Genomic DNA, 144,179 nt, shown 5'->3' with positions numbered 1-144,179 from the left:
CGTTATTAATCGTTATTAATCGCAATTAATTTCAGAAAAAATGTGCGATTAATTCGGGGTTTTTTTTCAATAGACTGACAGCACTATTGAAAACACATCTTTATCTCTCCGTTTTAACAATCCATCCACACTGAGATGAAAATAGAGCTTTTTGAAAACAAAGTGAATACATTTGAAAATGCAGTTTTCGTGTTGGTAGGCTTTTGAAAACTACAATGTTTAATCATGTGACACATATTGTACCAATCTTATACTGGTATTATGTGCTATTCATTTTCACACTGTTGCTACATACACTTGATTACGGTTTGCTGCAAATCATGAGTGCAGTTGGCATTTTAATGGTGAGCAGTGTTGGGTGCATTTACTTAATAGTTAGCTACTAGTTACTTCTTACAAATAGTAACTGAGTAACATCATTATAAAAGTAATGTAGAACAGTTACTGAAAAATCCCTAACATTACTGCGCAGACAGACAGTCTTAAAACACTAACTTAGCAATACTGTAGCAGTTAAACTGCATTAAAAGCATTAAAAGGATGCTACCTCTGGAAACAGTCCACTGTTTTTGCATTCCTCACTGTTCTCTTCCGTAGTCTGGATTCTTTTACCTTATAACAGAAGCCCTCATGCAGGCTGGCTGTCAAGAACTAATGTATCAGTTTCCACAACAAGCAAAACCTCTGAACCGCTTCGGTCAAAAGCCTTAGAAGTATACCATTAGACTATTCCTGACTCCTTTAGACTACTAAACTGGCCTTTTTATTGACACTGCATAAACTGAATCAGTTACTCCACCACAGAATGTATGATGGGAACAGAGACTGTGTAGATACTCAAAACTTAAAAAAAGATTAAAGGGATGGTTCGGAGTAGAATTGACTTCATTGCTATGCACTCCGAAGCCCATCTAAATACCCCATCCAAAGTTTTTTTTTTACCTTAGTCGAACATTTGTGGAGATATTAGATTTTTTCGAATTGCTCGTTACAGGAGTGAATGGTACATGTGATGTATCTCGTAAATTGCACTACTAAACGTGCAAGTAATCTTACCAAACTTGTGCAGTAGTGTAAATAGGTTATGTACTCACAAAACGCTGCATCAGAACATTTGTAAGTCCACCATGAGCGTCACTTCCCTGGTTTGAAAAAAGCATGTAAAAGTCCTCCTACTACATCTGTGTGCACGTCAACTTGTAGGAGGACTTTTACATGCTTTTTTCAAACCAGGGAAGTGACGTCGACGTGTCGCCATTTGTAGTTTTTTCGACTAGTAGGGATCGGCTAAAACGTGTTTTTAAAACACTCATGGTGGACTTACAAATGTTCTGATGCAGCGTTTTGTGAGTACATAACCTATTTACACTACTGCACAAGTTTGGTAAGATTACTTGCACGTTTAGTAGTGCAATTTACGAGATACATCACATGTACCATTCACTCCTGTAACAAGCAATTCGAAAAACTCTAATATCTCCATAAATGTTTGACTAAGGTAAAAAAAACTTCGGATGGGGTATTTACAAGGGCTTCGGAGTGCATAGCAATGAAGTCAATTCTACTCCGAACCATCCCTTTAAGTCTGTATTGTGCTACGTTTCCATAACATATTTTGCAGTGTCTATGTAAACATATGTAAATGCACTTTTTTAAAAATCAATTTACATACAAATACCTCTGATTGCTAAGGACATCACCTTGGTAGGTTGAAACAGCAACAATGGCCGGTGTGGTTGAACAGCTGAGCGTCCCTCTGGAGGGCTAAGACTGCGCTGAAGGTCTGCCTCATCCTGTGCAGGTGTTTGAACAGCTGGCTGAGTCTGGACTCGAGGGCGCTCTACAGGAAGCCAGAGAAGAAGAAAACAACTCAGCGACAAGCAGAGAGGCGGGGTGCAGGTGATGGACGAAAGAAGGCTGGAAGGATCCTCACACCTGCTTGTTACAGGAGGATTTTGCTGGTCTAAGCACATTTCGGGGGGTCTCTGTGTTTGGAAGGCACTGGAGCAGCTCAAGGTGAATGGAATAATAACAAAGTCTATGTGGCTTTGAGGGATACTCGTCAGACCAAGACCACAGAACAACCAAGGTCTGAATCCAGCTCTGTGCTACGAATACAAGGATTTAACAACAGGATCTGGCTAGAGCAGAAATTGTCCTGTGTAATGTGGTGAAGCTGATATGTTCCTTTGGATAACACTGGATATCCAAAAATACATTTGGATACCTCTAATGCTGTAATTCATCAGAATCTTTTCAAAACCCAGGTCAATGACGTGGCACTCATTTTTGGTCCTATCTGTTCATTTATATTACACTGTGGGGCTGTTGGATGCTTGAAACTGATTGGCTGATTAAAGTTTTAAGGTGTGCAGTTATTTTCAGGAAACCGCATGACTTAAGTAGGTCCAAGCAGGTCTTGACTGCATTATATGTCCATATCACAGAGACGTGTTGTCAACTTGACATTTCTCACAAGCGAGGAAATAACGGTGCTGTTCTTGAAGAAGATAAACTTACAGTTTAACTATTAGTAGAGATGCTGCTGCCAAACACTGTTGAGAAACGCACAGATTCAGGTAATATACACAGTAATATTCAGGTAATCTCTCTCTCTCTCTTTCTAATAACTGCATTAATAACTGCATTAGTCAGTTATTAGGCTGTTAGGTCTAAAATTACGTTTTTGAATTAGCAACGGAGGCGTGGAATGAGATTCGTAGCAATTTAATCCTACGTACAAGGGTGTTTTAAGGACAAAAACCTGACAAACACCTTTAAATACAACAAGTATGGTAACAACAGTACAAGTGGAATAATTGACTCCAGGCCATTAAATTATTAAAAAATAATGCACATTTGCTTGGCATCATAGCCTCATCACCACCTTGGGTGTGCATTATTTTCTAATAATTCACAGCCCAGCATCAATTATTCCTTAAAAAATGTTGGAGTGATAAAACTGTCCTTATATCATAATGTGTCATTAAAAGACATTATATTAACGCAAATTAAGATATTTTTGATGAAATCCGAGAGCTTTCTGACCTTGCATACCTTGTTTACCTTAATGAACATGCGTCAAAGACTGACATGGAAGAGAAGAAATTGTTGAATATAGTTGTTATTTTTTGTTTTCTTTGCTCACAAAAGGTATTCTTATAGCTTCATAACATTATGGTTGAACCACTTATGTCACATGGACTAGTTTATCAATGTCCTTACTAGGTTTCTGGGCCTTAAATGTGTCTGGGCCTTACTAGGTTTCTGGGCCTTAAATGTGCATTGCTGTCTATGCAGGGTCAGAAAGCTCTTGGATTTCATCAAAAATTTCTTAATTCATGTTCCGAAGATTAACGAAGGTCTTACGGATTTGGAACGACATGAGGGTGAGTAACAGAGGTTTTATTTTTAAGTGTACTGTTGCTTTAAAATATTGTATAATTTGACCTTTTATGACAATTCAAGGTTAATTCAGGTTCATTTTAAACATCTTTTACATTTTTATTTTTTTAAATAATAATTAAGATGTGAACTTGCAAGTTGTCAGGAAAATGGTATTACTACACCACATGACATTTTAGAGTAATTAAATTAAAATGTTCCTAGAAAATGGTACAAAAGTTTTTCATAACCATTTGAAACCAAAATGAATACAAAGAGTGCATTTCTAAGAACTTGGCAGTCATAAACACTGACCCAGCTCAAAAATTAGCAATGGTCACACATTAGACCATCTTTGTCTTTATAACCAAATAAAATATTGACCTAGATTGTGTCAGAGTGTTCCTGAAATGTGTTGTTATAGGTTAAAAATAATGATGATTTAAAAAAAAAATGTATTATTATTGTTTTACAGCTTTCAGATTGTATTTCATAGAAATTGTAAGGCCTGACTTGGGGTAGCGCTCAACAACCTGAAATATATTTTGTCATATTTCTTCATTCTATAGACCTTTTTATACAGGAAAACCATTTAGGCAGCACTCCTGTTGTGAAGCACTTCAGTCAGTGTGTTCTGCCTTTTTTTCCCTCTACTATTCGCTTTGGCAAGCTTACAGAAGGGGCAGTTTGAAGAATGCCAAGGGACATTGGGCCTCACATGGTCTCTATTACAGTGGACTTATGACCAATTTGTAGCATGGGCAGCCAAAGACTTGATTTAGTGGGCACACATGGTGCTCTGCTTTGGCTGGGATATGTTTAAGTGTGAAATTATTCCAGATGACATACCTCACCTCCACCGTATCTAACTGCCTTATAAGTGCTCACAGCCTTAAGCATGGGAGAATGAGCCAGCAGTGGCTAAAGGTAGGCCAAGTGTGCTTGTTCATGGTCCGCTAGGCTCGCTAGAGAATTTGGAAGAGGATATAGAAAAGCAAATGTTATCATGTCCTTATCCTGCGCCTCAACTGGACCTTTTCAGTAGGCTAAACACGAGAGCTTAGTATAACTCAATTTCCTGCCTGGTTTCATTCACCAAACAGAGACGTTAATTACACACATATTATTTGCAAAGCTTTTCCATTGCTCGAACATGAAACCTAGCAGAATATTACAGCATTGTTGACAGACACCCTCCCATATGTCTGAACATGAACAATGCTGGCAAAATGAAAGGAATCAACAAACCGTACTTAACCACAGCCAGTATATTCTCTATGGGAGCTGAGCAACATGCTTTTGTGGTGGATTGTGGGACTGATGTCAGAGCGGAGTAAGCACTCTGAGTATCAAAAGTTTGAGAAGTGCCCAACTTTATGCAAATGAGAGATGAAGATTGCTGATGTAGGGTGTAGGCAGTGATGTCTGTCATGACTCATGAGCATATAAAAATGTGCCAATAGTGCAAATATGATATTGAAATTATATTTTAAAGAGACAGTTCACCCAAAAAATGAAAATGAACCTTATGATTTACCCATTGTCAAGCCATCCTAGGTGTATATGACTTTCTTTTTTCAGACAAATACAATCGGAGTTATATTAAAAAATGTCCTGGCTCTTCTAAGCTTTATAATGGCAGTGAATTGGTGTTGAAATTTTAAAGCCCAATAAAGTGCATTCATCCATTATAAAAAGTACTCCACAAGGTTTCTTCACACATTACGGTTTCTAAAATGTGAAATATAGATATTTTTCTTATACAAACGCATTGGCTCACTTCAGGAGGCCTTTATTAACCACCCGGAGCCACGTGAAGTACTTTTTATGATGGATGGATGCACTTTATTGGACTTCAAAATCTCAACACCCATTCACTGCCATTGTAAAGCTTGGATTTTTTTTTATATAACTCCGACTGTATTTGTCTGAAAGAAGAAAATCGTATGCACCTAGGATGGTTTGAGAATGAGTAAATCATGGGGTAATTTTCATTTTTGGTGGAACTGTTCCTTTAAATGTCATTGGGTTGTTTCATTTTGGCTAGTTAATGGCTGGATCAACAAAAGTATATTAAATTGACACTGCATGTATACTTGGGAATTTGGGAAAGTTTGCATCTTTCCAAGAGTTAATAGTTAAAAATAATAGTTATATTCAGCAAGGACACATGAGATTGATTGAGAGTGACAGTAAAAGATTTATAATGTTACAAAAGATTCCTTTTTCAAATTATTAACACTGTTCAGAATACTGTTCTATTCATTATATACTGGAAAAAAAAACTTATTAAGCAGCACAACCGTTTTCCAAATCAGCATATTAGAACGATTTCTGAAGGATCATGTGACACTGAAGATGAAGTAATGATGCTGAAAATTCAGCTTTGCCATCACAGGAATGAATTAGCCTACATTTATTTTAAAAATATTAAAATGGAAAACAGCTAAGATTGTATTGTGCCCAATGAAGGTCACTTTTACACTTTGTATAGTTTTAAATGTCCAGTTCACTAAAGGAATTATGCAAATCAGGCAACGGCACAAATGTAATTTAAAATGGATCTGTTCCAGATCTTGCGGGTTGGTTGTGAGTGTTAGGTTGTGGAGGACGCTCCACCACTGCAATCCCAAATATGCTCTTTAAAATGCATAGTGCACTCTGCGCCTGGATATATGCCCGGTTATATGCTCTTCTCCATCATCTTCTGCCATGACTGATAGAAAATGTACACAAACATCTTTTTAAAATGAAATTTTGTATGTGACTTGGCCTTCAAAAAGCACTGGAATAAAGCAATGCTTTAAAAATCACTACAAAAACTGTATTTGGGTTGATGCAGTGGATAGTGGGAAAATGAAGGTTGGGGGTTGGGCCTTCAAACCTGAATACATTCACCTTCAAAGCTTAGTCTGTTCTGCCCATAGCAAATACACAATCATCCCACTCTGGTCATGTAGGTGAAGGGTGACACTAGAGAGAAACAAAGAAGGAGAGAAGGGTTTTTACCTCCAGACTATGTGCAAGGATGGAAAGACCATCACAGAAATCAAGCCTGTCCACCCACATGTGCTTCCCATCTGTCCTGTCATGCACAAAAATCACTGTCTGCTTTTAACTCCCGGCGTTTAAAGGTGCAAAGGGATTCCTCTGGAAATCACTAGAAACGCTGACTATTCAAACAGTGAGGCTGAAAAGATGTGTTTACAAAACAGACTAAATTGAGACAAAACTGTGCTGCCTATTTTTCTTTAATTCTAATCCCTAGTCTTTGCCTGAATGTCTGAATATTATCTATAGACACAACTTTTGCATCTTATTGTTTATGAATTTGATTAGGTTTAATAAAGCACAGATTTTAGGAGGTCATGAACTGCATTTTTTATTTTACAATATCTAAACACTGTTTAAAAGGGAGAGGCTCCTTTAAGACCTCAATATAAACGCCCACTGCAACGATTGGGTAACATCTGTGCATATGAAATCCATGTGGAATTAATGTGAAGCCCATTTACTACTATTACAATTGCCGAGATTAACTATTCATGAAAAGTGTTGATTACAGCATTAGATTTTGATCTTTTTTGAGGTGATAAAGATCCCAATGTGAACAGAAATGAGTCTAAATATGCCTCAGAAGAAAATCTGGCCAATGCTCATTTAAAATAAACGTTTTGGATAGTACCGCTTACTGAGGTTAAAGACTTCTCTCCATTTCATCAAGAATGCAATGAATTCAACTGTAAGGTGCTCAGTCTCTCTCTCTCTCTATTCAATAGCAGTCCTGACTCTCCAGGGAAGGCGACTGAGGGAAAATCCACTTTGATTGGTTCATGGGATTCCCTGTTGTTATTGTGGCCGCTGTGGGGAACGGAGCTGAAATAGCTTTAAAATGGGAAATGAACTGCAGACTTAAGATGAAATATTTTGTCAAGCTCCAGCAAGGCATAAGAAAAAAGGGAAAAACCACTTGACAAACAATTATCCAGAGACCACTCCAACCAACATGCACATCAACAGAAAATCCTGCACATCAATTCCATGTCATAGCTGTGAATGACATATAGACTCACAATCTGAATACTGATGTGCATGGATGATGCTCCAGTCTGAGACACAATAGACACTAATGTATACAATAATAAAAAAAACATAGGCTTCTAATGTTTTTAAGTGTCTCTAGATACATTTATATGACATAGAAACTAGATTGAAACTGTTTCTATGTAATTTATTGGCAGTGTAATTTATTTAATTGATTAATTGATGTGTCTTACTGAAATATGCAGTAGAAAACCCATGTAAGACTTGTGTTATTTAAAAAAATTCACATTGTTTTATATATATTTTGGACTGTGGGGGTGCCATTATAGGCGTGAAATGTTTGCACCTTTTGCTATTTTTACAGCAACACAATTCAGAAAATAAAACACGGATATGTTGACCACAGCTACTAAAAGAGTTTACAGTGGCGATGGAGATAAATGTAGGCTTAAACCAACTGCCGTACCATCGATTTTTCCCCACAAGGAGTCTAAATGCCCTGGATATCGAGTAAAATCCACGCTGAGAATCTCTTTCAGTGGCTGTGTCTGCATGTTGACATCTAGCGTTTCTTGTCTCTGCTGTTCGTAAGCTCTTTCAGTAGCTGTGGTCTACCAAAGGCATCAGGGCTAAAGTGGAAAGAACAAAGACACAGGTCTTTAGGAAGATCTTTTGTCCAAAGGCATCTTCCTATTCTTTTCTCCTCTTCTTATCTGTAGGAAAGCAGTGAAGACTTAGATCGCTTCTCTTGTTGCCCTTCGACTGAAAATTGTATGCGACATTGTACAAGTATTTTATATTCCGAGTTGTGTTGCAGACTTTGCGGTAAAAATAGCAACAGGTAGCGCCAGTAGCACACCGAGTGCAACCATTTCACATCATCAAAATAATGGCACCGCCCCCCAACAAAAAAAATAATAAGTATAAAACAATGTGGATTTTTCAATTAAGTCTTTCATGGGTTTTGTACTACATATTTTGGTTAGAGACATAATTTACGTTATATTAAGTCAGAAAAGTCTCCCTATTAAACAGGTTTAGTTCTGTAATGACCCAGGAAAATGTCAGCCATGGGTTCAATGAGAGTTTGATTTCTATTGGAAGCTGGATTTTAAAAAGCACCTGATAACCTAATAAAGCAAGCAACTTTCTTATATTTTTTTTTTTTTTAATGTGTTGCTTGGTAGGGGGCTGTGGGTACCCGTGTGCTATGTAGAATATCCAGAAGATATTATATTAGGATATTTGTTGTCGGAAGTTTTTGCCTTGTACATCAATTTAGTGTAATGTTTATTAAAATGAGTTGACATTGAACAAAAGAAGGGCAATTTGCTTTCATTTTCAAATGCAGCACTCAAACATAATGTGTCCAATTTATCCATCAACCTTCAAAATGAAGGCCACATCAAGAGTGATATTCAACCACTCCAAAACCATATCGCCTCAATTAGAAAAAGAGAGACAGAGAGATAGACAGCTCTTCTATGAAAACCCTCTTCATGAAAACCTTTACTTTTAAGACTGTAGATAGAAATGTGTATACAGTTGAGGTCAGAAGTTTACATCCTCCTTTCAGAATCAGCTAAATGTTAATTATTTTACGAAAATAAGAGGAATCTTACAAAATTCATGTTATTCTTTATTTAGTACTGACCTGAATAAGATATATCACACAAAAGATGTTTACATATAGTCCACAAGAGAAAATAATAGATTTTTATATTTTTATTTTTAAAATGACCCCATTCAAAAGTTTACATACGCTTGATTCTTAATACTGTGTTGTTACCTGAATGATCCACAGCTGTTTTTTTTTTGTTTTTTTTGTGATAGTTGTTAATAAGTCCCTTGTTTTTCCTTAACAGTTAAACTGCCCGCTGTTCTTCAGAAAAATCCTTCAGGTCCAACAAATTCTTTGGTTTTCCAGCATTTTTGTGTGTTTGAAACCTTTCCAACAATGACTGTATGATTCTGAGATCCATCTTTTCACACTGAGGACAACTGAGGGACTCATATGCAACTATTACAGGAGTTTCAAACACTCACTGATGTTCTAGAAGGAAAAACCATGCATTAAGAGCCAGGGGTGAAAACTTTTTAACAGAACATTTAGTACTGCCCTTCAGAGGCTACAGACAATAGTTACATGTTTCCCACAACACAAAATTGTGAAATTTACCCTTATCTTCAAATTCAAAAAGTTTTTCAAAAGGCTCTTAATACATGTTTTTCCCTTCTGAAGCATCAGCAAGTGTTTGAACCTTCTGTAATAGTTGCATATGAGTCCCTCAGTTGTCCTCAGTGTGGAAAGATGGATCTCAAAATCATACAATCATTGTTGGAAAGAGTTACACAAAAAATTTTGTATTGAATTTGTGGGACCTGGAGGATTTTTCTGAAAAAACAACAGGTAGTTTAACTCTTCAGGACAAACAAGGGACTCAAAAGAAAAGAAAAACACAGCTGTGGATCATTAAAAACACAGTATTAAGAATCCTGTGAAATATCTTATTCAGGTCATTCTTAATAAGAAAAATAAAATGAATTGTGTATGATCCCTTTTATTTTGGTAAAATAATTAACATTTTTCAGATTCTGAAAGGGTATGTAAACTTTTGACCTCAACTGTATATAGTCTATAATAAATAGAAAACATTGATTTTGCCAAGCGATGACTATTAAATTCACAGTATATTTCCAGACACATTTCCTTTGCGCCTCAAACTGTAAACGGTGAAAAGCAAATAGAAAGATTACATGACGCCCAACCACATTAAATATCCGAAGTTAACTCTACCCCAGAAGGCACCATATTCCCCTGAAAAATCTGGCAGGCCTACAGATTGTCTCAAGATGATTCAAGTTACTGATTGCCTGAAGCCTTTAAACCATCAGTGAAGAGCTTTGAGGTAGGCCCCAAGAGAGCCAAAGAGAGAACACGCTTCTTGAATATGCCATTACATTTCAGGAGGAATACATTACATCCTGTGAGGAGCACAGCAGGGAGTGATTTTTACTGAAACACATCTTATGTAGAAGTCTCTAATTGTTTCAGGGGCAATGGCAGTTAAGTTAACTACACTGAAAAAGATCTAAGAATGTTTCAGAATCATTCAAAACCTTTTATAAAACAGTTAGTTCCAGAAGTGCTCGTATGAAAACACAAATTCACTTGGGAATCTAAAAACTTCAGAAGAGGTCCAAAACAGCACAGAGGATGCCACAATTCTTTTGAATGGTATGCTAAATATTTATAGCCCTGACTGGGACACCAGAATTACATCATTTCTTAATATCAGGGTTTGTCTCATTGTCATACCCCTTATTCTTCTTAAAACAGATGAATAAAAGAGTCATGTTTTCAAAAATTACGCTTATGGCCTGCACTCCAATATGACCAGCACATTGGCAAAACAATTGGTTCAACATAATAGGAGTAAACAATTACAGTCTTACATTCTTCGTAATTAAAACCGATTGGGACACAATCTTTACACTTTATCTATAGCCTCCAATAAATTGACTGTCAACAATCACAGACAAAGACGGATGAGGGCCAAATTGTTGATAACTCCCTGACAAAAGAGAAATATTACACTAGAGGCTTTGATCTAATGGACTTACCACTTGCAGAAGGTTCAAGTTATTTGTCTTGCCACAGCACAGATACAGAGATGCTTGACTACGTTTGACCTAGTCAGCAGATGGGGTCTTCACAGTCTCTTGTTTTTGGATTTTTTCCTTTTTCTCTCTTTATCCCTTTGTTACTTTCATGTTTTAGGATCTTAGAATCTCACTTTCATACAGCCCAACTACTAGGACAATGTCTAAAGATGAAAGCTGTTTTATCTCCAGAATTGAAGTGGATTTCAAAGGATGAGGAGGACTTTTGATTATCAGATCCATTTGCAGTTTATAACATGATGTATTGAACAACACAAGTAGTCCACTGATGTTTAGCTCACAAGATAATTTGATGGGTAAAAAGCACAGTGAAATAGCTTCCATTTAATTGTTGTCAAGAACAAGGACCATCTGAAGCTGATTCATCGTCGAGTTAAAAAGAAAGACAAAAGGGTGGAGAAAAAATACTATTGAATAACAAAAAAAATATTTCATGACAAAATGCAGTTATACTTGAAATGTTAACCCACTTTGTTCAAATAAGGACAAAAGTAGAGGTTGACCAATATGTTTTTTTTAGGGCCGATGCTGATACCAATTATTGCAGATGAAGCAGACGGCAACTGATATTTTGAACCTAAATGGGCCATTCTACAAAACTGGTCCACAGTCAGAGTTGGAAATGTCTTGAAAAACGTCTTTTGTATGTATGCAAATTGTATAATATCTAAGGTACACGTTTCTAGTAATCGTGCAGTTAATTCTCATTTTGTATTTTCGGAAAGTTTTGGAATATTTGTCCTCTCCCCAAATTTGTCACTATCGAAACACAGTAATAATAATTTAATATTTCACACAATTTTAACAATATTTCAAGTGTAATTTATGAGATTTGTTGTATTTTGAATCCAATTTTTCTTTGTAAAAGGCAAAAAGTTGATCATACTGATTTCAATGTTAAGGATTCATTGGTTTGAATATACTTTGAACCAAAAAATATCATAACATTTTAGTTTATAATTCAGTATACTTTATTTTTGAAAAAACATCCAATGTTTCGGTAGTGACTGCACATTTTCGGTAGTGACAGTAATAATTTGGTAGCGAACACATCATATTACAGTCTCAGACAATAGACTAAAATATATAGACATTTTAGACATATAGACAAATATGAGACATTTTTTTTACATAATTACATAAGTTTTACCATTTAAAATGAAAATATAAATTATTTATGGTTATATACTGTATATATATTAGGGGTGGGCATAGATTAATTTTTTTAATCTAGATTAATCTAGATTAAATCTTGGAATTAATCTAGATTAATCTAGATTAAAATGGCTAATGTGAATATTCTGCTGAAGGCATTCAGAATATGTGTGCTACCCAAATAATGACTAAAAGTAAGTCTTCGAGAACGGGCCAGGTGGCGCATTAGATCAGGCGCTCATCTCCTGTTTCCAAAATGCATCACAAACTGCTTGACAACTGCATTTACAACATAATTACCTATACAAACTTGTGTAACCAAGTACTTCTGCGCAAAAGGCTGCACGACGTGCGCGTTGCAGTTAAATACACAGACGCGCACGGGCATGGATTTCTGCGTGCATAGTCTTCCATTAAACTGCGTTGCTTTTAGAAGCGTCAATTCAGTTGTTGCATATAGTTTAATGTCTTTATTTCGGGATTATCAAAGTAAATTATAACTCACGTGCCCCAGTAAAAAGGGTCTAGCAACGCACCTGCCCTGAAGCGGCTTCATAGCTGCATCCATGTTTGCACGTCTCATTGATGTGGTAATTTCACAGAAGTTGAAGACTCGTTCTCGCCCCCTACAGTGCAATTCCACTAGGTATACGTCATCCGCGCTAAAATATCAAGGTGAAAGTCATCATAGCTTGCGTAGTTTAGACCCAGCTCCCAACCCAACTTTGAGAATAGATTAACGGCGATATTTTTTTATCGCCCGATAAGAGTCTCACGTTAACGCAGCACGTTAACGCCGATAACGGCCCACCACTAATATATATATATATATATATATATATATATATATATATATATATATATATATATATATATATATATATTACTGAAATTTTTATATTATTGTGGGTTTCAAAAGATAATAAAAAGATCTTAGCATCTAAAACTTGAATCCTTAAATGCTTTTTTAATGTGTTACCAATTCAGTAGAATGGCCCATATCTGTCTGGTGTAAAAATAAAAGTTAATGTCAAAATTAAGAACAACAAGAAATTTGGGAAAACGTCTAGGTTACGTATGTAACCCCTGTTCCCTGAGGACAGGGAACGAGACGCTGCGTCCTGGTGGACACTATGGGAACTGCCTTCAGCGTGACCGGTTCTGAAGCTCTTATAGAACAACAACAATGAACTTTGACATTGGCCGGCGCAGCCTATGACATCATCACAAGGCGCCTACCAGTATAAAAGAGGCGCTTGTGAATACATCAACCATCTTTTTGTCTGACGGAGACGTAAGTGGGGCCCGAAGCATGGCTACGAGACGCAGCGTCTCGTTCCCTGTCCTCAGGGAACAGGGGTTACATACGTAACTTAGACGTTCCCTTCCAGAGGTCTACGCTGCGTCCTGGTGGACACTATGGGAACGTCAATACCAACGCTGCCATGCTGAGGAGTAAGTGAACAACTGACTGATTGAGGAGTCAAGAAGGAACATCACTCCCCACTTCCAGCGAGAATCGCTTGGGCCGACGTCACAGCTAGCTCGGCTACCCAAGCACGGAACTCCTAGGAGTGGAGGCCTGATACTTCTACGCAAGAGTAGGCCTAACTACACTCACCGCTACAGAAAGTAGTGAAGCTTACCATTAAGTCTTCATACTGAGCGGGGGTTCTGAAGAGCGGAGGCTCCAGAAAGACTCTCTAATGAGAGGAAGCCTGGCAACACTCTGTGCTTTGCGGGGAACTCTGGGAGTGGAGGTCAGAGACCTATCTACACTCAACACTGGAGGTGATTCATGAGGCTCCAAGAGCCTAAGCAATAGAACCACCTAAGTGGAGTTTCAGGAGAGTGGAGGCTTCTACAAGAAGACTCTCAGGTGAGAGGAAGCCTAGCAACACTCGAGCTAAAATAGTGCTATCTGGAGTGGGGTTGGAAAAACCCAGGGGTTTTTAGAGCCAACTCTAGAATGGGAACGGAGCAGTACTGCGTAACCCATACCATCCAGGATTTTTAGAAAAGAACCCTACCCTTTAGTGGGGGATCTTTACCACTTCATGTGGATTTCAGAAAGTGCCCAAGGACTTGTGTGTGTGCACTTACCACTCTATGTGGGTTTTAGGGAGTGCTCAAAGTTTCCACATGAGTACTCACCACTATTGTGGATTTGAAGAGGTGCCCAGAGCATAGCGAGGGAAAACACCATATATTATTTCAGGCGGCAGCAAAGCCTGGAAGCGGAGCTTTGGAGAACGGAGGCTTCATAGAGACTCTCTAAAATGAGAGGAAACCTGACCAGTTTTAATCCACTAGCTCTTAGGAGTGGAGGTCTCACACAAAACCTTTCGGTGAGGGGAGACCTGGCTACACTCACGCCTGGAAGTACTGGAAGCGGAGCTTCTAGCTTGAGAAGCTCTTAGAGTGGAGGTCTCAAACATAACCCCTATTTGTGAGGGGAGACCTGACTACACTCACGCTTGGAAGTACCGGAAGCGGAGCTTCTGGAGAACGGAGGCTTCACCAAAGACTCTCTAGATGAGGGGAAGCCCAACAACGCTCAATCCGCCAGCTCTTTAAGAGTGGAGGTCTCAGAAACTCTTAAGTGAGGAGAGACCTGGCTACACTCACGCATGGAAGTACTAGAAGCGGAGCTTCCGGGGAACGGAGGCTTCACAGAGACTCTCAAAAATGAGAGGAAAGCCTGACAACGCTCAATCTCCCAGCTCTAAGGAGTGGAGATCTCACACCAATATATTTCAGTGAGGGGAGACCTAGCTACACTCACGTCTGGAAGTACTAGAAGCGGAGCTTCCGGAGACGGAGGCTTCACAGAGACTCTCCAAAATGAGAGGAAAGCCTGACAACGCTCAATCTCCTAGCTCTAAGGAGTGGAAGATCTCACACCAAATTATTTCAGTGAGGGGAGACCTAGCTACACTCACGCTTGGAAAGTGCTAGAAGCGGAGCTTCCGGGGAACGGAGGCTTACAGAGGACTCTCTAAAAAGAGAGGAACGCCTGACAATGTTTGCACCCCTAGCCCTCAGGAATGGAGGTCTTCACACCCATACATTTTGATGAGGGGAGAACTACACTCACACTCCAAAGCACTGAAAGAGGAGCTTCTGGAGAACGGAGGCTTTACCAAGACTCTTATAATGAGAGGAAGCCTAACAGCGCTCGAACCTAAGGGAAGCTCATAAGAGTGGAGATCTCACCCAACATGCTCTCAGTGAGGGGAGACCTGACTACACTCAACGCTTTAGAGAATACCAGGATTCACAGCAGGGCCCAAATGCTGAAAGCAGGGCTCTGTAGAGTGGAGGCTTTGAAATGAATCTCTAAAGAGAGAAAAAAGCCTGACAACACTCAGTCTTGGTGAGTTGTAGAGTCTAATAGTCCCTAGCGAGAGATGCTCGAGAGTGGAGGTCTCAAAATAGAAAGGATGGATGTACTATAGGCGGAGCACTAAGGGGAGTGAAGGCTGCAACTGGACGGTTCTCACAGAGAGAGAACACATCTAACAGCTCTAAGTCTAAACCATAGGGAAGACCAAAAGCACGATCGACATCATAACACCACTAGGCGAAAGGAGATCTGATCAGCAGCAGCCAAGAGCGGAGGCCTCTACAGAAAGACTCTCAATCGAGAGGAAGCCTACAACACCCTGACAACGCTCACCGTGGCAGGAAAATCTAGGAGTGGAGGTCTAAAACAACATAACTCACTAACAATGAGGGGAGACCTACTACACTCAACCCCAATATAGTAATGAGGCTAGTAAGCCTACATACTAAACTACCATCTGGACAGAGCTTTAAGCGCCTATACAGGGTTCAAAACCCTGGAGGTCCAACACAGGGCTTTCGCCAAGGGAAGACCCGCCACAATACGCTTAGTGTAAAAGCGAGGCTCAAAGGAGCCTACAAGCTACTAGAACTGCCCAGTGCTGATAGAACTGTGAGAAATCGGCCTAAACATGAACCTCAAAAGAGGGAAAATCTCCTCCCTGAATTAGTCGATCATCGTCTCAACGGATGTACAGAATAATTCGGAAGGCGAGACTGGCGCATCGAGGAGAAAGCACTCCTCTTTCTCCCCGATGTCTGCCAAATTCACCCACAAATCTGAAACAGCTCAGCCCTCTCCACGGGTCTTTATCCTCCAGCAGATCAGCCTGGTACGCCTACAACACTGCCACTGTGTGCAGGCAGCACCAGCCTGACCCGCTGCCGCGTATGCCCTCAGCGTCGAAGCCACCCCTGCCGAGAGGCAGCAAGCATATCCTCAGGCGATGGCATCGACGCCCCGCCATACTCACGCACTCACTCTTCATCAGCATAGCTAACATGCTGATATAGATGAGTGCGGCTGAATATGGTTTATCCCACCCCCTCCCGATCCTATTATATAGATCAGGAAGGAATGGGATGTACACGGGGACTGGTCTGTTATGGCCAGGGTGAAATTGCTCATATAAACTGCTATGAGCAACCTCCCCCTGCACATGCTTTCAACGCAGATAAAAGCAGACCGCAGCGCGGCTCATAACAGACAACAGCTCATCATACGCGGGGCAGGCAGGCTGTGAGAGCTCAGAAAATCACTTTTCGCCCATAACAGCCACATCCTGCTCACCTGGCTAAAACCAGTAGAGCACTTGCTGCTGTATCAAAGGATGTCAAAGAACAATACATCCTTCGCCCGCAGCTCGCCCTCATCCGCGGCTGGCGAGCGTGAGAGATTACACATCTCTCAACTCGTGTACGCGCTTCATCTGTAACCACCTCGGGCTCGTTCTCCGTGCAACCTCAGCTGCAACGGGACCCGAGCCGCGTAGGGCAGATAAATGTCCCAATTCCCTCGGGAAAGGGGACAAACGAGAGCGGAGTTTCCTAGAGAGAAACTCTCACGATGAACGCGCTCTGCACTCTCAAGAACAGAGCGCGCGTGCTCTCACCCAAACACATAACAAAGAGGCTGTGCACGTCATCTGGTGTCAGATTTCACTGACACGGATCCGCACGCTTTCTGAACTGTTTACTCTAGGAATCATCATTCTACTCACGCTTAGAACAAGGTAAGTCTGAAGGACAAAAAGGTGGATGATGTATTCACAAGCGCCTCTTTTATACTGGTAGGCGCCTTGTGATGATGTCATAGGCTGGCGCCGGCCAATGTCAGAGTTCATTGTTGTTGTTCTATAAGAGCTTCAGAACCGGTCACGCTGAAGGCAGTTCCCATAGTGTCCACCAGGACGCAGCGTAGAGTTCCCTCCGGAAGGGAACTTTCTTTAAGTGCTTTTAAATTGTTTATCGGTAAATCAGTTTTAAAAATGACTTTTACCGACAACCATAAAAATGCTTAATATTGGTGCCGATAATCGGTTGACCCCTAGACAAAATTATAAAAATGACATTGATAAAAAAAATATGATTTTAGAAATACTAGTTTACTGTAAAAATGAAAAAAATATTATTGTTGTTGCAGTCATTGTTAATTATTATACAGAACATTAAGATTACAATACTAACATTTATGCCTGTTTTAATTTCTTAGCTTTCAAACATTAAACCACACAGCTTTTATTTTGGCAGAAAAACCACAGGGAAACTTTAAAGTTTCTCATTTGCTGACAACAGAATGGTTGACACATGTTGCGTTTTCAAATGCACATTATAAAAGACCCAAACTCAAAGAGCTTGGAGAGATGGATGCGTGGAGCAACATTTTCTGTGAAAAACAACTCAACCCACCACCAACACTCAATTTCAAAAACCCATCAGATGTAGACATCACACAAATGGCCTATTTTGGTCCCAAATGTTGACTTTTACAAAAAAGTGACAAGTTCACATCACTACCTAGAACTGAATGTACTTTCATGGCTAACAAAAAACACCTTGCAGGAACAAAACACAACCAGTCTGCTATACAATGCTCAATCTTTGCATTTTTCCTTGAAAAGGGATGTTTGTATCACATACAACGTAATATTCTTGTATGCTTCAGCATGCCACATAATGCATTTTATTCACATTCAGCAGAAGCAATTCAGTCAGACCATAAAATTAGTCAGGTTTTACTCAGTGTTCCGTAGTAAATCCTCAACCTGAGGTAAATAATGAAGTCACAACATGTTGTGGTGGATGAGAGGAAGAGACAAACTGCATAAACAGACTACTGCAGCTCTATTTCCAATTGGTCTTAATTCACCTCTTCACTAACTTGTTTTTGAGAAAATGTTATCCAAAAGTCTTAGGCAGCTCTATAATGAGAAAAAAAAAATCTTCGTAGTGCTATAAGCACAGATGAAGCCTGAGACTAGAACATTCTTTGTATGGCATAAATCCGAAAGAGGTGATGAGTTCCTGAGCACTGGCAGAGCATTTGCTGATATACAGCAAAGAATATGTACATCTATGACGGCATTATGATGGCTGAGCACACAATTAAATCCATCTGTTAGCACAGACATGCTACTCTCGTAAATCTTAGTGTCAGAAAGGAATTCAGTTCAAAACAAGACGAAAACAGAAACGGCATGCTAGAAGCAATATCAGACAGTGGTCACAGAGGCGTGCTTTTGTAAATGTGGCTGTGAATCAATATTCTCTAAATGTAGTTTTCTAGTTATACTTGCAAAGCAGTAGCTGTTGCCAGCAGGGATGTAAGAAAAACAACCTGTAAAAACAGATATAAATCTCATAGTGCTTATTCCCTTGTGGAGGCCAGTTGCTGTCTGTAAGCTCACCACTTGCGAAAGGTCAGGATTCATAGTAAACAACTGTTCTTTGCTAGTAGGACTCACGGCCAACAATCTACATACCAAGAATATTTACACAAACCACACAAACGGCCTGTTCTTACCAATAAATATGCAGCTTAAACACTTGGGCTCAAATGTAGAGCTCAGTGCCTGGAGGCAGGTAGATCTTGTCAATCAAGCAAATAAAGCAAACAAAAAATAAAGACAGGTATTGATATTTACGATTGATACAGTATCAATAAAATGATTGAGTTGGCCCTGTAACATGACAGTTAAGCACTCACTTAACAAGAAGTTTTCTTCCCTGCGTTGACGTATTTCCAATTAAAAAGGAAAAGCTAAGACTTGTCCCTCTTTATAAAAAGGCCAATAGCCTGAAGTTACATCACAGTCATGGATCTTTTCAGTTGCTGCTTGCCGCCAGGTGCAGGTAGTATTAGTGAGAGGGACTTTTCATTCTAGGGAGCATTTGATTGGACCAAAATCTGTGTAGTGCAGGATGAGTCATCAATAATTATGTTGGTAACACTTTATAATAACGTTCAGTTGTAAGTCATTTATAAGTGGTTAGTTATAGATTAAAATAATGTTTTGCAAAACATTCATAAATGTTTAATAAGTGATATGCTAACAATTTGTGTATGTTTTGCTAATTCATTTACAAGATATTTACAAGTTATTAGATAATGATGAACTAATCATTTACAAAACATGACTATGCATTCATAAGTGATTAATAAGTGATGTGTTAGTATTTTTATATATGTTTTGTAGATTAAGTTATAAATCATTTACAAGTGATTAGATAATGATGAACTTATAATTTGCAAAACATGATTATACGTTCACAAATGATTATTAAGTAATAGGCTGACAATTTACAAATCTGTAGTAATTTATCTTAAAAAAAGCATATCATGAAATAATCAAACAGATCCTTAGTAAGTGGTTAATACGTTACTAGTTAATATATTATTTGTCACTTAAAAATAATTAAAATATCAATCATTTAAATGTTTATCCTTCACTGAAGATCGCATCATGAATAAATCATTTACAAATCTTTCTGCATCCCCTAATCTAAAGTGTAAACAATTCATCAGTTGTAAATGTTTTACTCATTTTTCAAAGGTCTTTCACACAGTGTGTATACCCACCTGATGCCCACAAAACCTGGAACCGGCGGTCTGTAAAACATTTACAACTGATGAGTAGTTTACACTTTAGATTAGGGGATGCAGAAAGTGTTGTAAATGATTTATTCATTATTTATTCATCAACAGCTTTTGAATACTTTGTAGTGTGAATACTGCAATGTAAGTGCTGACTGGTGAGGGTAAAGATGTTTTATAATGCCCTAATCTGCTGATTGTTTTCTTTAAAAAGAGACCAACTTTAGATCCAAAGTGTTCATGAATTACAATTTAAATTTGGATAAACTTAAAAAATGGGGGATGACAGTTAAAGGGTTAACTAGTAATTTTTAACCATTTACTAAGGATCTGTTTGATTATTTCATGATATGCCATTTTTCAGATAATTTACAAAAGATGTGTAAATCGTTAGCATAGTACTTACAATAAAATGAACATATCACTTATTCATAATTTATAAACACAGTCATGTTTTGTAAATAATTAGTTCATCATTAACTAATTACTTATAAATTAATTTGTAAATGACTTGTAAATTAATTAACAAAACATACACAAATTGTTAGCATATCACTTAATTATCATTTGTGAATGTTTTGTAAATGATTATTTCATCATTAACTAATCACTTATAAAAGACTTACAACTGAACGTTATTATAAAGTGTTACCATTATGTTTAGTTTTCTAGGAAGAGCAAGGCTATTTGTTTTAAATGTATATATCTGCTAAAAGTAAATAGTTTATTTTAGAGGTATACTAGACACCTTAAAACTAATAAAGATGGAAAAAAGGTCATCTTGATTTAATAGGGTATTTAAAGGCATAGTTCAAGCAAAAATTTAAATTCTGTCACTAATTACTCACCTTCATGCCATTCCAAACCTATAGCTTTGTTCATCTTCACAAATGAACATATGTGTTACGATGACAACGGAGATGAGGATCCAAATGCAAGCTTTATTGTAAGATCGTAGTCAGGGCAAACAGGGTCGAACACCAGCAAACAGGAACAAACAGGGCAAGACAAAAGCGTAATCCAGTGGTACAGGCGAGTGTCAAAATCTAGATGGGCAGTCCAAAGTAACAAAAGAAAACAAACAAACAAGGCAAAACTATGACTAGACTAAGACTTAGGAAACAAAACGAGAATAAACTAAGAAACTATGAAACACGGAAACTCGGAAACAAGACACGGAGAAACAGGGAAATAGCTTGGTAGAGTTAGCTTGAGCAAAACAATACTTCGCCCCGACTGATTGGCATGGTCTGCCTAAAATGGCTGACAGACAGGAAATAACCAACGAAGCAGCAGAGGGAGCAGTAACAGTCACAGAGAGCAAAGGCTCCCTCTGCTGGCCTGGCGTAACATAGGGAGCTTGGGTAGCCATGGCAGAGCAGACAGTTCAGAAGGCCATTGTGGATCATGGAACTTGGGTAGCCATGGTAGAGCAAACAGTTCAGGAGACCATGGCGGCACAGGGAGCTTGGATAGCCATAGCAGGGTAAACTGTTCAGGAGGCCATGGCTGATCAGGGAGCTTGGGTAGCCATGGCAGAGTGGACAGGAACAAGAGGCCCCACAGCAGAGCAGGAAACCATGGTGGTGCAGGGAGAGCAGGAACCTTGACAGTAGTTGAGCGGACAGTGAGCTCAGGTATGGATGGTACCCCCTTCTGAGGATCTGCAGCGGAAGCCGCCTCCTCAAGGGGTTTCACCGAAGACGCCACCTCCATAAGAGGTATAGGCGCAGCTGACACGTGGACAGATGAGGCCTCCAGAGCAGACTTATGGACAGACGAGGCCTCTAGCGCAGACTCACAGACAGACTCTTGAACAGAAAAGGCCTCTGGAGCAGACTCGTTGACAGACTCATGGACAGACAAGGCTTCTGGAGCAGACTCGTGGGCAGATGAGGCCTCTGGAGAACAGTGTGCAGCCCACACACTTAAAATGGTGATTGCCATCACAGGCAGTGCAGTGGTTCGTGGGATGCCCAACGGGTTAGAGGGCGTGTGACTTGGGAGCGTAGGCTCTGCGTGGCTTGGGAGCGAGGGCTCTGCGTGGCTTGGGAGCGAGGGATCAGGACGCTCGGGCGAGACGTGACTTGGCTCAGGACGCTCGAGCGAGACGTGTCTTGGCCTTGAAGGAACAGCTGTGACTTGGCATGACAGGAACGGCTGTGACTTGACTTGGCTCGAAGGGAACAGCTGCGATTTGACTTGGCTCGAAGGGAACAGCTGCGACTTGACTTGGCTCGAAGGGAACAGCTGTGACTTGACTTTGCTTGAAGGGAACAGCTGTGACTTGACTTTGCTTGAAGGGAACAGCTGTGACTTGACTTGGCTCAAAGGGAACAGCTGTGACTTGACTTTGCTCGAAGGGAACAGCTGTGACTTGACTTTGCTTGAAGGGAACAGCTGTGACTTGACTTTGCTCGAAGGGAACAGCTGTGACTTGACTTGGCTCGAAGGGAACAGCTGCGACTTGACTTGGCTTGAAGGGAACAGCTGTGACTTGACTTTGCCTGAAGGGAACAGCTGTGACTTGACTTGGCTCGAAGGGAACAGCTGTGACTTGACTTGGCTTTGAGGGAACAGCTGAGACTTGATATGATTCAGGAGGCACTGTAGTGTCTTGATGTGACTCTGGAAGTGCTGCTGTAATTTGCTTAGAATCTGGAAGCGTTGGGGTGTCTTGACTCAGAAAGTGGGGCTTGGCTTGACTCAGAAAGTGCTGCTTGACTTGACTCAGGAAGTGCAGTGGTGTGTTGGCTTGATTCAGGAAGTGAAGCTGTGTCTTGACTTGACTCAGGAAGTGAAGCTGTGTCTTGACTTGACTCAGGAAGTGAAGCTGTGGTTTGACTTGACCCAGGAAGTGAAGCTGTGGCTTGACTTGGCTCAGGAAGTGAAGTTGTGGCTTGACTTAACTCTGAAGGAGCAGCTGCGACTGAACCTGGACTTGAAAGTTCACCTGCGACTTGACTTGGTACAGGGATCGCGTGTGCGACCTGACTTGACTTTGCAGGAACAGCAGCTGTGACGTAGCTTGACTTTACAGGAACAGCAGCTGTGGTTTGACTTGACCCAGGAAGTGAAGCTGTGGCTTGACTTGGCTCAGGAAGTGAAGTTGTGGCTTGACTTAACTCTGAAGGAGCAGCTGCGACTGAACCTGGACTTGAAAGTTCACCTGCGACTTGACTTGGTACAGGGATCGCGTGTGCGACCTGACTTGACTTTGCAGGAACAGCAGCTGTGACGTAGCTTGACTTTACAGGAACAGCAGCTGTGGCATGACTTGACTTAGCAGGAATGACGACTGTAACATGATTAGACTTGGCAGAAACAGCAGCTGTGATGTGGCTTGACTTTACAGGAACAGCAGCTGCGATGTGACTTGACTTTGCAGGAACAGTGGCTGTGATGTGACTTGACTTTACAGGAGCAGCAGCTGTAACGTGACTTGACTTGACAGGAACAGTAGCTGCAACTTGACTTGACTTGACAGGAACAGCAGCTGAAAGGACAGCCATGATAGATGCAGACTCAGGAGCAGAAGGCATGACATGAACTGGTTGTGGCTTGGCTGACGTGACATGAGCGGGCGCTGGCTTGACTGATGTGGCTTGAGCGGAAGCTAGCTTGGCTGACGTGGTGTTAGCAGGTGCTGTCTTGGCAGGCATTGACAGTAAGAGACTGACTGTTCTTGCTGACAGCAGTGGTGGGTCCTCCAAGCTGGATATTAGTCTCCGATCTACCACGGAAAGATGAGGGTCTTCATTTCGATGACAGACTTGGGCGTGGCGGCCATCTTGGGTGCAGGCTTGGGCGTGGCGGCCATCTTGACCGGGAACTCAGGAACGGAAGCCATCTTGGCCGGGAACTCAGGAACGGAGGCCATCTTGCGTGCAGACTCTGGAAAGGCGGCCATCTTTGCAACAGGCTCTGGAAGGGCGGCCATCTTCTGAACAGGCTCTGGAAGGGTGGACATCTTGTGAACAGGCTCAGGAAGGGTGGCCATCTTGTGAACAGGCTCAGGAAGGGTGGCCATCTTGTGAACATGCTCAGGGCTAGCAGACATCTTGCGCTGTGGCTCAGGGCTAGCAGACATGACGTGGGGCTTGTGATATTTGGCTGTGATTTGCAACTTGGTCACTGACTCCTCGGAAGCGCCCACAGTGAATGAGGAGCCAGTGACCGACAGAGCAAAGTTCAATAATTCATAGAGCGACCCTCGAGGACCACAAAGTATTAGTATTGATTTCAGTGGTTCATTGAGTCCATGGCAAAAAAAAAGTCTATGAGTGCACAGTCCGGGAAATTAGAGTGGTGAACAATGTCCAAGAAATCCTGAATGTGGTCCTCGAGGGGCCGATTACCTTGACTGGGTCCATCGTGAACTGCTGGTGGATAAAGCTGGATCAAGCTAGACATGATCTGCACGTCTATCCGACGTCCAATGTGTATATCACAACTGCCATAGACGTCCAAATGACGTCCAAAAAAATAAGCCAGATTAGGTCAAATGTTGAACGTCAAAATGACGTCCAAGTTGGGTCATGGTTGGACATCCAAATAGTGGACCTAGTTTGGACGTCGAATAGATGTCCAGAATTGGTCACGGACCGACGGACCCAATATAAACATGATCTGCACGTCTATCCGACGTCCAATGTTTAGTGGGATATGTAAATACATTTCACGAGTTCCCTCTTACTGATAATAAATTGAGTGAAAGGTTGTGCATGTTTGGCGTGCTGTCCGGGAGAGGGCCTCGAGCTCGGTGGTAATTGCCGAGCCCGGGGCTCTCCCCCGCCCAGGGGGAGGGGTCCGAGCTCAGCACTGGCCCGAACCCTATAAGCGCTCCCCCATAGGCTGAAGGTGAGGAGACGGGGTGGAGGATGGGTTTGACGAGACAAGAGATGAGGAAGGTAGGATTGTTGTGTTATTTATAGGGATTTTCCCTGTGTTGATTAGATAGGGAGACTGATTACTAATGATGTATTGGCCGTGTTAATTATCTGCGCGAGCTCCTCCCGAAACGCGTTTATAAAACATCACTTCACGAGTTCCCTCTTACTGATAATAAATTGAGTGAAAGGTTGTGCGTGTTTGGCGTGCTGTCCGGGAGAGGGCCTCGAGCTCGGTGGTAATTGGGGGGCTAGGGAGCTGGGATGGGGGGAACTTTGTGGGCGGGAAAGGGGGGCTAGGGAGCTGGGATGGGGGGGGAAGGGGTGGGCGGGATGGGCAGGAAAGGGGGGCTAGGGAGCTGGGATGGGGGGGGAGGGGAGGGGGGGGAAGGGATGGGCGGGCTAGGGAGCTGGCACTGCGGTGTGGGGAAGGGGACTAGAGGCTTCTGCGGAAGCGGGCTCTGCGGTACGGGGTACGAAATAGTGGGGGTGGGTAGGGAATGGACTGGGATGATTGTTTTAGCTTAATAGTGTTTGGTGGGCTTCTTTGATGTGGGAGCGGTCTGATCGGATGTAGCTCTTGAAAGCTTCTGACGACCAGCGACCGAGTGTTTGGATTTGCTGCTGGGAGAGGCCTTTTTTGGGCTGCTGTTGTTGCTGCGCCAATTCGAAAGGAATGGCTGGAGAAGTTGTCGGCTGGGATGCCGGATAAGAGTAAAACAGACTTAAGGGGTTTCTGAAACCAGAAACGGGTGACAGGACGATTGGAGTCGTCTGTAAAGAGGGGGTCAGATGGGTTTTTTGATTTAGATTTCATGATCTGGAGAAAAGCTAGGAGGGTTTGGAAAGGTTGTATGGGCGACTGGAGGTTTGAAGATGTAAATGAAGTGGCCTCTCTTGGATTGGTCTGTTTTGCTTTGTTTAATGAAATAGGAAATAGCTTCACTGCCTAGTACTGCTAGGTCAGAAATGGTTGGGTGGATGGCTGGGTTGAAGCTAGATGTGATGGCGAGCTCAGAGCATCTGAGGAAGCCGAAAAAGCCAGGATAAACATGGCGTCTAGTGTGCGGGCGATGTGGATGGATTGATAACCTTTTCGGAGGGTGGAAATGCACTTTGATAGTATTTTCAGTGTTATAGGTTGGCGGGTGTCTGGGCGGGTGGGGTGTGTTTTTTGTATACCTTTAATAAGTAGGGCTGTCTGGGAATTGGAAATTTGGGTGGAAGGTGAGCCGTATAGAAGTTTGTGGAAGAATTGAATACCGCTAAGGTATCCTTTAATGGAGCTGACTTGGAGGTTTTTGATGGCGTTAAGATAGGAGATGAAGGAGGTGATAGCTAGCAAGGAGAAGTCGGGGAACGATAGCTTGTAAGCCGCGTGAAATGTTTTGAAACATCTCCACGCTGTTAGGTAGGACTGGAGGGTTCTGGGGGAAACGGCTTGGAGAATGGAATTGAGGGAAGCTTCGAGGAGGGGTCTCAGGGGGTGGTTTATGGGAATATCAGCTCTGAATAGGGAGGTACTGGGGTCGGGAGTGGGTCCGCCTCCGGCGCCAAGGATTTGAATTTCTGGAAGGAAAAAAGGAGAAGCGAGTTAACTATTGATTTCTAGACCCAGGAATGTGTTTTGCGGTCATAATGAATTGGTCGCAAGCCGAAATCCAAATCGGGCGTCTTAACAAAAAGGCATTAGAGTGGGGGAATGGGAGCGGCCTTTGTTGACGCGGTGCACGGTAGCTTCGTTGTCGCAATAGACAATGATGCTAGTGACGGGCCATTCTTTACCCTATAGAAAAGCTTCAATGACTGAAGGGTATAGCTCAAAATAGCGCTGAGGATGATAGCAGATGCGGAAATCTGGCAGCTGGGGGGGGCGGGGGGGGTGGGGGGGTTATGTGGATGCGAACCAGCGGTCTTGGAAAACACCTCCGAAACCGATGGAGGGGGTGACATCTGTAAGCGGTTGGATATCAGTTGGGGAAGAAATCAGGTTTTTATATAAGGAATATCCGTTCCATTGTTTAAGGAAGGATATCCACAGACTGAGTTAGTTGCGGCATGGGTCGGTTAGGGATATTTGGTTCTCTAGGGCGTGGGCGGAGGATGTGAGAAAGGGTAGATGGAAGATGAAGGGGGCGGCCTTGAGGGATGATGTGCATTGTGAAATTTAAATGGCCTAAAAGCTTGTGCTTGGAACGGTTGGATTAGTTAAGAGTGAGGAAGTCCCCAGAATCGTTCTATCGATTTTCTCTTTGGGTCTGCTGAAATGCTTTTGGGTAGTCAAATATGTGCGGCTGGGGAGGAGTCGGGGGGCAAGATGATCAGAAAGTCGTTTAGGATATGAACCGGAAACTGTAAGTCATGATTGTTGGAAAGGATCCAGCAAATTGCCTCTGATAACATGTTGAAAAATTAAGGGCTGCTTCTGCAGCCGAAGTGAGGCAGTGAAGTAATATTATTCTGCCAGCAGACACTGAATAGGTGACAAAAATCTGGGTGGATGGGCATGACTTTGGGGTAGAGGCGATGTCGACTTTGGCCAGCCAAGCACAGTGACTTTTTTTTTTTTTAGGAAATTATATTATATTAGGAAATTCACTGATTCAGGTTAGGCAAAGGCAGATTGGAGGTTGGGGCAGATAAGGCTTCAAAAAGAATAATATTGTATAATTAGAACATGTGTTTTGGAAATAACACGTAGTTTTTGTAAAATCAACGAATGAATGAAATGACTCGAAAAAGGATTCGTTCATTTGCTGAACGAGCCACAAAGATCCGAGTCGGTAAAAATGATTCGAAATCACGCTAGACGTAATCCCTGTAATGGACGAAAGAGGGGGGAGGGGAGGAATGGCGGGCGCTGGGGCTTGCGCAATAAGTGGAGGGATGTTTGTTCGCGTTGGTTTTGAATGGCGGCGCTGCCGGCCATGGGAAGAAAAGGGGAGTGTGCTGAGGCATGGGCTGTGAATGGGACTTTTGCAGACTGCGGCGGTAAACTCACGCTACCGCGGTGGTAACTCACGCTTCCGCGGCGGCTTGAAGAAGCTGCTGGGTTGTGATCGAAGCCGTGAGCGGCGGGCTGGCGTTCGCTTTGGTAGATCGGCGCGGGATGTTTGCGCTGGGGCTGGCGAGTGCTTTCCGCAGACCTGCCACGGTCCATTTCGCTGTTGCTGGAGCGGATGAGAAGGCTGAGGCGTCGGAAGACGCCGGGGAAGGTGCCGGTGATGGCGTGGCGAGAAGGCCTGCGGCCCCGTGGTGCAGCCGCGGGCTCGGTTGTAGGATCCTGCGGGGCGGTGGTGGCTTGAGTTGCGGCTAGGGTTTGTCATGATCGGGGCTGTGGGTTTTCCCTCAGCCACCTGAGGTCGCTGTTTGCACTGCACTCTGATTCATCACGTCTGTTTTGTCATTACCACTGATTCACACACAGCTGTTCACTATCTGGACTCTGTATAAGAACACTCACACTTCATTCCGTTTTCAGGTCTGCATTGTCTTATGTCTTCTGTCAACTCTCCGTCTGCTCTACGTTCCTGTATCCTGGCTCTGGTTTTGTTATTTAGTATTTGAGTTTATGTTTATGTTCTACCGTGTGGCTTTTTGTTTGTTTGTTTATTGTTTTATTAATTAAAAATACTTCCCTGCATTTGGACCCTGACCTCCCTTGTTTGAACCGTGACAGAATGCAGACCTCACCTATGGGTCCAGCGGGGAATTTTTTTTTCAAGGAGACGGTTACTGTGCCCGAGTGGGCGGCGACCATCTGCGCTCGTTGGACGGCGGAGGCGGCAGCATCCGCTGTCTCGGTTCCGGACGCGGCGGTCGTCGAGGCGGCTGTGCCCGAGTGGATGGCGGCCATCTACGCTCGTTGGGCAGTGGAGGACGCTCGTCTGGCGGCGGTTCCCGGGGCGGCGGCGACCGCTATCCCTGTCCCTGACGCTGAGGCGGCTGCGCGTCCTGTTCCGGACGCGGCGGTGACCGCTCTCGCTGTTCCTGAGGCGGCGGTGACCGCTCTCGCTGTTCCTGATGCGGCGGTGACCGCTCTCGCTGTTCCTGATGCGGCGGTGACCGCTCTCGCTGTTCCTGATGCGGCGGTGACCGCTCTCGCTGTTCCTGAGGCGGCGGTGACCGCTCTCGCTGTTCCTGAGGCGGCGGTGACCGCTCTAGCTGTTCCTGATGCGGCGGTGACCGCTCTCGCTGTTCCTGAGGCGGCGGTGACCGCTCTCGCTGTTCCTGAGGCGGCGGTGACCGCTCTCGCTGTTCCCGAGGCGGCGGTGACCGCTCTCGCTGTTCCTGAGGCGGCGGTGACCGCTCTCGCTGTTCCTGAGGCGGCGGTGACCGCTCTCGCTGTTCCCGAGGCGGCGGTGACCGCTTTTTCTGTTCCGGACGCGGCGGTGGCCGCGCTCTCTGTTGCGGACGCGGCGGTGACCGTTATCTCTGTTCCTGACTCGCCGGTGACCGCGCTCTCTGTTCCGGACGCGGCGGTGACCGCTGAAGTTCCTCTAGCGGCGAGGCCAGCTCACGTTCCTCTGGCGGCGAGGCCAGCTCACGTTCCTCTGGCGGCGAGGCCAGCTCACGTTCCACTGGCGGCGAGGCCAGCTCACGTTCCTCTGGCGGCGAGGCCAGCTCACGTTCCACTGGCGGTGAGGCCAGCTCACGTTCCACTGGCGGCGAGGCCAGCTCACGTTCCACTGGCGGCGAGGCCAGCTCACGTTCCTCTGGCGGCGAGGCCAGCTCACGTTCCACTGGCGGCGAGGCCAGCTCACGTTCCTCTGGCGGCGGTGTCCGCTCACGTCCCTCCACTGCACGGGCCTGGCCCGCCATCCCTCCCCCTTATGCACCTTCCACCGTTTCTCCTCCCTCCAGAAATTTTGTTTTGGGAACGTCTGGTAGCCGTTCCCTAGAGAGGGGGTACTGTCATGATCGGGGCTGTGGGTTTTCCCTCAGCCACCTGAGGTCGCTGTTTGCACTGCACTCTGATTCATCACGTCTGTTTTGTCATTACCACTGATTCACACACAGCTGTTCACTATCTGGACTCTGTATAAGAACATTCACACTTCATTCCGTTTTCAGGTCTGCATTGTCTTATGTCTTCTGTCAACTCTCCGTCTGCTCTACGTTCCTGTATCCTGGCTCTGGTTTTGTTATTTAGTATTTGAGTTTATGTTTATGTTCTACCGTGTGGCTTTTTGTTTGTTTGTTTATTGTTTTATTAATTAAAAATACTTCCCTGCATTTGGACCCTGACCTCCCTTGTTTGAACCGTGACAGGGTTGCTACGGGATCTCGTGCCGCTTCAAAAGCGTTATCCTCTGGATAAAAGGTGATCTCGGGACATGTTCTCGGTGGTTGGATGTGCCAAAGTGTTGACGAGACAAGAGATGAGGAAGGTAGGATTGTTGTGTTATTTATAGGGATTTTCCCTGTGTTGATTAGATAGGGAGACTGATTACTAATGATGTATTGGCCGTGTTAATTATCTGCGCGAGCTCCTCCCGAAACGCGTTTATAAAACATCACTTAAATGCCACTTCATATGCAACTTCTGCAAAGATTTAACTGATTTAATTTGTTCAAAATATTCAACTTATTGGAAATTTGTGCCTCTACATATTTTCTGCAGCACTGTAATTACGTTCCGTACTGTACGTTTTGCAGCAGTTTCAAAGTGAAATGTCCAGAGAGTGGTGCTAAAACACATGTTCGATACATGACCCATGGAACGTTTTTATTACGTTAGTACAGGCATGTATTGCTGCATTTTTATTAGCTGCTTGAGGCAATTCAAATATCTGAGGAGTGTCGCATATGAAAATGAATTTGTTGATGCCACCACGCTATTTTAAGTTCCTTATGCAGATATGAGGTGTTTTGTCAAACCGCAGTTTCACAGGGTTCATATCAGAGCTCTTCTTCTCTTAAGTGCAACGGCGTATCCCATGAGCTACCGAGCAAACCTACTCAACTATAAAAGTCACATCTATGAAGCTGTACATGTGATGATAACGTTCAAAAGTACCAGTTTTTTTAATCGTGCAGGATGTTAAAATTGTTTGTAATTGTGTGAAAAACTCTGTGTGTAAACCATAGGAATAAAAGTTGTCAGAGTTGTACTGCCTCTAGTGCTCATTTCAACTGGAAATTGTAGAGATTTGTACATATGGTACTTTTTTTTTACTTGTTTTGCAGAAATGTATAAAGAGGCACGTATTTCCAGTGAGCCTATGTTGAAAATAATTCTCTAACTTTCACGTACATATACTTGTGTCAGGACCGGAGTAAAAAAAAACTCCAGGAATACACTGCCAGGAAGCTTCAGGGACTTTTGATGGGCGGCAGACCATTTTCAAGCAAAGGCTCAGCGTTCCCCTGCACCCCTGTGGCAGTGCCAAGTCCACCATCTGGTGCAGTCCTCTGATCCACGCAGGAGCACTCACGGCTGGGGAGAAAGCCCGTTTCCCGGTCTCCCGTCTCCCCTCTTCAGGCTCCAGGGCAACCATCAAGCTTTCAATCAGTCATCACAGAGATGGCAGCCCCACCGGTCGCCTTTGAGACCACCTGGCAGCATACATGACTAGATTTGCATAAAGGTGGAAAAACAGTCGAAACCAGTGAGGCTTCAAAAGGTAGGTGTGATAACAAAAGAAAGATTTGTGTAGCAGATGTGATTTGTTTTTTTATTTCACTTGACAAATATAAGAACTGTCACCGGCAAAGTGACTTTACAGAATTTGAGAAGCCATTCTAGCTCGTTTAAGGCCATCTACATGCAAGTATACTCCTAAAACTTGATTGAATTAACTTTTTAAGCATTTCTCAGGGAAATGGACCAAAATAATTGCTGAGTCATCTTGCATTCAGGGCTCTCTAGACTGAGAATGTTCTTTCCCTTTAGACTACTAACAAGAGAGAAAACTGTGGTGCAAGCAGCGCCAAAGCAACAAAGAAAGGACACAGTTTTGTTTCAAAATTAAATATATAAAAAAAAAAAAAAAGAAATACTGACCAACTGGGAATTTGCTCTTCTTATAACACAAGTGGAATCTTATGAACGAAGTTCAGATATTTTTGAAGGTTTTTTTTTCCAAATCAATCAAATAATCTTACAGAACGCCACAAGCCATTATGTCAAAAACCAGAGTGGCAACATGGTTGCTTGAGAGAGAAACACAAAGAACAACAGCTCTGCAGCTCCAAAAGAGCCTTGGAGGCAATGAAGGAGAGGAAGACGAGTGACCTCTCAAGCCACAGAGCAAATTGGGTTTGATATACGCCCATGACATTCCCTAAACTAATAACCGGCCATGCCCGGCCCAGTAATTACAGTGATCCATGAGCCACGGATGAGCTTTGGCCCAGCAACTGTAGCAAACAGGAATCTTCTCAAGTCAATAGCAAGCTTCACTCGCTCTGATCACTTCCTGACACAAGGGCCTCTGCCGGGCCATGCTTACTGCCAGCAATTCATCGACATGGCCAGCACCCAACACACTCTGCATCACAAGACATTACATCTTCACCACAGTGTTTAAAAAAAGTTGTTAAAGTACATGGATATGTCTATTTTCTAAACATCTCCCATATTGCCAAGTTTGGTCATGAACGGGAATGCGTTTGTAAAATAAAATAATAATGACATAATTCTATTCTTATTTAAGGAATAGTTCCAAATAATCACTGGAACTATTAGTCATTAATCATTCACCCTTCATGTCGTTCCAAACCCGTAAGACCATCATTTATCTTCGGAACACAAATTAATATATTTCTGTTGAATTTAGTCTATCGCTCTTTTTACTTTGTGGATAGTAATTTTGAGTCGTTTGTTCTGCGGTGGTCCACAGCCTATTGTTAAACAGGTCTATCGCCTTTGTGGCACGAAAATATTCGCGCAATCGTGCTGCTCGTATGAGGAGGTTTGCAAGGTACCAGCTGAAGTGCAGCAAGGACTTTGCAGCTTTTATTACGGACGCGACGTCACGTGTCCTGTTCCGTGCTCCAGCAAGGTTAGCGCTCACACTGCATGACGCTCTTCCAAGCGGGCCAGGGACGGCTAAACGTCCACTCACACTAGTCAAACGAACCGCACTTTGGTGGTCAAACACACTCGGGCACGGTTCAAACTGCCGAGTGTGAGTACACCCTGACACTCTTAAGGCCCAGAAAGGTAGTAAGAACATTGTTAAAGGGGTCATATGATGCGATTTGATGTTTTCCGTTTGTCTTTGGATTGTTATAAGCTGTTCGTGCATATATAAGATTTGTAAAGTCGCAAAGAATAAAGTCTCAAACCCAAAGAGATATTTACTCAGTACAGCACAAATATTCAAGTGCGTGCAGCGCATTTTACGGAGGACTGCTTACTGAACCTGGGAGAGTTCTGACTCACAGCCTGTAAGTACGTTTTAATATTTAAAGAAATTGCTACTGACTATTCAAACCCGCGTTTTAAGAAGTGTAGATTAGCGCTTGTTGTTCGTTGTTTCTATGATCACAAATGCAGACATGGTTTTATGGTTACATAGTATCGTCCCCGCGGCACGACGCAACATGTAAAAAGACAGTATAAGTAATTATGATCAGTACTTATATCACTACTGGATGCAAAAAATGTCTCGTTTATAATGAGATTTATTGTCTTTTACTCGTCGCCCCAGGACATGGCGTTAAAATATGGTAAGGGCACACCGCACTATTCAGAACAATGAGTTTTGTAAAAATTGACGCATTTCAGGAAGATAGGGCAGAGAGAAGCAACAATAATGTACGATATGTGGAAAATAATGTGTTTTTTAACCTTAAACAGCGTAAACGCATTGCATTACACCAAAAACACAAAATAATGCTATTTTTAGCAACCTCATATGACCCCTGTAAAATAGGCCATGTGACATCAGTGGTTTAACCGTAATTTGCGCAAAGAAAACAAAAATATCGACTTTATTTCAACAATTTACACTGCATCCGTGAATTGTGTCGATAACGATAATTAGATGATATTTGGCTGAGCATGTTATTGTGCTGATACTTTGACAGATTTAGGACTGCCATGGACAGTTGACTCTCAAAGTTTTTGATATTGTTCATATTCTATCTGGTGGTTAGTTTGCAAGAGTAAAAGAAATTAACTTTTCCAATAAGTTTAAGTTGATTTTTACCTTATTTGGGCACTTTACCTTTATTAAATGTGTGCATAATCTTTTGTGTCAAATTCTTAAATTTAACCAATAAATTCAAATAGTAAGACACTATAGGGCTGTTACCAATCAAATAAAACAATTTGTGTTTGCAATGCAGAGGTGGCACAGATTCTGCATTTGGCATTTACACAGACTGTTTAATGCAGGACATGAATGCATTTCACCTGCAGTTACAAATGCATAAATAATGTTTTGAGGTTTTAAAAACAAAACACTGAATACTGATATTTAAATCAATTTGGCGAAAAAGGGGAAAATATACTTTAAATATAAACCTAAAATCGTGAAATTCTAAACGTATTTTAATAGACTATTCACGCAGTGAAAGCGTGAACTCTAAATGTGCACATGCGGTAGTATAAACTCTATCTCAGTATGCGTGCACTCTCTAGGTGTGTTTTTGTTTGGTATTAGCAATATCAGTCCCTCCAGGATTTCACGATTTTTTTTTGTGATTTTTGCGATGAAAATTATAAATTTTGTGGTGGCAAGTCCTAGAAATTTGCGAAAAATTTTGCGATTTATTTAATTATTTAATTTATTTATTAATAATTAGGACATCACATTTACCATATTAGGTATTATGTTAGAGGCTCAATTATCATACATAACACAAATCAAACATAAAATTTGTTTATTCTGATACATTTGAACTTTTAAAATAACCTATGGGCAATATTCTTATGTGACCTTAGTAAACATTAACAGCAGGTGTAGAAATTTATACTGTACATAGCCTACTTCATTTCAGTCGCATCTCAGGTACTCTTTACATTTTGGTAGCCCAAAAATTAATTGAACTAGCCCAAATAAAAAAGCTTTTTAATTTTTTTTTTTAAATATAGAAATTCAAACAGGAGTCTAAATGTCAATCAAATATGTTTTCAATACACAAATATAAACAAATATCAAGGAAGAAATTTTATTTCACTCTTTAGTGTATCTGCAGAATTTTTAAATATCAATTTAAAGCAATGTATGATCCTTTTTAAGAGCTGCACAAGTAAAATGAACAGAATGAGTGGGGTTGGACAATGTAAGGTAGAATTTTAGGTCATAAAATGACATGATTTATAATTCAGATACAGATTCACACAAAAACAATATCTTATACAATGGCATTTCAGCCTTTATACCATTAAAAGGGATAAATAAAGTATATAATTTATCATATTTATTTAAAACATAAATATTACTGTCTTAATTGTTTAGATTTTTTAGAAGGCACATTAAAAACCCTATGTGTTTGCTGCATAAAAATAAACAGCTGAAAAATGTATTGGAAAAAATTCTAAAAAATTAAAATTAAAATTCTGTCACAAGGGGGCGCTTTAGGAGCGCTGAAATATTATCGTTTCCCTAGTAACGGCTGTATACAAATCAGCTTTAACGCTGTTTTATCAGCATGAAATGAAAATGCCAACGACACGTTTCTGAGGACAGTCGGTTCTACTCAGATACATTCATTTAAAGACATCAGTGCTGCGTTTTGACTTTGAAATGTGCAGGGCTCATATTTATTCAATGACATCATTGCCTTTAGATTCGTCTTTCAGTCCCTAGCTGACTTTTAAAATTATAATTAAGACTTTTCTTATACTATTTAACAAATTCAAAACTTTTATGGCGTTCCATTTGCAACAACAGAAGCCCTCTACTTTACGATAGCGGGTCGGCAGGCCAGTGAAACATTTTGGTAGCTCGACTGAAAAACACAATAGCCCACGGGACATCGATCTTGCGAGCCCTGCAGACAGACAGCTCACAGACATCACGTGAGCGTCTTTATCAACATGATATATATATATATATATCTTTTTATTATTGAAATATTTGAATAACCATTTTTTGCGATTATTTTGCGGTTAAATGACAAATTATGCAGGATCACAAAAAAATGCGACATTTTGTTGATTTTGCATTAAATTCAGCGATCGCAGAATCGCGAAAAACTGGAGGGACTGCAATATACTCGATTTCAAATCGCATGTTGATACGATATTATCGTAGACAATATATATCGCACACTCCTAATTCAAGGTATATATGTTAATACTTTTTACATGATGGTTACGCCACATGACTATAGTGGGTCACAGAATTAAAATATTTACAAATATTTTTTGAAACCACTGGAAACCTGCATGCATACAAAGAGAAAATTTTTAAGGACTTGGCACATGTTTTAAACTAGATTTTCCTTCTCCATCACGGACACTCTTACATGTCATTGACCCAGATAATTAAACCAAGAGCCATTGAACGAGGGCTGATGAGGCTTTTAGTGTATCAAGGCAATTTATTATTTGTCAGAACGGAACACCATGAAAGATCTCTTTTCACTTTCTAAATTTATTCGAAATGCAGCTGGGCTTTTTAAAAAACACGCTCCAAGTAAAACAGTCGTAAATTTGCTATGATCAAACAGAGGATCACAAAGATGATAGTCTACGCTTATCTGTTTTGTTTCCTCGATCGTCAATGGAGCCCATTGTGTGTTTAAATTCACCAAAGGCACAAATAAAGTGTCTCTGCGTCAGATAACGTTCACGGTCTATAAAGCCAGCAGTATGAGGATCACGCTACATCGAACGATTGAACCTTAAATTCAAAGACACAAATACAGGATTATAACATCAGGCTTGCAGAAATATAAGAAACTTCTTTGTCCCAGTTTCTCCTCCTAATACGAATCAGCGGCCTTGTGGAGGAAATGTGTGATTTTAACAAGCCGTAACATTAATCTGATGGAATCCAGATGTAAAGGAGATGAGAGACCCCGCTACAGCCATCTGAGAAAGCCGCACACCAGATATGGCCTTGTACATAACAGTTTTAAACACATTTCCTTTAAATCCCCATGGCGCGTCCAAAAACTGCACTCAATAAGCAACAAAACTTATGATGGTGGTTTTTTCCATCAGATAAAGGTAAAGCCATTGGAAAAAACTTTTTTTTGTCCTGATTTACAGCTATAGTAAATAAAGACACTGATTTTAAAAGATAATAATTGAATTTTATTCACTTATTATTTACTGATATATGGAAGTTTATGTTCATGTCTAAGGACCTTAGAAATAAGGTTTTGATCCACTTCAGATGTTGACTACTGTATATATATCCAGACTCTGGAACCGTCCTGAAGCATGCATGCTATGCACAGCGTTATTGAAATTATGTATTTCTCTAGCGTACTCTTACAAAGTCCAATTTCCTTCAGCATTTTAACAGAAGAGCAAATCGAATTAGGCAAATTGCAAACCATTTGAGCCTATTCAAAGGATGAAAGGAGCATTTTTCTTATGCATATTTCCCACTCTCAGTCGAAAACTAGAGATAATGTATAGGTAAATGGGTATGCTTTTATCACAGCGTATAAGCATCAAAATTGCCTATCCAATCAACACCAACAATAGCAGCATTGCAGGTAAATGGGAACAGCACAAATCAGAATTGCAAATCATATTGAAATGACCATTTTTGGATGCTTCTGGCAGATTTAAAAAGAAGTAGTCGCATCCATGTGCACTTGATCTCATGCTTGTCTCGCATAATTTCACTTGTGACAATGTTTACAGAGCATTGTTCAACATGGAGCAGATGGAACCTATAATTACTTCAATTACAGAGCTTGTGAAAGCCTCTCTCAACAGCAATTCAACCTGTCCTGCGTCAATCCGTGAGCAAATGATTCTGAAATCAAGCCTGGAAGTGGGGAGGGGAGGAACGCTGTTGAGCTCGTCATGGACTAAATAAAACAAATTAAGCTGATGGATAAGAGACAAAAAAGCACAGCAAAATGACAAGCAATGGAATGAAAATGATGCCTTACAACAGATGCCATTATTTGCACTTCAGTGCATTTCATTCTGGGTTTAAATGAGTATAAACAGAACACCAAAAATCACTGTGTTTATACCACAGCGATGCAACAATACATCTTAAATTATAATGAATATTTTAACTCAGTACTTTCTTCACTATTTCATTTCCTTATTTGACTTTTAAAAAACACTGAAAATGCACTTACAGATTAGGGTTATTTGAGTAATATTATAAGTGCTAATATACAGCCACATCGCATGGCTACGAGTGTGACATTGCACTTATACAACAGTTCAATGGCACAAGTGTGTAAAGACCGTCACTTTTGAACTAGTAAAAAAAAAATGTTGAGTTTCTTCATTGAAAGCTTATTGTATTACTGTATTAAAAGCTCACTGTTATGTAGAATATTATGAGAGAGAAGGTCTGATTAAGTGTCATTATCTGCATCTGGCACAGCATTCATTCTTAAGCTTGATCTCATATTCACAATAAAACATTAGTTTGAATGTCCATTGAGGAAAGCGATATCTTTGTTGTACTATCCTTTCATCTGTTAAGGGTGATTTCTGATGACAGTGCTGCTCAGTGCATTTGTTGGCTGCGTCTTACAAAGTGTTGAAAGTAAAAATAACTTCCTTGTTTACAACCGTGTTTCAGTCTCTTTCAATATAAAAGTCTTTACTGCTGATGCACTCATAAAAACAGTCTCCTGTCACCATCTAATGGCGGAACAATGTAACTAAAATCACCATCACAAACACATGCACCGTTTCTCAACACAAAATACTATTATTAAATACTACTATTATGTATATAAATTATTATAAATTATATAAACAACAACAACAACAGCCATCACAAAAGTTGCTATGCAATTCAGTCAAAAGTACAAAGGCAGACCTCAGTCAAAATTATTTGCTCTGAAACAAATAATAGATTAATGAGACCAAAGGCTGCCTGTTAGATTTACCCAAAACAAATGATATCTCATGTTTAACCACAAGTTAAGCAAGTGGCAAATTCTAGAAGATCTGGCCGAGGTAAGGCTGCTCTCGGCGGGTTCATGAGCGCTGAACGGCGGCTGAAGCCCTAAAGCTTACATCTCCTAAAAGATTGAAGCAAATTTTCAAATAGACATTACCTTTATTAGCACACTGCATATTTTAAGTCTAACCGCCTAAAGAAAACTCTTACAACTATAGACCTTTTTCCTGAGTAAACGATGAACGCCGCCATTACGAATTCTAACGTCAGATTGAATGCTTTTCTGTTCCGGTTTCCATAGAAACCCATTCAAATAGTGTCCATCTGTTTTTAATGAAGCTAACGTCCGCTGCTTCGTGTCATCTACACTCGTTAAAGTGAGGCACTGACAAATGACGGTCATTGCGACATTGCCAAGTGATGGCGCTATGGAGCCATGAGCTTTTTAAAAACATTTTAATAGGTTTTAACATTAGTTTATTAGCTCGGAATATACCCTAATTTGACTAGAAACAATGCAGACCGGAAATGCAAAGCATTCTTTCAGTTAAGAGTCGGACTTACTTCCGTGTTCAGGAAAAACGTCTATATTCTGTGACACAAAAACAGTATTATTTTTTAAAATATAGTGGATTTGAGTGTCCGTCATGACACTTACTTGACTTACTTGACTGATACAAATGGTGAAGTGGTTGGAGTTCTAACAATATGTGACCCTGGACCACAAAACCAGTCTTAAGTAGCACGGGTATAATTGTAGCAATAGTCAAAAATACATTGTATGGGTCAAAATTATCGATTTTTCTTTTATTAAAAAATCATTAGGATATTAAGCATCTTTATGTTCCATAAAGATATTTTGTTAATTTCCTACTGTAAATATATCAAAACCTAATTTTTTATTAGTAATATGCATAGCTAAGAACTTCATTTGGACAACTTTAAAGGCGATTTTCTCAATATTTTGATCTTCTGCACCCTCAGAATGCAGATTTTCAAATCATTGTATCTCGACCAAATATTGTCCTATCCACAATATAGACAAAGAGAAATCTACAGCTACTAAAAATGCTACTTTACAATAGTAAAAATACATAACAAAATTACTGAAGCTTTAAAAAAATAAAAACACCTATATTTATATCAAAACGATACTAAAAACACTGTTATTAATTATGCTTGAAAGATACCAGATCACAAATCCAATATGGCACTATCGCTAGACAGAAACACAGTGAGCCATATGTGCTTGTCAAAGCGATGTGTAGTCAAGATTTTCCCCACTGTTGAAGAGGAGGACAAAGGCAGATGTTCTTTAGATGAAGCTAACAGCCGCTACACAGACATGAAATAGCCAGAGAATGAGGCAGTCACGTAGAAGCGCCAGAATGATTGCTCAAAAGCTCTCTCGCTCTCTTTTCCCTTTGATTTCAGAGTGGTCTGCTTCTCCTGAGTCTTTTTGGAGTGGAAAATGGAAGAAAGAAAATGAAAGACCAGACAGGAAGCTGAAATGAGCCCCGTCTCCATGTACAAGACAAGTCCGCTACACTGGCATAGGAAGACACCTGTGCGGGAAAACATTGTCTCTCAAAATAATCCCATTATTTCATCCTGACAGGTATACAAAATCCCCTCTGAGCAAGCAGATGATAGAGCGTGTAATAACACCTTGCCTATTATTTAACGGGACGTTCTATCATCGTGACGTGTTATTATCTGAGGGCAGAGGTGGGCTTTACATCATTCCTGCTTGAGGAAAGCAATGATGGTAATACTGAAATACAGAGCTAGATGATAGATAAAGAATGACAAACAGATCCTAGATCAGTCAAGGGAGGACAAATCATCTACTCTGGGAAACATACTGTTAGGACTTGTAAGAGATCCATCTACTGGATTAAAGGAGGTGATGATCTTTTGTTCTCTGGCCACAGATCTGTAAAATGTCCACTCAGAAACCGCACTGATTAACAATGGTGATGATTAGTGTGACGATACAAAATTTTAAAGCACCTACAATCACAAAAAGAGGGCATGAGCACAGACACTGATTGTGCTTAACCTGTCATTTGTTCTAATTGTTTGAAACAATTGCTATTAGCCATGATTGTAGCACCATCAGATACACACTTCAAAACATCAATAGTTACCATAATGGCTGTATTCTTGCGCAGTTTCTGCCTCAAAACATCACCTACGTAACAGCAGTAGAAAAGTTAAAAGGTTAGTTCACCCACAAATGAAAATTCTGTCATTATTTACTAACCCGTAAGACCTTTGTACAGTGCCTTGCGAAATTATTCATACCCCTTAATTTTTTTCAAATTTTGTTATGTTGCTGCCTTATGTTAATCTACACTCCCTACTCCATAATGGCAAAGCAAAAAATAGGTTTTTAACATTTGTGCAAATTTATTAAAAATAAAAAACTGAAAAGATCCTGTTGCATAAGTATTCATACCCTTTTCTGGGACACTCGAAATTTAGCTCAGGAGCATTCATATTGCTTCTAGATGTTACTACACTTCGAGTGGAGTTAAACTGTGGCAGATTAATTTGAATGAGTATGATTTAGAAAGGCACACACCTCTCAGAAAAGGTCTAACAGCTGAAAATGCATATCAGAGCAAAAACCAAGCCCTGAGGTCAAGATAACTGTCTGTAGAGCTCAGTGACAGACTTGCGTTAAGGCAATGATCTAGGGAAGAGTTCAGAAAAAATCTGCTGCATTGAAGGTATGAATAATTTCGCAAGGCACTGTATATCTTCAGTACACAAATTACAATATTTTTGATGAAATCCGAGAGCTTTCTGACCCTGCATAGACAGCAAAACAACGCTGACACATTCAAGGCCTAGAAAGGTAGTGAGGACATCGATGAAATAGTCCATGTGACATCAGTGGTTCAACCACACTGTTATGAAGCTATGAGAATACTTTATTTACCAATTTCTACTCTTCTGTGTCAATCACCACGTGTTTACGAGTATTGTGACACATTCTCTTTAAGAATGATTCAAGACATTCCTATCCTATTTATGCATCTTTCTTGTTGTTTTAACTTTAAAGCTAGTGGCTTATTTTCTTATTGTTCACTATAAATTCACAGAGAAGACTGAAAAGTAAAAAGCATTTGTATTTATGATACTGCACTGCGCTAACAGTACTTGAGCAGCATACCTTAGTCTCTTCATGAGGAGATCAAGGGCCTTTTCCACATCTTGACTGCAGTTCAGACACACGCTCTTAAACAGCTAAACAACCTGGAAAAGAAACAGTACCTATCTTTAATAAATACAGGTGGTCTAACTGTGTTGTGTTCTACGTTGAACTGAAAATAAACAAAAAAACCTCCACTCAAAAACTGCAACACATTGCAGCGTTAGGATAAAAATATTAATATATTAAGGCCTTTCTATGCTGTGTGATTATTAGAAATTTGCAACTCAGATGTTTGATGTTAATGAATGTTGAGACATTATGGATTTGCTTGATCAGTTTTCCTTGATGTGTTTATGTATTTCCGATTTAAACAGGAAATCACCGCAAGACATTTGAGCCACATTTAACAGCTTGTGAATCTTGACAACATTCGTGTTTGTTCTATTAATTTCCGGTCAGGTAGGTGAAATATTACGCTAATATCTTAATTAATACTACTCATACGCATCTTCAGCAAATATTAACTTTAGTTTGTCAAAATATGGCACCCTTTCCTGCTTACTAAGTCCTTCTCTATACGATTTAACAGCTTCCACATATTTTTTCCGTGGTTTAGACAGCATAAATTAGCACAACAATGCATTCAGTAGTACATTAACCGTGCAATCCATGCTGCTGTTTACATCCGACTATCCCCAATATGGCCCCGCAACCGGGTAACTGAACAAACCATGACGTAAGTGCAAACCCTCTATATTAACTAAATGTTTTCCCTCAGTAAACTCCTAATTGCTGCTTATTAATATAGCATATATATATATATATATATATATATATATATATATATATATATATAAAGTATGGGGTAGTTTAAATATGGGGTAGGGTTAGGGGATCTATTCTAGAATGCAGAATAAGGCATTAAAATGGGCTTTATAAGTACTAATAATCAGCCAATATGCTAATATCAATGCTAATAAGCAACAGGTGATTAGTTAATAGTGTTCCCTAATCTAAAGTGTTACCAGTTTGTCCAGTGCATTGTGAGACTTGCATAAGCATATAAAATGCTTATATATGTTTTAAATAAACAAATATAAGCACATTTTGTCAATGTTTAGATTATACGAGATGACCTAATGAATATACATAATATTTGTAATAGACAACAATAAATTTTAATTCATACTCTTCCTCAAACAACTTTCTATAAGACTTTTAAATATTACTTTAGTGCCAATCACTTTGTGAGGAGGAGAGGACGCATCTCAGCTGCAGCTAACAGACAATCTTATATTTGTTTTAATATTAGCAACCTGTCGCAGTTCATTATTTAATTTGGGGCTCGAAATGCATCTGATAAATGTAGAATAAAAAGCCCAGAGCACCAGCACTCTATTAAATTTGTTTCATAAAGCATGCCGCATTCCCACTCTTCATATGGAAACAGAGAAACGCCAAGAGAAGAGAGGGGAAAAGACAGACATTAGGGGTGGAGTCAGCTAGAGATTAATGATAATTTATGTGCCGAACATCCTGTGATGACCTCAGCCCTCTCTCTGCCTTCCTCACTCTTCCTTTCAGTCATCATCCCCCAACCCCAATTCCAAACCTCGTTCCCATTTTCCGATGGACTGACAGCATAACAGACCTAATCATCTCAACTTTTTTCAACATGGCTGCCAAGAGACGAAAACAAATAAATAAATGAGAACGAAGCGGAAAGTGACCAGCCCTTTTGTTCTTCACGTCAAACGCCCTCCAAACAAAAAGATAAAATGGCTGAAAACGAGAGCACAGAGTGTGATGAATGATTTTCACAGGCACATCTGGCCTGGGCTGTGCACGGCGTGTGAGCTGTGGGAAAGACCGTTCCAGCTAATCCATGCTAAGTCACAGTGGGAGTCTGGTAGGGGCCACAACTGCAGACACAGCTGCCTTAGTCAACAACTGGTTTCCTGGTTTTTCTTGAACCACACCTGACTCCATGCTAAGAGTGGTGAAGGACCCATAAAGACTGGCATAAAGATCGCTGCCAACTTCTGTTAACTGTGTGTGCTGTATGAGGGGGGCTGAAATAAAATACTGAAGGAGTTCTGAGAAAGAGATATTCACTCCCAGATGTGCCTAATATGTGAAAGCATAATATATTTCCTAAAAACTTTAGAACCACGGTTAGAGCTAGAACCTCCAATAGTGGAAAAAATCATCACATTTTATCAGTGTAGATACATAGGGAAGTTGGTGCAACATGATCACTGTTTACATAATGAGAGGAATGGGAATATAAAACCATGAGAACACAAGGGCAAGAGTAAGACAGCCTCTAGCCTTAACCTTGCTAGAAATAGATATCATTGGGTAACATCTCTAGGGACGGTCTCTACAATTTTCAAAAAATTGAAAACAAATTACATTATGGGATTCTTGACAAAAGCTGAGATTCATTTTTGGGGAACAAGATTAGACCAGAGAGACAAGAGACAAGGCCTACCTGTCTAGGTTTTCTACAAACAATTCCAAACTGACCTTTGTACCGTTTTGACTTGACCCAATTCAGAAGATAGCTTGAAAACAAAAGGCCAATTACTAGACAATCTAGGGGAAGAGTGCCATCTAGGCACAATATGAAACACTACAGCACGAACCAGTCTAAACACTGCCTTCAACATGTTTACACTTAAGCTATTTAATCTTTTATTATAGTAACAATTTGGAGCATAACCAATTATATGCTCTCATAGTCAAAACATTACAGGTAAACCATGAAGCCTGCGGTTCAAGATGCTTTTATATCACTTCAAATGCCTTTTTATTGCACATTTCTTTGTAGATGACTCCTGGCACAAAAGTAGGAATCTGTATATAAAACATATATTCACAACAGCCATTCTTTGTATCTCATGTTGAAATGAGGTTCAGAAGCCTCATAGGAGGCCACATCATTGAAGAAGAATGCAAAGCTCAACAGACCGCTGTCAGTAGATGACACTGAGGGTGGGCTTTATGGGCTGTTGGCTTTAGTGCTTTAACACTCAGAAGGCTTAAGACTGTGAAAAACACTAAAAACGGTCACTGAAACAAGCTGAAGAACTAAAACTAATAATTGGAAATAAAAAACTAGGGCTGCCCTCGACTAAAGATTTTTTTGGTCAACTAGTAGTCTTTATTTTTAAAAGCATTAGGCGACACGATAAGCATTTTATTTTCTTCATAGACTAATAAGTGCTCAAGTGCACGCATAAAGCTTGCCGCAGCAAAGTAAGTAATAATAATGAATGTATCAGGGAAAAAACAGTAAGAACGCTGCGTTAACATTTTAATAATTAATTGATACACTAGTGCTTCTTTGTTTTGGGCTTAGATGAAGTCAGCGACACTGATTCGTCATCTCCGCAGTATTTTTTGTAATTATTGTGAGCGCACACAACAAACTTCTCGAATCTTTACAGATTCGAAAGATGTTTTACTTATGGATGCTCATTTCGGTTAATCTTCCTGACCGACAACCACCGTTTTGTGAATTTTTCATCCACTGGTCGTATGTGGAGAAACAGCATTCAATAGCCAATCACAGACATATCTGATGAATTGATGATCGCAGTGGCCAATCAGAGGCGGCTATGTTACAATCCACTCGCCACTCAAAGTGCCGGTTTCAGTTCTGCTGATTTCTACACGTCCGCGAACTCTCTCATTAAAACAAAGAAAGTGTAGACATGATGTAAATAAGAGATGAATTGTACAGTGTAAAGGTTATTTTATTAATTTTTATTAACTTTGTGAGATTGCGATATACTACAGTAATGTATGAGTGACAGCTTTCCAGTGATTGCAACAGGAGCGCACTTTCTAGACTATAATTAATTCAGAATTTGAATACATTCACTCACGGATTCACTCTCTGATAACCTAATATCGCCATTGTGTTTCATATACTAAATCAGTTACATCAACTAAGTGAAGGTAAAGCAGGTGCTTGCTCAGCAAAATATGTCTGTACAGCCTCACTACTTTAGCCTACTTTGTGTAATAATGAAAACATTTATTTTATTGAAAAAATAAGTCCAAAACTCTCTATTTTAACATTTTGAACAATAGGGCTCTACAATCTTTTTTATTTTCTTTTTTTTCCTTTTTTTTCTTTTTTTTTTTTTTTTAGAAATTCTTGTGTGTTTTAATTTTTCTGATAATCAAATGAAAGCATAAACATTTATTTATTTTTAATCAAATGAAAAATAAACCCTTTTAATTTTTGGCAAACAAACAGAGGTTTACTGTTAAAATCAATACATTGAAGAACAATTATATTCAGTTTAAAACGTTTAAATAATAATTGTAGTTTTTTTTTTCTACAATTAAGTGGTTAATCTTGTTGTAATATTTTTTTATCATATATATTGTTTTATGTAAATTATTTAAATAGGAATATATAAACACCTACATTATACTGTACAAAAGTAATACAAGACTAATATTGTTCTGTTACATGTTAAACGTACTTTTATTTTGACAGGTTGCTGTGAAGTTTCTGTGTGTTCAGTATATGATGCTTTCTCAAATGAAACGGTGAAAGGGAGAATCAGGCGTGCTTCAGTATGCGTGTAGTAAAAAAAAACACGTCTCCACCATTCATACATACAGAGGCAAACGGAACATGCAGGATTCATATTGAAACGGTCTTTTTGCATTTCAGTTTTCAGACACTAGTCCATATCGCGATTTGAATTAAGTGACCAACTTTTGATTTATTAATCCAAAAATCGACGATTCAGTGGCATTCCGCGCTATAGTAAATTCGGTTTTTATGAATGAAGTCCGCCATCCAGACCGTGTTTTCGTGGAGGAAACATTGTAAACGCGCGACCATGTAGAGACAGAAATGACATATTTGTGTAAATAAGATAAATAACATAAGGCAATTTGGTTTAATAAAAGAACAATGTATAGACCTGTTCTATAGGAAAGATAACCTTAAATGACTTCTATTGTGATCTGGCGCTATATCGAAAATAAAATGAACTTGACGTTCAAGGGGGGCCGGGGGGGGGCCGTTGGGGATAATAGTAGGGGAACACTGTCGTCGTCAAAATAGTCCATCTGCCATCAGTGATTCAACCATAATTTTACGATGCCACAAGAATACTTTTTGGACGCAAAGAAAACTAAAATAATGACATCTACAATTCGCCTCCTCCATACCTTTGACCACCGCAGCGCCATTTTGGATCCCTGGATGCAAACAGCTCAAGCTGCTCTCTGTCAGCTGCATCACGCGATTACGTTTTTTACGTTTATTTACGCTACAATTACTATCCAAAGTGGCGCAAAGGACGCGAGCTGTTAAATAAAGTCGTTATTTTTTCTTTGCGTACAAAAAGTATTCTCATGGCTTCGAAATTATGGTTGAACCACTGATGGTAGATGGACTGTTTTGACAACGTTTTTCATACTTTTCTGGGCATTGGCAGTGTTATTTACCTGGCAGTAAATGGGACAGCCACAAAGCTCCAGGTTTTCATCCAAAATATCTTAAATTGTGTTCCGAAGACGAACGAAGCTTTTAAGGTTTGGAACGACATGTCACATGTAACGTTAGTGTTTGGTTTTTACTCAAGTCATCAATCTGTCATATTGGCGGACCGAATGTCAACAATGCCACTGAACCGAACAAAACGTGCAAATTTTGTGGATTATTGCTGCTGAAAATGGTCAGTTATTGTCATGTTTTGGGCTGTACTAATCGGTCAGACGGGAAAAACATTTGGTTATAACAAAAGTTATAACAAATCAAGCAGAAGAGTCCAAAAGACTGTCTGAGGAAAGAAGGCGTTTGAGGTTGGCCAAACAACATTCGTGTTTGTTCTTATCATTCCAGTCAGGTAGGTGAAATATTAGGCTAATAATATCTTAATTAATACTGCTCTTATGTATCTTTACCAGTGTTGGGGTTAGTTACTCAAAAAAGTAATATATTACATATTACATATTACTCTCAAAAATAGTAATGCCTTACTTTACTTTATTACTCCCTGGAGAAAGTAACTAGTTATATTACTAGTTATATTACTAGTTACATTTTTTTTTCTTACACAAAAAAATGTTATTCTGAACAAAAAAGCATGACCTATACTGCGTGCATCCAGTGCATACGCGATCTCATAAAGCTCTTATAACAATGGATATTATGCACAATTAATCTTTCATAAAGGTCTACGTGTGTTGTGATTCGTAAGCACGCAATATTCAGCACTGTTCAAAACTTTTGAGCAGTGAGTGAATTCTATCTTAAACACCATTGATTGGCGATGCGTTCCAAAAATCAGCAGATGGCTACATTGCTCATGTTGCAAAACAAGTTTTAAATCGAAACTGCCTATTCTTGCTCTTTCTAATCATATATGTTGTTCTTGCTGTTTTTGTGCAGTAGATGAATGACATTATTATTATTTTTTTAGATATTTTATGTTTAGATATTTCTATATTGCGGGAGTCCCGCGAATCATTTTATTTCCCCGCATCCCGCGCACACACACACACACACACACACACGACTCTCTACCCGCTCGCACCAGCACACGCACTTGTCCATCAAGTTTTGTCCCGCGCCGCACTCTGTTGCGTTGGGTCCCGCGGGTTTACAGGTCTCTATTTGCAAGTGCCGCTCTGCTGCTGGCTGCCGGGTGTCGACCAATCGGTGATGGTAATTTAATGATACCTCGTGCCAAACCTAGACCAATCACTGTTCCATTCGCGCCCCCCTCCCCTTCCCTTCTGTTCTCTGTGTTGTCGTGTGCCTTGAGTGTGATGAAGGTGCTACTGGCAAATGTAACGCAAGTAACTAGCTCGGGAAAACTGTAATAATATTACAATTTTCAGACGAGTAATGCCTTACACTACTAGTTACTGAAAAAAGTAATATTATTACAGTAACGCGTTACAAAGTAACGCGTTACACCCAACACTGATCTTTACCACCTTTTAACTGTAGTTTGTCAAAATTGTGCCCTTTCCTGCTTTCTAAGTCTTTCTTCATATGCTTTAACAGCTTCTACACATTTCTTCTGTGGTTTAGACAGCATAAATTAGCAGAACAACGTGTTTAGTTGTACATTAACCATGCAATCAATGCTGTTGTTTACATCTGAGTCTGGCTGTGCATCCAGGTAACTGAGCAAATCCTGATGTAAGTGCAAACCTTCTACAAAACTAAGATTAAAGCAAAAAAAAACAACAACTAAATATTATCAAAATAGCAAAAACTAATAAAAATGACAAAACACATCAGCAAATCGAAAATATAAAAACAAACGCTAATATAAAATAAAAATCAAAACCGTAATAGTATCGACCTTATTTTGGAAGTAAGATTATGGGTGAGACTTCCAGTTAATTGGCCGCTATAGGCAGGGTTGCCAGGTTTTCACAACAAAACCTGCCCAATTGATACTTAAAGCTAAAAATTTATAGGTATTTGGGGGCAAAATACACATTTTTTTTGGCTGGGTTCCGCACAATAATTTGCAATATCAAGCAAAACAAGCTGTTTTGTACAGCTATAATATGACATGGATGAGACCAGAAACCCATAACATTTTCAAATGGTTGCGCTCACTGAAGTGGATAATAATAGTCATACTAAATTAGCACATAAAGGGATAGTTCATCCAGAAATAACAATTATGTCATCAATTAGTCAGTCTCATGTCATTCAAAATGTTGTATTGAACCCCATTGACTTTCATTGTATGGAAATTTTGGAAATTTTGAAGAGAGTAAATGATAACAGAATCCTTTTAATGATCTAAAACATTGTTTGTAATATATCAGGCTAGTCTACATATGAATATGACATATTGTGGCACGCAATACACTTATTATTGTCTGTACAACAGTCTTAGAATGTATTATTCAGTCTCAATAGCTCTGTAACCTGCACTGTACTAACTAGGCCAAGCTTGTGGGCCTACATAATTGGCAGGTCTCGCTTGTGCGCAGCTGCAGAGAGAGAGGAGATGGAATCAATAACAGGATACATTTCCAGATGCTAGGGGATTCGAGGGGCACATCACACCAGACATTGTGTGCCTCTAACAAGAGAAACATCTCTTCCCTCGTGTTTCTCCCTGTGTGGCGGAGCATCGTCAACAGATCTGCGCTATAACACTAGACTGTGTCTTTTCAGCATGACAGCGTTTAAAGCAACCGGCATCATACTTGGCTTATGCTTTGTAGAATATAACAGGGGTTTAAGATTCCACTCGTTTTAAGAAAGGAGGCCCTTGTGTAAATCTGCTCAGCTGCCCGTTTATGAAAAGTGAACATGAGCAGCCTTAATCCCAATAAAGCGCCCTACAGACATGACACGTCCAGTGCCAAAACAGCGTGCTTAATTAGTGAGCAAGTTCCGGTCTGACGGGCAGGGCCGTGACCTTCCACGGGGAATAATGAGCCAGGCAATGTTTGGGGCCTCGAGCTGTGGCATCCACACAGGAGCGAGGTGCTGATTGCTGCTTTAGACGTGCTAAACTGACAGATTCATGTGACCGGACAGTGAACCGTACACTTGGCACCAGGAAGCTGAAATATTTGCTGCCGTGTTGGGGTTGGTCAAAGCTCTTGTTTTGTGTCCTTTTGTTTCCGCTTTGTGAAGCTAGATGAGATTGGTCAGCTTTCTCTTTGTTCTCCAGCAAGAGGGGAGCTTTTCAAATGCACAGAGCAGGGGCCATACAAACCTAGATGTTTTATCAGCATGGGCTAAGAGACGCTATCTGTGTAACGTGTACGAATTATGGTGTTTTAAAAGGAAAGATTGTATGGAATATGCGTAATATTTGTATTTGATGTTTGTTGTGAAGGAAAAAGGGATTGAAAAGAGATGGAAAGACATTGTACACCATTTACAGACAACCTGTCTATCATAGTTTGGCAGCTTGTGCTTTCACACATGTGAAAAAAAAAAACAAGCGAAGCGCGGCTGACTACATTCTTGTATTGAAACTGAGTAATTATTTGGAACATTTTTATTTACATAAGACAAAACTACAAAGAGATAATTGGGGAATACATTGGGGAAGAAACTTTGTAAAATCTTAAAATCCATGCTGCATCATGCACAATGGAGGGATTTGGGAGGGATTGAGCATTAAAAATACAAACTTGTTGGGTTTTCTCTTCTTTCTTCATCTGCCATGTGTATCCCCATCTTTTTGTATGGATTTACTCTCATTAAAACCTTTAAACCTAAAAATAAGTGTAAACAGCGTAACCATAACCACAGCCAAGATATTTTTAAGACAAAAGTCAATATGATCACAATTTTAAAAACTTCTATTGTTTGAGCTTTAAGCTGCAGTACAATTAATAAAAATGTATGGAGGATGGGTAGTTACCTGCTAATATTAGATTTGGTGTGTTAATATGTGGCAGAAGTGCCATCTGGTGGTAGTTCAGTTTAATTGCACCCTTTTTGGGGGGCTGTAGTTGACATGTGCACTGGTCTTTGTCAGCTGCCTGAAATTCTCAGTAAATGTGCACTGATCCTTGTCAGTATCGCTATTGACCAGAAAAGTTTCTCACAGGTTAAAATTAGCAGTTAAAAGCCCCAGCTATTATAAATAGGATATGCTGTATTATAAATAAAAATAGAATGCTTGGAGAATGCGGGCATCGATCCCGCTACCTCTCGCATGCTAAGCGAGCGCTCTACCATTTGAGCTAATTCCCCATGTGGGGGAAAAGAGTTGTGTCATTTTGGGGTTGCACATTCAGGGAGATGAAGGTGTGCTCCCAAAAAACTGATGTTTTTTTCACATCCAATGAAACAGCACATGCTTTAGGAATTAAATAGTTTCAAATTAAAAAGTTTATATTGGAGGGCTAATATGAGAATTAGCTTTTTTTAAGTATTCACAGTTCACAGACATAAGTGGATGTAAAAACATAAAATGTATTAAAGCTTTTTACATGTGGAATACAAACACTATACATATATGCACAACACTATAATACAGTTAAATGACCTGAATTATCAAAATTAGTATGTTGTATGCCATGCATTTTGAAAAATACATAAAATGCAGCAAAACTTACTTTCAGTGATACATGTTCTCAGTCATCACCACTGCCTTAAAGACATTAGGAAAATAAATGGAATATCTTAAGAGTTAAAATCAGTTTTCAAATTGAGGGGGGACCTCCCCATAATACCCAAAAAATATATACTTGGGGGGTCCTCTGGTTTTTCAATAAAACTATAATACTTGAAACATGAAACTAGTGAAAATTAAAATTAAATGAAAAGATTTGGTTGCTCTATTAAATCTAGACCTGCTTAAATTACATTATATTGTATTTTTTACAGCCTTACTCATAACCAATCACACACGATTCTGTTGTGTTTAGGAATGCAGTGGCTAATCAGAAGCGTTCAGAATAGGCTGAAACCCTGGAGTTTTGGCAGATCCTTCGAATTCCCTTATTGTAAGTTTATGAGTGCTTAAACACTACCTAGACCAGTGGTTCTCAAACTTTTTTGGTTGCGCCCCCCTTTAAACCTTTTAAAAAATCAGGCGCCCCCCCAAAAAAATACCTATCCCACCTAAGACTAATAAATGATTTTACTAAACTTAATGAAAAATGAATGCTTTCTTAGTTAAAAAAAAAAAAAGCTACAGGAGAAAAACACATGTAACACTTGAAATATAAAAAAATAGCACAGGGAGAATAACTGTTATTATTATAATTCTCTATGTTATTTTATTTATTTATTTTTTTATTTTTTTATTTTGTAGGTTTCATGCTGTCCTAAGGCATAGCAGGGCTTGAAATGAACTTTTTTACTTGGTAGCACTGGTGCTCCCAACTTCAAAAAGTTAGGAGTACCAAAAAAATATAGGAGCACCCAATTTATTTTTATTAATGTGCCGGACTTGATTCTTTATGGCTGATTCTGATTGCAGATGTTTTACAAGCAAATGGGCTGATTCTGAAAGCCTTTTTTTATATATTTATTTTACGCCTTAAACAAGGGACAGGAATTAATGAAAATATGAGTACATGAACAAGATGTTTATTTTCTCTATTATAAGTACAGCCATTTAAATTAGAGGCAGCCACTGCATTTTTAAAGAATCTACAGTATAAATAACAAAAAAATAAACAACACAGTTCTTTCTTAGTCCTATAGACAATAAATGCAGCCATAATCAAAGTAGGTAGGCTACTCTTTCAATATTCAAAGTGCAAATAGACCGAATTTTCCCACCATGATACAGAGCTATAGACAACTATACAACTTATCATAGCCCACATACTAATAACAGCCTAGATATGTTATGTAGCCTAATTTGCGCGCATTGGGTATTCGCTCTGTAAACGTGGGGTATTAAAATTGCTTTTGAATGCGCTTGCGCGTTTTACTTTTGGTTTCGTTTTAAGGATCGCGCGAATCAGCGGCGCTGAGCGTGCATTCTACAATACAAGACATTACTTTTACAAAACCATTTGAAAGTGGGAGGACACAAACAGGATTTTGAAAAGCCCCAAGTGGAAATTACGCCCCTGCATGAGCTGAACTGAGCCGCTGAGTTATCATTTGTGAATGTATGCCGATTTGTACAGTATACCGAGACTGAGGCGCTAGAATGCCGCAGTTCAGCGGAGCGCAGTGTCAGTGACATCTCTGCTGGACGCGACAAAGTTGCAAATAATTTTAACTTTGAAGCCCTGCATTGAGCTTTTGAATGACCAGCACCTGCCTGGGTCTGTGCGAATTCATCTATGGTTTTCTTTCACACACCGATCCATCTCCCATTCGTTACGTCCTTTGGCTGTTTACGTTTTTATATTTATTTTCTGCTGATGGCCCGCGCCCCCCCTGCAATACTCGTGCGCCCCCCCTGGCGGGCTCGCCCCCCACTTTGAGAACCACTGACCTAGACTGACTGTGTGTGTTCATTTAGAATGTGTTCTTTCACTGCATGATTCAGTCTAATAAAATGCATTTAGAATGATCCCAAAATTCAAGATATTGGGGCAGAAAATGTTTATTTATTTCATTTAGTATAGTTAATATCACACAGTGTCATTTTTTGACAGTTCAATAAACTAGAACTTAATATTAAGAGACGTGCTTTTTAGACACCATATTGCCTGTTTTTGCTCAATTTCGCTAGCAAAACATTACAGTGTTTCGTTCCTGAATAAATCAACTGTTTAAATGATTCAATTTAATCGCAATGAGTTAGTAACAGTGACTTGTTGCCACCTACTGGCGGTTTTAATTTCACATTTAAAGTACCTTTTTTTTATATATGTAATTTCAAATACCAGTATTCAATGTTTTAGGATTAAAATATCAAAACATTATTTCTGCTTTTATAACTGCAGGTTAAATCCATTCATGTCCTGAATTAAAGAGTGTATAAATACATCTAAATGCCAACTTAGGTGCAGGTATTTTGTTGATAATGATTGTATTTGTTTGGTAACAGGCTAAAATGTCTTATTATTCTAATTGACTAAGAATTTATAAGAATATAAGAATTTGACACAAAAGATAATGCACACTTCTAAACAAAAATGGCTTTATAAAGGTAAAAAAATATATATCATAAAGGGTAAAAAACACTTTAAACTTGTTGGAAAAGATTATTTTCTGTCACTGCTGTGAACTGGTTAGGGAGAAGTTTATGCACTTCAGATTTCACAAGCAAAAGATTTACGTGTAAGAAGTGAGGTTTGTGACTAAAGTAGCCATCAGGTGCTCACATTGGCTCTGTTGTTTAGTTTTGTCTTAATCTGTCATATTGAACGTTGGTGTTAAAACCAACCCAGGATTTTCGGTAAATTTACCCTAGAACAGTTTAGTTTAGGAGTAAATAAGCCTAAAAATCTAACAATCCCTGATTCAATAACATGTTTAGCCAGATAGGAATTGATAGAGGCTTTCGATCAGACAGCTGTTCTTGACAAACTGCTCTTCTTTCTACAGCCACTACGCTGTCCTCTTCTAAAAATATATTACGTTTCTATGCGTTTATACATAGCACACTAGACTTTTCAAATCAAATTATCCTTGCTTGCGTCAAGAAAACTGATGAAGGCTTTTTTAGATTTAGATTTATTAAATTTGAAGCTGAACCATGTGGTACTACTGACATAGTATACAACCTGTACAGCTTTAAGGGGAAAATAGGCTTAAACACCAAACCCCCTATCACCTCTCCTCTTTTATGTTTCAGGGGAGTGGCTTTTATTCCACAGCCTAGTGGGTAAACCACAGCCCCCAGGAGGTTCCATGGTGTAATGGTTAGCACTCTGGACTCTGAATCCAGCGATCCGAGTTCAAATCTCGGTGGGACCTTTGGTGGTTTTGGCACCACATGTGAGCAGGACCCAAACTGAAGAGCTTTTCTTGGCACCAACAAGCCTCAAAAGGTTGTGTAGGGATTCCATTTGTACTGTAATGGCACAGAATATATAATTAGAATATGGTGTATAATAGAAACGCTTGGAGAATGCGGGCATCGATCCCGCTACCTCTCGCATGCTAAGCGAGCGCTCTACCATTTGAGCTAATTCCCCGTGTGGAGAAAAGAGGGCCATCGTTTTTGGGTCACTCACTCACCAAAAAATGAAAATTCTGTCATTAATTACCCTCATAATGTTCCAAACCCCTAAGACCTTCATTAATCTTCAGAACAAATATTAAGATATTTCTGATCAAATCCGAGAGCTCTCTGACCCTGCATAGACAGCAACGCAACTACCACATTCAAGGACAAAGGTAGTAAGGACATTGATAAAATAATCCATGTGACATCAGTGGTTCAATTACACCATTGAAGCCATGAGAAAACTTTTTGTGCACAAAGAAAACTTTAAATTAGTTGCATCTTTCATTGAACATTTAAATAAGGTGGTTGCTATACATTTCTATAAGAATTTTGACACTACGGGAAACAAATAACAAGATAAGTATATTACATGTACAAACTTCACAAAAACATGTCCCAAAAAATGTCATAAATAACATACAAAATAAGTTCATCATGCTTCATCATTAGTTTTCTGTTAAACTGAAAATGTGCTGATATTTTACAAAGCCACTCCTGTAACTTTATTCCAGTAAAGACGATTTTTGCTTTACACATTCCAACATGACCCCTTTTTACAATTCAAGAGGTCTTTGAACCTCTAGAATTGTCCTCATTCTACTCTATCACCAAAATTGACAATTATGGTTGACAAATGGATGAGTCCACAAGATTACTTGGAAGCCATCTTCCCTTTGTTTTTAAAACATGGCTGAGGCTTTGGGACACTTGATTGGACCTAACTCCCCATAGCCACTAGTATACATGTCGTACAGCGATAGGTAACTGCAGTTGAAGCCATTTTTTGGATATCAGATGCATATTTCTCTAGAAGAGGTTGACTTGTTCTAGAGCTTTTGTAGACCAGATTGTGGTCTATCACAATAAAGGCAAAAAACACCTTCTGTGGGCTTATTGGGCTTGTTGAAATAACAACAGAACATGTACTTGTGTATAGAAGTGACGTCATGCCCGAAACATACACGACAGCCACTGCGCTGTCTTCTTCTAAAAATACATTAACGTCCTATGTATTTATAGTTAGCACTCTGGGCTTTAAATTGAATTATCCTTGCTTGCGTCAAAACTGATAAATGCTTCTTTAGACTTGTGTTGGTTCAATTTGAAGAAGCTGAACCATGTGATACTACTAACATGGTATACAACTTCTAGAGTTTTAAGGGGTAAGTAGGATTAAACACAAACCCCTCTACTATTATGTTCCGGAGGAGTGGCTTTTATTCCACACTCTAATGGGCAAACCTCAGCTCACAAGAGGTTCCATGTTTAGAATCCATATTTAGAGTATGGTGTATAAATAGAAACGCTTGGAGAATGCGGGTATTGATCCTGCTACCTCTCGCATGCTAAGCGAACGCTCTACCATTTGAGCTAATTCCCCATGTGGATGAAAGAGGTCTATTATTTTGGGTTGCTCACTTACCAAAAAATGAAAATTCACCAAAATTGACAGAATTATAGTTAACGATTGGATGAGTCCACAAGGTTACCTGGAAGCCATCTTCCCTTAGTTTTTTAAACATGGCTGAGGTGTTGGGAAACTTAATTGGCTCTAACTCCTTATAGCCACTAGTACATGTCGTACAGCTCTAGGTGACTGCAGTTGAAGCCATTTTTTTGGATATCAGATGCATATTTCAGAATTCTTTCTTGGTTGACTTCTTCTGGAGCTTTTGTAGACTAGATTGGTTGTCTGAAAACACCTTTTGTAGACTTATTGGGCTAACAACGGAACATGTACTTGTATAACATGTACTTGTGTATAGAAGTGATGTCATGCCCGAAACATAAACGACAGCCACTACGCTGTCCTCTTCTACAAATATATTAACATCCTATGTATTTATAGTTAGCACTCTGGGCTTTAAATTGAATTACTCTTGCTTGCGTCAAAACTGGTGGAAGCTTCTTTAGATTTGTGTTGATTCAATTTGAAGAAGCTAAACCATGTGATACTACTAACATGGTATACAACTTCTAGAGTTTTAAGGGGGATGTAGTGTTAAACACAAACCCCTCTACCACCCCTCCACCATTATGTTCCGGGGGAGTGGCTTTTATTCCACACTCTAACGGGCAACCCGCAGCTCACCAGAGGTTCCATGGTGTAATGGTTAGCACTCAGGACTCTGAATCCAGCGATCCGAGTTCAAATCTCCGTGGGACCTATGTTGGTGTTTTGGCACCACATGTGAGCCGGACCCAAACTGAAGAGCTTTTTCAGCACCAACAAGCCTCAAAAGGTTGTGTAGGCATTCCAGTTGTACTGTAATGGCACAGAATATATAATTAGAATATGGTGTATAAATAGAAATGCTTGGAGAATGCGGGCATCGATCCCGCTACCTCTCGCATGCTAAGCGAGCGCTCTACCATTTGAGCTAATTCCCCATGTGGAGAAAAGAGGGCCATCGTTTTGGGTCACTCACTCACCAAAAAATGAAAATTCTGTCATTAATTACCCTCATAATGTTCCAAACCCCTAAGACCTTCATTAATCTTCAGAACACATATTAAGATATTTCTGATCAAATCCGAGAGCTTTCTGACCCTGCATAGACAGCAACGCAACTACCACGTTCAAGGACAAAGGTAGTAAGGACATTGATAAAATAATCCATGTGACATCAGTGGTTCGATTGCACCATTGAAGCCATGAGAAAACTTTTTGTGCACAAAGAAAAATTTAAATTAGTTGCATTTTCATTGTACATTTAAGTAAGGTGGTTGCTATACATTTCTATAAGAATGTTGACACTATGGGAAACAAACAAAAAGATAAGTATATTACATGTACAAACTTCAAAAAAACGTGTCACAAAAATGTCATAAATAACATACAAAATAAGATCATCATGCTTCATCATTAGTTTTCTGTTAAACTGAAAATGTGCTTATATTTTACAAAGCCACTCCTGTAACTTTATTCCAGTAAAGACGATTTTTGCTTTACACATTCCAACATGGCCCTTTTTTACAATTCAAGAGGTCTTTGAACCTCTAGAATTGTCCTCATTCTACTCTATCACCAAAATTGACAGAATTATAGTTGACAAATGGAGTCCACAAGGTGGTCACAAGCCATCTTCCCTTAGTTTATAAAACATGGCTGAGGCTTTGGGAAACTTGATTGGACCTAACTCCCCATAGCCACTAGTATACATGTCGTACAGCGATAGGTGTCAGAGTATCACCCCAGTCACCCACACTGGACACACCCTCTGAAGAACCACCCACTCGTTCCGGATCACCTAACTTCTGATCTCACTCACCTGACTTCACTTACCACACCCTATATATACCCAGTCCGCTCACTCACTCATCGTCTGGTCTACAGATTGCACTCCCTGGTTCTCCTCTATCCCTATGGACGCTGATTCTCCCATCTGTTTCCACGGACATTGCTACCTGTGCACAAGGACTGTTCAGATAAGATTACCCTTCGTTACAACCAACCATATTGCTGTTTGCTACTTACCTGCTGTTCAAATAAACTTACCACTTTTATATTATACTTCCCTCCGTCTCTGTCTTCGTCTGTGTGTGACAATAGGTAACTGCAGTTGAAGCCATTTTTTTGGATATCAGATGCATATTTCTCTAGAAGGGGTTGACTTCACATCACAAAGGCAAAAACACCTTCTGTGGGCTTATTGGGCTTGTTGAAATAACAACAGAACATGTACTTGTATAACATGTACTTGTGTATAGAAGTGACGTCATGCCCGAAACATACACAATAGCTACTACACTTTCTTCTAAAAATATATTAACGTCCTATGTATTTATAGTTAGCACTCTGGGCTTTAAATTGAATTACTCTTGCTTGCATCAAAACTGATAAATGCTTCTTTAGATTTATGTTGGTTCAATTTGAAGAAGCTGAACCATATGATACTACTAACATGGCATACAACTTCTAGGGTTTTAAGGGGTAAGTAGGGTTAAACAAACCTCTCTACTATTATTTTCCGGAGGAGTGGCTTTTATTCCACACTCTAATGGGCAAACCTCAGCTCACAAGAGGTTCCATGTTTAGAATCCATAATTAGAATGTGGTGTATAAATAGAAACGCTTGGAGAATGCGGGCATCGATCCCGCTACCTCTTGCTTGCGCCTACTGCATCCCACCGATTAAGCCAAAGTAAGCCCACATGAGCCAATTGCGTTCTCTCCTGTGGCTTCCTTTTGACCAATCGCGTTTCTCCCCAGGGCTTACTTTTGACCAATCGCGTTTATGTCCGGGGCTTACTTTTGACTAATCGATTTTCTCGCCTGTCGCTGACTTTTGACCAATCACTGCGACCGTTTATTATTGTCATCTTTGCGATAGGTAAGGCTGTTTACTTCATTGTTAAGTACAATTGAATATCATTATTTGTTCATAAATAGTGTGTATTTTTGGAAAATAGAACGTGCCAATGTATACGTTAGCATGTATAGCACACGTTTTCTTAAGTATCTTTGAGCCTGTAACTTTTGAAATGATAGAACAAAACATGTCGCTACTGATCAGATAAGTTCAAATCAAATTAAGCTACATTGCTATCAACAATGATGTGTGTATTGTGAAGAAGAAGAAAATACTTATTTATTTACTTGTATAGAGAGCTGGGTAGCTTACTTACTGTAACTGTAATGACTTTAATTCGTTACTAATTCCAAGTTACATGACAAAAATTGTAGTTCGATACGTAACCCATTAACAGTTACATTACACATTTTAGGTAATATAAGTTAATCAGACTACTTTTTACGTTACTTTTAGATTACTTTTGACCTAACTTGTTTATCACAGATTTAAACAGGATAATCTTGTACCATTTTGACATAAAAAGGTAAAGAATAAGAAAATAGATTGCATTTGTTGTTATTAACAACACTATATAAATAATAAATTGAAGTAAATCATTTTAAAATCAATTTAAAAAAATGCACTAAAAATGAAATATTTTATTTGTTTACCTGCATGTCATGTGACCATAACCTCATCAGAGAACCAATGAACATGAAAAGTGATAATAATTAAAATATTCATTTTAAGTATGTTAAGTAAATATATTAGTTAAAATTTGTGCATTATAATGTGTTTGAAAGACAAAAGCCTTTGTTAAAGGTGGTTAAAAATATCTACAGTGTGATAATTCAAATGAAAATAAATGTGTTTATCAGTAGTTGATGCAATGTTGAAATACTTTATGCAAACCTGAAATGATTTTTGGACCACGAACGGATCCAGCAGATATGGAAAGAACAGCGGAAGCACGTTACGTGTATCCAAGACCCAGAGAACTTTTAGTCCAGCCAGCAGGGGGTGCTCGTTCCCTGACATGTACTGTGTGGGTCCAAAACTTCAGACTGTGAAAAATAGCGACTTTTTAATTAAGCCTTAAACCGGCCCCTGTAAAAAGGAGCATTCCTTGGATGAGGCATTAAACTGGCCTCCTGGCCTTCTGTGTTCATAAAATCCCATTCCTCAATCATGAATTTGACATGAATCCGTCCGATGCGGCATCAAACTGGCCTTCTGACCTTCTTCGGTCATGAATTCCGCACCTTAATTATGAATTTGATATCATTCATTGAGGTGGTAGCGCATTCTGCCAGCTGTATTGAGCCGGTCTGGAAGCGCTACTTTTCTGAAAATCTAGTTTGCTGCTTGAGGTAGTTTCAGTCCGGCCAGCAGGGGGTGAAATCACCTTCCTCAATCATGAATTTGACCTCATTTATAGGGGTGGTAGCGCATTCTGCCGGCCACATTGAGCCTGGCAGGATACGCTACCCCTCTGTTAGATCAGATCAGCTTTCTTAAGGCTCAGTGAAAAAATTCAATTGTTCAATGCAGTAGCCAGAGTCTGGTTGCTCAATGAACCTAAGCAGGCCCAAGCCTGGTCAGTATGCGGATGGAAAACCCTTTGTGGAAATCTAGTTTGCTCGAGGAGGTAGTTTTAGTCCAACCAGCAGGGGGTGTTCGTTCCCTGACATGTACTGTGTGGGTCCAAAACTTCGGACTGTGAAAAATAGCGACTTTTTAATTAAGCCTTAAACCGGCCCCTGTAAAAAGGAGCATCCGTCCGATGAGGCATCAAACTGGCCTCCTGACCTTCTGTGGTCATGAATTCCGCACCTTAATTATGAATTTGATATCATTCATTGAGGTGGTAGCGCATTCTGCCGGCCACATTGAGCCTGGCAGGATACGCTACCCCTCTGTTAGATCAGATCAGCTTTCTTAAAGCCCAGTGAAGTAGTTCAATGGTTCAATGCAGTAGCCAGAGTCTGCTGGCTCACTGAAGCTAAGCAGGCTCAAGCTTTGTCAATATGTGGATGGGAGACCCTTTGTGGAAAGCTAGTTTGCTGCTGGAGGTAGTTTTTATCCAGCCAGCACGGGGTGCTCGATAACTGACATGTACTGTGTGGTTCCAAATCTTCGGATTATGAAAAATAGCGACTTTTGACTGGATCCTTAAACTGGACCCTGTAAAAAGGAGCATCCTTGGGATCAGGCAATAAACTGCCCTCCTGAACTTCAGAGTTCATGAAATCTCCTTCCTCAATCATGAATTTGACCTAATATATAGAGATGGTAGCGCATTCTGCCGGCTGCATTCGGGCCAAATTCAAATGTTGCATGCAGCAGCCAAAGTCTAGTTGCTCACTGAAGCTAAGTATGCGGATGGGAGACCCTTTGTGGAAATCTAGTTTGCTCCTGGAGGTAGTTTTAGTCCAGCCAGCAGGGGGTGCTCGTTTCCTGACATGTACTGTGTGGGTCCAAAACTTCAGACTGTGAAAAATAACAATTTTAAATTAAGCCTTAAACTGGACCCTGTAAAAAGGACCATCCTTTGGATGAGGCATTAAACTGGCCTCCTGACCTTCTGTGTTTATAAAATCTCCTTCCTCAATCATGAATTTGACCTGATTTACAGAGGTGGTAGCGCATTCTGCTGACTGCATTCAGCCTGGCAGGATGCGCTACCCCTCTATTAGATCAGATCAGCTTTCTTAAGGCACAGAAAACAAATTCAAATGTTGCATGCAGCAGCCAGAGTCTAGTTGCTCACTGAAACTAAGCAGGCCCAAGCCTGGTCCGTATGCGAATGGGAGACCCTTTGTGGAAAACTTAGTTTGTTCCTGGAGGTAGTTTCAGTCTGGCCAGCAGGGGGTGAAATCCTCTTTCTCAATTATAAATTTGACCTAATTTATAGGGGTGGTAGCGCATTGAGCCTGGCAGGATGCGCTACCTCTCAGATGAGCTTTCTTAAGGCGCACAGATCAAGTTCAAATGTTGCATGCAGCAGCCAGAGTCTAGTTGCTCACTGAAGCTAAGCAAGCCCCAGCCTGGTCCGTATGTGGATGGGAGACCCTTTGTGGAAAATTTAGTTTGCTCCTGGAGGTAGTTTTAGTCCAGCCAGCAGGGGGTGCTCGTTCCTTGACATGTACTGTGTGGGTCCAAAACTTTATACTGTGAAAAATAGCGACTTTTTAATTAAGCCTTAAACCGGCCCCTGTAAAAAGGAGCATCCGTCCGATGAGGCATCAAACTGGCCTCCTGAACTTCTTCGGTCATGAATTCCGCACCTTAATTATGAAATTGATATCATTCATTGAGGTGGTAGCGCATTCTGCCAGCTGTATTGAGCCGGTCTGGAAGCGCTACTTTTCTGAAAATCTAGTTTGCTGCTTGAGGTAGTTTCAGTCCGGCCAGCAGGGGGTGAAATCACCTTCCTCAATCATGAATTTGACCTCATTTATAGGGGTGGTAGCGCATTCTGCCGGCCACATTGAGCCTGGCAGGATACGCTACCCCTCTGTTAGATCAGATCAGCTTTGTTAAGGCCCAGTGAACAAGTTCAATTGTTGAACGCAGCAGCCAGAGTCTGGTTGCTCACTGAAGCTAAGCAGGCTCAAGCTTAAGTCAATATGTGGATGGGAGACCCTTTGTGGAAAACTAGTTTGCTGCTGGAGGCAGTTTTTATCCAGCCAGCAGGGGGTGCTCGATACCTGACATGTACTGTGTGGTTCCAAAACTTCGGATTATGAAAAATAGCGACTTTTTAATGGATCCTTAAACTGGACCTTGTAAAAAGGAGCATCCTTGGGATCAGGCATTAAACTGCCCTCCTGACCTTCTGTGTTCATGAAATCTCCTTCCTCAATCATGAATTTGACCTAATTTATAGAGATGGTAGCTCATTCTGCTGGCCGCATTCAGCCTGGCAGGATGCACTACCCCTCTATTAGATCAGATCAGCTTTCTTAAGGCGCAGAGACAAAGTTTAACTGTTGCATGCAGTAGCCAGAGCCTGGTTGCTCAGTGAAGCTAAGCAGGCCCAAGCCTTTGCGCCTACTGCATCCCATCGATTGAGCCAAAGTAAGCCCACATGAGCCAATCGCGTTCTCTCCGGGACTTACTTTTGACCAATCGCATTTCTCTCCGGGGCTTACTTTTGATCAATCAATTTTCTCTCCAGGGATTACTTTTGATCAATCGATTTTCTCTCCTGTCGCTGACTTTTGACTAATCGCCGCGACCATTTATTATTGTCATCTTTGCGATAGGTAAGGCTAAGGTTTACTTCATTATTAAATATAATTGAATATCGTTATTTGTTCATAGTTTCTGGTATCTTCCTTAATAAATATCTTTTACTGTATATATTTAGTTTTTATTACATGGGCCCACTCTTTCATATTGTTTGGTATCCTCCTCAATAAATATAATAAATATGTCTTTTCTGTATATATTTTGTAAATATTACATGGGCCCATTTTTTCACATTGTCCTGTATACCCGTCAATACTGTCTCCTCCTCAATAAATTATATTTTTTCTGTATATATTATGTGTATGTATATTATGTTCATTTTAATTACACATTTTACATTTGAACATTTAAACTGTCTTTTGATCAGATAAATTAAATCTGATAAATGATATCCATCAAATCATATCCCCACATACACAAAAAACGAATCTTTGAGGAAACATTTTATTCATTAATTTAAACATAAACATGTATAAACAAAATAATAAATATCAATCAACTACTGAAACATTTTAATTCATTTTATTTAACCATAAACATACTGTATATCATATACATTTAAAAAAAATAATCTACACGAAATAATAAATATCAATGAACATATTGATATGTCTAGGGCGCGATTTGTGAAAAAAGCAGGTGGGGATGGGGGTGTGTTTTAATACGACGGAAACTGTCAACGTGACAATTCGCTCCAATCAGATCGCGTATTTAACCATAAACGTAATGTGCCTTTTAAAAATAATATACACAAAATAATAAATATCAATCTACTACCGAAACATTCTTATTCATTAATTTAAACCTAAACATATGCCTTTTAAAAATAATATAAACAAAATGATAAATATAAATCAACTACTGAAACAGTTTTATTCATTTTATTTAACCATAAATATATATTATACGCATTTAAAAAAATAATCTACATAAAATAATAAATATCAATGAACATATTAGGCTTGTTTAAGATGCGCCTAGCCTCGCCTGAAATGTAGGCGAGAGTAGGCGGCTGCAGTGAAGGGAGGAGTGAAATAAGTTCAGTCAAGACGGACAGTTCTGAGCTCTGGAAGCGGAACAGATAACCTACGAGATCAAAGGAGGATATCGCGTTATTCACACTCACGTGCTGTGTTGTTGATAAACATGATATAATTTCAGTTCTGTTGCTTTTATATGAAAATAAATACGATACAAGACACTCAAAGTGCCTGCTATTTAATTCCATACGAAAGGCGTATTTATAATCCTTTTTTTTTTATTTTTTTTTTATAATCCACTTTAATACAAACACAACATATCACACACTGTCATAGTGTTTGGGAATATTCATGCATAAATATTAGATTAACATCACAGTTGTTTGAACCAATGAGCATTAAGCTGTGTCGTCAGCCAGTCGTTTCCCATCGTGCTTTTGGTCAGCGCAGTCGGTGGAGAGCTACTGCGCCCGACTGCGCAATCCGACACAGCCGCCTCTTCATCGCAAAAGTTTTTTGGCAAACGTCAGCATGATGTCAGAGCAAGTCGGACGTAACTCGGACACTTTTCTAACCGGCATGCAGATTGCGCTGATCACCGGTGATCGATTCTGCACAGGTTTTGCTCATCTCAAATAGCCTTTTGATATGTCTAGGGAGCGATTTGTGAAAAAAGCAGGTGGGGATGGGGCGTGTTTTAATACGACGGAAACTGTCAACGTGACGATTCGCTCCAATCGGATCGCGTATTTAACCATAAACATAAACATGTAATATGCCTTTTTTAAAATAACATACACGAATAAATAAATATCAATCAATATAATGTTATGTCTAGGGCAAGATTTGTAAAAAAAAAAAAAAAAAAGCAGGTGGGGATGGGGTATGTTTTTAATACGACGGAAACTGTCAACGTGATGATTCACTGTTTCGAATCGCGTATCGCGAATCATTTGATTCAGAATGGGACTTCGACTCAGTCGCGCAGACCGCGGGTTCGAATCCAGCCCGCCGAGGGTGACGTGTTTCACATGTAGCTAAAACTCCTCCATACCGCACTGGAATATAGCCCGAATATTGTTGCAGGGGAAACTTGTCGGCACATTTGCGTTTTCGCGTCTTTTTCGCTTGCGAGGGGGGGCTCAAAGATTGAGCTCCTTCTTTTGTGCAGCGAGCGCTCTACCATTTGAGCTAATTCCCCAGATGGGGAAAAGAGGTCCATCATTTTGGGTGGCACATTCAAAGTTCTTAAAAGAAGCACTCAAACAAACAAAAAAAGTAAACGATTTCAACAGAACATCCAACATAACAATACATGTTTTAAGATCTTTTAGTGTATACAAACGCAGTTAAACAAAACAGAACAAAACAGAAACTTTACAATTTCATCTGTATTACAAAAATAATATAAAAACAAGCACAGCTTTTCCCAGGCTTATAATTTATTGCCCAATAAATTAACAATTATTTTATGTTCACAATTTGACACGTGTCTGCATGTTAACATAAATAGGTCTAAACTTTTAATATATAATTGGTATTATGTTTTATGAGTTAAGCTGAGGGTGGCAAAATGTCAATATAAAAAGTTAATAATGGAGCAAGAAATCTTAACTGACACATTATAAGTGTACTTCAGTGAATAAACAAATGCTATAAAACCACAGAAAATATTCCCTTTAAATTAGTTGCATCCTTCATTGTACATTCAAGTAAGGCAGTTGCTTATTTCTATATGATTTTGACACTATGGAAACAAACAACGACAAGTAAACTACATTTATAAACTTCACAAAAATATGTCATAAATAAATAATGTGCTTTTTGGTTTGCACATTCCAACAAATGGCCCCTTTTCACAATTCACAGGTCTTTATTAAACTTTGACAGGTAGGTGGCCAATTTTCTGAGGAGCCTCTTTCTGGAGACTTATGCAATATAACATATGGATAAACTACAACATAAACCTTGCTGATGCTATTATTCTATGACGGTGTTTTAGTGCCACGTTAAAAAAAAATTAAGATTACGAGATTAAAGTCATATTTCAAGAATAAAGATAAAACTACAAGAATAAAGTCAAAATGACGAGAATTAATTCGTAGCAATTACAAGATTAAAGTTATAATATTTTGAGAGTATATTCTAGCCTATTGCGAATTTGAAAGCTGAGCTGTGTTATATTAAAAGCAACAAAGCACAAAATTATTGTGATTACTGGGTGGCTGGCGCGCTGCCAATAATGATTGGAAGACGTTAAATAGTATGTCCAGTCATTTACTGTATTATACCGTGAATAAAACAGCTTGTGAATAGTCACTTATATACCTCAGAAAAGACAACAATATAACTTATGTTATATATAACGAGGCCACTTCAACCTTTAGAATGTTTTATTGTTGTTTTTAATTAAATGAAACACAGGCGTGTTTGTGGAGTAGGTGGTGGGATTTTCACAAAGAAAACAGTATAATTTATTGAACTGATTCACATGAATACAGCGATCTTTCACGCCACATTAAAGAGCTTGAAAACACATTATCGTAAGGCACATTGTTTGTATTCCACTATGTTTTATATTACAAATAACAAATGCAATTGAAGACATTAAATATTATTTCCAAGCATACTGTCCCCATGACTGTGTGTGAGCTGAATAAAAAGTTCCTGTTCAGTCTGTTAATAAATATTATATACTTGTATATTAAGCTGTTTCCACTCGGACGCTCAAATAAAATAAATTCTCAAATAAATTCCGGTGGCCTGGCAACTTCTCCCGGTGCTCTCAATCCAGGCCTTTGCATGTGCAATATAGGCTATACTCTCTCTCTCTCTAAATATAACTTTCATTTCTATGATTTAAATTCTCAAAACATTTCAACTTTATTCTCGAACTATTTCGACTTTATTCTCGAACTATTTTGACCTTATTCTCTAACTATTTTGACTTTATTCTTGAACTATTTAGACTTTATTCTCAAAATATTTCAAATTTATTCTCAAAATATTTTGACTTTATTCTCATAGTATTTTGATTTTATTCTTGAAGTATATTGACTTTATTCTCGTAATTTCAACTTTATTCTCGAAATATTACGACTTATAATCGTACATTTTTAAATTTTTTGACGTGGCACTAAAACGCCGTTGTAGTATACAAACAGTTCATTTAGTTTGAAAGTCATAAGTTTGTACAAATAAGTTATGGCATGGTCAGATCAGACGTAGGGCTCATCTCATACATTCTCAAAACTATCCTGACCAGACAAAGTAAGCAACTTCATCTAAGTCCACTGGATAATCAGTAAGGTATACAGGACCTTTGTCGAAATACTCTCCTTTGTAACTTCTCCATCTGCCTGCAGGAAGGTATATATCTCTTTCTTGCTTGCCCGGTTCAAGTACAGGGGCTACCAGAAGGTCATCCCCGATCAGGAACTGAGAGTCAATTTTGTAAGCTGCCTCATCATCTGTTGCGATCCACCAAAGAGGGCGAATGATGGGATCCCCAGTGTACAGCACTTCCCCAGCAAGCTCCAGAACCCGAGGAGCTACAAGAGATTCGTGAAGAGCAGTGAACTTCTTGGCGATCTTCACAACCTCATCATCATAGTGCCATGGTGGAAGTGAGAACTGCATGGCTGGCATGAAAGCTGAGAGCTCGAGCCAACGGATGTACAGCTCACGATCTGGAAGGCCAGTGAGGTTTGAGTATGTGCTTCCACCTATTATGTCTGGCAGAATAAACTGGTAGCCAAGAATGCTTATAGTAAGTACAGTTGGGATTATAGATTTGAGGCCTAGGGTGTATCCCCATAGTGAGTCACGGTCAATAATTCTGAAGAAGCAGGAGATGTTTTGAGATTGATAGCCAGACCGCAGCTCTGCACGGTCATTAAATGGTATTGCCATCTCAGTGTAGCGCCGAGTAAAGGTACTTGGATCCCGCAGAGGAACAAAGGTACTGAACTGCTGAGGTAAGTAGCTTGTTTCTCCTGCGTCAAACTTAAAAGACACCACTCCATACTTGTTCTTGAGAGTGCGGAGATTCAAGGCATACCAGTCCCGAGCTTCTGGATTTGTGAAATCCAAAATTCCAGCGATGCCGTTCCACCAACGTACCAATGCGGGAAGCTGGCTACCGGGCACTCGTACAAACAGTCCTCGTTCTACTCCAACACCAAAATTAACAGAATTATAGTTGACAAATGGATGAGTCCACAAGGTTACCTGGAAGCCATCTTCCCTTAGTTTTTGAAACATTGCTGAGGCATTGTGGAATTTGAAGGGATCTAACTCAAACTCCCCATAGTTAGTAGTATATGTGTCGTACAGCTCCAGGTGACTGCAGTTGAAGCCATTTTTTTGGATATCAGATGCATATTTTAGAATCCTTTCTTGGTTGACTTCTTCTAGAGCTTTTGTAGACCAGATTGGTTGTCTGAAAACAGCTTCTGAGGGAACCTTATTGGGCTTGTTGAAATATCGACGCACCATGTACTTGTGTATAGAGGTGACGTCATGCCCGATACATACACGATAGCTTAGCGTCACATGATGGGGATGATCAGGGTCTGGCCTGTAAGGGCTGTCATTGTAGCGAGCTTGAAACCACAGAGTTTTGTTCATTTCATCCCAGCCGAGGTGAAAAGGAACAGAATCGTTAATTTTTATGGCAGTGGCATTGGAAGAAAGCCAGTAGCGCTCTAAGATGCCACCAAATGCCTCATGATTTGAATGGATATCGCCTGTAATGAAAGGTTTAGGAGCTTGATGTCCTTTTATTACTATTGGCCAATGTTGCAACCGAGTCTCTGCACCACCATACCAGTGAGATCCACTGCAGGACATGACATGCTCCACCAACTGATGCTCCTCAAGCTCGTCCCAGCGCACGCGATAGCACTCGACTGTGTCTTTAGGCTTTACTGTTTCTATAAAGAAGTGTATATTTCCAGCCATGGATTTGTCACATTTGAGAATCGGTCCCTCTTTTGAACACGAGTCCAGATCAAGGGTTCCAGACCTAAAATGCACAATAACAAACAATGTGTACAATTATAATTATGTACAGTTGAATTCAAAATTTAAATACACCTTGCAGAATCTGCAAAATGTTCATTATTTAATTATTTGGCCAAAATACCAAAAATAATAATTCAAAAAACTTTTTTAATTTGAAGACCGGAGTTAATTTAACTTATTTTGTCTTCTGGGAAACATATAAGTATCCTCTGTAGTTTCTGAAGAATCTACAGAAAAAATATGATATTTGGAAAAAATAAAAATAAAAATTACATATCTTCATTCTGTTCAAAAGTTTACACCCCTGGCTCTTATTGCATTGTGTTTCCTTCTGAAGCATCAGTGAGTATTTGAACCTTCTGTAATAGTTGCACATGAGTCACTCAATTGTCTTCAGTGTGAAAAGATGGATCTCAAAATCATACAGTCATTGTTGTAAAGGGTTCAAATACACAAAAATGCTGAAAACCCCAAGAATTTGTGGGACCTGAAGAACAGCAGGCAGTTTAACTGTTCAGGACAAACAAGGGACTCATGAACAACTATCACAAAAAAATTTAAAACACAGCTGCGGATCATTCAGGTTACAACAAAAAAAAGAAACTTTTGAATGGGGTCATTTTTACAAATTCAACTGTTATTTTCTCGTGTGGACTATATGTAAGCGTCTTTTATATTAAATATCTTATTTAGGTCAGTACTAAATTAAAAAATAACATGCATTTTGTATGTTCCCTCTTATTTTGGTAAAATAATTAACATTCTGCAAGGTTTTAGTATATATTTATTTAGTATAAATAGCACATTTAAACAAAATACCTGAATGCCATCTTGAAAATGACAACCCCAGCTTGGTTTCGGATGACAAAACCATCTTTGTTGAGATCTAATCGTTCAGATGTCAGAAGGTTGGCCTTGTGGAGGGAAGCGGAGTAGTAGCACCATGCTATGATCGCAGCAAGAACCAGTATGAATCCAAGTACACCCGCTATTATCGCTGGGCGGCTTGGTCTACCAACTCTCTTCCTCTTAGGTGGTGAGTAACGGCCCATGGCACCAATGCCAAAATCTCCAACAGTTGCTGATACGATCTGGTACATTTTCAAAACACTTTTATGCTCACAGCCTTTGGTAAAATGTTTCTTATGAAGAGAAAGCAGAATGTTTTAGTTGAACTGCACATGGGCTGCACATGGTGGAAGTAGCAGCTGGCCAGGACGACTTGAAAATTTTGCCATGCCTAGACATATTGAGACAATTTAAAAGGAATAATATGTAAAAATATGCAATACTTTTTTCATGCAAAAACAGTGTTTGGAAGTGATATAACACGACTCCTAAGATTAAACAACACCCAATATTTATTCATAAAGGCATATTTAACCAAATAAATGAAGATTCTGTCATCATTTACTAATCTCTAAAGTCATTCCAAACCTATCTGACTTTATTTTTTTCTGTGGAAAAAAGATGAGAAATGTCTTACTCATGTCTTATTCATGACAGTCCATACAATATAAGTCAACAAAAATATGGTTGCCAACATACTTCAAAATAATGTCTACTGGTTTACAAGTACGTGAGAATAAGATTTTAAGAACAATTTCTTACAAAATCTAAAATTCTAAACATTTGTGAAACACAAAAACTGATTCAAGCTATTGCTGTTACACTATAGCAGCTGAACAGACCTCTGGGCATGTATTGAACAGTTTCCAATAGTGTGTTGTGATGTTCTGTAGCAGGCATACTCTATTGATCTGATGGACATTTGTGACCGAATAAATGCATCTGCTGTCATTTTTAAGGTTGTGCGAGTGTGTAAACTACTAGTTTTAGGAGTTATAGTTAAGTGTATTCATCCTCATCACCAATAACAGAGAAATAAATAGTACTCTCTGACGCATCACCTCACCTGACAGATTAAAATAACACTGCTACTTGACAACTAGCTTAAAAAAGCACAAAGACGATTAATTTCTATTTTATATTACGACTTATCTATGGATTAAACAATAAACTTTCACCAGTTACTTACATTTTGCGTCCTTGAAATCTTTCAGGAAACACTACAATATACGTTACGTGAATATTTCACTTTCACTCAGTTCCTGTTTGTGTACAGCTCGCCAGCTAAGCTTGAGGAAAATCACAAAATGTTTTAATAAGTAAACTTACTTTGATATTGACATTTCGTCTGCACATCGGCCAAAATGCTGTGACTTCGTTCATGAACACAGAAACAAGTTCGACCGGTTTGTTTGCATCATGGGTAATGTAGTGTTGAACAAGGCGGTGTCGCCTAAATATTTTATTTGATGAACATAAAAACGTACGGAAAGCAAACTGGAGGGGAAAATCTGTATGAACGTCAGAAAAATATAAACATGTATTAATTCGCGTTTAGAATATTTAGGTACTTATAACTTCGAAAAAGGCTTCAACCAGGTTTTGTTTTTTTCATAACACACTTGTTTCACTAGATGGCAGTACATTATAAGATAGAAAACTTTCGTTTTCATCGATTGTAAAACAATACAAACAGCTTCGCTTGTGTCTTTAAACGCCTTGATGAGAGATTAATATTTGAGTGTACAGTATTGTGATGAGAATCTACAAGAAATGACAAAGACGTTTTTATTTGAAAAAAGTTTAATACATGAAACACTGTGAGTGAGAATGTATACAACCCATGACCCGAACTTTATCATTGGTCCAAAACCTGTTTTTACCCTGGACACTGCGCTCAGTGTAAAAACAAACAAGAAAACGTTCACCTCAGCAAATAAAAACTTAAAAAAATGCTACCTAGCAGCATGCTGCTAAGCAATGTCAATACAATACAAAATTAAAAGTATTTTCTGATATCCTCTAAACAAAATACACAAAAAATAAGACAGTCCCCAAACTGATCCAAAAATATCAGGCTATATCGAGAACTAGACACATCATACCACCTATAAAAAAGAACAATAAAGCATGTGTCTTTCCATGTAGTCATGCATGGGCAGAATCTGCAGAACACTGTTGAGTCTAGGTAACAAATCGTCTTTTCTCTCTCCCAGTCTTTCCATCCCCAGTGACACACAAATATAAAACAAACACACATCAGCATTCCTACGCCTCGCTCAGTACTCAATTTCATTAAAATTTTCAGAAAATCCAGAGTACTCGATGCTGTCTCCAGGATCTAGAGAAAGAGAAAAAGAGGGGAGAGATAACTAACGGAACAGTATGTGATCCCTCAGACTGCAGAACTGCAGTATAGAAACCACCTGCTTGCTCCCCCTACCTGCTGTTACTGCAGTACAGTCACCTGACCTCACTCAACCCACTGCAATACATCAAGTAAAAACACCACATAGTCATTCTGAACCTAAACTGTTTACTTACCTTTGCACGGCCCTTTTTTAAACACAATATCATCGATTGCAATGTCACTCCTTATTGAGGATCCTCTCACAGCTTCAAATATAATCTGCAAACAATTAGGGAGACATTAAAATACCTTTCAGTGACTACACACAACAGCAATGTTCAAAGCGGCACTCTATCCGTTTCCTGGCACCTCAAGTACCCTTATCACAGCGATCAAACGGTCGCTTTGATATCGACATTATAAAAGATGATTTTCAAAGACATTTTTCAACAACAAAGGGAGTAAGAATGTCTCTAACCCAGTGCCTTGTGTAACACTCGTAATCCACCGTGGCCTTCATCCAGGACACACTTTGTTCTCCTTGTCTTGTCCAAAGCAATCTCTCCCTGTCCCCCTTATGCAGCAGGACGTTCAGAGTTCCTGTGCCTGAGCCGTACATGTGGTAGAAGAAGATCAGACACTGAGGTCCGGCTGAACCCCTTAACTCAGTGGACTTGAGCTGGGCCGACTGCTTGGGTAACATGTGAGACGCCTCAATGTACATGTAGTAGCCTTGAAGTCAAAGCGGGAAAGACTTAGTGTGCACTTAGTATCTCATGACATCAGCAATCTTAATAAAGCATTTCATCCTAAAGCAAAAATTTGACTCACCTACCCCTAAGGTGTGGTCCCCCTTGGGTCCTGTGTAGGATGTGGGTGTCTGTCCCCTGATCCGTAACCAGTGTCCTTTCTTAGATTTCTTTTCTTGGGTATAGCCGCAGTCACCAGTTTCAAAGTTACAGTGTCCAGGAGGTGGATTAAAGGGTCCTAAACAGAGCACAAAAGGGTGACCTATTTCGAAATAGCAAGTTCCACCATATTAAAATACACTTTATGTGAGTGAAATGGTTAAAAGCTTGTCTATTTCTGTCCACCGCAGCCGGCACTGCCCATTTAATGTCTATGTTTGAGAGGGCAGATGTTCTCCATTGCCATGGGAATATATGTCTATAAACAGAATATTTAAGAACCTTAGACAAGGACCTTGCCCATTTCCGAAGCCACATTGTTTAAGCGTGCTCACAACTGACAAGAAACGTCTGCCGAGCAACCTCTAAGTAATACAGTTTAGCCTTTATTAGAACAATCAGCTGCTTAAATCTAAAGTAATGGGTTTTACTTCCATAAAAGCAACACAACTGGGTCAAACACCATGTTATCGTTCGGACAATTCTAAATATGGAGACAGTTTTAGACAAAGCCATGTAAGTCACTTTTATTATTAAAAGGAAGAACGAGCTAAACGTTTTCTTCATGCTTGTTTGAATGGAAAACCACACAATAGTTTTAGGTGTTCTCCATTTAAATAAGCATCTGGAAACATGTACACAATCAATTAATTTATTAACTGATCCAACTAATTTTTTCTAATAACAGAGCAATATTTAGACAGTGAATGTTTCTAATACTGTAGCTCCTCTCTGAGAAAACCAGTGTTCAGTGTAGAAAAATAAAACAATGCCAATTATTACAAAAGATAAAATTGTATAAACGACTTGTTTTTCTAAAGAAACATTGACTAACAGCAACACCAGAGGGTAAAGTTACAGTGCATCTCTTTCACCTCCCCTGAGCCCATTGAGTTTTAACAGAGCACTTAAAGAGTGAGTTTGGTGGGGGGTAATTGAGAATGAATGGGGGAAAGTCATCGCGATATGATTGGATATGACTGGTAATGTTCTGCTGTGATTGGTTCATGCGATAAATCCTGTCTTTTGTGTTTGTGCAGTTTTTGTGTTTGCGAATCAGTCTGAATGAACAATATAGTGGCGTTAATGGAAAGACTAACTTCAAAAAGTAAGTAAACAACTCACACACTAGATATTACGATGGCGTTTTGGTGCCAAGTTAAAAAAAATTTAATCTAAGATTACGAGATTAAAGCTGTAATATTTCAATAATAATGTCGAAACTATGAGAATAAAGTCGAAATTATGAGAATTAAAGGAGTAGTTCACTTTCAGAATTTTTTTTTACAGATAATGTACTCACCCCCTTGTCATCCAAGATGTTCATGTCTTCAGTCGTATGGAAATTGTGTTTTTTGAGGAAAACATTTCAGGATTTATCTCCATATAATGGACTTCTATGGTGTCCCCCGAGTTTGAACTTCCAAAATGCAGCTTCAAATGGCTCTAAACTATCACAGCCGAGGAAAGAATGTTCTTATCTAGCATCTGTTATTTTCTAAAAAAAAATTACAATTTATATACTTTTTGACCTCAAATGCAGGTCTTGTCTAGTTTTGTGTGTACTCTGTGTAGAGCTTAAAAATTACATAAACTGTAAATGTTTTTAGAAAATATCTGATTGTTTCGCTAGATAAGACCGCTAGAGAAGCTGGGATCATTTAGAATGATTGCTTTGAAGCTGCATTTAAAGTCCCCATGAAATCAAAATTAAAGTTTTTTGGCATTTACTATGAATATATTAGCCTTAAGGTTATCTATAAGCTAGTGTGCTTCGTGTTTACAAGATATGGGCATTCAAAACTTACAGTCTCGTCACTTCCGCCAATATGAATCAACGATTTTGATGATATCACCGTGCACTTCAGCTTCTCATCAAACGTTCTGTCCAATCAAATGCTCTCTAGAGTTCGTAGTGTCCCGCCCCCTACACTATAAATAGACACTGAATCTGCCGCTAAGATCGGTCACTTGTTCACAGTGTAAGTGTTTTCTGTTTGGTGAATGGCATGTAGTGCGCAATGTAGGCGATAGAGAACGATTCAGACAGTGTACTGTAAATGTGCTTTCCATTGGGGTAAAGGAGGTCTGGTCTCACGTTGTTTCACGCGAACCGCAGCAGCGCGCATAGTCTACTCCAGACTTGCCTCAGGTCCAGAGACACGATAGCACGGAGCAGATCATATGCGCGCTCGGCATGTATTAAACTACACAGCCTCAGCATGATTATGATCACTATTTTGTTTTAGCAATAGTTTCATATTGAATCTATGGGGTAATTTATTAGACTGTGGCTGTCATAAGCGTACAAATGCGGCTTTACCGAGCTCAACGGCTCTGGCCAAAGAAGATATAAATGGAACGCTATTGGTTATTCAAAAGAAGTGGGCGGGCCTGGGCGATATGTTTTTGTTTCAGTTAAAATTACGTCACCACATAGAATAACGCTGCCTGTTTCAAGGCACTTCAGTGGACCTTTAAACTGCACTTTGGAAGTTCAAACTCGGGGGCACCATAGAAGTCCATCATATGGAGAGAAATCCTGAAATGTTTTCCTCAAAAAAACATAATTTCTTTACGACTGAAGAAAGAAAGACATAAACATCTTGGATGACAAGGGGGTGAGTACATTATCTGTACATGTTTGTTCTGAAAGTGAACTACTACTTTAAGTTGAAATATTTAGAAAAAGTCAAAATTCTGAGAATAAAGTAAAAATGTTTTGAGAATAAAGTCAAATGTACAAGAATGAATTTGTAGCAATAACGAGATTACAGTTACAATATTTTGAGAGTATATTCTAGCCCATATGCATGAGATATAATCAACATCTCAGCTTTCAAAATCTAAAATCTAAAGTCCGGTTTATAGCGCAATACAAACAATATGTCTATTACAATAATGTGTTTTCACTCTCTTTAATGTGGTGTAACCGATCACTGTATTTGCTTCAGTTTATCTTTCCGATCACAGTGAGACGTTTGTTTCATTAAATTAGGCTACAGGTATTCTGTTTTTTTCATTCCTTCTGATGTTCTTATTTTGCCAGAAATAAAGGGAAAACACATTTATAATTTGTATTTCATGATAAAACTGATAGAATTTGAAAGCTGAGCTGTGTTATATTAAAAGCAACAAAGCACAAAATTATTGCGATTACTGTGTGGCTGGTGCGCTAAAAATAATGAATGGAAGACGTTAAATATTATGTCTAATCATTAACTGTATTATACCGTAAATAAAAACGGATTGTGAATAGTCATTTATATACCTCAGAACAGACAACAAAATAACTTATGTTAACGAGCTGGAGTCCACTTCAACCTTTAGAACATTGTATTGTTGTTTTTAATTAAATACATGTGAGGAATGAAAGATTGGACACCACAGGCGTTTTTGCGAAGTAGGTGGTGGAATTTTCACAAAGAAAACAGTATTTCAGTAATTCAATTAAACGAATGTCTCATTGTAATCGAAAAGATGATTCATTCACATGAATACAGCGATCTGTCCCGCCACACTAAAGAAGGTGAAAAACACATTATTGCAAGGCACATTTTTGTATTTCACTATAAAACTGACAGATTTTGAAAGCTGGAGCTCCCAATATGGGCCATCTGCATATGCAAAAGGCTATAACATACTCGCAAAATATTATCTGTGAGAGTTTTTAAGTGAGTAATTAGCTTGGTGAAATTTAAAGTAAATCTCTGTGTCTGTGGCCAATATTCACCGAGCCTTGATGACTGATAATCTGAAAAATTCAAAATTCGTAACTATTAAAAAGAATAGCTGAACATAATTTCACACATAAAATATAGTGTTTAAATTGTTACTGCCTTAAGTTATTATTTTGGAATAAATGTAAAATGCTTAAAAACACTAACTTGACTTTAAAATATAGAATATTGATTACATTGTTAATGTAATTTTTTTTCTGATAGTGTAAGTAATGTTTTTTTAACCAAGAAAATGTGACTGGGACATGAATTTACATTTGATTTAAAAAGATAAAAAAACTTTGCCTCTTCATTTCAGAACACCTCTGCCCACCACTGATAAATGTATATAAAATACAGTACAATATTAATACATGTTATATATGTTACTGCTATAATAATGGCCTACTTCAATAGCTGCAATTTGAGAGTTTCTCACTGTGGTGAAGCAGCGATAAAACTTAATGTTAAGAATTTCAAAGATTTTTGTGATACAAGCCTCTATTGTATTAAAAATAGACACAATGCCACACAGTGCGACCATATGGCACTTGGCAGTAGTCAAAAAAGATTTCCAAAATGCCTTTTGGAATAATTGCTGCTTTACGGTACCACATGACCCTGGTGTTTGTTAAAAAACAGTAGGTGATTTAGCCAGGAATTGTCTTGCGGCGATAAAATCACCCTATAAAAGCTGGAATTAACTTACATCACCATGAAACACTATTACCATCCGAATAGGGCTTTTTCTCGTTGTCAAAAGAGTAGAAGTACCTGCAGTAACCCGACAGTCTCCAAGGGTCACTGAGATGTCATCGATAGACACAAGCCCACAGTCCCAGAAGTTTCTGCAGATGCTAACAAATGCTACCTTAAAGGGGAGTTAAGAATAGTTAAATAGTTAAATAGGGAGATAAAGTACTGTACAGCACATCATTTAACTCAAAAACAAAACAAAAAGGTCTATTAAACATTAATTAAAAGTTACTTGAAAAAAAATATTATTTTTAAAAAGACAATACAAATAACCCATGTCATTTGTTCTTAAAATGTACAGAGCTCAATTTAAAACTCTCAGATTTTCTGTGTTATTTCTCTTAAATGGCTTTGACATTTTGAGGAGGCATTAAATATGCGACAAAGAGAAATGCTATTAATGAGGTTTTGATGTGGTTTGCTTGCAGACAGACACTCCATTCAAAAGAGTCTTGGTTTTCAGTAATCAAAATCCCTAAGATTACAATAGGAATTCGCACACGGGGCGACCCAAAGTTCAATATAAGATTTGTTACGGCTTATCATTTGGAAGTGACAAGAAAATGCTTTACTGAAATAAAAAAGTATTAAAACTGAATCTGTGCTTATCATTCAGGACAATGTCCTTGTATCACCTATAATCTGAAGAACACTTTAGAGTAAAAGGGTGATATTTTGAAATTATTTTTACAATTTAATAACTTTTCTCTTTATATATATATATATATATATATATTTTTTTTTTTTTTTTTCCTGAGAAGGCACAGCTTATTTTTCAGCATCATTACTTCAGTCTTCAGTGTTACATGGTCCTTCAGAAATCATTCTAATATGCTGATTTGATGCTTAACAAACATTTTTTATTTTTTATCAATATTAAAAACAGTTTAGCTGCTTAATATGTTTGTCTTTACTGTCATGTTTGATTAATTTAATGCATTCTTGCTGGATAAAAGTACTAATTTATTCAATTATTATTAAATCTTCCTGACCCCAAACTTTTAAAGGGCGGTGTATGTTTAAAAAAATATCTTATTCCACTGATTAGTTGAAATAAGTTAAAATGAACCATTATCATGAACACAGCCCAGTCTTGAAGAAACATGTTTGTCAATGATCCATTAATTTTCCACTTACCTTAGTAGGCATGGGCTTTAGGTAGGTGACTTCCACCTCTGTCCAAACATCTTTAGACCTCTCAGACACGGTCCAGAGTTTTTCCTGAGCCATGTTGTTTTCATCATAGACATAGAGAGCCAGAGCATTATCTATTTTCATGAAGCCATGCAGGGCATAGTAGAACCTGAGGCAGTATTTATGGTTCCCTGGTAGGGATGGTCCAAAAAGGCGACCCACATACCCTGGACGAGAGGTATAACGAGTGTTGGCCAGGAGAAAAGACCCTGTAAATGTAAAGAACAGATATGAAAGATTTATAAATCTCAAATAATCAGATAAATAAATGATCATTTTTATGAATGTTATATTATTTGTAATTTTATTACTTTTACTTTTCTTTTTTCATCATATGTTAAGGATTAGTTCATCCAAAAATGTAAAGCTGCTGAAAATGTAGTCATCCTCAGGCCATCTAAGATGTAGATGAGTTTGTTCCTTCATTGGAACAGATCTGGAGAAATTTAGCATTACATCACTTTCTCATCAATGGATTCTCTGGAGTGAATGGGTGCCGTCAGAATGAGAGTCCAAACAGCTGATAAAAACATCACAAACACATGACTCCAGTCCATTAATTAATGTCTTGTGGAGTGAAAAGCTAAGTGTTTGTACTAAACAAATCAATCATTCAGGAGTTTTAACTTTAAACCACTTCGGGTGAAAATCCAACCAGTCCATAATCCATAATAACGCTTCTTCTAGTGAAATTGTGGATTATTGTGATGTTTTTATCAGCTGTTTGGATTCTCTTTCTGACGGCACCCATTTACTGCGGAGGATCCATTGGTGAGCAAGTGATGTAATTTCTCCAAATCTGTTCTGATAAAGAAACAAATTCATATACATCTTGATTCAAATGAGTATATCTTGATCTTTGGGTAAACTATTCCTTATTCCATGTTATTCTCTATATACCATACTATTCACTATATACTGAAATTAAATTTAATATACATTAAATAGGAAGTAGCAGGAATCTCACTCATTAAAACAGCTCCATAATTTGGAACTTTTATGTGAGTTAAATGCACATAATAAATCATATCATATATACATTATGTGATGTAAAATTATGATATTTACATAAAGTAGAGTCTTATAAATTATTTTTATAAAAAATATTTTTATAAAAGTATATTTATAAATTACATATGGTACCAGTCAAAAGTTTTTGAACAGCAAGATTTTTAATGTTTTTTTTAAAGAATTCTCTTCTGTTCACCAAGCCTGCATTTATTTGATCCAAAATACAGCAACAGCTTTTGTAGGATTCTTTGATGAATAGAAAGATACAAAGATCAGCATTTATCTGAGATAAAAAAAAAGCTTTCGTAACATTATACACTATACCATTCAAAAGCTTGGAATTAGTATAATGTTGGAGTCAACTGTTTTTTGTTTGTGGGGCAAGAAATGATAAAAATTAATACTTTGATTAAGCAAGCATGATCAAAATTGATGATTAAGACATTTATAATGTTACAAAAGATTTGTTTTTCTGATCTTTCTATTCATCAAATAAGCCTGAAGAAATTTTACTCAGCTGTTTTCAACATCATAATAGTAAAAACATGTTTTTTGAGCAGCAAATCAGAATATTAGAATGATTTCTGAAGGACCATGTAACTGGAGAAATGAAGCTAAACATTCAGCTATGAAATCAAATGAATAAATTATATATTCAAATAGAAAATGTTTTTTTAAATTAAAAAGTTTTTGCTGTACTTTGGATTAAAAAAAATGCAGGCTTGGTGAGCAAAAAACTTTAAAAACCATTGAAAATCTTACTGTTCAAAAACTTTTGACTGTTAGTGTACAGTATGTGATGTAAATTTGATGTGATGAGATTTTCATAAATTAGACTTTATTATAAATAGGCTTGTACACGTTTCTTTTTTTTTATGTCAGATTCCACGAATTTGGTGACTTAATGAAAAGAACAGTCTCACTTCGCACCAGTGCCTGTAGTGTGATCCCCGATGCGGTAAACATTTGGTTTCACAGAGACCTTGTTCCACACTGAACCTCCGGCCTGCTCCTGATAATACTGACACAGATCCTCCTCAAAGTCACAGTTTGCCACAGAGGGGTCAAACGCTGGCTCTGGAACATGAGTCACATGAAATTAACTCACAGCACGAACTTCTTGCACATGGGCTGACTTTCCATAAAATGTAACTGCTGACTAAATGGATAGTCAGTGTGGTTGCTACATAACAGGGCAACAACAAGAAAATTTCCCTTTAAACAGCAATAATGGGATTTTTTGAGTTGGGTATAACAAGTCCGAAAAAAAAGACTTCATTTTATCTCAAAATACATTTCTTGTTATAAAATAAATGGTAAGACTTTTTTTTTTGATTAGCAAGGGAACCTTTTACCCTGAATACCATCCTTTCACTTATCTGACAATTAAGTTATATCATTGAAAATCTTAAGTTCTATCTCAAACTATAAGCAATCAAAGGAAAATTTGAGTACTAAACAAATGATTAGGTGATTTCAAATTAATTTGTACAATGTGAATTGTATTTAAAGTATGATTTTTAAAAAAATAATAGTGTCCAACACAAACCCCAGGCCTAAACATTAGTGTAAGTGGGTAAAAATCAACCTAAATATTTAAAGGAACCGTATGTAAGAAATTTATGTCAGTTAATCATAAAATGGCCCTGACATGTCACTAGACATTAAGAAATCATGTCCATTTCAAATACTTATATCACTGACAACAGTGGTCCGGCCAGGATATTGTCATTTAAAAGTGAGAGTTGCAGCCCTCAACTGATGTTATAGACCTTTCTCACAACTTCCGTATTTTGCACCGGAAATACGTAATTGCTGTGTAAACCTATTTCCGCCCCGGTATGCCGGTAACCAGTTAAACAACGTGAAAAACGCTTAACGTGGCTTAATGTATGTAAAAAACGACCAGGAAACCCCAAGTTTCTGTCAAACCTTACGTGGAACAAACATTAACTACTATCAAAAGAACGAGCCCTTATTCCACAGATAAAGTGAATAATATCACGTTAAGCGTTTTCTCCCCCATAGAAGCCCATTATAAGGAAACAGCTTAACGTGGTTTACGTACCTCAACAGCGACCAGGGAAAACCAAACTTATGTTAAATTTGACTTATAATAAATACTTGCTGCTGTCAAAAGAACGAGCTCTTATTCAGCATATAAAGTGATCGCCCCCAATAGAAGTCCATTATAACAAACCATGTTAAGCTTTTTCCTTAATGGAGTTCTATAGGGAGAAAAGCGTGATATTATTCACTTTATATGCTGAATAAGAGCTCATTCTTTTGACAGCAGAAAGTGTTTATTATAAGTGAAATTTAACAGAATTTTGGTCTTCCCTGGTCGCTGTTAAGGTAAGTTAAACCAAGCTGTTTCCTTATAATGGGCTTCTATGGGGGAGAAAACGCTTAACGTGATATTATGCACTTTATCTGTGGAATAAGGGCTCGTTCTTTTGATAGTAGTTAGTGTTTGTTCCAAGTAAGGTATGACAGAAATTTGGGGTTTCCTGGTCGTTTTTTACGTACGTTAAGCCACGTTAAGCGTTTTAGAACGTCCCGGATAAACTCTTAGTGGAAAAATGTATATCCTTTATCCAATTTGTTCCTCTTTGTGACGGAGTTTTCCTACACGACTCTTATCAGGTCGGCAAAAGTTATCTTTGGCAAACCAGCGAGGGAAGTTGTGTAGACTCTCTCCATTTTAATTTTAAATTACCCGGCTTTCTGCTGTGTTGACATTACACAGGAAGTCTGCATACCCTGCGATTGCGTATTTCCGGTTTCTGTGAAAAAGGTCTATTGTTGTCATTTTGTGTTTTGGTCTGAGGCTCCACCCTCCAGCTATCTACCAATCACGAAATCAGTAGAGTTTTGTGATCTGGGTTGCCAGCTCTGTTACAGCTGCGTTACAGCTGCAGCTATACGAACGTGTCAGATAAAACATGCATAACGTTACGAAACCTAAAAGACCTCGTTATGAATCCGAAATACGTCGTGACAAAGTCCGAAATAAAACAAGGATTTGTATAGGAGATGCCTTTGAAAGATGGAGACGGCTGAAAACGGAGAAGAATTTGAAGATAGACGCCAACGTTGCTAATTTTCTCCTGGACAGGTAAGATTCATCTATGTTTGGCTAACTTTGCTTCCGTACACAGTGAATTTTCCACGGTCGGCCGTGCTAAATGCGTTCATAAAAAGCTTTATATCGCACCACTAGCAGGGTATGAAAACAATCTATGTTCCGACTGAAATGTGGTATTACAGTACATCTTTGCGAAATATTTGGCTAATCGCCATCTGTAAATTTTTGCGATACATAATTACTTCGCAAAACATCTCTTGTGAAGCATAAACATAATTAACAGAAGAAAAACAAATTACTGTGCAGGACTCATCACTTGCCATTGGAAGCTCCTTGTTGCAGCCTACTCCTGCAGCTTAGCTGGCAACCTCGAGTCAGGGGGGAGGGGGAGGGGATACACCGTTCTACAGTATTTTGAAAGTGATTGCAGTATCAGTTTTGGCCACAATCCTACATACGGTTCCTTTAAGGTAATTATGTCATAGATCAGGATTTTGCAGTGTATAGCAATAAACACGTTTAAGAAAGTGCTGACGTGGTTTTTGTTGTAATTTGATGCTATGAGAGGAAAAACAGCTAAAAATTTAGATTCGTCACATCTAAATAAGCATGGTAGAAAATTACTCAAGCAAGAGAAACAGAAGTACAGAACACAGTGTGTTTCCAGAATCCCAATTAAAAAGACATGTCTACAAAAAATTTAACATATGTTCACAAGGTTACATTGACTGCTGAAATGAAACCATAAAACTTGCTAGTGGTTTTCGAGCTCTGTAAACAGCTGTATTGTGTTGTTTGGGATTATGCGCAGTTGCATAAGGCGTGTTTAGTGCTTATTATGCAACGCAACCACACTGACCTGTCTCTGTGTGGCAAAACTCTGGGGAGAAAGAAATGTCATCCAGAGCGACGAAGCCACCACGAGGGCTGTTGAACGCCACCTCAAACACCACCTAGTAAACCAAACACACCAGTCAATCTAAATTAGACACATGAAGGGCCCAGCATGACCAGAATAATAAGAATAGTGCACAAATGCTTCATTCATTTTGAAAACGGAAAAGTTTCAAATGGATGAATACAAAAGCACTATAAGGTTCAAAGGCATTAGTAACACTTCAGACAGTGAAATCATCTGCTGGAGAGAATCTCCAGACTCCACACACACTCCCACTCTCATTATTTACATTGTCTCCCAGAGTTGGCTGCTCACACTCAAACATGGCAGCCACAGCGCTAGCTCTTCACTTTATGTTTATACTATTCCTACAGATGCAAAATAAACACTTTTCCGCCCAGAACAGAGATTACGTTATGTACGGTCGGAAATAAATCACTCTTTGAACTACATTTGGAAATGACCAGAGATAGCTCTAACTATTCTTACAGTTAGGTCAAATTTATAAGGTCAGTTTTCAATAGAACTATCCATAGTTTGCTTGGTTATTGAGGTCATTGAGGTACAAAACAAGATCTTAAACAACGAAAAGGGACAGTTCACACAAAAAAGTCAGTCATTAATTACTCACCCTCATGTCGTTGCAAACCTGTAAGACTTTCGTTCATCTTCAGAACACAAATTAAGAGACCCTTAATGAAATTCAAGAGCGGAAATGACAGGCTTCTCCCAAAAGATAATAAGACGATGTACAAGAGGCATCATTGTGGACAAAAAATATTTCTCAGCTTTTATTTACATTTGAACAAAAAGTGGCATGTCCAAAATTATTCATACCCTTTGCAAACTGTCACAGTCTATGGGAAAATCCAAAGTTCTATACCACTCCAAATAGTCCAACTGTTCTAAAGCATCCTAATTACCCTGATTCATTGGTAACCACTGTTTTAATCAACTCAACAGGTGAAAAACAGAAGCTCTCTGCTGTTGGTTTGTGGACAGTCATGGCTAAGACAAAGGAGCTCACTGAGGACCTGAGGCTGCGCATTGTGGCTGCTCACAAGTCAGGAAAGGGCTATAAAACCATATCTAAATGTTTTGAAGTTCTAGTGGCTACAGTGCAAAGTATTATTAAAAAATACAAGACGTTTCACACAAATAAAAATCTCAGAGGACGTGGTCGGAAGCCAAAGGTGACACCTGTGCTGGCCAGGAGGATAGTGAGAGAGGTAAAAAAAAGAATCCAAGGATCACCACCAAGGCCATCCTGATGAATCTGGGCTCTGCTGGTGACAAAATCTGATGAATCTGGGCTCTGCTGGTGGCAACATCTCAAGGCAGACAGTCCAACGGACACTGAACACCACTGGGTTCCACGGACGCAGACCAAGGAGGACACCACTTCTCCAGATAAGGCACACAAAAGCCCGCTTGGCCTGCAAATGCTCATCTGGACTTCTGCTCTTCTCTTTTATGGTCAGATGAGAAGATGAATGGGCAAAAATACCAGTGGAGACATGCAGAAAGCTGGTCAGCAATTATAGAAAGCGTTTGATTGCTGTAATAGCCAATAAAGGCTTTTCTCTTGATTATTGAGAAGGGTATGAATAATTTTGGACATGCCACTTTTTGTTCAAATGTAAACAAAAGATGAGTAATAATTTTTTCCACAATGATGCCTCTTGTACATCGTCTTATTATCTTCTGGGAGACGTCTGTCATTTCTAATTAAAAAAAACTTGCTGGTTGAATAAAAGTAACTTTAAGTCAGAATTTACCAGGGGTATGAATAATTTCGGGCTTGACTGTATATACAGTTTGTAATATATAAATATACTAAATGCAGCATAAATAATATAGAAATACAGCCTTGGTGAGCATAAGAGACTTAAAAACTTTTAAAAAGTCTTAGTGTCACACATTTTTGTGCGGAACAGCACAACAGCAGTGTGTTTTCCAATTAGTTACAAATGTCATAATATGAATATTAGTCTAAGGTAGTGTCATTCACTACTAACCGAATGTACATTGTATAATGTTTGCTAGTGCTATTATTGAAAATTATTGCAAAAGCGTTAGCTATTCATCTACTGCAGTTTCAAATATATTTATATAGAGGGTGTAAAGAACCCTTTATAGAACATTCATTTATATTTGTTTGACTAAAACTTGTCATCTATAATATAACTCTGCACAGGGTCTTATATATGTTAACCAAAAGAAGGCACCTTTTATAAATAGCTGCTAGTTTTGTTAGGAAATTGTTTTAGTACACGTGGGAACCACAGCTCTTAAGACAGGAAGTCTATTTGCAAATGGCTTTGGTATATCGTGGGTAGTTAAAACTTCTAAGATATATTAAGTAGACATACCATCTATTCCAAACAAAAGCTTACATATGGATAGTGTCAACATGTATATGCACGGCTTACATACATACATGTGCAATGATGTAGAGGAGCACTTTAAGCTAAAAAACTGTAAACAAAAGGTCTTCTATACATGTTCTGTCTAAGACTTAAATGCTTGTGTTTTATTTTACTTATAAGAGATTTATATATGTGATTTAAATGTTATTATATATGTTACCCAACAAGCAAGTTGGGTATTAGATATGTTTAAAATACAGTTAAAGTCAAATTTTTACATACATCTTGCAGAATCTGCTAAATGTTAATTATTTTACCAAGAGGGATCATACAAAATGCATGTTATTTTTTATTTAGTACTGACCTGAATAATATATTTCACATAAAAGACATTTACTTATAGTCCACAAGAGAAAATAATAGTCGAATTTTAAAAAATGACCAAGTTCAAAAATTTACATACCCTTAATTCTTACTATGATCCACAGCTAAAATGATCCACAGCTGTGTTTTTGTTGTTGTTATTTTTTGTTTAGTAATAGTTGTTCATGAGTCCTTCGTTTGTCCTGAACAGTTAAACTGCCCGGAAAAATCCTTCAGGTCCCACAAATTCTTGGGTTTTTCAGCATTTTTGTGTATTTGAACCCTTTCCAACAATGACTGTATAATTTTGAGATTCATCATTTCACACTGAGGTCAACTGAGGGACTCATATGCAACTATTACAGAAAGTTCAAATGCTGCAGAAGGAAAAACAATGCATTAAGAGCCGGGGGGTGAAAACTTTTTGAATTTGAAATTCAGGGTAAATTTAACTTAACTTAGTCTTCTGGGAAAGTAAAATCATGTATGTATCTTTTTTAGCTTCTGAAAGGCAGTACTAAATGAAAAAAATATGATTATAGGCAAAATAAGAAAAATGTACATATCTTCATTCTGTTCAAAAGTTTACACCCCCGGCTATTAATGCATTGTTTTTCCTTCTGGAGCATCAGTGAGTTTTTGAACCTTCTGTAATAGTTGCATATAAGTCCCTCTGTACTAAATAAAAAATAACATGCATTTTGTATGATCCATTTTACAGATTCTGCAAAGTGTATGTTGACCTCAACTGTAGATTGTTATTTTCTAATGAAAACAAAATGCATTTGGCATGCATGCATTGTATTTTTACTTAATATGTACACCATTCTATTAAAATTTAATTACCATTTCAGGTAAAGATTTTAATTGCCTTTCTTGATTTTGAGATAGATAGACACAAAATTTTTACAACTTCACTGACCTCTAAAGGATGTGGTGCTTTAATATCCACTTGCACTAACTTCCAATTTGTTGTCGCATACACATCAGGCCTCCATATCTCATCATAGTGGCCCAGCTGGTCCTTAGTAAAGACTGAGAAGAAATTCCCAACGGCTTGGTCCCTTTGATAGTAAAAGGACAAGCATCCTGCCATTGAAGTAGTAGTCATTGGCGACACCAATTTGGCTACCTCCTGGAACCTTTTAACATAAACGGAGTCCACATACATGTAGTGACCTAGTTCAGAGTGGAAAAATAAAACAAAGGATGGATTCACAAAGCACATTCCTCAGGGTGAGAGAGTTAGCAAGTTCAAAACCAGGAGAATTGTGGGTTGACACAGCTATGGTCTTGTTGTCAAGCCTGGTATGATTCATTCCAGCTCTTGACCTATTGTGCAGTATGAAGCTATCCTGTCAGCCTGTATTACCTCGCTCATTGTTCATGGTGTGGTCATCTGGAAGGTTTGACTGAGGGTCCCGGGCCAAACTCCCACCCACATACCAGTTCACATTGGGATTCCACTGATTGCTGTAGCCACACAAGTGATGCTCCTCAAAGTTGCACTCTAAAACAGACATTGAACATTATTATTATTTAGGGCTGTCCCCGACTAAGAATTTTCATAGTCGAATCAGAATTTTCGAATCTTTCTATAGTCGACCGATAGTCGAATCATCTAGGCTTATGTGTGTGTGTGAATGGGATAGGAGGGACACGACACTATAGTCAGCAGGAGGGTAAAACAATTTTTATTTTATTTTACACACTGCACACAGCAACAACTTTTAATAAAGCGACCAAAACTGCCTGCCTGACTGCAAAACTGACAGACAAACTTATTTAGGTTTAAATAAAAAGACAGAACGCGTCTTTTAGTTCTAAAAACGCAAGGCGCACAGCACTGCCTTTTTTGCTAAGCAACGACCAAAACAGCTGTCCTGTCAGTCAAATCAAAGGATTATGTCACGGATTGGCCAGGTTCTACTCCCTCACTCACTCAACGATCACAGTCACCTGATTACTAATCTGACGCACCTGAAACCAATCACCAGCACCAAATATAAGCACACCACACACCTCACTCAGTGTCCGGGCTCGTTTGCACGAAGCGGACTCATTGTGTTTCTCTGTCGAGTTCACAAACCTCAAAGACATACTTACCTTGCTATTTACCTGTTGAAACTTACCTGTTGTCTCATCTATTCCAGTACGAAGTCTGTTCTCTGTTCCAGTCAGCTGTGGTCAGCCATAAGCCTGTTCGTCTATCACCAACGGTGTGTGTGTGTGTGTGTGGGTCGGAGTCCTCCTCCCGTCGTTCCTGGAAAGGAAAAGGATCTGTCTTCAGTATTCATCTCTAGTCAACGAATATCATACTTGGACTGTTTATACTTACCCGGTTCTGCACGTCATCTTATCCACAACGCTCTGCTGATAATAAACATTGTTATATTTATCACTTACCTCTCTTGTTTGGTCTGCTTCCGTAACAGTTAGCCCGGACCAACACAGTATCAGCATGAGCACTCGGGACCCGTTTCAAGAGCTGGTGGACTCGCTCAGGAAGGTTTTGTTGGCTAGTCATGCCACCATTCCAACTTCAGCTCATCCCACCGCACCACCGGCACCCAGCACTTCTTCGGCTCCCGTGAACGTCCCTTCCAGTCCCATGGCCCGACCAGCGCCCTACTCTGGCGGGGCGGAGGAGTGCAGCGGATTCCTGTTACAATGTTCATTGATATTCACAATGCAACCTGCTCTCTATCCCACAGATTCTTCGAAAATAGCCTTCATCACGTCTCTGCTTACCGGACCAGCTCTCAAATGGGCGGACACGTTATATCAGCAGGCCGGGCCGGCAACCCATTCGATCCAGGCTTTCGTCGCTCATTTTAAAGAGGTTTTCGGACGTTCTGATGCAGAAGTATCCGCAGGAGAGCAATTGTATCATCTAAAGCAGGGAAGTATGACTACACAAGATTACTCCCTGGGTTTCCGCACTTTGGCCGCTGCCAGCGGATGGAATGAGCGATCGTTACTGACCACGTACCGGCTCGGCCTAGAACCCAATCTCCGGATGCAGTTAGCTGCTTTGGACGATTCCATGGGATTGGAGAAGTTCATTCAGCAATCACTTCGTTGTTCAGATCGTCTAAAATCCTACCAAGACCAGTCCGCCACTACTGCACTCCTCCGACCAGTTACATCCGCCAGCCCTCCAGAACCAGAACCAATGATCCTGGAATCAGGAAAAATCTCTGCAGCTGAGCGACAGAGAAGGCTGACCCGGGGTCTTTGCATGTACTGTGGGGCTGCGGGACACGTTCGACTCAACTGTCCTCTGCGTCCTATACGATCTTTGGTGAGTGTAATACGTTCTGAATTGGATAACATGCATCCTCTGACTACCAATGTTCAGTTAACCACCCACACTTCCTGTGTTACAGTCGCAGCCCTCATCGACTCCGGGTCAGCGGGAAACTTCATCTCTAACACCCTCTGTCGCCAGCTCCAGCTACGCACCCAAGCCTCAACCACCATCTACCAGATTCAACCGATAACTAACCGGATCAGCTCACGGACCCGTATTCACCGGAAAAGTGAACCCATCATCCTACAGATTGGAGTTTTGCACCGTGAAGAGATTCAGTTTCTGGTTCTGGAGGGAGCTACTATGGACATCATCTTGGGGCGCCCGTGGCTGGTGAAGCATGATCCCATCCTCTCTTGGGGCACAGGAGAGGTGATAAAATGGGGAGAAGAATGTACCAACCAATGTTTCCCAGATCTTCCACGTCCTAGACACAAGTTACTACCTGTCAACGTCACCTCCGTCGAAAGTCCTGTTGAGAAGCAGTCAGTCCAGATTCCTGCCATTTACTCGTCGTTTCAAGACGTCTTCTGCCCCAAGAGAGCTTCCCAGCTACCTCCACATCGGCCATGGGACTGTGCCATTGACCTAGTTCCGGATGCTCCAATGCCCAGAGGTAAGATCTACCCGCTGTCGCTTCCGGAGACCAAGGCAATGGAGGAGTACATACAGGAGGCTCTCGATCAGGGTTATATCCGACCATCAACATCACCTGCAGCATCCAGTTTTTTCTTCGTGGCAAAGAAGGATGGAGGGCTGCGGCCATGTATCGATTACCGCATACTCAATCAAGGCACCATCAAGTTCCGGTATCCCCTTCCTCTCGTCCCTGCGGCCCTCGAACAACTACGCACTGCCAGAGTGTTTACGAAGTTGGACCTCCGCAGCGCGTACAACCTCGTGAGGATACGTGAGGGGGACGAGTGGAAGACTGCCTTCGTGACCCCTACTGGCCACTACGAGTATTTGGTCATGCCCTATGGTTTGGTCAACGCCCCCTCCGTATTTCAGAACTTCATTCACGAGGTACTCCGGGAGTTTCTGCACCACTTTGTCGTTGTCTACATAGACGATATCCTGATTTACTCCCGGAGTGAGGCCGAACATCGCCTCCACGTTGCGGAGGTCCTTCAAAGATTACGGGATCATCACCTGTATCTCAAGGCGGAAAAATGTTCATTTCACCTATCAGTAGTACACTTCCTTGGATACGTCATCGACCAGAAGGGGGTCCGTATGGACGAGAGGAAGGTGTCTGCAGTTGTATCCTGGCCAGAACCCACCACTATCAAAGAGCTTCAACGATTCTTAGGTTTTGCCAATTTCTACCGCCGGTTTATCAAGAACTACAGCATCATCACTGCTCCACTTACCAGTCTACTCAAAGGAAAACCACGAACTCTACTCTGGAACCCTGACTCGGCCGCAGCCTTCCATAACCTCAAGGAAGCATTTACACAGGCACCTCTTCTAACCCATCCTGACCCTGATCTCCCTTTCGTGGTAGAGGTGGACGCATCTACTACCGGCGTGGGAGGGATTCTGTCACAACATCACGGTACTCCTCCATTGCTTCATCCCTGTGCCTACTATTCCCGGAAGCTCAGCCCTGCGGAGAGGAACTATGACATCGGCAACCGCGAGCTCCTTGCCATCAAGCTCGCTCTGGAGGAGTGGCGACATTGGTTAGAGGGATCTAACCACACGTTCCAGGTGATAACAGATCACAAGAACCTACAGTACCTCCGAGACGCCAAACGGCTCTGTCCCCGTCAGGCAAGATGGTCCCTGTTCTTTTCCCGATTCAACTTCACCATAACCTACCGGCCAGGATCCAAGAATACCCGAGCTGATGCTCTGTCTCGCATTCATGATTCTCACGACTTGCCTGACACACCCACGACCATAATCCCCGAAAACATCATCGTTCAACCCATTGAATGGACCAACCCGCCAGCTGTCGCCACTCCGGAACCCAGATCTCCGCCGGGCTGTCCACCTGGTCGCAGATTCATCCCTAGGACCCAGCGGGTAGATCTAATCCATTCTACACATACCTCTCTGGGCACTGGACATCCAGGGGCCAACAACACTCTCTCGCTGCTGACGGACCGCTTCTGGTGGCCGCACATGGCAAGGGATGTGAGGAGGTATGTCCAGGGATGTAAGGAGTGTGCAATGTCCAAGAGTCCACGTCATCTGCCTGCTGGGAAACTCCATCCCTTGCCTGTGCCGAACCGCCCCTGGTCACACCTGGGAGTTGACTTCATGACAGATCTCCCCTCATCTGACGGTAACACCTGCATCTTTGTTATAGTTGATCGATTTTCAAAATTCTGCCGACTGATACCTCTGAAAGGTCTTCCCACAGCCCTAGAGTCTGCCGAACTGCTCTTCAACAAAGTCTTTAGGTACTATGGCATTCCGGAAGACATCGTCTCAGACAGGGGTCCACAGTTTATTTCACGGGTGTGGAAGTCTTTTCTCAAACTCCTAGGTGTGACCGTTAGCCTCTCCTCTGGATACCACCCTGAGACCAACGGGCAGACGGAGAGGAAAATCCAGGAGGTGGGGCGGTTCCTCCGGACATTCTGTCATGGTCACCAGGACTCCTGGAACCAGTTCCTGGGTTGGGCAGAATACGCCCAAAATTCACTGCGGCAACCCACCACAGGACTCACGCCATTCCAGTGTGTGCTCGGCTTCCAACCACCTCTCTTCCCCTGGAATGGCGAACCATCACAGGTGCCCGCAGTGGATTACTGGTTCCGGGAGAGCGAGAGAGTCTGGGACGAGGCTCACCATCATCTTCAAAGGGCAGTGCGCAGAACCAAGTCCACTGCCGATAAGAAGAGGATTCCTGGTCCCACATACACTCCTGGGCAGAAAGTCTGGCTCTCCACAAGAGACATCCGTCTGCGCCTGCCCTCGAAGAAATTGAGTCCCAGGTTTGTTGGCCCCTTCACCATCGTGGAACAGGTCAACCCCGTCACCTACAGACTCCAATTACCACCACAGTACCGTATCCACCCCACATTTCACGTCTCATTACTAAAACCCTTTCACCCACCTGTGATTCCCTCCACAGAACCTGGTCAGGAAGAGGAACCCCCTCCCCCCTTGGTCCTGGAAGAGGGATCCATCTACTCGGTCCGAGAAATCCTTCTGTCCCGACGTTGTGGTGGTAGTCTTGAGTATCTCGTCGACTGGGAAGGCTACGGACCAGAGGAGAGGTCGTGGGTACCCAGAGTTGACATTCTAGATCCAGCCCTCATGGAGGAATTCCATCGTAACCATCCTGAATGTCCAGCCCCTCGAGGACGAGGTAGACCACCACGACGTCGGAGGCCTCGGCCCTCAGGAGCGGGCCCTGGGGAGGGGGGTAATGTCACGGATTGGCCAGGTTCTACTCCCTCACTCACTCAACGATCACAGTCACCTGATTACTAATCAGACGCACCTGAAACCAATCACCAGCACCAAATATAAGCACACCACACACCTCACTCAGTGTCCGGGCTCGTTTGCACGAAGCGGACTCATTGTGTTTCTCTGTCGAGTTCACAAACCTCAAAGACATACTTACCTTGCTATTTACCTGTTGAAACTTACCTGTTGTCTCATCTATTCCAGTACGAAGTCTGTTCTCTGTTCCAGTCAGCTGTGGTCAGCCATAAGCCTGTTCGTCTATCACCAACGGTGTGTGTGTGTGTGTGTGGGTCGGAGTCCTCCTCCCGTCGTTCCTGGAAAGGAAAAGGATCTGTCTTCAGTATTCATCTCTAGTCAACGAATATCATACTTGGACTGTTTATACTTACCCGGTTCTGCACGTCATCTTATCCACAACGCTCTGCTGATAATAAACATTGTTATATTTATCACTTACCTCTCTTGTTTGGTCTGCTTCCGTAACAGATTATAGCGCGGACGCTCTAAAATCTAGTTTTTTGCTGTTAATTAAACTGTCATATTAGCAGAAACCCTAAATAATACAGCCCCTGGTTTCCCATGATAGACACCAAAGTTTTCTCCTCTATTTCTTGCAGTCTCCGGACTTTTTAAGCGACGGTAAACTTTCGAAGACCCGAAAGATTGGACAATGGGAAAGAACGCGAATAACGTTGGGCGTTTTTCCGCTCAGAGTTGATATTTTTTTTCAACTTCAGGCGCTCAGAGCGCTCCTGCAAAAACGCGAGGCGCCGGGGACGCATTAAAGGAGCGCAGAACGCTCACTGCCAACAGAAAACCATTCAAAAGAGGCGCCTCCAACGGCAAAAACGCGTTCGGTGTGATCGCCGCCTAATCCCTGCCGTCCTCATCTCATCATGGATCAGGGCAAGTGAAAATTAAATCTGTCACAGGGGTGGTTGGATTTGTTCACAAACACATTAAAAATATTTATTGAACGCTTCTTTCTTTTCACTTTTGTTTTTACTGCATTATCATAATCTAAGGCTGTTTATAACTGAATATGTCCGTACAAAATCTAGTAGTTCTGTGTGCAGTTAGACATTGAGCACCCCTATATTGCCAAAATGGTGTGATGCTCGTTTCACCCGCGAAGATTCGACTGTGAGATCGGTGGTCGAATCAGGCTCCGCATATCGATGCATCGAATCTTCGACTATTCGGGGACAGCCCTATTATTATTTAAGACTTCTGGGGAGGAAAGTATAATTTCATTAGCACAGTAATTCTCAAAGTGTTAAAGGGACTGTTCACCCAAAAATGAAAAATCAGTGATTAATTACTCACCCTCATGTCGTTCCAAACCTGTAAGACCTACGTTCATCTTCAAAACACAAATTAAGATATTTTTGATGAAATCCAAGAACTTTCCAACCCTGCATGGACAGCAATGCAACTACCACTTTTAAGGCCCAGAAAGGTAGTAAAGACATCGATAAAATAGTCCTTCTCTTCCGTGTCAGTCTTTAGCGCCATTTACAACAGTACCATGAATGTTTTAACAATGTCCTTACTACCTTTCTGGGCCTTGAATGTGTTTTGTTTCTGTATATGCAAAGTCAGAAAGCTCTCAGATTTCACGCTCAGATTTCATAACACATATCTTAATTTGTATTCCAAAGATTTAGCAAAATGTTCATCTCTACAGTTATTTTTTGTTTTAGCTAATTAGTGTATTTATGGACATTAAATGGCTTTCCTGAGGTAAATGTAACCTTACATAATGTTGTTTACAAGCTTTTTATTCATGTTTTTTTGTGTGTGGTTGAAACACTGATTGAGCGTTTATATCCAACTTGATATTTTTCATTAAGTTTTACTGTTTCTTTCATCATACCTTCTGATGTTCATTTATGTTTATTTTGTGCTGTAACTAGTAGTGGAGACATAATGTTATAGCGATCTGTCAAGCCACACTAAAGAGTGCCAAAACAACATTTATTGTTTGAATTTAGTTTAAAATTGACAGAATTTAAAAGCTGAGACTAAGTTTCTTATCAAAATTAGATTAGATTATTTTTGGATGGGAGGCATGCAACAAATGCTATGGTCAATAATACACACATTGTACCTCAAGAATAAAAACAGAGGACTTACCTAAACAGTATCCAGGGATGATGTGTATTTCAAAAAGAGCGACGCTATTTCCCATTCCTCTTCTGGGTTTAGCCTCAAATAATAGCTGAATATCAAGAGATGATAAACAAAGAGAAGTTAAACTGTTTGGGCTGCCATCTGTTCAGCGGAAAATAACATTTATTTTATTATCTAAAGCCTAGAAAATCTTTCTAACTCATCTTCACTCTCTTTCAGTGACTGTATAAATCAAACACAGCTAAAGTTTTACACACAGTCCAATTTTAGAGTAAACACAATATCAGAAGGTTTCCATCATGCACCTCAAGTCAAAACTAGCCTAATGGATTCATAAGACTTGTTATCAAACAAACTCAATCTCTATTCCTTTGTTTACAAAGTCCAATTATTACTCTCAATCTCCCTTTCCAAATGTAATTCCCAGCATTAGCGTAGTAAACTAGAACAAGTGCTTGTCTGATCAAGGGAGAGGCGTATCCAGTGTAGTATTCACAAAGGGCTCTTTTCTTCACTCAGCTCCACTCAAACCCTCTTTTACAGTCCTAACTATGAATAGACTTTACTAGATTATATCACATACACAACACTGTTGTTTTCCCACTTTGATTGTGCCATGTCAGGCAGATACCTGGTAAGCCCCAGAAGTATTACGGAGGTCCACACTGGCAATGAGCCAACTGTCTGAGGGTTTCTCCGCCGTCCATAACGTGTAGTCAAAGTTCTCACCCTCGGGTCGTAAGTGCAGTTGAAGAGAGCCTGAGCCTGAGATCTGATAAACCAACCGCACACAGCTCCAATCGCTGAGTTCCAGCTCAGGACTGACCAGGACATACTTTCCTTTCTCACCAAACGTTGAGGATTCTGCTGTGATGAAGCGGCCTGAAAAGATCAGAAGAGGTATAGTTTCAATACTGGTGAGAACACTTGTGCAGAAACACAAGTTCACGTTTTCATGTCAAATGATCCAGGTTCCCACAAGGTCATCAGTAATAAACAAATAGATCTTAAAAGACAAAAGAAATGGTCGACAGTTTCAGCGTTTTAAACTGTGCGTCAAAAAACAGGTGTGATCTGTATCAGGTTCTTCAAAACTAAGTGCATATAATCACAGCAAACAAGGACTAATGGGAGACTCAAGTGTTAATTTAACAGTTCATTTATTCTTCTGACTTTAACAGAGTGACTGTTTAGAGCACAGAAATAAGTTAGGTTTACATTTAAACAGTTTATTAAAGAAGAAATATCAGCTGTCAGACTTAAAGTAATCATATATATTGTGAACATATTGAATTTCCTTTTATTTAATATGCATCAAACCTCGACATGATGTAAGAGTGTGTAGCTCCATAGCTCCAGATGTTCTTAGGGTGATTCATTCCTGGTACCAGATGAAAACGATGCCTTTTTTTTTCTTTTTTCTTTATTACCTTTTGTAAAAACACAATCATTTTCTACACTTTGCTTTGGCCCGCTTTTGAGATCTCATATATTTTGTCCACGAGCGAATGCCAATTTTCTCTGGCCATAGTATTAGCTTCTGAGGTAGGTGAAGTCATGTTTTTTGTAAGGTCTATTGACTTTGGTCCCCATGTTGTGGAAGGATTCACAATAAACCACAAAGCAGAGTGTTAACAACTACCACCATCATTGTATTAGCATAGTTGCAAGTTCAACATACAGTTGAACATTTAAAACTAACATACGGCAAGATAATCCACAACCACAATATAACTATAGAGGGGAAGAGCTGACGTCAATGACCTACATGGCTTATAACACACTGTAAAAAGTTTCCAGGAAATTCAAAAATGGTTTAAGAGCTTTTTAAAGTTAATTCATTAACATTATGGTCTTAACTGCGCAAAACTTAGTTTTTAGGTAAAAAGATGACAAGTAAAAAAAATACACAACAACACAACAGCCTGAGTTTGTATCTTGATTCAGTTGTGAAGTGGATGCAGATTTCCTGTGAATCAGCCTTCACTGTTGGAGCAGCTGACAACAACACCAGCCCCACTCCTAGCCCAGTACCCAGCCTGCGACCTGAACAAACTGCAGACAAAGAGCCAGAGTCCACCACGATGGATGTGCCATCACAAGAAGAAGCATCTGAGCCTGCCATCGCCCTAGAGCTTGAGCCGTTGGAAGCATCTGACCATTTGTGTGAGACAGCAACAACATACATGCCGGAAGGAGTTCTCGTGAAATTCGAGGGAAGGGACATCCCCTGTCTGTCCCTCCATGTCATCTTCTCTCAGTGGTGTGGAGTCTCCATCTCCTGGACCTGAGGAGCCTATGGCTCTGCCTCCAGCCTCGGAAGGCCTGCGCTCCTCCTCTCGATTCCAACATGGACCATTGGCCATTCATACTCGCAGAGCTCCCTCAGTCAGTCGGCTCCACCTGGGTCAGACTTCGCCACTTTGCAACGGATTTGCCGGGCGTCCACTGCTCTCCAGTCCTCCACCCCTTCAGCTACGGCCTTCCCTTCCTTGGTTGCTCCGGCTGGCCCTTTGGCATCGCTATCGCCTGGATCCACCGCACCGCAATGTTCGACTGTCCTGAGCGTTATCACAACAGCCATCGTGTGACGCGTCAACGTGCTCTGGCATAGTAGTCGGTCAAAAGTCAACACTCCCGGATGAGTTTGCGCAAGAAAACTTAATCTTTTACTTTTTAATCGGTTGCAAGAATCAGGATAAGCACAAGTAAAAGTTTTGAGTAGCCACTATGCACTGTGTAAACAATAAAGGACAATGCAAGAGCATGTTGACAAGTCACACGCCGGCTGTTGTGAATGCAATTAGGACAGTTGCACATAGCGGTGGATGAGAGGTAAAAAATTATATAAATATAAATTTCTTGCACAGACCGATCATTTTGTGTCTTAACACCTCAATGTATTGTCACAAGCCGCAGGGTTTAATTTGGTTTTGTCTGTGTATGTTTTTTTTACTCTCAAAGCTGTGGATCCCATTGACTGCCAATTATATTACTGGCAGACTGCAGTGGTTTGTGTCTTTGTTTGTGTTCTACTGAAAAAACAAAGTCACCTACATCTTGGATACCCTGGGGTAAGCAGATAAACATTTTTTTCATTTTTGGGTGAACTATCCCTTTAAGAGAATTTTATTTAGGATGGATTTTGTACATTCCTTCATTGTCATTTCTCAGCCACTCCGGCTGTTCAGTCGCCTTTGTCCTGTCTGTCCAGGCAGCCGGGAGTCTTAGTCTCCTGGACTTGAGGAGCCCATGGCTCTGCCTATGGTCTTGGATGGCCTGCACTCCTCCCCTCTTCGATTCTCTCCTCCTTTAGTTTCGTCAGGCTTCCTCGGTTAGTCAGCTCCACCTGGGTTGGACTTCGCCACTCCATTGTGAACTAGCGGGCCGTCTGCTGCTCTCTGGCCCTCCACCCTTCCGGCTATGGCCTGTTCTGCCCTACCTCAAGCTCCGCTTCCTTCCTCAATCTCTCCGGCTCACCCTCTGCCCTCTGAATCCCCACCTACATCTCGGCGATCATCGCTACGGCTCCGACGCGGCTGCCTGGATCTTCGGCATCACTCCACCTTCTTGGCTCTCTGTCTGCACTTTGGGCACCATGGGCTCCACCTCTATCACCACCGTCGCCTTCATCCATCCACATGGTGGCGTGTGTAACTATCACATCTGACCAGGTGTGTGCCGGAAGGAGTTCTCGTGGATTTTGAGGGGATGGACGCAAGCCCCGCCTACCCTCCTACCTCTGAGAGTGACTGCTTGTTAAGCCCTTAAGCCTAACTAATACTCACCTCCTCTCCAAGCTGCATTAAGAGACTTTTTATTTTGGATTAGATTTTGTACATTTCTTCATTGTCACTGTGGCTGTTCAGTCGAAATCGCCCCCTGTCTGTCCGGGCAGCCAGGAGTCTCAGTCAGCTGGATGTGAGGAGCCCGTGGGCCCGTGGCCTGCGCTCCTCCCTCCCACGATTCTGGCATGGATCGTTAGCCATTCAGCCTTGCCAGGCTCCCCCGGTCTGTTAGCTTGTCCTGGGTCAGACTTCGCCATGCCTCCGCTGCGGTCTAGCAGGTCGTCTTCTGCTCTCCGGCCCTCCACCACTTCGGCTAAAGCCGATTCCGCCCTCCCTCAAGCTTTGCCTACTTCCTCGGTCACTCCGGAATGCCTTCTGGCCTCTTGATCCCCACCTACATCTTGAGCGAACGTCGCTACGGCTACATCGCTGCCACCTGGATCCCTGGCATCGCTCCACCTCCAGAGGCGTGGGCCAGGAGGAGGTCTTCTATCCTGGTTTGTGCTCTTTCTCTTCAGTAGTTACTGTACGTGTATCAACACGGGCATCTATTGGTGTTGTTTCGTTTCCTCCTTTTCTTTTTTTTACTGAAAAAACAGCAGCATGGACTAGCATTGCTATTATGTGGACCAACTGACCTACTGATAATTAAATGTGAATGTGTGTGTACAAAGTATGCACAGTTAGAAAAATCTGGATGTACAGCACACACATACAACACGGTAAAAACGGTAGAGCACATTTTACAAGAAAATACTATTTTTATCTTTCTTCTTCAAATGTTTGTGTTTAATTCAATTTAATTCAAGATGCTGTTTCTTTGTAAATAATTGTGAATTACACAATACCAGCAATTTCTAAGTGATTTTTTTTTTCAGTCTGTGCTAATGATGTAATTTCTATCATGACAACTCTCAGAAGATTTTTAGCATGGTAATGGATATGACGATGTATGATGATGTTGATGTATTTGGTCTTGGTGGACCAGATCTGCTACACTGCTACTGCAGGTGGAACTGGGGAAGGTGGAGGGTTTCAGAGTAACTCTGAAAGTGCACAGCTAACTGCTCTAGTGAATGCTAACCAGCCATTTAAATGTAAAGTAGCAAGCTGATTGGCTGCGTATGCAACATGAACCAATCAGCTTGTGCAAAGTAGTTTAACGCTGTGAAAATCAGTTTGGGTTAAGGACCCATCAGCCTGCAACGTCTAGAATTTCATGACAGAACTTGGCACTTAAGTCACACTCACTGTATGTATACTCTAGCGTATAAAGTATACTAAATAAAGTATACTTCGGGATTACCCAAGCATTATAGGCTATACATTATATAATATAAAAATATTACAGATCAAAATAACAAACCATGTAGCGATAGCATTTTTAGTGGCAATAATAAGCAGAGGGGTTATTTAGTACAGAAATTAGTCAACTATTAAGTGCAGTTCTTGCAACACACTCACAACTCTCTGCAGCAGCTGTTATTCAGTGAGTGTGAAGGAGCTCTGCCTGAGTCTTCATAGGAAGGGTTAAATGTTGAGGTGAACTCTGTGAATGTCTGCTGTACATCTCTAAAGGCCTAAAATGATTTCTACAGCTGTCTGAAAATGTCTGGAGAAACAAGGTCAGCAGATCTCCAGACTATTTTTCACCTCTTTATTTCAACTCCTTCTGGAAATGCTTTCTTACATAATTTTTGGCTGCATGTATGTGTAATAAATAAATTTAATGAACACTCTAAATGAATGGTTTTATGATTGATCAATGTTATAATCATAGCAGTGAGTGGGCACATGCATAAACATTTTTTGGAAAAGTCTGAATTCATTCATTAAACATTTAGTAAAGTGCTTCCATTTTCCTAAAACTAAGAAGTCTGCCTCCGCTTTGTTTCCACAAAGTCTGTGTTGTCCAGGAAACCAAACAGAAGCACAAATGTGTTGCCCAGTCTTGTTTTATTGACCTGTGGGGGAAAAACTCACTTCACAAGCAAAAGGTTGACACAGTTGTTAATCAGACAACTGCCCAAAGTATGTTCACTGGATTATACGTCATCATACTTCACTTAAGTCATTCAAAAGCACCTCTGTTTTCACTACAACAGCTGAACCCATCCAGTTGTTCACCAACCATCATCAGCAAAGATAAGCAATGATAACAAAAGATATTTTAAGAACAGATCACAGACGGTTACAGAAAGTGCTCACTGTGCTGAATCCAATATTAAGGTAAATTCAAAAGACAAGAACATGGTAGCTGTCAGCAATTACAGAGCGCATGATCTGTGAAACATCTCTGGCTGGTGTGCATCATACAGGCCAATTACTGATCTATGACAAGTCTTAGCAGTTGTGTCAGACAATAAGACCAACAGAGATCGGATACAGTCCTGTTATGTAGAGCAGGCTTACTCAATGAAATGCAGATGTGCAACCATTAAGCCTTAAACACTGAAAGTAGAGAAAGTAGGGCAGCAATTTCTATATTTTTGTATTGAAATGCATAACTGAATTAAGAATGTATTAAATACCAAGTTCTGTCATGAAACTCTAGATGGCGCAGGCTGATGGGTCCTGATGATATGCACAGCATTAAACAGCTGATTGGTTCATGTTGCGTACGCAGCCAATGACCTTGATTCTTTACATTAAAATGGCTGGTGTCCATTCACTAGAGGTGTTCTTCTAAATCCCTCCACCTTCCCCAGCTCCACCTGTATAGATCTGCTACAGGTTATTATATATGCTACTTTTGCAACAACAGTATGTCTTAAATACTCACAGCACCATATCAGAGTATGTATTGGCAGTAGCAAACTCCTGTACTTGCTTTGCAGTAGCAGCAGCAATAATCTACAACAACAGCAATAACCAACCGCAGAAGCAATTCAGCAGTGCAGCAGATCTATTCCGCCAATACCAAATATGTTAACATTGTCATATCCGTTACAATGCTAAAATCTTCAAAGGGTTGTCATGATCGAAATGTATTTAAAGATGTAATAATAAATAAGTAAATATTATAATATATAACAATGGTGGTGGCAGGTGCAATCAGTAAGCATTTGTATACATTTTCATGGCTCTTATTTGTCACAGCACTAGTGCCAGTGGTATTTCATACATTATACTGACACCTATTGGGACAATGTGTAATATGTTTATTGTAAATCAAACCAACCATCTAGGAGGAGTTATAAAAAATGGGGTTTTAAGAAAATTCAAAATGGCAAAATCAGATGGATTCTTGTAGGACTTGACTTAAAAGAATAGCACACACAAAAAATTTTAATTCTGTCATCATTTATTCACCCTCATGTCGTTCCAAACCTGTAAGACCTTTATTAATCTCCGGAACACAAATTACACACACAATATGAACATTTTCACCGCTAGAGGACGCATATTCAAAACAAAGAAAGAAACAAAGGCGTAGTTTGATGACGCCGTTATTGAGTGTGGAATAATGGGAGTTGTTGTCTTCATGTCCATGTATTAAAGACTTATTAAGGTCACTGTAGTATGAAGCAGGTTGGGGCTGAAAGTGATACATGGCTTAAAAGCAGCTGAACTTTTATTATGCCACAGTCGACCACTTCAGCGAAATATATAACACAGTTCTAGTGGTTTTTGGATATTTTAATAAATAAAATCTTGTATATATTGTACATATAGTGCCTTAAATTTGATAAAATCTGAGTACTTTTTGACCCTGCATAGACAGCAACACAACTACCACGTTCAAGGCCCAGAAAGGTAGTAAGGACACAGATAAAATAGTCCATGTGTCCATCAGTGGTTCAACTGTAATTTTATGAAGCTACAAGAATACTTTTTGTGTGCAAAGAAAACAAAAATAATGATTTGTTCAACAATTTCTTCTCTTCCCTGTCAGTTTTCGAAGCAGGTTCAGGACAGTATCACGCATGCTCCTCCAATGAAATTCTGCTTCAAATTATGATTTCGGATCTTCTGAATTATGGTTACCAGAACTTTTAATGGAGGAACAGAAACGGCTCAAGTTTCTTTAAAATATCTATGTTTCAAAGAGATTAACCAAAGTGTTATGGACTTGGAATGACATGAGGGTGAGTACAGCGTGTAAATAAAGACAGAACTAAAAATTCGGATAAACTATCCTTTTAAGGATTCAAAAGGAAAAAAATATTTTGACTGGTACTTATGAACTAAAACAAATGTAGACTATATATAGCGCCACCTAGTGTCTCACGTTTGTGTATAAGGGGTGCATGTGTAGTAGGGGGGTTGGATATTTTGTAGCCTAACTATCCCACCTCCAAGTGATTTCTACAACTCTGACAATCAGACACTTTTAGAGCAGAAAAAAGAATAACTGGCAAAACAGTACTACAAATAAGGGTAATAAGTAATAACAAAGTTTCTTATATACCTTCCTCGTTGATGGTCCATTCAGCATAAGCGGGATCAGACGTGTAGCCGCAGCTGTCCGCCTCAAAACTGCAGGAGCCCCGCAAAAGCTGCGTCTGAGCCCGCGCTAGAAGAGCGACCGCTGAGGATGACATAACATCAGATAAACACTAAGCAATAACGCCTTTGCAAGACTTAAAGACGATTAAAGTACTCAGTTAGTGGACATAAATGTACAAAAAGTCCATTCAGCAACAAATAAGTCTACGACGATGCAAGGATGCAAAAAATTAAACTTGCACAAATGCACAGAAGCATGCAAACGAACTACAAATAACTAAACTAAAATGTTCCATTACGAAAAAGTCATGACCTACCCAGAAAGGTTGAGAAGTGAAGCAAAGTCATGACTGAAGTTGCAGGGATGCTGGAGTGGAAGAGTGAAGAAGGTCCACTAACGCAGTTTGCGTACGGCAGCACTGCGACGGTTGCATTCACTCTCCATGCTTTGACTTTGGCAGTGCATAACAGACAGTGGGAGGAGGGAGTGGTTGTTGAGGTTTCTATTTCAGAACAGGCAATGGATCTCCTTTAGGTAAGGAGTTTGCCGCTGTGTAGACGTCTGCAGAAATGACACAATTCTTGCTCATCGCTGACAGAACACTTAATCATAGCTTTGGTGGCGTAACATCAAATAGTCCGTTTAGTCACTCAAATAGTCCGTTCAGTGTAGAGGTCTTTGATTAAATGTTGTTTAACAACAGAGTGACTTCTGAGCTGCGTGTTTAATAAGTGAATACAATTGCAGTTGTACTTAGAAAATGTTAGTAATATTAGGCAGTGTGGTAAATGAAGAGTTAGCTTGTCAGTTCCAAAAACAACATCAATGAATAATGCTCAGTTTAATTTTTAATTGTTATAATTAAATTGTTTTAGCATATTTCATGAATAAGTTATACATTATAATAAGCTTCCCTGATAGCACTCGTACATCTTGGAGACGTCTATTTGACGTCTGCATTTACATCTACAAAATGTATTTTTTAGATTGTTTGCTCATCTGCAATATGTCTATAGGACGTTTCCTATCAGATGTCTGTTAGATGTCTTTAAGATGTTTATGATTTAGAATGTACGTAAAACTGGCATCTTACAGACGTCTGTCAGATGTTTGTACACAGCAGATGCTTTCCAGATCAAGTGATCTTTTACAGACATCTTGCAGACGTATGTGTGCTATCTGGGCTACTTGACAGACTTTTCTCTGGTGACATATGCTGGACTTCTCCAATTGTTTAAGATGCATACAAATCGCATACTGTCTAGTAGGTATATTTTGTTTAAAGCGGCGGTAATAAAAATCTGTTCTACATAGTATGAATATGGGGAGTATGAATGAATGATTCTCTGCCATTCACATCTTCTCTCCAGTGGCCTCATGGGATAGTAAAGTGTCCTTCGAATGCACACTTGTACAGTGTAGTCATCCGGGTCTTTTTGCCTACCGGTTTCTGACGTGCTACCCTTCACATACATTTATTAAAGGAGTCCTATTATGCCCCTTTTTACAATATGTAATATAAATCTCAGGTGTCCCCAGAATGTGTCTGTAGTTTCAGCTCAAAAAACCCACAGATCATTTATTATATTATATTTATATATTTTCGAAAATGCTTATTTTGAGTGGAAGCAGAAACACGCTGTTTTCATGCATGACTCTTTAAATGCAAATGAGCTGCGGCTTTACAGCTAGTTCCTCAGATACGCTGCCAAAATACATCTGTTTGGTTTTGATTATTATGTATATCGTGCTAAAATTGTGCTTTTTATACCATTTTAGATTAAACTTCTGATATAGGGTTTTCTGAGCGCACACATCCGAAGTACGCGCACAGAATGAGGCTGTTACATGGCATGTGAGTACTCAACCAAGTTCTCTTTCGTGTCTTATTGTGCTTAAACTGTCGAACACACAAGTTTATGTTAAAAAAAAAAAACAGTCTGTTTTGTCTGTGAAGGTAAATAACTGGGAAAGAAATTGCATGTTTATATTAGATCTGTGTGGCAGCAGCATAATATACAGTAAATAAATCAATAAATCCACTGCTCTCTTGTCTTCTCTGAGGCTGGGACTCTAAATAGTGTTCTGTGCTCGTCTGTGCAGCCAACGACAGAACAGTTAGCATACTTTGCTCAAACCTTTGACATGGCATTAGAATGGTACACTGTTGTCGCTTGCAAAAACAAAATGGCAGCGCTGTGGGTGGAAACGTGCAGATTAAGGGGCAGTAATATTATAATAAGATCCCCTTTCTATGGCATGGGGAAGTGAAATCTGAGCACCTTGTTTTTTCACAGGCTTAAGAAAGCATAAGAAGCTAAGGTGATAAAAGGCATCTTTAACCTAGCGGTTGCTACAAGGCTAGACATAAAAAAAATTTGAGAGAGTTCCTAATCTCATTCCTGGAGTGAGGATGTTATTTTCCTCCTCACTTTCCCTAAGGTAAATGAGCATTAGAGCATGGAATAAAAATAGCCATTTATCTTTTATTTTAAAGTAAACTGTACAAAACCCCTAGCAAGGTCAGGCAGTACCAGTACAGGAATAAGTGGTGCATGAAGTGGTCTGTTGGAGTTAAAAGCAACAAAGTCATTTTGTTTATAAAAAAGAAAAAAGGTAAACTACACAGTGGGAATGGGATTTAATGTTAGGAACACTGTCTTCTCTTTAATCTATCTAATAAAAACAGAACAGTTAACAGCAGAGGCCCAGCTGCAGGCTTTCAACAATCCTGTTGTTCGTGAGGCTCATGCTTTACAGTAGTATCCTTGCAGGCCCAAGATCCACAGAGCAACAAATCCATTGTGTATGCACAAGGATTGTGATAATTCCCCATAGTGGTCATAAGTCACTTAGTGTGGAAGCTCTGCCCTCTGTGCAGCGGTTTCCAACATCCAGTGTCTCCAAAGCAAAGAGAAAGAAAGAAAAAAAGAATTAGCTTAAATTTTGTTCGCTTAAAAATATTTTCCTGTGATGATCACTCCAAAATGAACACCTGTTTCACTGCTAGTGCTGGAGGTGAAGCTTCACTGACAGAACTCGATCTGATGTTGATGACTGATGACTTCCAGAACAAAAAATTTACAGATAATGTACTCACCTCCCTTGTCATCCAAGATGTTCATGTCTTTCTTTCTTCAGTCATAAAGAAATGATGTTTTTTGAGGAAAACATTTCAGGATTTCTCTCCATATAGTGGACTTCTATGGTGACAACGAGTTTGAACTACCAAAATACAGTTTAAATGCAGCTTCAAAGGGCTCTGAACGATCCCAGCCGAGAAAGGAGGGTCTTATCTAAAGAAACAATCAGTCATTTTCTAAAAAAAAAAAAAAAAGACAATTTTTGTACTTTTTAACCTCATCTTGTCTAGCTCTGCGTGTACTCTGTGTATTAGATTTGAAAAACTTCCATCTCATTTTCAAACTCTAACTTAAAAATCTTTTTAGAAAATAACCGATTGTTTTGATAGATGAGACCCTTTTTCCTTGGCTGGGATCATTCAGAGTTCTTTTGAAGCTTTTAATTGACCTTATGCACCGAGCGTTCTTTAGAACTTCCGCATAAAGGTAAGCCAGCTCATATACTTCCGCTGAAGCTCATAATGTGCTATATATTAGGTGGACACTCTTGAGTCATCTACTGCCTCGTTCTTATCAGAAACTGAGAAAAATTATAATTGCAACATTATAAACAATGTTAGCGGCATGAACATTCCGTTTCATATTATTTAACAACATATAATTTAAATGCGGAGCCTGTCAATCCCGTACTCTCCGTATCTGCATAGTTGTACATTTGAATGCTGACAGCTAAACACTATCATAAGGTGTTTAGGCTAACGTTAGCTAGCTAGCTAGCGATACTTCTCTTCAAGGACATCTTAATCTATTGCCTTCATACTCATGAACACATTTTTAAAATCTTGCAATATTTTAAAACCTTTATTATTTTCTAACTCTACAGCTATGAAATAAAATTTACTTCAAGGACTCACTTTTCATTCATAAAAACGGCATCGGAAAAAATGACTTTTCACAGAAAACAACGTCTTTTTTAGGCTAAAATAATATGGAATTACCCATATAACCAAAAGATGGCAGCAGAGGATTCATTATTTTGCAGCTGCCATTTAAACTCCCTAGATTTTTCAAGACGTCTTGCTTTCCGATTTATTATAAAATGACTAGTAGCCTATAATAAATTGTAGTACTTTTACCGCCCTTATAGCAAGAAGGTCATTAAGCTCACACACAAACAGCCTATACGGGTGAATTATTTAAATACTTATATATGTCACAACAAAAACGTTAAATATTGATGGTATAATAATTAAATAATGCACTCAATATGAATCGATAGGAATTTGAAATATTTTATATAATTTAATAACTACATCTTTTAAGTTTTATCGTGAACTGTAAAATCTATTAAATATATTTAACCAACACAAACTTGTTATTGCTGTAGTGTTGTTACTCTGAATTTAGTCTGAATCATTTAAACTCTTTTTTTTGCCATCAGCTTGTCAGATGTTTCGTCCGGTTATTAGGCCTGTCAATCATAGCAATAACTTGCGCATATTTAGTCGATTTACTCGCGTATTTTTTTAAACTGGCGTTTGTCATTCTTGAAACGGTATACATGGACGTTCGGTCCTCTTAGACAAACAACACTTTTCTTCGATTGTGAATGGTTTATGTAGAGAAAACGAACAAAGTACGCTCATATTACGGCACAGTACAGTTGACCGGAAATGACTTAGCTGGCTTGTCTAAACAAGGAAGTATTTCGTGCATATGGTTAATTGCATTTAAACTGCATATGGAAGTTCAAACTCGGGGGCACCATAGAAGTCCATTATATAGAAAGAAATCCTGAAATGTTTTCCTCAAAAAAAAAAATTCCTGATAATTTTGCTTACCCTCATGTCATCAAAAATGTTCATGTTTTTCTTTCTTCAGTTGAAAAAAAAAAAGTTTTTTGAGGAAAACATTACAGTTTTTTTTCATATAGTGGTCTTAAATGGTGGCCAATGGGTTGAAGGTCCAAATTGCATTTTTAATGCAGCTTCAAAGGGCTCTACACGATCCCGGAGCAGTAAGGGTCTTATCTAGCAAAACGTTTTTTTCTAAGAAAAGATTTTCTAGGAAACGTACAAATTTCTATACATTTTAACCACAAATGCTCGTCTTGCACTAGCTTGACTTCACGCATTACATAAATGAGATGGAGGTTTTCACCTTACCCTACCTTTATGAACCAAAGTACACAGACGGAAGAACCTTTCCAACGTGATTACACAATGTGTGAAGATGCAGAGCTAGTGCAAGACAAGCATTTGTGGTTATAAAGTATATACATTTTAGTTTTTTAGGAAAATTACCAATTGTTTCACTAGATAAGACCCTTATTCCTCAACTGGGATCATGTAGAGTCCTTTGAAGCTGCTTTGAAACTGCAATTCTGACCTTCAACCCATTGGCCACCACTGAAGTCTGAATGTCCTGGAATGTTTTCCTCACAAACCTTAATTTCTTTGTGACTGAAGAAAGAAAGACATGAACATCTTGGATGACATGGGGGTAAGTAAATTATCAGGAATTTTATATCTGGGAGTGAACTTCTCCATTGAGTATATGCATTCCATCCTTTAGCTCACAGTGTTTTATTAACTAAAACTAAACTATTAAAATAGTTTCTGCTGAAATAAACCTGAAATAACACGACTATTTAGAAAATGTGGTTACCGAATGATAGAAAATGCCAGTAATGTTTCATATTTAGAGTTGATATGTATGAATTAATAGTTCAAACTGATTGTACCAGTAAGAATATTGACACTTGTAATAGATCACAGTACACACCGAGTACATTGTACACACACCACATGGAGGCAATGGAAAAATATTTATTATACACTACTATCAGATTAAGGATAGTATGTCATTCTCTCTTTTTCCCCTGTCTCTCTCTCTCTCTCTCTACATAGTCGTTGCCACGCAGAGAGTGAGTTTGGACTGTGTTCTGTAAATTTCCCCTCATTCAGGAAACCCTCTTTCAGGCAGTCCTGTGTGAAGATCCTGGGTTTTTCACTAACCATGTGTTTAGCTTGGAGGACTGCGCTTTCCACACACAGCCTGGAGAACAGGAATGATGGGATTGGTGGAGGATGAATTCCCCACTAACCATAAAAACCAGAAGATCCTGGTTCCAGCAAATAACACTAAACAGGATATGAAGTGTTGCTTAAATGCATCAAATAAATAAGCCAAATGTAAAAGTAAACAAGCATTTGCCTCATATTGTGGTAAGAGTCACATGTTAATTCTTAAATTGTGTATATTACATAAAGAGCATCACTGGTAGCTCAACTTGAGATTCTGACACATTAATAACCCAACAGATCTATTAATAAGTCAACTGATGATAAAACAAATGCTTGCCTTCATATTTCCACTGGCAGATCTTAACAGCACTAAAGAAAGGCATGTGGTCAGGATAGTCTGTCCAATAGTGCACTTACTTGTGACACTGCAATTAACTTCCAAACCACACATACTGCAAACAAACATCTATCAAGCCAGGTTTCTTTTTTAGTTTTCTGATTTTAGATGTTGGACCCTGTATTAAACATAAAATGAATAAAATCTCCATTAAGGATGCATTTAGGTCAAAACACATAGCATACACCCACGTCTGCATGCTAGCTTACATAAGTACCTAATGGTCACCCTGTGGCTTCCTGTTTGATCAGCATGGAAAAGTTTCTCGCAGTTGGTAGCGCAGGCACAATTGCTGGAGACTTGATGCCTAGTCATTTTTCATTGCCAAAGTATTAAACTGAGCTGAATTACTGGCTATTTGATGCAGCTGTTGAGCTCACAAACCATAGCAACTTTCTTGTTCCAAAACCACCATAACAGTATTAGACACATTCTTCCAATGCTGACAAACAACACAAAAGTGTAAGTGAGATGTTGATGGATGTGTGTATGCCTGTTTTCATTAACTTGATTTCCGCTTATTTAGTAAGGGATTAGTATTTGGTTAGACGTTATCCTCCAGTCAATCATGACTGGTCAGTAAATCCAGACAAGGTGATCAAGTGATCAAAATTCTTGTAGCTTCATAACATTACAGTTGAACCACTTGATGTCTTTACTTCCTTTCTGGGCCTTGAACATGTCAATTGCAGTGTCAGTCTATGCAGGATCAGAAAGCTCTTGGATTTCATCAAAAATATCTTAATTTGTGTTCCGCAGATGAACTTATGGTCTTATGGGTTTAGAATGACACAAGGGTGAGTAATTCATGACAGCATTTTCATTTTTGGGTAAACTATCCCTTTAAGGTAGTCTGAAATCTGTCAATTTCAGACTATGTTACCCTCAGGAATCCATAATTCTTCAGGACAATTGATCTTCAAGAAGAATTGTTTCTCATGCCATTGTCTCGTGTCTCATTGCAGTTTACGGGTGTCAATGTAAAAATGTAAATCTTCTCAAAAGAACAACTGATCCACACTGACAGATTCCACAGAGAGTCAGAGGCTCTAATTACAGTGCATGCCTGTGTGTCTTTCATTTCTGTAAACCACAAATGGTAGTTAAGGAGAAGTGCCTTGGATGCTTTGTTTATCAAGAAAAGTAGAAGAGGGAGATGTAGCCTACTGTGCAGTTTCTGGTAGCTTTCAGTAGTAAATTTGCCATCGCTTACTTTTCTTTCTTCAATTTTAAGTCTTTCTTATTAAACTTTTCTACATCATATTGTTCTGATAACACCTCAGGTGCTTCCAAACACTTGGATCCCCTGTTGAAAAAAAACAGCATATGCTGGTTAGGTATGGTTTGAAGCAGGGCAGCTGGTTTGAGCTGGTTTAAGCTGGTCCTGAGCTGTTTATAAGATGGTTATGAGCTGCAGTCATGCTTCAAAACATACATAACCAGCATTTGTTGTTGTTTTTTCATCAGGGTAGTACATGTTTCGTTTTCTTTCTTCAGTTTTAGATCTTCCTCATTAAACTTTTCTACATCATATTGTTCTGATAACACCTCAGGTGCTTCCAAACACTTGAGTCCTTTGTTGAAAAAATGCTGCATATGTTTTGAAGCATGGCAGCTGGTTTGAGATGGTCCTTAGTTGGCCATGAGCTGGTTTAAGCTGGTCCTGAGCTGGTTATAAGATGGTTATGAGCTGGTCCTGAGCAGGAGCTAGATGCAGTCTAGCAGTTCAGCAGTCATGCTTCAAAACCTAACAAGCATATGCTGTTTTTTCAACAGGGTAGCAAATTTATCATTGCTTTGTTTTCTTTCTTCAGTTTTCGGTCTTCCTTATTAAACTTTCCTACATCATATTGTTCTGATAACACCTCAGGTGCTTCCAAACACTTGGATCCCCTGTTGAAAAAAACAGCATATGCTGGTTAGGTATAGTTTGAAGCATGGCAGCTGGTCCTTAGTTGGTCATGAGCTGGTTTAAGCTGGTTATGAGCTGGTCCTAACCAGCTAGTTGCTTATAACCAGCTCAAACCAGCAGTCATGCTTCAAAACATACCTGACAAGCATATGCTGTTTTTTTTTTTCAACAGAGTAGCAAATTTATCATTGCTTGGTTTTCTTTCTTTAGTTTTCGCTCTTCCTTATTAAACTTTTCTATCATATTGTCCTAATAACACCTTAGGTGCTTCCACACCCTGTTGAAAAAACAGCTTATGCTGGTTAGTTTAAAGCATGGCAGCTGGTTTAAGATGGCCCTGAGCTGGTTATAAGATGGTTATGAGCTGGTCCTGAGCAGGAGTTAGTTGCTCATAACCAGCTCAAACCAGCAGTCATGCTTCAAAACATACCTAACCAGCATTTGCTTTTTTTTAAACAGGGTAGTGCATTTATCATTGCTTTGTTTTCTTTCTTCAGTTTTAGGTCTTCCTCATTAAACATTCCTACATCATATTGTATGGTATGGTTTGAAGCATGGCAGCTGGTTTGAGCTGGTTTAAGATGGTCCTTAGCTGGTTATGAGCTGGGCCTCAGCAGGAGCTAGTTGCTCAGAACCAGCACATGACCAGCTTAAACCAGCTCAGGACCAGCGGCAATGCTTTAAAACATACCAGCATATGCTGTTTTTTTCAACAGGGTAGCACATTTATCATTGCCTCGTTTTCTTTCTTCAGTTTTAGATCCTCCTCATTAAACTTTCCAACATCAAATTGTTCTGATAACTCCTCAGGTGCTTCCAAACACTTGGTAAGGTATGTTTTGAAGCATGGCAACTGGTTTGAGTTGGTTTAAGATGGTCCAATAATATCAGAAAGACAATTAGCTTACCCTCAAGTTATGCACAGGTCAGACAGATCCGACCGTTATTTCAAAAAGAAGTCACTATGTCTGCTTTTGAAGCAATCGATAGCAACATTTTGGAAGGAACAGTTCAGTACCTAAAATCGTCAACCTGCTACCTTGACACACTTCCCACATCTTTTTTCAAAAGTGTGCTTAACTGTTTAGAAGCAGATCTCTTAGAAGTGGTGAACACCTCACTTCTTTCTGGGACTTTTCCAAACTCCCTGAAAACTGCAGTTGTTAAGCCCCTTCTGAAAAAGAGAAATCTTGATAACATCATATTGAGCAACTATAGACCAATATCAAATCTTCCTTTCATAAGCAAGATTATTGAAAAGGTTGTTTTTAATCAGCTGAACCACTACATAAACTCAAATGGATACCTGGACCATTTCCAATCTGGTTTCAGACCACATCATAGCACAGAGACAGCACTCATAAAGATAATAAATGATATTCGCCTAAATTCTGATTCTGGCAAAATATCAGTGCTGGTACTACTAGATCTCAGTGCTGCGTTCGACACTGTCGATCACAACATTCTTCTAGACAGACTGGAATACTAGGTCGGGCTTTCTGGGATGGTTCTCAAATGGTTCAGGTCATACTTAGAAGGGAGAGGCTATTATGTGAGTATAGGTGAACATAAGTCTAAGTGGACGTCCATGACATGCGGAGTCCCACAAGGCTCAATTCTGGCGCCGCTGTTGTTCACCCTGCATATGCTCCCACTAAGTCAAATAATGAGAAAGAACCAAATTGCATATCACAGCTATGCAGATGATACACAGATTTACCTAGCCTTATCGCCAAATGACTACAGCCCCATTGACTCCCTCTGGCTATGCATTGATGAAATTAACAGTTGGATGTGCCAAAACTTTCTTCAGTTAAACAAGGAGAAAACAGAAGTCATTGCATTTGGAAACAAAGATGAAGTTCATAAGGTAAATGCATACCTTGATGCTAGGGGTCAAAAAACAAAAAATCAAGTCAAGAATCTTGGTGTGATTCTGGAGTCAGACCTCAGTTTCAGTAGCCACGTCAAAGCAGTAACTAAATCAGCATACTATCATCTCAAAAACATTGCAAGAATTAGATGTTTTATTTCCTGTCAAGACTTGGAGAAACTTGTTCATGCCTTTTTCACCAGCAGGGTGGACTATTGTAATGGTCTCCTCACCGGCCTTCCCAAGAAGACCATTAGACAGCTGCAGCTCATACAGAACGCTGCTGCCAGGATTCTGACTAGAACCAGAAAATCAGAGCATATCACACCAGTCCTCAGGTCCTTACACTGGCTTCCAGTTATGTTTAGGATCGATTTTAAACTACTTTTATTTGTTTATAAAGCACTCAATGGCCTAGGACCTACATACATTGCAGATATGCTCACTGAATATAAACCTAACAGACAACTCCGATCACTAGGATCGAGTCAGTTAGTAATATCAAAGGTTCACACAAAACTAGGGGAATCTGCTTTTGGCCATTATGCCGCCCACAGTTGGAATCAGCTTCCAGAAGAGATCAGATGTGCAAATGCATTAGCCACATTTAAATGCAGACTCAAAACTCATCTGTTCAGTTGTGCATTTATTGAATGAGCACTGTGCTACGTCCGAACAGATTGCATTATTTTATGTATAATCATTTTTGCTGTGTTAATTAATTTTAAATCAATTCTTAAATCATCTTAAATGTTATTAAATTTTCTGTTTTTATTGTTGTGATTATTATTTTAAATTTTTATGATTTTTTATGCTATTATGATTTTAATTCCTTTTATGTACAGCACTTTGAATTGCCATTGTGTATGAAATGTGCTATATAAATAAACTTGCCTTGCCTTGCCTTGTCCTTAGTTGGTCATGAGCTGGTTTAAGCTGGTTCTGAGCTGGTCCTGAGCAGGAGCTAGTTGCTTAGAACCAGCACATGACCAGCTTATACCAGCTCAACCCAGCTGCCATGCTTCAAAACAAACCAGCATATGCTGGTGTTTTTTCTTTCAACAGGGCAGCAAATTTATCATTGCTTTGTTTTCTTTCTTCAGTTTTAGATCTTCCTCATTAAACTTTCCTACATCATATTGTTCTGATAATGCCTCAGGTGCTTCCAAACCCTTGGATCCTCTGTTGAAAAAACTTAGCATACCCTAGTAAGGTATGTTTTGAAGCATGGCAACTGGTTTGAGTTGGTTTAAGATGGTTCTTAGTTGGTCATGAGCTGGTTTGAGCTGGTCCTGAGCTAGATATAAGCAACTGCTCAGGACCAGCTCATAGCCATCCTATAACCAGCTCAGGACCAGCTTAAACCAGCTGCCATGCTTCAAAACATTCCTAACTAGCATATGCTGTTTTTTCCAACAGGGTAGCAGGGGAGCTGGTTATAAGCTAATTATGAGCTGGTCCTGAGCAGGAGCTATAGTTGCTTAGATTACATGACCAGCTTAAACAAGCTCATGACCAGTGTTGGGGAAAGTTACTAAGTAATGCATTACGATATTGAGTTACTCCCTAAAAAAAGTAACAAATTACGTTACTTAGGAACTTTTTGTGGAAAGTAATGCATTACGTTATTTTGCGATACTTTTTAAATCTGGGCAGGGCTTGCTTGTTTGTTTTTAATATTAAACTTCTATTTTTGGCAAATGTAAAAGCCTTTTCAGCAATTAATAAAAGGAAAACAAATGAGTAATTTTTGCTTATTAGTATGGATGAATTGGACCATCAAAGGTCTGCAACAAAGACATCGGTTAATAAAATAGGATTAAATACATAAAGGATATTTGTATTATTTAACATATTTAATTATAACAGGTTTGCATTAAATTTCCCTGTTTTTATTCATTTTGAAGAATCTGGTTTTTTTTAGTGAGTGAGATTATTTTTTTGCATGTTCACATTTATTCTAGAAGTAAAGTAAGATATTTTCTTGTCAACTGAAAAGTAATGTGTTACTTTACTAGTTACTTGGAAAAAGTAATATTATTACGTAACTTGTGTTACTTGTAATGCATTACCCCCAACACTGCTCATGACCAGCTCAAACCAGCTGCCATGCTTCAAAACATACCAGCATATGCTTTTTTTTCAACAGGGTCATCACTCAGATTATTGGCCTATATTAAATTTAGGTTACTGCTTTAAAATATTCATACATGTATATTCACTTGCACGTTATAGGGAAAAAGGCCATTTCAGTGGGAGATGGAGACAGTGAGCAGTATTGGAAATGAACACACTTTTTCCTCAGCTTCTACGCTTACCTCATCTCACCTTTAAACATAAATGAATGAAAGACTTTCTAAAATGTAGTCAGTGCACTCAAGCTATTTGACCACACACCATGTTATCACCAACCTACATAATTATATGTCAATCTAATTGCACAATTCAAATGATATTGCATTGCAGGCGAAAAATGTTAATTGTCTATTATCATTGTGATCATGTATGAAACACAACTCACACAAACCAAGCAATTGCTATTGAAATGAATGGATTGAACAAAACATCAATCATCAGGTAAGTCTTAAAATGTAGTGACAACACAATATGTCTTTGTAAAACATAACTGTCACTTACAATAACTTAATCATTTAAATGTAGCTATATTAAAGTAGTGAAACAAACTCCTCCAGTGATTAAAAAAGGTAAGATAGCTTCTAAATGGAGACACTGATTTAGGTAAATGTGTAAGTTGTACAGCTCTTAAGTTCATTGCATTCTTCCAAAAAGCAGACATGCTTGATTTCTGTGGGTCACTCAGGATGTGGTTGTCTCCACTGTAATATTGTGTCTTTTACTGGTAGTGGAAAATGATGTCATGCCTCTCTGTGAGTTGTATCACAACAAATCAACCATGGCAACAAAGGTCCTTGCCTTTTTTGTTAAACCTTAAACCACAGGAATTGTGCGGTAAAACACTGCATATGTCTGGCAAGAGAACAAGATCCACCTCGAGGAAAAATAATGTAAAGACCATGACCAGCAGCATGAGGCAGTTTTTAGATCAGAAAGATTCAGAAGCATTCATTTATTTAACAGGTGTTTAATTAAACATTATACAGAAAAAAATACTAAAAAAGGAAATAGCATGTCATGTGCAAAAGAGGTTTTTAGGTCACTGCCAGACTTCATTAGTGTCTATTTACTGTAATATATAGCAGAAGGCAGTACACAATATGACCAGTCACTATATTACCACCAGAGCTGGGTATGACATGACAAATTGTAGTTGGTAACGTAATCCATTACATTACGCATTTTAGGTCATCTTATTTATCACACTGATTTAAATAGAATAATCTTGTACCATATTGACAAAAATACAAAGTGTAAGAAAATATATTCTATTTTCTTGTTAACAAGTTAAGAGCATTAAACATTACATTAAGGTTTCTGGTGTTTGTGAAGGAACTGCAGGGGGTTTGTGAGTTTAATCAAAGAAAAATATTTTCAAAAATCAATCAATAAAAAAAAAAAAACTCAAAAATTAGATGTTTTGTTTACCTTCATGTCATGTGACCATAACCAATTTCAGAGATCCAATGAACATGCAAATGTTATAATTATTAATATATATTTTTTTAAATCTCAGGGGTACTTCCAGTAAATATATTAGGTAAAACAGGATCAGATTGTTACGGGTTGCTTGGAGATGAGGAGCCAGAGTGAAACTCAGGGAGCCAGGAATAAATCAAACTACAAATTTAACTTAAAGCAGGAATCCATGAAATACAACCAAAAATAACTTTAAGACACCAAGAGACTGAGGGACAAACGACTTATAAAGAGTGAGACTAATGACTGACAGGTGTAGACAATAATGAGGGAGAAACCAAAGTCAACAGAACAACAGGGGGAGACAATGGGAGAAACCAAAATAGAACAGTCCAATAAACAAACACAAGGAGACATGTAACATTACACCCCCCTCCCGGTAGGCGCGTCTCACGCCGTAACAATACTACCGGGGAGGGAGGGCGGGCGCCCTTGTGGAATCGGGGAGTTCTGGGAGCCATGGCCGGACAGACAGTTCATGAGGCCATGGCAGAGCAGACAGTTCAGGGATCCATGGCATGAATTGCCTCCTCTTGAGGAGCGAACACTGGAGGGTGCTCTGGAGGAGCGGACACTGGAGGAGCGGACACTGGAGGGCTGGGCAGAACCAGCGGAGGCTCTGGAAGGCTGGGAGGAACCAGCGGAGGCTCTGGAAGGCTGGGAGGAACCAGCGGAGGCTCTGGAAGGCTGGGAGGAACCAGCGGAGGCTCTGGAAGGCTGGGAGGAACCAGCGGAGGCTCTGGAAGGCTGGGAGGAACCAGCGGAGGCTCTGGAAGGCTGGGAGGAACCAGCGGAGGCTCTGGAAGGCTGGGAGGAACCAGCGGAGGCTCTGGAGGGCTGGGAGGAACCAGCGGAGGCTCTGGAGGGCTGGCCGGAACCAGCGGAGATTCAGGAGGGCTGGACGGAACCAGCAGAGATTCAAAAGAGAGGATGGGTGCGGAGAACTCTAGAGGGAGCGCCATGTCCATTAAGTCCATAATTGCCATCTTGGCTGGAGACTCAGGAGAGGCCGCCATCTTGTCCCGGAACTCTGGTGAGGCTGCCATCTTGGCAGGGAACCCAGGTCCGACCGCCATCTTGGGTGCAGACTCTGGCATGGCAGCCATCTTGGCCTGGGACTCTGAGGCCTGTTGTACCGAGCGCTGGGCGGGGGCTGGCAGTACTGGGCTGAGGATGGCAATGGAGCTTTGGAGGATGTCGGGGTGTTCGGGGCGTGGCAGGCCGTCTGAGCTGTTGGTGAGGTATGTGGAGGTTTTTGGCTTCAGGTGAGCTGGTGCGATGTGGCGTGCTTCTGAGGGGGCTGGATGATGAGCCTGACAATCATTCAATATTTGTTCAATCTCGAAGTTAGAGCCGTTTAAATAAAGAATGATATTGATCAATTCAATCAAAGGGAAATCGTGAACCGGGAGATCGCAACAGATTGTGTCCTTATCCAGCCCCAACAGAAACACGATGCCGAAAGAGGCGTCGGGCCAGCTCACCTGATGGTATAGCTCAATAAACTCCGCCACATACCGCTCCAACCTCTGACCGCCCTGCCGCATACTCCATAGCCGTTACTCAGCCCTCATTGTTTCAGTGTCTTCTTCTGTTACGGGTTTCTTGGAGATGAGGAGCCAGAGTGAAACTCAAGGAGCCAGGAATAAATCAAACCACAAATTTATTAACTTAAAGCAGGAATCCATGAAATACAACAACCAAAAATAACTTTAAGAAGACACCAAGAGACTAAGGGACTAACAACTTAAAAAGAGTGAGACTAATGACTGACAGGTGTAGACAATAATGAGGGAGAAACCAAAGTCAACAGAACAACAGGGGGAGACAATGGGAGAAACCAAAATAGAACAGTAAATAAACAAACACAAGGAGACATGTAACACAGATGACCAAAGAGTTTGTGATTTTTTTGAGTCAATTTTAATGTGTTTGAAAGACAAAAGGTTTCCAAAGACAGAAATACATGGTTAACCTACAGAGTTATAATTCAAATAAAAATGTATGTGTTCATCAGTAGTTGATGCAATATTGAAACACTTCTTAAACCTGAGATCATTTTTGTGAATCAGTGGTCAAATGCTGTGTATCCACCTGAGTAATGACTGATCTTTGTGTGAATTTCCACAAAACTTGAAGACTTTCTGAATGTACACTGCCACTCAAAAGTTTGGAATCAGTAACATTTTTAATGTTTTAAAAAACGTTTCTTATGCTCATCAAGGCTGCATTTACAGTGGGGCAATATAATATACAGTCGGACAAGATAATGTCCTCAACCCCTTGTCATCCAAGATGTTCATGTCTTTCTTTCTTCAGTCGTACGGAAATGATGTTTTTTGAGGAAAACATTTTAGGATTTCTCTCCATGTAATGGACTTCTATGGTGCCCCTGAGTTTGAACTTCCAAAATGCAGCTTCAAAGGGCTCTAAACGATCACAGCTGAGGAAAGAAAGGTCTTATCTAGCAAAATGATCGGTTATTTTCTAAAAAAAAAAATAATAATAATAATTATTTTCTAAAAATATTTACAATTTATATACTTTTTAACCTCAAATGCTCATCTTGTCTTGCTCTGTGTGTACTCTGTGTAGAGATTAAAAAGTATATAAATTGTAAATAGTTTTAGAAAATAACTGATCGTTTCGCTAGATAAGACCCTTCTTCCTCGGCTGGGATCATTTAGAGCCCTTTGAAGCTGCATTTAAACTGCATTTTGGAAGTTCAAACTCAGCGGCATCATAGCGGGTCCATTATATGACCACATGACCTTCTCCCATGCCTCCCACGGTCTTTGGCAAACTTCAGACGGGTCTGGACATGTGCTGGCTTGAGCAGGGGGACCTTGCGCACTGCATGATTTTAATTCTTGATGGTGTAGTGTGTTAGTAATGGTAACTGTTAAGACTGTGGTTCCAGCCCCCCTACAGGTCATTGACCAGGTCCTCCCGTGTAGTTCTAGGCCAGGGTTCCTCAAATCTTACCCTGGAGGGCCAATGTGCTGCAGAGTGCAGCTCCAACCCTGATCATACTCACCTACCTGTTATTCTCTAATGATCCTGAAGACCTTGATTAGCATGCTCAGGTGTGTTTGATTAGGGTAAGAGCTAAACTCTGCAAGAAAAAAATGGATCTTGTGGGCCAGATTTGATGATCCCTGTTCTAGGCTGATCCCTCAACTTTCTCAGTATCATTGATACTCCAAGAGGCGAGATCTTGCATGGAGCCCCAGTCCGAGGGAGATTGACAGTCATTTTAAATTTCTTCCATTTTCTTATAATTGGCCAACAGTTGTTGCCTTCTTACCAAGCTGTTTGCCTATAGACCTGTAGCCCATCCCAGCCTTGTGCAGGTCTACAATTTTGTCCCTAGTGTCCTTAGACAGCTCTACGGTCTTGCCCATAGTGTAGAGGTTGGAGTCTGATTGATTGTGTGGACAGGTGTCTTTTATACAGGTACCGAGTTCAAACAAGTGCAATTAATACAGGTAATGAGTGGAGGATAGGAGGGCTTCTTAAAGCAGTAGTTCACTTTCAGAACAAAAATTTACAGATAAATTACTCACCCCATTGTCATCCAAGATGTTCATGTCTTTCTTTCTTCAGTCGTAAAGAAATTATGTTTTTTGAGGAAAACATTTCAGGATTTTTTTCCATATAATGGACTTCTATGGTGCCCCGAGTTTGAACTTCCAAAATGCAGTTTAAATGCAGCTTCAAAGGGCTCTAAATGATCCCAGCCGAGGAAGAAGGATCTTATCTAGCGAAACAAACGGTTATTTTCTTAAAACATTTACAATTTATGTACTTTTTAATCTCTACACAGAGTACACACAGAGCTAGACAAGAAGAGCATTTGAGGTTAAAAAGTATATAAATTGCTTATTTTTAGAAAATGACTGATCGTTATGTAAGATTGTGATAGGGATTAATTACATAATAATTTAGCTCAAAGGGAATCGAATATGATTCAGGGAATTTTAACAGAATCGCTGTTTTACGGCTGTTTGAGTCGACCCGCGATTCATTCAGCAGCCGTCTAACAGACGCTCTGCAATGGATATTGCTATCCAGAATATAGTGAAAACACTATATATTAGCACAGTAGCAAAATCAGCAGTTTAAGGCAGTAACTTGTAAGCACGAAACACAAGATACTTAATAAAAATATACTTAATAAAAATATGAATTTATTGGATAAACCTAACACATACAAACTAATCTAACATAAACACACGCATTCACACAGGTTGCAGAAAGAGAAAGTGAGGAAAGAATGAGTTTAAAGGAATGAAAATATGAAGTCCCAAGTTATAGCAATGTGCATTTGCTTAGACCTGAACAACCATCAATCACTTAATTAACCCTCGTATTGAGTCTCTCAAAGAGGTTATTACACTTTATCAAATGCACCAGTTCAGTTAGAACCTGGAAGTTACTTGCGTTGCCTTTGTCTGTGAAGGGAATTCCTTTCGTCGCTCGTTCCAGAAAGGGTTTTCCCGAGGTTGCTGATTGGTTGGTGGTCGGTCAATGTGATGTCTTCTTGGGCGTTGGCTGGATATGAGAGATGTGCGTGCGCTGTTAAAGTTCAGGTCCGCGAAGACGTTTAAGTCGGTCGCGGCTTGCACAAACTTAACTAGACACGAAACTCTCAACGGAAAGAAATAAAAAGTGTTAAAGTAAAAGACAGCAGTGGAATAGTCTCCTCATGTTTCCTTTAGAGGAGTGTCTGGCACACAGGCCAGGCAGCGTCAAGACGCGGCGTGAGGGACGTAAGAGAGCTTATAGTAAAGAGATAAGAGAGAGATTTGAGGGTGTCCTTGGTATTTAAACTCAGCTTTTGGACACCTCCCAAAATGATGTCTTGACCAATTAGAACATTGGCTGAACTCCGGTGGGCTGCTGGTTCCACCTTCCAAACCATAAATCACCAGGTTATCTTATTAGTCCCGTGATCCCAAATTCCCGCTCTTTGCAGAGATAAATTTGGACATGATTTCTATAACAAGACAATAATACATTTCGCAAAGAATTGAATTACAGGAACATTTTGAGAATGCGATTTCCAACTCAGACATATCAAACATCAATATAAACCATTAAACTATTCAAGAGTTATCAAAAGGGACATACACAATGAGTGATTAAAACATAATAGACAAATGTATGGGTTACATATATGAATAGGAAATTATGCAGAGAAATTATGAGTTGCTCATGAGTCCTTTAAGCATAATTTTGGGTGCATATGTATATATGCATATAGGCAGTTTCTTGTGCCATACTGTGAGGGTCTGTTCTCTAAGCTGGGAGGTCAAAAGTTTAGGGAAGGAATTTCCGTTGTGTCCTGTGTGTGGGGGAAAACCAACCATATTGCTAATGACTTTAATCATGTGATGTTCAAAATGTGCATCTCTTTGACCATTAATCTTGGTTACTTGCTCCAAATTTGACAATCTCCTTATTCGAAGGATTTGATTATGAAGAAGTGTCTTTGTGTTAATGTTGCAAGTTCTTAGTTAGGTCTTCTTCAGGCTGGCGGTCTGGCGCCAGGCTATCAAACGTCAGATTTATGAGGGGGGGGCCTCTTGTAGAATGTGTGGAGTGTAAGCTGTGGAAGTGTTTTACTTCTAATCGACTCTCTTAAATTGTTTGATTCGCGCTGATATACTACATATCCCCCTTTCGATCGGTGATGTGTTGTTGGCAGAAGACATCGACGAGCGCTGGAGAAACACAGGCAGAAGAAGCAGACACAAACACAGCAAACAACAAGACAACACTTCCAGGACAGTTACTGTACCGGTGCATGGCATTACGTTATTCGGGTACATGTAGTACCTGGAAAATGGTCGAATTCACATAGAAATTGTTGTTCAAATTTGTTCTCGTATAACGATGCTTTGATCAAATTTTGTGGTTAAATTTGTTTGTTTATTTTAGGTATTAAATTTAGAGACGTTCACCTTAGTTTATGGTGACATCATCTGTGGTAAAATGAGTTGACCTATCTTGCATGGAGCTCTCTGGCTCCCATTCAGTTCAGAATGGTTTGCGGATATTAGGTGTGGCAAGTCAATCCTAATATCAGACCTTTGACCCTTGTAGGGTGGCTAGGAGTTTCACCTGCTAAAGCAAGAGGGGAAGGAAAGCAATAGGCAAGAGGAAAAAAAAAACAAAACAAAGAAAATTAGCTGCGGGTTTTCCTAGTCAGGGTTGCGAGTACTATTGAGCTAGGATGGCAGGTGCAGCTGATGTGTCATGTACCTTAACATAGTGTCAGGTGTTCTACCTGGGGTGAGGATAGTTGCATGTTGTAAAACTATGTTAAACTGAGATTTGAATATTCTACTCGTGGGAAGAATATATTTGTCAAAGGTGTTATCAGTAGGTGTGGTTACCTCTGGGTGTGAAAGTTAATTGTGTAGTGTATGTATGGTCAGATCTGTTTCAGTCTGTTTTGGCTCCCCCTTTTCTTGTAGGTCGGTGAAGATGCTCTCTGCATCCTTGGCTTGGATGAGGGTGTGTTCAGATGGGGGTCAGTCCAGCAAGGCAGGAAGTTCTTTAGCAGACAGTCGGAGGTAGTTTGGCATGGCTGTGTGAAGCTGGGGTGCAAAACTTTGTCTCCTATGTTGCATTTCACTTGTGATGCCTTCTGGTTGTGGCAGACTTTCTGACCTTCTGTGCTTTAGTGGTTGCTGTTGCACAGACATGAATGTGGTTCATGGAGTTGAAGTTCATTTGACAGTTTCTTTGTAAGTGATGGGTGACTGAGGTGATGTTCTTTGGTACCTCAGAGTTTTCATCAGCGGTTGGCCGTGAGAGACTTGTTTGTTCTGGGTGGTTGTTGAACAGGTGCTTGTCATCTCTGATGCGGTGGTGTACCAGGTGATTGTCGGCCTTCCGTTCTGTCGCTGGTCACAGCGAGCATGACTTCTGTTTCTAGTCATTTGTGTCTAGCTGGTTTTCAAGGAACTCTTTCAGTTGTTTCATGACTTGTTCCATGTCTTCTGAGGGTGAACAGTCTTGTTCTTGTGTAGACTTAGCACTGTGGGTGTCTAAGTGGTGCTGATGTGGGTTCTGTCTTTGCTTACCCACTGTAGTTGCTGTTGGACAAGCCGGTCGTTTGGCTTTGCACGTCCAGTTAGGTTTCCAGCTGATCCTTTCTTTTGGGTTTCTTGAGAAGTGTGGCTGGTCCCATGGCTTTTCCCAGCGGTTGGGCTGATAGCTGTTGTGGACATGGGGCTCACGTTCTCTTTGCTCTTGATGGAAGACTCGGGTGTTGTGATGCCACTGGGTGTCGTCCAGTGCAAGGCTTGAGTCTTCGGTTACAGAGTTCAAGAGTGTGGAGGTTTTGTTACCTTTCTTTGAGGTCAACTTTTGCTTGGTGTAGGCCTTCTGTGTTAGATCGCGCAACTGTTGGATGGTCATGGAGCGCGGACAGGCCATGACGCAGAGGTGACGACTGACTCCAGGGTGCAGATTTTTCAGAAAAAGGCTTTTGAAGCTCACCTCTTCTTCAAGGTCAGGTTTGTTGTGTGCACCGAAGTAGGCTTTTCGGAGCCGGTTATAGTAGGCTTGTGGCGTCTCTTGTCGACCTTGTTTGGTCTCCAAGGCAGTTAACAGTCCATATTCAGACTCAGGGTCTGTAAACTCTTTGATCAGGACCTCACAAAGTAGCTGGTAGTTTGACTTTGTGTGACTGAGTTGTCGATCTATGAAGTTTCGTATCTCAACACTTGACGTTGCTCTTAGGAGGTACAACCTGTCTCTGTCAGTCACATGGGGTCTCATTTCTAAATGACAATTAATATCTTGCAGGTGGGCCTGGATGTCGTGGCCCTCTTTGGAGTTCGGGTCAAACTGGCTGATGCTTTTAGACAGCTTGTTGAGGTCTTTGATGGTCAACCCAGGTGCAGTTCCAGGGTCTGCTTGGATGGGGTTTCTGCTTTCAGTGGCAGGAAAGAGCTGTGGGGCGAAGGCTAGTGATGTTTCGGGAGGTGGCTTTTCACTTCCTTCGTTGGATGTCAGTTCTTGGATGTGAGACTTAGCTCTGCTCAGCAGTGGTGAGGCTGAGATATGCTTCGCTCTTCTTGGCTCTTGTTCCAGCTCATAAGCATATTTTAACTCTTTTCTGACCACGTAGAGCTCATTGTTGGCATTGTCTAGATGTTGGGTCAGATTGTCTATGTCAGTGCTGTACCTTTCAAGGTGGTTTTCTAAGACACTGATTTCAGCATTCTTGTTGCTGATGTCGTTCTTGGCTTTCTCTATTAGCTGTTCGGCATACTGGAGTCTGTTTACCAGGTCTCTCTGGGCAGCCTTTGCTTGTTGCTGGTCAAGTTGAGCTGTTGCCAGGGCTGCTTGGAGCCTTTTAACTTGTTCCGTTGTTTCCTGCTCCCTCTCGTTGGGTGCTTTGAGTTGATCTTGAACTTTCACTTCCAGCTTGTCTATGCGGCGTTGAGCACGTGACAGCTCCTCTTGAAGATGGGTGATGTGCTTGTCGCTCAGTTTCAGCTGGGTTGTGAAGGCATCGCTTAGGGAGCTGGTGATTTTGACTAGCTCCTCGTGGTTGTTGTTCTGGCTTGAATCTTGTGTCAGGAACCTTCTCATTACGAATAATAACAGTTCAAAGGTCTTGGGGGTGAGGCTGTCCGTCATGCCACTCAGCCAAGTGTTCACATCTTCCCCGTGGGCAAGGGGGTCTGCAGTCTGTGGCATGTTGGCACGCTGAGGAGAAGGGAGACTGACACAGATCTGTGTGAAGTAGAAGCCTATGTGTGGTGGGACAACTAAGTGTTGTGTCAGTGATTGTGAACCCCTAACGAAGTGTGGCGATGATAGTGTTGGTCTCAGGGTGTCTAGGTAGACTAGGGATGTGAAGACTTCGTCACTCTAATGAGGAAGAGGAAAGAAAACAAGAGAAAAAGGTGAAAACACTTCAGTGAAATAAAACAATTCCCTTTTCCAATGGGAGGAATGTTGCTTAGATTTTGTAAAAAGGTAAACAATATTATTATATCTCTGTTCGAGACGTGAGAATATAATAATAATGCTGGTATCTCTTTTCTTAGTCTGACAGGATTGACACCAAAACACCTTACAGTTGGACCGCTTACCAAGGAGGCTTCGAAAGCGACTGGTGTTCAACACTTATCTCTAATAATTGATCTCGGTATGGGATGAGATGCCAAAATTTTGGAATGCGTTTTCAAATTCAGGGAGGTTAGGAAGAACGAAGGAGGGTTTGATTACAATCAAATTCATAAGGATGATTACTGTTCTTTGACAAGATTTTGCATTTCATTCACTTAGAATCGATTGATGGTTCTTACAGGTCCCTGCAAATGTGAGGAGTAAAGAAAAAAAAGAAAGCAGGAGAGATTTGAGTAGAAGGGAAAGGAAAAAGACTCAGTAAATTGAGTGGATCGGGTCCACTCACAGGCTGCGTGGCTGTTATACCCAACTACGAGTGGAACGTTGTTTATAGTTGCTGCACAACTAATAAAACAACAATAAAATTTGAGTGAAAGAGAGTTGTCTTTCTAATTTATCTGAACTCGTAGTGAGGGATAACAGTGTCTCCTATTAAAGCTCAGGTGTGTCGTTCCCAAGCTAGGATACAAGGAGGTAAAGGAGAAAGGTAAAGTAGAATGAAATTAAAAGTAATAAATGGCAAAATGATCAAAATGAAATTAAGTGCAGGAGGAAAAACACAAAATAAATAAACAAATAAAATAAAATAAAATAAAAATGGAGGTTAATTGTATAACCAAGAGAGAAAGAAATAGGGGTAACAACGCAATTAAAGAAATGAGTAAGTGTGATTCTGAATAGAATCTGTTGATAGGGGTAACAAATCAATTAGGTAAAATAAGTTACCCTTAACTTTCAAAGTTCAAGGCTTATTAGTACCTAAAATGATTGACCTAAAAGAGAGAATACTAGAAATAATGATCATATGAAATGACCAGATGAGGAAATTCAAATGAGTCCAAATAAATTTAATGTTTGAATTAAATTTGAATTTGTCACAATTAATAATTGTGAAGTAATATTCCCCTTTCTAGTAAAATGCCTATAAAGTGGTAAAGTTAGAAAATTGAGAAATAGGACAGAAAAAATAGACCAACAGGTGTATTAGTTCAGAGGTTTAAAGGGTTAAATCACTTTAGCTTTGCCCACACACACTGTATTCAACCACTGGATGTTAATGCTAACTGCTAACCTTTGAGGCTAATCTTTAGCATAGACTTCAATGTAAAAGCAACAGTTTCGTTAGCTTAGCAATAGCAACACCGTAGAGTTTGTTTATAGTATGACGTCAATGTGCTGCGCGTGCAGTTCAGAGTTGCTCCGGAAGTAGGTTAAGACTTCCGAGTCACCATCGTAGCTACGGCAACCAAAACAAACTATAGTGAGCTAAGCACATGAAGCATTACATTGCAAGTTCAGTTAAGCATGTTACATGAAATGGCAGCGCATTTCAACACTGTACACATAACAAGACCACTTCTAGTTGGTTTTGCGATGTGGCGCTTTAAACTCTTAGTTCGTTCAGAGTTGGATTTAAACTTTATTTAAGTGGCAGCTTGGCGCTGCAAATGAGGAAACAAAATAATAACTGATCTCGGCGGATCATAAATCTCCGTGCCAGTTTCTCTGAGCACGTAGACACAACAGATTTTATTCGCTGTTGTTTAGAGTTAAATTTACTTGATCAAGATTTAAAACACTCCCGTTTAAATCGCACTGTTTCACTTAGTGAACAGACACAAACAGGCAAGCATTATTTCTAATGTTTAACCAGGGGAGTCAAATTACATAGTTGCTTTGACAATGGAACACGCATTGACAATTAAACTATGAATAATAAGGCCTTTAAAAATAGATTGAGGGACACGCTCAAACTATTCTTTATCCGTCGATTTATTTTCACTTTTATTTACTGTAGTTTAGCTCCGTTCAGCTAACGGTGACTGAGATTCCCTGCCGGGAATATAGCAATTGAATGGCACTGGAACACGCAATGACATTAATTCAACTATAGATAAGGCATTACAGAAAATGAGGGACAAGCTCAATTTCGACCTTATTGTACGATCTCAGACCTTAACTTTAAACTCACTTACTACAGTTTAAAAAGTAGAGAGACGTTCTCGAGTTACCGTCCTCTGCATTCACTCTAGGTTTCATTCATTCAAGCGGGCGGCCGCGCTGCTTACGTCACACACACACACACACGCACATACAGTCTAGACTCAGACGCTCTCATCCACAGAAATAGAAAATATTAAATAACTTGGTTGTGCTTACAATTTAGATTAAACTGCCCGCATTCTCTCCACCAATTAATGTAAGATTGTGATAGGGATTAATTACATAATAATTTAGCTCAAAGGGAATCGAATATGATTCAGGGAATTTTAACAGAATCGCTGTTTTACGGCTGTTTGAGTCGACCCGCGATTCATTCAGCAGCCGTCTAACAGACGCTCTGCAATGGATATTGCTATCCAGAATATAGTGAAAACACTATATATTAGCACAGTAGCAAAATCAGCAGTTTAAGGCAGTAACTTGTAAGCACGAAACACAAGATACTTAATAAAAATATACTTAATAAAAATATGAATTTATTGGATAAACCTAACACATACAAACTAATCTAACATAAACACACGCATTCACACAGGTTGCAGAAAGAGAAAGTGAGGAAAGAATGAGTTTAAAGGAATGAAAATATGAAGTCCCAAGTTATAGCAATGTGCATTTGCTTAGACCTGAACAACCATCAATCACTTAATTAACCCTCGTATTGAGTCTCTCAAAGAGGTTATTACACTTTATCAAATGCACCAGTTCAGTTAGAACCTGGAAGTTACTTGCGTTGCCTTTGTCTGTGAAGGGAATTCCTTTCGTCGCTCGTTCCAGAAAGGGTTTTCCCGAGGTTGCTGATTGGTTGGTGGTCGGTCAATGTGATGTCTTCTTGGGCGTTGGCTGGATATGAGAGATGTGCGTGCGCTGTTAAAGTTCAGGTCCGCGAAGACGTTTAAGTCGGTCGCGGCTTGCACAAACTTAACTAGACACGAAACTCTCAACGGAAAGAAATAAAAAGTGTTAAAGTAAAAGACAGCAGTGGAATAGTCTCCTCATGTTTCCTTTAGAGGAGTGTCTGGCACACAGGCCAGGCAGCGTCAAGACGCGGCGTGAGGGACGTAAGAGAGCTTATAGTAAAGAGATAAGAGAGAGATTTGAGGGTGTCCTTGGTATTTAAACTCAGCTTTTGGACACCTCCCAAAATGATGTCTTGACCAATTAGAACATTGGCTGAACTCCGGTGGGCTGCTGGTTCCACCTTCCAAACCATAAATCACCAGGTTATCTTATTAGTCCCGTGATCCCAAATTCCCGCTCTTTGCAGAGATAAATTTGGACATGATTTCTATAACAAGACAATAATACATTTCGCAAAGAATTGAATTACAGGAACATTTTGAGAATGCGATTTCCAACTCAGACATATCAAACATCAATATAAACCATTAAACTATTCAAGAGTTATCAAAAGGGACATACACAATGAGTGATTAAAACATAATAGACAAATGTATGGGTTACATATATGAATAGGAAATTATGCAGAGAAATTATGAGTTGCTCATGAGTCCTTTAAGCATAATTTTGGGTGCATATGTATATATGCATATAGGCAGTTTCTTGTGCCATACTGTGAGGGTCTGTTCTCTAAGCTGGGAGGTCAAAAGTTTAGGGAAGGAATTTCCGTTGTGTCCTGTGTGTGGGGGAAAACCAACCATATTGCTAATGACTTTAATCATGTGATGTTCAAAATGTGCATCTCTTTGACCATTAATCTTGGTTACTTGCTCCAAATTTGACAATCTCCTTATTCGAAGGATTTGATTATGAAGAAGTGTCTTTGTGTTAATGTTGCAAGTTCTTAGTTAGGTCTTCTTCAGGCTGGCGGTCTGGCGCCAGGCTATCAAACGTCAGATTTATGAGGGGGGGGCCTCTTGTAGAATGTGTGGAGTGTAAGCTGTGGAAGTGTTTTACTTCTAATCGACTCTCTTAAATTGTTTGATTCGCGCTGATATACTACAGTTATGCTAAATAAGACCCTTCTATCCTCAGCTGTGTCATGATCTGGGCTGTGGGGTTTCCCTCAGCCACCTGAGGTCGCTGTTCCCCTTGCACTGCACTTCCCTGATTGTTCACTCCTGTCTTGTCATTAGCACTGATTACACTCACACCTGCTCACTATTATCTGGTCTATAAGAATTCTTATGTCTCACTGCTCATGCTGGCTGCATTCTGTCACGGGTGAGAAGGAGGAGATCTGGGTCCAGGTGCAGGTAAGGAGTTTTAATATAAATAAACAAACAAAACACAAACAAAAGGCCAACACGGCACAACACAACTTGAATATAATACAAAATAAACAGAACTGAAAACACGGTCAAAAGCAGGATCCAGGAACACACAGACAGACTAGAAGACACACGAAGACAATGCAGCCAGAATGAGCAGTGAGACATGAGAGTTCTTATAGACCAGATAATAGTGAGCAGGTGTGAGTGTAATCAGTGCTAATGACAAGACAGGAGTGAACAATCAGGGAAGTGCAGTGCAAGGGGAACAGCGACCTCAGGTGGCTGAGGGAAACCCCACAGCCCAGATCATGACAGGCTGTGATCGTTTAGAGCCATTTGAAGTTTTCTATGTGAATATATTTAAAAACGTAATTTATTTCTGTGATACAAAGCTACATTTTCAGCATCTTTACTCCAGTCTTCAGTGTCACATGATCCTTCAGAAATCATTCTAATATGCTGATTTATTATCAATGTTGAAAACAGTTGTGCTGCCTAATATGTGACCCTGGACCACAAAACCAGTCATAAGGTTAAATTTGACAAAACTGAGATTTATACATCACATGAAAGCTCAATAAATAAGTTTTCTATTGATGTATGGTTTGTTATGATAGGACAATATTTGGCTGAGATACATCTATTTGAAATCAGAAATCTGAGGATGCAAAAAAATAAAAAAGACTGAGAAAATCACCTTTAAAGTTGTCCAAATTAGGTTCTTAACAATGCATATTACAAATCAAAAATTACATTTTGATATGTTTACAGTTGGAATTTTACAAAAAATCTTCATGGAACATGAACTTTACTTAATTTCTTAATGATTTTTGGCATAAAAGAAAAATCAAAAATTTTGACCCATACAATGTATTTTTGGCTATTTCTACAAATATACCCCAGCGACTTAAGACTGGTTTTGTGGTCCAGGGTCACATATTTTTTTGGCACCTGTGATAGTTTTTATTTTAGGATTCTTTGATCAATAAAAGGTTACAAAGGACAGCGTTTATTTAAAATAAAAAGGTTCTTAGAAAGTTTGGGGTCAGTACATTTTTATTCTTTATTTTTTTCAAAGAAGTAATACTTTTATTCACCAAGGATGTGTTAAATTAATAAAATGTTAATAAAATGTACATTGTTGAAAAAGATTTATATTTTTTATTAATGCTGTTCTTTTAAACTTGTTATTCATTAAAGAATCCTGAAAGAAAAGAATCCCTGGTTCCAAAAAAATATTTGACTGAACAACTGTTTTGAACATTGATCATTCTAATAATAATCAGCATATTAGAAAGATTTCTGAAGGATCATGTGACACTTAAGACTGGAGTAACAGCTGATGAAAATTCAGCTTTGCATCAGGAATAAATTATACTTTAAAAGTATATTAAAATAAAAACCATTAGTTTATATCGTACATCATTAGGTACGTTTTTTTTCTGTATTTTTGATCAAATAAATACAGCCTTGATGAGCATAAGAGACTTATGAATAATTATTTATTGCTATTGTGTAATACTGTATGTATATGTAATACTGTACAATACACTGCAATAATGTAATAATCCATAAAAAGTAACTTTTAAAATGTAATACAATCTAATTACTTAATTTTTGGAATCTGATTACGTAATCCAGATTACATGTAATCAGTTACTACCCAGCTGTGATAACCACTAACCCCCAAAACATTTGCATTTAGTCAAACACATTATGCTGACAGCTCCGCAAATTCAAGGTTGTTTTTTCTGTGAACAGCCTACAAATGAACACAGGAAATTCCCTCTCCAATTCTCCATATCTCTATTTCCCGTTAAAAATGAGAAGAAGATTTGAGAGAAACTGTTTTGGAGTGTATACTGTGCCTTGGGGCTCAAAGGTAAGCTTCACATTTAGGACACTGTTCTATTAAGGGAATGAAAGAGCGAGTTACACATAAGGTAGTAGTTGTGAAGAAACACAGCCTTGAGATAAATCAAGACATATAAAATCAACGATCCTGTAATCAGTGACTCTCAGTTGCATCATCTGTGAAGACAACAAACCAGGGAAAGTTCTGGCCACAGAGTGCAAGAAATAATAGGTGACCTTCATGCATGATTTATAATGTTCCACTTTGCCAGAAATAATGCACTTCTACTATTAGTACAAATAAACTGGGGGAAAATAATCCAACGCAATTCCAAAGGAGATGATCCAAACTAGTAAAATCGAAGGTTCAGATTAAAAGCAGATTTTTACAGATGAATTTGCCATTCTATTGTGATTCAGTATTGCTACGTTGAAATATTAGTCTTAATTAATACCATTTATCACACTGGGGTCTTAAAGTGTAAGATTACATTTCATAATATATCATTCAACAACTCCTGCAAATACTCTTGACCAAAAAGCAAGGTCAAAAGAACGGTGTCAGGCAATCTGCATCTTCTAGGTCGCAGTGAACTCTTGTGACCTATTGTGTAATGAGTGGAACATGTTTATAAAAAAAACCTTCTGTGAGTATTTAAAAAGTTGTGACTGCTATGATGATAAACACTTCATCCTGTTTCTCCAAAATCAGGAAAACTTTACTTCTCCACAGTTTCTTTTAGTGAGAATGGTATGCCAGCACAAACTACAAAACTCAGTAAATTCAACTACATAAAATAAACTAATTTGCTTAGCATTGCAGGTGTTTTTCTGTTTAGAAAATGCATTTTATTTGGGTAACTTGAACTTTTTGTAGTCTTTTTATCATGTCAATTCAAGTACTGGTATGTACTCATCTGCTGAACACAAAACTGTCATGATGAAATATGCAGTCAAGAGTAATTCAGTTCTGTTCCAGATTACCATCTCAACACACCAGACCCAAACCAAAAATCACATGCCTCCCTCTACTGGTAGCCACTGTAACATCAACCTCATCCCAACAATAACAGCAAGCATATTTAACCTTCAATGACAGGAGTGTTGGAGGGAAAAAAAATCCCACTAATTTTGTATGTGTGCAAATTGTATAATATCCAAGGTACATTTCTAGGTACAATTATCTTGTATTTTCAGAAAGTTTTGGAAAATTTGCCCTCTCACCAAATTTGTCACTATACCGAAACACAGTAATATACAGTTGCATCTCAATAAATTAGAATGTTGTGGAAAAGTTCATTTATTTCAGTAATTCAACACAAATTGTGAAACTTGTGTATTAAATAAATTCAATGCACACAGACTGAAGTAGTTTAAGTCTTTGGTTCTTTTAATTTAATTGTGATGATTTGGCTCACATTTAACAAAAACCCACCAATTCACTCTCAACTAATTAGAATATAGTGACATGCCAATCAGCTAATCAATTCAAAACACTTGCAAAAGTTTCCTGAGCCTTCAAAATAGTCTCTTGGTTTGGTTCACTAGGCTACACAATCATGGGGAAGACTGCTGATCGGACAGTTGTCCAGAAGAAAATCATTGACACCCTTTACAAGGAAGGTAAGCCACAAACATTCATTGCCAAAGAAGCTGGCTGTTCACAGAGTGCTGTAATCAAGCATGTTAACAGAAAGTTGAGTGGAAGGAAAAAGTGTGGAAGAAAAAGATGCACAACTAACTGAGAGAACCGCAGCCTTGAGAGGCTTGTCAAGAAAAATCGATTCAAGAATTTGGGTGAACTTCACAAGGAATGGACTGAGGCTGGGGTCAAGGCATCAAGAGCCACCACACACAGAAGTGTCAAGGAATTTGGCTACAGTTGTCGTATTTCTCTTGTTAAGCCATTCCTGGACCACAGACAATGTCTTACCTGGGCTAAGGAGAAGAAGAAATGGACTGTTGCCCAGTGATGACTTTTCAGATGAGAGCAAGTTTTGTATTTCATTTGGAAACCAAGGTCCTAGAGTCTGGAGGAAGGGTGGAGAAGCTCATAGCCCAAGTTGCTTGAAGTCCAGTGTTAAGTTTCCACAGTCTGTGATAACTTGGGGTGCAATGTCATCTGCTGGTGTTGGTCCACTGTGTTTTTTCAAAAGCACCAAAAGTTGGTTGAATGACCATTGTGTTGGTGTGCTTGACTGACCTGAACCCCATAGAGAATCTATGGGGTATTGTCAAGAGGAAAATGAGAATCAAGAGACCAAAAAATGCAGATGAGCTGAAGGCCACTGTCAAAGAAACCTGGGCTTCCATACCACCTCAGCAGTGCCACAGACTGATCACCTCCATGCCACGCCAAATTGAGGCAGTAATTAAAGCAAAAGGAGCCCCTACCAAGTATTGAGTACATATACAGTAAATCAACATACTTTCCAGAAGGCCAACAATTCACTAAAAAAATTTTTTTTATTGGTCTTATGAAGTTTTCTAATTTGTTGAAATAGTGAGTTGGTGGGTTTTTGTTAAATGTCAGCCAAATCGTTAATTAAAAAGACCAAAGACTTAAACTTCTTCAGTCTGTGTGCATTGAATTTATTTAATACACAAGTTTCACAATTTGAGTTGAATTATTGAAATAAATTAACTTTTTTTTCACAACATTCTAATTTATTGAGATGCACCTGTATAATTTAATAAGGATGGTTATATTGACTTAAGATTTTGCTTACATCTTCCTTGTAAATATATTGTGGCGGGAGGGACGAACGACAGACACAGTGGGTGTGGCGTCAGGCCTCGGAGAGGCTTTTATTAAACAGAAAATGAAAGAAGTGTCCAAAAGGGAAATAAAGTGTCCAAATAAAAGGGGGATCTGGTGTCCTCGTTGTGAAGGGGGCTCCGTGAAGGAGGGGCAGTGTTCAAATGGGAAGGGTCCAGGTAAGGGGCAGAGTCCGGCGGCCGCACGCGCTCCCCACTTAGGTCCGGAGCGCGAGGGGCGGCGGCATCTCTTGCAGCAACGTCCTCCTTCTGCTGCTCTGCGGCACTCTCGGGGGATTCGACGGCCCGGCAACCTGGCCCGTCAGCCGACTAACGGGTGCGGCGTTCGTCCGGACACACGGGGTCCGGCTGCTCGTCCTCTGGCGGCGCTGGCTTCCTCTTCACCTCTTCCTGGACTCACGAGGACACCAGCGTGCATGCATGGGGGAGAGACCGGTCTCCTGAGGAGAGGCGCGCTCGGCATTTAAACAGCGGCGGTGATGAGGCTTCATTCCATTCAGGTGCCCTCATCACACGCCGCCAGCCCGAGACGATTACTCGCCCCTCCTCTCCCCTACACACCCACTCCCGTCGGGAGCCTGGAGAAGGGCGGCGAATAAGGGACGGGGTGGTGATGATATTTAGGGGGGAGGCAGCCGACTCGTCACATCCCCCCCCCAAGCGACATCCCCGTCATCTGGTCGCCGCCCATGCAGGAGTGCTACCTTCCTCATCCAGGCTCCAGCGGTCTGAGTGGGCGGGGATTCCTCTCCAAGGCAACGCTCCCTCTCGCAGCGCACCGGAACAGGGACAGAAAAACCGGTATTAGTCGACAGCCTCAACCGACCGCAGGATAAGTGACTAACTGAAACATCACTTACCCTTCTTGCGGCTGGGAGGCCGTCTCCGTCGTTTCTCCGTCCCTGTCCGGGTTTTCACGAACTTTTGCGAGCGAGAGGGGATGACGTCATCAGGTGTTGCCCACTGCGCTGTCTAAGCCCCGCCTTGCCCGCATTCTCCACCACTGTGGCGGGAGGGACGAACGACAGACACAGTGGGTGTGGCGTCAGGCCTCGGAGAGGCTTTTATTAAACAGAAAATGAAAGAAGTGTCCAAAAGGGAAATAAAGTGTCCAAATAAAAGGGGGATCTGGTGTCCTCGTTGTGAAGGGGGTTCCGTGAAGGAGGGGCAGTGTTCAAATGGGAAGGGTCCAGGTAAGGGGCGGAGTCCGGCGGCCGCACGCGCTCCCCGCTTAGGTCCGGAGCGTGAGGGGCGGCGGCATCTCTTGCAGCAACGTCCTCCTTCTGCTGCTCTGCGGCACTCTCGGGGGATTCGACGGCCCGGCAACCTGGCCCGTCAGCCGACTAACGGGTGCGGCGTTCGTCGGACACATGGGGTCCGGCTGCTCGTCCTCTGGCGTCGCTGGCTTCCTCTTCACCCCTTCCTGGACCCACGAGGACACCAGCGTGCATGCACGGGGGAGAGACCGGTCTCCTGAGGAGAGGCGCGCTCGGCATTTAAACAGCGGCGGTGATGAGGCTTCATTCCATTCAGGTGGCCTCACACACGCCGCCAACCCGAGACGATTACTCGCCCCTCCTCTCCCCTACACACCCACTCCCGTCGGGAGCCTGGAGAAGGGCGGCGAATAAGGGATGGGGTGGTGATGATATTTAGGGGGGAGGCAGCCGACTCGTCACAATATATTTTTGTGAAAATAAAGTCAGAATTGCGAGATATAAACTTGCAATTGCAAGTTATAAAGTCGAGAAAAAAAGACTGATGTGTTCACAGAATTGCGAGTTTATATCTCACAATTCTGACTTCATTTCCCAGAATTGCGAGTTTATCTCGGAATTCTGACTTTATAACTCACAATTGCGAGTTTATATTATGCAAGACTTTATAACTCGCAATTTTGACTTTATAACTTGGAATTGTGAGTTTTTATTATATAAAAAAAAAATCTGAATTGCGAGATAACAAGTCGCAATAAAGTTTTACATTTTTATTTTTTAACCTTTTATTCAGTGGCGAAAATGGGCTTCTATCAACGGACTTCCAAAGATTTCACTATTTGGGACATGCCATGTAACTAAAATTAAATTTGAACTATGACTGGATGGAAAAGAGAAATATTAAATGGAGATTTGACATTTTTCCACCTTTTCTTTCTTTTTTCTTTTCTTTTTTTTAGTAGGCAAGTAACCAATGCGTGTATTGCTTCCAAATGTCTTTGCACCTCCATTCAGCAGCAGCCTTGTCATAACAAGATACTTTAACGTCTTAAGCAGCGAGGGTATTTGTAGCAATAGCCAACAATACATTGTATGGGTCAAAATTTTTGGATTTGGATTTTTGCAAAAGTAAAAATCACGATCCATTTTGTAAATTTCCTACCTTAAATATATCAAAACATACATTTTGATTAGTAATATGCATTGCCTAGAACTTCATTTGGACAACTTTAAAGGTGATTTTCTCAGTATTTAGATTTTTTTGCACCCTCAGATCCCAAATATTCAAATATTGGCCTATCCTAACAAACCATACATCAATGAAAAGCTTATTTATTCAGCTTTCATGTGATGTATAAAACCCTTACGACTGGTTTTGTGGTCCAGGGTCACAAATAATAATAATTATTATTATTTATTTTCAATTTTGTATGATTGAAAACAATATAATTTCCTAATTTCACGCAGCAACAATGTACGCTTTATGGTTACTAAGGTAACTTCTCTCCAGCCCTGACCAGAGCCATCGAGAAACAATCTATGGCTCTGGCCCTGACTGTACTGTGAAATGTCCCGGATGAGGTTGAGTCACCCGCGTTGACGTCACCCGAGCTCTGAAAATGGCTGAGTCGGAAGAGGAGGTGGATGTCTTGGTCCAGAGAGTTGTGAAAGATATCAATAACGCCTTCAAAAGAAACCCGAACATGTACGTATGTCAACTCGTATTGTTGTTTATCACGCGTCCGTATAGTTTAATGCTTAAAGCGGTTTAGACAGACGCGCTCAGCCGCAAGGAGAACATAGTGCAGCAGCCTGTGTAACTTGCGCAGACAGTGGCTGGCTAACTGGCTACTAACCAGCTCTAACCCGCGGGCGTCCGACGCGGACAGCAGCAGGTAGACCTCATCAACCCTCGCTTTTAGACCAGGTTGTGTGAAAATATATCGAGGGGGGCAGTTTTACAAACACCGTGCAAACGCGGAAAGTTTCTGTGAGGGAAACGCTGGGTAAAAGTGTGCATGCTTGTCATGTTGTAACTAGTACTGTGATGTGGATGTTTGGATTTGAGACTCGCTGGTCAGAGGGTGTAGCGAGGTTAAATACGTTATATTTATAGTCATACCTCTCAGCAGTGGTCCGTGTCTGTTTGTTTTTATTGTTGAGACATTCAGTGATTGCAACATTGTTGCTTGTGTATCCAAACACATCCCTTCAGTCCACATATAAACCACCTAGTCAGTCTTTTCAAAGTTCCCATCAGTGCATTCGTTATTTTCCTTTGTGTTGGATCAGTTTGTTCCAAATTTAAAGGTCAGTGCCCCGTCCCAGTGGTTTCATCACACTCTTCTCCTATGACAGAGGAGAGAGATACATCTGTAATGACTGAGTCAGTGTCAGCTGAGATGTTTGGTGCCTTATGTATTGCTGTTTGCCTTCAGCTCCCTAGTATTTAGCAGTTTCTTAAAATAGCTTTGTGGCTTGCTTTTTATCTTTTACAATGTGTTCACAGTGATGAAATCGGCCTCATTCCATGCCCCGAAGCCAGATACAACAGAAGCCCTATCGTCCTGGTGGAGAATAAGCTGGGAGTGGAGAGTTGGTGTGTCAAGTTTCTGCTGCCCTATGTGCATAATAAACTCCTGCTGTACAGGCAGAGAAAGCAGTGGCTCGATCGGGAAGGTAGGGTGAAGGTTTATTGGGTTAGCTTGTTCAGCCGGCTCACATTGCTGTGACCTTAGTCTTTATTAAAAGATGGCTGTTCATACAACAGGCCAACGCTGCTGAAAAACTGACTTCTCTCTTTCTTCTTCTCTTCAAGCACTGGTAGATATAACCTGCACATTGCTTCTCCTAAACCCAGATTTTACCACTGCGTGGAATGTCAGGTACATTTTCATTGTGTTTGTATTGCCTGAACAAAAAACCATTCTACCAAACTAACCCTTCACATACTTTCTGAATGATTATATGCACATCTGTGGTATTTTTTAGAAATTCTCTGTATTTCTTCTTTTTGATGTCTTTCTTTTTTGTTCTGAATGTGCTGTTGCTATTTTAAAAAAGCAGTCTAATTTGGGAAAGGAGACATCAAAAGACTGCTGCTGCATTTAACTCTAAATGGGACTATTTTTAAAATTTCTCATAGGGAGAAAAAATTTACTGATCTTTCTAACATTAGTTTACAACAAGAAACGCTAATCCATACCTGTTTTTTAGGCTTTTACTAGGATTTTTGCACAAATCTTGGCTGAATGTCTTCAAGATAATGTTGCATAGAAGAAACGTATTGTCCAGGAGGTGGTGCTGTATGGTTTGTTATGGTTGTACTCTTGTGAATTCATCTGAGTATTGATTGTTTTATAGGAAAGAGCTCCTGCAGTGTGGCGTATTAAACCCAGAGAAGGACCTTTACCTGGGCAAACTAGCACTGTCGAAGCATCCTAAAAGCCCAGAGACATGGATACACAGGTAAGAAGATTATTATTTTTTATATTATTTTAGAACAATAGAACAAAAAAGTAATATCATGAAATGTTATTGCAATTCAAAATAAGTTCAAATCTGAATTACTCCAGTCTTCAGTGTCACATGATCCTCTCATTCTAATATACTGATTTATTATCAATGTCGGAAACTGTTGTGCTGCTTAATATATTTAAAGAACAGCATTTATTTAAAATGGAAATCTTTTCTAACAATATTAGTCTTTACTATCACTTATCAATTTAACACATCATTGCTGAATAAGAGTATTAATTTCTTTCAAAGAAAGAAAGAAAAATTGCTGACCCCAAACTTTGATCAGTAGTGTATATTGGTACAAAAGATTTATTTTAAATAAATGCTGTTTTAAAGTATATTAAAATAGAAAAACACTATTTTAAATTGCAATAATATTTCACAGTATTAAGTTTTTTTTACGTTTATATACACTACCAGTCAAAAGTTTTTGAACAGTAAAATTTTAAATATTTTTAAAGAAGTCTCTTCTGCTCACCAAGCCAAAGTACAGCAAAAACGGTAACATTTTGACATATTTTTACTAGTTAAAATAACTGTTTTTTTTATTTGAATATATTTTAAAATGTAATTTATTCCTGTGATTTCAAAGCTGAATTTTTAGCATCATTACTCCAGTCACATGATCCTTCAGAAATCATTCTAATATTCTGATTAAAAAAAACATTGTTATTGTTGAAAACAGCTGAGTAGAAATTTTCAGGTTTCTTTGATGATTAGAACGTTTAGAAGAACAGCATTTGTCTGAAATAGAAATCTTTTGTAATATTACAAATGTCTTTATCATCACTTTTGATCAATTTAAAGCATCCAAATGCTGATCTTTGGATCTTTCTATCATCAAAGAATCCTGAAAGAATTTACTGAACTGTTTTAAATAAATAAATGATGAAAAAAATGTTTCTTGAACAGCAAATCAGAATATTAATACGATTTCTGAGGAATCATGTGACACTGAAGACTGGAGTAATGATGCTGAAATTTTAGCTTTGATCACATGAATAAATTACATTTTGTTTTAAATAGTAAAAATATTTCAGGATTTGACTCTTTTTGCTGTACTTTGGATCAAATAAATCAAATAAGTATATAGATATATTTTTTTTCCATTTACCTTCAATCAAGTTGGTTTGTTAGCCCTTTGTAGTAACATTTTTGGGCACCTATAACTTAAATTTGTTGTTGGGCATTAATGTAAACAACAGTGAAATGTTTATTTTGTGACTCAAATATTTTCTGCCTTTAGTGTATACTGTTAAAGAGAACTTTTAAAATATTAAAGATGACATTATAGAAGTGCTGTGTTCTGCACCCTTCAAGTGTCCTATTTTCCAGAGTACTTCGAGTTCACTGTTAGATTAGATGAGTCTGAATTTTCAAATAGAGATATAAAAAAAGTTATAATAAATTAGGCATTAAGAAATTAATAATGGAATTGTTGGATGCACTGTACCAGAAAATGTATGTGCTCTGCTTTCATGTCGCTAAATTAGTATGGAAGAGACCTTGCTCTCAAACTGGCTGAAACGGTGAAACAGTCTGCAATTGCAGACCTCTTGCAACATGTCAACAATGGCACATACTGAAGTTGAATTTCCTCACGGATCCACAGATCTACGGAACACTAATAAATATCCAAAGCTTGTGCTACTGACACAACCAAGAACTTATATGTACCTGCAGGGAGTGTACAGGACACATTGCAACTGTCAGATATTTTGCAAGTAATTGAATTGTTTGGATCAGGTTATCGTCTGAAGGTAATATTGAGCTATTAGATGCTTAGGAGCCACAGGGTTCTGAGATAATAATCATGAGCAATTCAGAATTATTACAAAAGATAATTAATTTTAAGCATTGTAATTGTTAGAATGGCCAAGCAGCAATTTCACGTAAAACCAATTGGCCAGACCAAACTGTAAGTTATAGAGACTTTAAACTTGGAGGGATGGTTGTACACAGACCCACTACAACATCACCAAGGCTCGACCCAATTGGCCTGACGGGGCGCTACAGTGGTCAAAAGTAGACTCCTAACCTGTTGGTTGCAGGCTCCATTCGATTGTCTTATGTCACTGGAATCCTTGGCTCACGCAGAACAAAACGCATGCCTTGGATTCACCCATCAGCGAAATATTTTGAGTTTTTGCGATTTTACAAAACTTGGAACTAGTCCTAGTTTTTTCGTACAAGAGTGAATATTAATAATTATCAAAAAAAGTTGAACTTTTGACTCTGTCACAAAGGGACATCAAAACATTTGAATAAAAACGGCGTAAACGATTTTATATTGCGCTGTTTTTCACACGTACGACCGCTATTATAGACCTCCTCAATCCGGACAACTTTGCTCCTAGAACCATTGCTGTCAGTCAAACCATTAGTTGAATGATTCAGAAGATGTAAAAAAAAAAAAAAAAAGGCATTTGCGAACTTGTCCAAGGTTTTTCGCT

At 39.7% G+C, this 144,179-nt stretch overlaps 3 protein-coding genes and 4 non-coding genes across 8 annotated transcripts in view; 2 read left to right on the top strand and 5 right to left on the bottom strand.

The window, feature by feature from the left end:
* Nucleotides 1-51,924: 51,924 nt before the first annotated feature.
* On the bottom strand, nucleotides 51,925-51,997 carry trnaa-agc (transfer RNA alanine (anticodon AGC)). The gene has a single exon. It is a non-coding gene; the product is annotated as a tRNA-Ala (tRNA).
* A 3,567-nt stretch (nucleotides 51,998-55,564) lies between these two features.
* On the top strand, nucleotides 55,565-55,636 carry trnaq-cug (transfer RNA glutamine (anticodon CUG)). Its single transcript has one exon. It is a non-coding gene; the product is annotated as a tRNA-Gln (tRNA).
* Nucleotides 55,637-55,784: 148 nt separating this feature from the next.
* On the bottom strand, nucleotides 55,785-55,857 carry trnaa-agc (transfer RNA alanine (anticodon AGC)). Its single transcript has one exon. It is a non-coding gene; the product is annotated as a tRNA-Ala (tRNA).
* Nucleotides 55,858-58,207: 2,350 nt separating this feature from the next.
* Nucleotides 58,208-58,280, bottom strand: trnaa-agc (transfer RNA alanine (anticodon AGC)). The gene has a single exon. It is a non-coding gene; the product is annotated as a tRNA-Ala (tRNA).
* Nucleotides 58,281-65,408: 7,128 nt separating this feature from the next.
* Nucleotides 65,409-72,696, bottom strand: LOC141335111 (myogenesis-regulating glycosidase). The gene is made up of 3 exons (XM_073840423.1): nucleotides 72,622-72,696; nucleotides 71,263-71,683; nucleotides 65,409-70,444 (listed from the first exon to the last, which is right to left on the bottom strand). Exons 2-3 carry the CDS (start codon nucleotides 71,541-71,543, stop codon nucleotides 68,671-68,673), a joined length of 2,055 nt encoding a protein of 684 aa, XP_073696524.1. The 5' UTR covers nucleotides 71,544-71,683; nucleotides 72,622-72,696; the 3' UTR covers nucleotides 65,409-68,670.
* A 370-nt stretch (nucleotides 72,697-73,066) lies between these two features.
* On the bottom strand, nucleotides 73,067-105,567 carry mamdc2a (MAM domain containing 2a). 2 transcript variants are annotated; one of them, XM_073841375.1, is made up of 14 exons: nucleotides 105,378-105,537; nucleotides 105,023-105,142; nucleotides 97,455-97,705; nucleotides 96,827-96,911; nucleotides 89,321-89,458; nucleotides 88,871-89,127; nucleotides 85,178-85,271; nucleotides 82,161-82,307; nucleotides 80,163-80,428; nucleotides 79,044-79,140; nucleotides 74,474-74,629; nucleotides 74,121-74,374; nucleotides 73,837-73,921; nucleotides 73,067-73,633 (listed from the first exon to the last, which is right to left on the bottom strand). In XM_073841375.1, exons 1-14 carry the CDS (start codon nucleotides 105,406-105,408, stop codon nucleotides 73,572-73,574), a joined length of 2,043 nt encoding a protein of 680 aa, XP_073697476.1. In that variant the 5' UTR covers nucleotides 105,409-105,537; the 3' UTR covers nucleotides 73,067-73,571. The 2 variants fall into 2 exon arrangements, with proteins under 2 accessions (XP_073697476.1, XP_073697477.1); XM_073841376.1 differs by lacking the exons at nucleotides 73,067-73,633; nucleotides 73,837-73,921 and having other exon boundaries at nucleotides 74,156-74,374; nucleotides 74,478-74,629; nucleotides 105,378-105,567.
* A 34,250-nt stretch (nucleotides 105,568-139,817) lies between these two features.
* ptar1 (protein prenyltransferase alpha subunit repeat containing 1) overlaps nucleotides 139,818-144,179 on the top strand; it is a 17,982-nt gene continuing 13,620 nt past the window's right edge. The window contains exons 1-4 of the mRNA XM_073841016.1: nucleotides 139,818-139,912; nucleotides 140,717-140,886; nucleotides 141,026-141,092; nucleotides 141,571-141,675. Coding sequence (XP_073697117.1) covers nucleotides 139,827-139,912; nucleotides 140,717-140,886; nucleotides 141,026-141,092; nucleotides 141,571-141,675 — 428 coding nt within the window. The 5' untranslated portion in view covers nucleotides 139,818-139,826. The remainder of the gene's footprint in view (nucleotides 139,913-140,716; nucleotides 140,887-141,025; nucleotides 141,093-141,570; nucleotides 141,676-144,179) is intronic.

Source organism: Garra rufa, chromosome 5, assembly GCF_049309525.1.
Source record: "Garra rufa chromosome 5, GarRuf1.0, whole genome shotgun sequence".
NCBI lineage: Eukaryota > Metazoa > Chordata > Actinopteri > Cypriniformes > Cyprinidae > Garra > Garra rufa.
This window is presented reverse-complemented; position numbering and strand designations above follow the sequence as displayed.

Excerpts from the sequence above, each read along its gene's own strand:
- LOC141335111 (XM_073840423.1), bottom strand. The coding sequence starts at position 71,543 with ATGTACCAGATCGTATCAGCAACTGTTGGAGATTTTGGCATTGGTGCC. Across the intron at positions 70,445-71,262 it reads ATTTTCAAGATGGCATTCAG|GTCTGGAACCCTTGATCTGG; the intron begins GTATTTTGTTTA and ends TGTGCATTTTAG.
- mamdc2a (XM_073841375.1), bottom strand. The coding sequence starts at position 105,408 with ATGACTTTGCTTCACTTCTCAACCTTTCTGG. Across the intron at positions 80,429-82,160 it reads GGATCACACTACAGGCACTG|GGTCTTTTCTCCTGGCCAAC; the intron begins GTGCGAAGTGAG and ends TTACATTTACAG. Across the intron at positions 73,922-74,120 it reads AGTGTTACACAAGGCACTGG|ATTATATTTGAAGCTGTGAG; the intron begins GTTAGAGACATT and ends AATTGTTTGCAG.